Source organism: Asterias rubens, unplaced genomic scaffold (assembly GCF_902459465.1).
Source record: "Asterias rubens unplaced genomic scaffold, eAstRub1.3, whole genome shotgun sequence".
In the NCBI taxonomy this organism is placed as follows: Eukaryota; Metazoa; Echinodermata; class Asteroidea; order Forcipulatida; family Asteriidae; genus Asterias; species Asterias rubens.
Genome location: NW_022985704.1, coordinates 69245 through 191140, shown reverse-complemented (window position 1 = coordinate 191140; position 121896 = coordinate 69245). Strand labels below are relative to the sequence as shown.

General features: G+C 37.6%; 1 protein-coding gene across 2 annotated transcripts; it reads right to left on the bottom strand.

Annotated features, from left to right (window-relative positions):
* Positions 1-1014: 1014 nt before the first annotated feature.
* LOC117305838 (short transient receptor potential channel 4-like) lies at positions 1015-68294 on the bottom strand. Of its 2 annotated transcripts, none has more exons than XM_033790712.1 (11): positions 68052-68294; positions 43294-43492; positions 13056-13180; positions 10501-10998; positions 9605-9956; positions 8760-8896; positions 6979-7745; positions 6068-6266; positions 5102-5278; positions 4099-4143; positions 1015-3632 (listed from the first exon to the last, which is right to left on the bottom strand). In XM_033790712.1, the coding sequence occupies exons 1-11, from the start codon at positions 68163-68165 to the stop codon at positions 2958-2960; spliced, it is 3288 nt and encodes a 1095-aa protein (XP_033646603.1). In that variant the 5' UTR covers positions 68166-68294; the 3' UTR covers positions 1015-2957. The 2 variants fall into 2 exon arrangements, with proteins under 2 accessions (XP_033646603.1, XP_033646604.1); XM_033790713.1 differs by lacking the exon at positions 68052-68294 and adding an exon at positions 44813-45335.
* Positions 68295-121896: the final 53602 nt, after the last annotated feature.

Genomic DNA, 121896 nt, shown 5'->3' with positions numbered 1-121896 from the left:
CCTAACATTTTGACCCTATATAGTTCAAAATTTGACTCCATCACCCATTAATTAAAGAGAAATTTAATTGGGGGCACCGAACTACATGTGTCAGAGGTTTACTTCAGATCAGAGAACATAACTAAAAACTCCAGGATTTGTTGGGCAGAATTTTACCTCTTTAAATATATTTTTTTCTTCTCTCCTTTACCTCTCACATTCTTTACAACCTTCATCCACACACATATATCTTGCAAATGCACCATACACAGGTAAAATCCTATACCAACCGAGCCTTAAGTGAACAAAAAACATCTAAACAACTTTGACACTGAAGTTAGTTTTTACACTGATATCGTGAATTGATTGCATCTGGGCCCAATATCATAGAGCTGCTAAACAGGATGATAACACCCCTTGCAAGTATTCTGCCTGCTCATTGGTTTAGAGCGCGTCACATGACATGTCTTAGTTTCGCTAGACGACGGCCGTGTGGTAGTGCGTCGGTTTGCCGTGCGCTAGTCCGAAGACTAGCACACGGCGCCGGGCGCTAGTTAGACAGACTAGCACACGGCGTGCAGTACCCAGACGTCCGTTGCGTGTACGAGGATGATAAATTAATAGTCTGTAACCATTTCGGATTGCACGACACTACATGCAACACAGTAAGTAAAAGTGTTTGCAATCTGTATTCGCGTCGTCCGTGGATTGTAGCATTCAGGTCTGTAACTTAATAATAATAGTACAGTATTTAGAAATGTTTGGGGTGTTATAAAACAAATATTGACTGCTTTTACTCGTGCAATGGTTAAAAACTATGACTCCCTTGGTGATCCCCGGAGCGTTCTATTTTCCCGAGGCAACGCTCCGGGGATCACCTCGGGAGTCATAGTTTTAACCATAGCACTCGAAGCAGTCAATATTTGTATATTACAAACCGAATTTCCAATCGTTGCATATTGCTTGGTACTGGTATTTAGCTGTTGTTTGCTTATGCTGAAAATAATGTGGAAATTCGGTTGGTAATCCTGTTTTTATCAAGGAAGAAATTTCATGCTAAGCAAATTTTTGTGCTTAGCAGCTCTATGAAATTGGGCCCTGTATGTCAGACGTTGACAGAGTGAGCTAGCATTGTATAGAAACATGATGAGATTGATACCAGTAGGCCTATCACACAAGCTCGTATACACCTTCGAGTTCGACCGTGGACTTCCATTATGTCCCTCTTTCGTTCATCTTTTTGCAACAGTTCCTATTGGTTTTCGACACGTTTTTCAAACTGTGGACCTTTCCGTTCCCGAGTCGTGGACCACTATTGTCACCATAACCTACTCACGGTAACATTCTTGTACATCTCAACTTCTGACCCGTCCTCAACTTCACTCCTTCACTCAAAGGGAATATTAATTACTAAAATTTATCTTCTAAGCAACATCTATATAGATATTTAGATAACCAAACGAACAGAACCCATGTATGAAAAACCGCCGAATGTAAAGCAATAACAACCATTTGAACTTTGCAATTAGAAAGCATTTACGGCGCTATCATATTTTGATATGTTTAGAGGATTGATGCACTTCTATATCATGTTTAGGCATTTTATTCCAAGTCACTTGATTATGCAAGTTTTCAAAATTAAAAAACTCACTATCTCGATCTCTCAACTCTCTCGTCCACTTTAGCATCTACCCCACACACTGACAATCTATAGTTAGAAACCTCCTCTAACTGCCTACATTATAGCCTGACAAAATGGCTGGAAAATTCGAATTCTGTGATTCTGTATTGTCTTTAAAGTACTGCAAAGGACTTGTGTTACTTAGGTAGTTTTTAAATACACAAGCAACACCGTTTTTATACTATTCCTACAAATCATTGAAATATTTATATATTTATTTATATTATGTATAACAAGTCTACATTAAATAGGTTTAGAATATCGACTCTAAAACTTGACGGATGGAGCAAATAAACAATTGAAACTTTATAAGACGAATTACAATCGACGAACCGTCTCCGTAACTTGCTCAACACTTACTTCGGATTGAAGAGGTTTACCCCAAACTTGATAATATAGAAAAACGTTCATCAAATAGTGAAAACTATTTCAACACGATGCAAACTTATAAAAGAACATCTTCGCGTATAGTGAATGAAAACTGTTCTGTACAAACCGGTGGACTTTCTCAATATGTTGTATATATACCTTGGAAGTGTTTGATCTGTGCACGCTATTTAACAGTTTCAGAAGAAGTGAATTCATTAATTTTAGGCAATATATGACGTTAGGTGTGACGTCATCACGGAGATGGATTCACTGCTTTACGAGCACACGAATTTCTTCAAACGCTTCCATTTACGTCTCCGTTTAAAATTAACGGGTATGCATACAGTTACGGTTTCTACTTGATTCGGTAGGAATTATTTTCAGTTTGTAAGATTTTTTTTCAAATAATGACAAGTTTCATCAAAACCTTTACAAAATGGTAAACAATGACATTTTATCTCACGATACTCTTTTACAGTCTTTATCTATGTTGAATGCCTGGAACAACCATCCAAGATTTTTTAGCATTTTTTTCTCAGCTTCTAACGAACGTTAAATTACGACATCTATAAACCAACACAAATCGGTTCTTCATAATTACAGGAATAACTCCTACAAACTACCAATAATTCAAACTACTCGTGTATATAGTAATAAGGAAGTAATAATTATAAATAGAATAGGCGTTATCGGGGAGCATGCGTTAAAACAAGATAATGTATAAATCTGTTAAAATTACAATTTCCTCATAATATTATTTAGACATACAAAATCTTAGCATGAATATAACCTAAATATATAAGGATGACCTTAATCTTGTTGACCAAGAGGCCATTTACTGCCACCGTGTTGTGCAGTAAGAAAGAGAAACAACTCCTCAAAAATGTCTCAAAACAAGCTGGTTAAAAATGAGGAGGAGAGGGTTTGGTCAGACCTTGGTGGCGCTTTCCAGCATGTTTTCAACAACGTCTTTATTATTGCGTGAAACACTTCCTATGTGATTTAAATGTGTGGCACTATGCCTTCGTCTTCGCCTACTGCTTCCCCTCTTTTTACTGCTGATGCTGTTTCTTGGACTCCCCAATAGTGGCACTTCCGGATCCTCATCAATAAAGCGAATAGGTTCATACTTCTCCCACTCTGGGGGGTACATGTACGAGGCAATATTGGCTGGTAATGATGGCGACTTGGGCTTGTATCGGTTCTTAGATGAAGGTCCCTCCAACTCGCCAGTATCATACACTGGTGATGTGTTAAGATGTGAGTTTCTAGAATCTAACAAATCCTGAGAAGCGGCAGCACAAAGTTCCTCGCACCCTGATTTGACAGATTCCATACTGTCCGGTCGTGAAAGGGGTTTCTTGACGAAGTCGTGCATCTTTTGGAACATCTCTGTACCGACGGTTGTATCTGGTGGTCCGCTAGCTATCCTCGTCTCCATGTCTTGCATCTTAGAGTCCATTCCTGAGAGGGCCTCGAACATCTCATACTTGAAGCCTGAGATGTCTTGCTTGATGCGGTTGACCCATTGCTCTTGGTTTCCTTCTTCGTCATCCCTCTTGGCATCGAAGATGTACCGCCTAACCAGCTTACCCATGATGTCCTGACAATCAGAAAATCATATAACATCAAATTGCATTTCAAAATAATTTTTTTTTTCTGGAGTATAAAATTTCCATCCCCCCCAAAATGTTCCTTTTTTAAGGATTCCCTTTTTTGAGTCGATTTAGAAGAGTTTTTTTTTCCACATTGAAAAGCACTACAACAGTGGCAATTTCGTAGTGAAAAATTGCAGGCGGGGCGAGGAGGGGGCATTTTCCGAATCTTAGACTCTGGCAAATTTCATCCATATACTTAAAAAGTTGTTTAGTAAAAAAACAAAGACATTTACAAATCGTTCAAGTTTGGTATACAAATATTTCAAATTATCTTGTGAACAAATAATTTTTTTGGGGGGGTAACTCCATACTATTTGTACTGGAAGGAGAGGTCCAGTGGAGTCGTACATAAAAAAGAAATGCCACTTGGGGTAGTAAGAGCCAAAAAAATCCAACAAACTTGTAACTTACCCTATATTGCTTTTCTCTTTCCTCCATAAACGCTTTGTTCCTCTCCTAAAAAATAAACACATGTAGAGGTTGTTACTGTTAATCGGTCATTTTTTATAAACAATTTTGAGAACACTGATTTTTGAACCACAAACACTATTAATATAATGTCATGTGATTATAGTGCGCCCTCACCGAGAGATACAAAGAAGGTTGTTCATTTGCCAATCCTGTGCGCTTTGTGCTAATGACGTCTGTCGAATTGATCAAAACTAGTGGGATAGCCTGTACCTTACTCCAGGATAGTCTTGGCTCAAGACTTGACTATTAATATGATACTATATATTAATCATGGGGGCGCTGTTTCAGCTCGTGTCGTCATATGCACAAGAGGTCTGGTCCAAATGTATATGTGCTGCTTAATATAACGGTAAGCACATTTTACGTGCTTACTGTACAGAAAATAGTTACGTCACTACGTCAGTTACGTGCAGTAATCACCGGAAGGTTAGCATGCCTTTTTGTGTGCTAGCAGTTAGCAGCGCTATGAAATGGAAATCGTATACACAGTTAGAACAGAAGCGGCCGTTATAAGCAGCCCTAAGAAATATTGCCCTGAAAGCTTTAAAGGTAGTGGACACTATTGATAACTACTTAAAATAATTTTTGGCATACAAATTTACTTTGGTAATGAGTAATGGGGAGAGGTTGATAGTATAAAACATTGTAAGAACGGCTCCCTCTGAAGTAACTAAGTTTTTCGAGAAAGAAGTAATTTTCCACGACTTTGATTTCGAGACCTCAGATTTAGAATTTGAGGTCTCGAAATCAAGCATCTGAAAGCACACAACTTCGTGTGACCAGGGTGTTTTTTCTTTCATAGTTATCTCGCAACTTCGATGACCAATTGAGCTCAAATTTTCACAGTTTTGTTATTTTATGCATATGTGTTTAGATACACCAAGTGAGAAGACTTGTCTTTGACAATTACCAATAGTGTCCAGTGTCTTTAAAGTATAAGTACCTTCTTCTCCTGTCGAGACTGTGCTCCGTGTAACCTGTCCCAGATCCACTTACAGATGTACCCAAACGTCTTGGGTGTAGGGACGACGTTAAATGGGGGTGGTATGGTTCCTCGACCCTCAAAATACGTCATCCACAATTTAGATCTTGAGAATTTCCATTGTATCTCAGCATCTTCCTGTAGTGTAACAATGTATGGTGGCTTTAAGGGGTCATCAACACTTTAAAAACAGTGTCACAATGCATGTCTAGCATAAGTTTTGTAACAACTTTGTTTCACATAATACAACCGGTACCGTAAACATGTTAGATTCTTGTGTATGTTTGAATGCTATACAAACCATAGGAGCATGTGTCAAAAATGATAAACAAGTTGATCCCTAACCATGTTTAAAAAGTGGGTACAACAGTTTTTTATTTTTATTTTTTTATTTTTTTATACTACAGTGTATGGGCTAAAAAGGGACATCTACACAACAGCAAAACTGTCCTCCTCCAAACTATTCGTATGTTTGCGAAATGTTTCATCCTGGACTTTGTGTGAAAGGTTTTCGAAAGGTTTCTTCTGTCTTTAATTTCCTGGAAAAATTTCTCCGGCTTCGTAAAATATTGAGGATTTGTATAGATGATATAGTCTGTTGTCGCTGTGAGTTTGTGTTTGTTTGTTTGTTTGTTTGTTTGTTTGTTAGCTTTTTTTCGTTGTTTGTCTGATGCTAATCTGCGAGACTGCCGAACAATAAAACAGACCAGCCAATTTGGGGGTGGGTGGGTGTGTCTCCCCCCCCCCCCCAAGAAAAAAAGAAAACTTAAAACACAAAAACACAACAAAACCTAAAAACAACTACAAAACAAACCAACAACTCCAAAATCAAACAACACATAGGCAACACAACCCACGATAGACAATTACAACGACAAACGACAACGACAAACGACAAACGACAAAGAAACCCATCCGAAAACCTACCTCAATGCGAGTATACGTGTTGCTCATCATAGCAATGAGTACATTCATCAGGACCACAATGGCAATTATGTGATAGACAGCGTATAGTCCCGTACCCACACCCTCTGTAAAAGTATGGTTCGCATGCCTCAGGTCCAGGATGTCCAGATCAGGAAGACCAAAAAGCGCCCAAAACAAAGTCCCCATTGTTTCTGGAAGACTGGATCAATAAAGAGGGGTTGTTTAAGTCATCTTAAAAGATATGCACTTCAGAAAAAAAAAAAAAAAGCTCTACCGACATAGCTCCACGAAATCTCTGGAATACTGGAACAATAAACAAATTTTGTTTAGTCATCTTAAAAGCTATAGGCATTTCAGAAATTCAGAAAATAACTCTACTGTCATAGAGGTATGATGATGACACAAAGGAAACAAAAAATGTGTACACAAGGACCAGAGGAGGAGCCAATGAGCAAAATAATTATTTTTAACTCTAGCAGAGGGCGCCCTACTCAAATGACGTCATACGCATAATTATTTATGAATGAACACAGAATCAAGAGCAAACTGATGCAATGATAGAACGTCGTTCATTCAATGAATGAAATAAATGAAGAATCATGTGCTGCAAGGCAGCTTACACTTGTCCCCTTTCTACAAATATTTTCTTCTTCAAAATAGATTTCCTAGTCATCTTTTACTTTGTATAATGTCAATGTCATCGTCACTTCCGTTAATGCCACAGTCACCGTCATTGTTGTCATTCAAAAGGGAAACTCCCACCATGGAGTTTCTTCCTCCATGCTCCACCCAAGTGACTGCTTTTCCTTTGTCATGTTAAACAGTCGGTCACGTCTTCAATACAATGCACTCTACTTCATTTCTAAAGGTCCATAATTATTTTAAAAGTGGAAAATAAAAGAACAACTTACGTGCTAAAATACATCCGACAAGACAGTTCATCCTCATTTGTACACATTTTGTGTTTAATGGTGGCGTAATACCCGTAAAGTTGATTCATACCAAGAGAAAAGGCGAATAGGACAAAGCAGAAAATGAGCATGAATTTGGTGATATCAAACATCATACCACCGAGTGATATTTGCATTGGCCCAACGTGGCGATTCATCACTGTGAGACTAATGGGCCGCAGGAAGCTCAGTACTTTAGCTATTGCAAACAGCCCTTCAGAGATCAGCATAGGATCGAATGAGTCCCAATTAACCCTGCCAGAACTGTTGGTGTTCATATATTCTGTTAGGGAGAAAATGCTGCCGCCACCGGCCCCTGAACCGCCCCTCCGTCGTTGCGGGTTAGCCCCAGGCCTCGAGCTTCCCCCAATGTCCTCTACGTCCTGTTGGCTTTCGATAAACTCCGCCATTGTCTTGTTCATGTTTTCGACCATCACATTGAGCATGACCAATCTCTCCTCAACCTCCTCGTCGTTTTGATCACGATCAGCTTTCAGATCTTCAATCTTAGACGAGATGGTCAAGATGGATTGATAGAGACGCTCCAAGTTCACGGGTTCTCCAGTGGTGGTGATGTCGGTACCGAGGGTTGTATTGTAAGGCATCTCGCCACTGGGTGTGCTAGTGGAGTCTTCATCGTCAGGTGGAAAGCTATAGTTATAGTTCATCATTGTGGAAAAGGGTATCTCGGTGGCATGTGCCATTTGTTCAGTCTTCCTGGTCTCAGCCTGTTAGACATAAACACAAACATAAGTTCAACACCCATACACAATTCAAAAATTGATCCCCGTGGAGACATCTTTTGTTATTTCTATACCCCTACTTAAGTTTTTCCCCTGGACTTTGCTGTCCCTATGGAGTTCTTTTAAATTTTTTCCATGTTTTTTTTGTCCTTAGTCTCCAGAAGGTACCAAATAAATGACAGCACTAAGCCCCGCAGTGACATCCATGTAACATAAATAGCGCCCTCTTCAATTTTTGCAGCCGTTGGCTTTATTTATATTATTAATACTGATCTTTTTATTAAGAGAAAGAGACCTTGGACTCCCCGGGTTAAATCTGAGTGCAGTTAAGCACTTGTTAGGCAAAGGTAGATTTTAGTATTTTTATCTTATGGTTTCAGGATCTCCTTTTTTTACAGAGGCTCTCGAATCGGTTGGTTTTCTCAGGAAATTGTATTAGAATATTCTTACTATTTTGACACATCAAGGTCCCTCCCCACCTTTTGGGAGAACCGCATTTCCATCTTTAGACAAAAACATAACTTTCGTGCCCTATAAAGATCAGTTCATATTATTGATGATATCTTTAATTAACCTTTAAGATGGTTACGTGTGAATAAGCATAAACTTTCGTGAACTTGTCAAAAAAAAGTAGGTGTCGCATGAACTGCACACTGAAAATCCGTTTATCTCAATATACGGTGTAAGTCTCGCGCGGTATCCGAACACTGTGACCACTTTGGCCCCGCCGGTCAGTGCTTTACATGTGATACACACTTTTGTTACCACTTATTTTAATGTACCACTTATTTTAATGATAAGTTGATCATTATTGTTTAACTCGTTTCTTTTGCAAGTGTGGTGGACACCCCCCCCCCCCCCCCCCATTATGAAACCTGTGTGGCCGTGCGGTCTTCTATTTTATTCTGAAGGGATTTAAACTAGCGACCGGTTGGTGCGTGAAAAAAAGTAAAATTTTGACCCTTTTAGTCCGATGATGTTGATGTCGATCAGACTTACCTGTACGTACACTACCACCCTCAGAGCGATTGAGGCCCAATAGAGAGAGAGGGTCAGGAAATCCAGTATATTCCACCGGTCTTTGAGATATCTTGAACCATAGTACCATAGTTCTTTTATCTCGGCCCAAGTTAAACCTGAAACCCAAAAGAAAACAGTTCAATTCATCTCGACTTTAGAAAAATTAATGACCAAACCATTGGAGTTTAGCTGGACCTTACAATGTGGGAATGTCAAAAAATACTAGGCTGGTTAAGTGGATTTTGCTCTCGCTGAGACTCGTATTGAATATCCACCTCTATGTGAAATGTGTAGGGGTTTGGGTACTTTTTGTCTTACACAAAACAAATGTCCACAGATTTATATTAATCTTACGCAGTTTAATAGATAATGATGGTAGAAAGGTTACCTTGCAAATATTACTTGCTGAGGTGCTGTACTTTTTGAGAAATTAGTGAAAATATTTCACAAATAAATAAATAATAATCTTCGGCTTTACGTGACTCTCCTGAAGACATTTTCTCTGTGATTTTTACTTTTTCTAAAACACTTGACGACTAATGAAGCTGAAACTTTTACAGGTAAATTATATCACATGCGTCTATTTTCACAGTCGGTATGGATTTATGTCATGGCCAAAAACTTGACCTACAATTTGTTATAAACCCTTTAAGCATATTGGCCATCCTACATGTGTTTTACTTGTCATCTTTTTACACAAAGAAGGTCAACTTACTTTATGTTTTCTTTCTTTCTCGAGTGGCAAATGCTAATGCGACATTTGTTCAACTCAATTCAGTTAATATGAAACATGAATAAAAGCAGGATAATGATGTTGAACTTACCAACAACCCAAGAGATGACGAGCCATTCCGTAAAAGTGGGTCTATCCATCCGAGTGTCCATGTTGACTAACTCCCCAATATCATCCGTCAATCTGGACGACTGAAGACCAAGCAGTAGGAGGAAAAACAGACCCGATGATGTATGGCACACAAACTGAACATGGGGCACTCTCATGAAGCTTCCGATCTTGCCCCAGGGGTAGATGATGTACAGGATGCTAAGTATCGGAAAGAAGACGGCAACGAGCACGGAGAAGATGGAGGAGGAAAGCCAGTTGGTGTCGTACCATCTTGGGAGACCTTCGTACCACAGCTGAGTAAGCCTCTGCTGGCAGTGGGGATGTGCAACAAACTGAACAATTTTGAGAAGACAAATACTGTTATTAGTATTAAAACACACGGTGGCAAAGTTTTAGCCAGGATTTTATAATTGTAAAAGGGTGTCAAAATTTGCTGAAAATATTTAGAAAGGTGTCCAAATTGTTACCTACAATACATTTACATGTAAATGACAGATGAAACAGTGTGTCTAAGTTAGAAACAGGGTGTCCACAGTTTAAAGGAAAACCCTTTAAAAAGTGAGATCAAACTGTATCGTGTGAACTCTGAACAAACTTATCATCGATAATAACTTTAACATACACACGCCGCATGTACTTGTAAGTTGTTTTTTGGAGAGAAAAAGAGTGAGGACTTTTTGGCCCAGAGTGAGGGCGATCTTTGAGTTAACGTCATATAGACGGGTTCTTTTATTTACTATTTTGAGGACCTTCGTATTTAATTTGAACCGTTGTGGGCCGTAATGGTACATGTCACCAAACCGAGGCTTGGAGGGAAGTTAGTCTGGCAACTTTTTCAATCATAGTATTTGAATCAGTATTGCAATGGGAACCAACCTTTCTCTGTTCATAATGGATAGCAATCTTGACCTTATATGGTCCGACTCCATTTCCCTCGACGTACGCTCCCCAGAGGTAAGGATCGTGGTATAAAATACAAGTCTGCTCCTTGTGGTTCCGAATGTGACCCAGAATATCAGCCGCGAATTGCTCACACTGGCCAGCCAACTCCTGGAACTGCTCCGAGAATTCCGGATTCTTCATCGAAAGCTTCCGTAGTTTAACGCACATCTCGAATGCCGTGTGGATCGGATCGGCACTTGTCAGTGATATATAGGCTTGGCTGGCCAGAGCTCGGTAGATATTCAACATGCCTAGTGAGTGCTGGAGGGTCTGGGTCTGAGTGCTGAAGGCATAGTATTCCGGATCTTCAATCCGTGCTCCGTACTCTAGAAGGATCTTGATGATGTCGTAGTTGTTATGGTGGGAGGCAAGCACGATGGGCGTGATGTCCGGATGGAAGTCGCCGTTCAACGCTCGACAGTTGAGGAATTCCTAGAACCGAAGATAAACATAAAGGAGGGATCATTACTTTTTTGTTCCACGTTGATCTAATCTGATCTAATCTAATGTAATCATTTAAGGTTGTGCCGGATGAGGGCGCTGCTCTGTTGCGACCACCCGTGTGTATTGTTTGTCCTGTATTTTGTTGAGAGTCGGTAACTATAACTAGGGTAGTTGTAGTTCGTTGAAAGTTAACGTAAACGGTTAAAGTAACTATAGTTTATCATTTGAACGTTGAATATACAGCAATGCATTCAACGATTTCGCCCAAAAGTAATACTTCATACATTGTTGAAGGCCTTTACGGAAAGAGCACCAGACTGTTAATTGCACTAATGAATTATGTATTACTTATGTGACGTCGTGTCTGGTAACACATCATACATTGTACGTTGTCGTCCTTTAAGAGAGAGAGCACCAGGCTGTTCATTGCACTTGCTTGTGACGTCGTGTCTGGTAACACATCATACACTGTACGTTGTCGTCGTTTAAGAGAGAGCACCAGACTGTCCATTGCACTCATGAATTAATCATTAATTTGTGTGACGTCATGTCTGGTAATGAGTAGATTTAAGAGTGAGAATTAACTCGTTTATCTCTAGTCAGTTTCACATTTTTGTACACAGTGTATAAAATATACCATGATCAACTTCTAACGGTCAAGGTCTAAGGCTTTTAATGCATTGTAATAGGATTACGATCAGCCACAGAGTTCCTGCAACCCTATCTCTATAATCGCATGTTTATCATTTATCAAATTAAGACTGTAGTCAACCACATTTTAAAGAAGCTTGTTTCATACATTAAGGCTCATGTTATTTATTTACGCATCTTAACCCCAGCCCAAGGAAAGATGTATTGAGACAAACGTCCCTTCCGATGGAAAAAGACTCACACAAAATATACACCATGCATTCTATGTTGAGTGTAACACAGCTGTATTTATTGGAAACAGCTAGTCATATTGGTTTGTAATTTAATTTTGACCTTAGACTCGATTCATTTTATGACAGATTATGTTACTCATGCTTACTATAGTACGAAAGGCGCACTAGGAAATTTAGCATTCTACTCTAATATTTTATTACCTTACTCTGTAATTCATGCTAAACATAGTATACGAATTCCGCCTTAATTGTAAAGTTGAGGAAATACTCGCAGGGGAATTGGTTTATGAGCTCGTAGAAAAAGATAGTTAATGTTTGAAAAGATCTTTAAATTGGACCAGTTTTTCTCAAAATACAGCAGACAATAGACCGACCCGTGCTAAGCCTCATCGGGTAGATGGAATGTATTATTTTTAATGAAAACACCGACACTGACGACGTGCACTATACAATTCTTAGAAAATGCACTGATATCATATTATACGCAATATTTTATTACTCTTAAAGTCAGTGGGCACTATGGTACTTACTCAAAATAATTATTAGCATAAAAACTTGGTAACAAGCAATGGGGAGCTGTTGGTGAGAAACTGCTCACTCTGAAGTAACGTAGTTTTCGAGAAGGAAGTAATTTTTTTTCACGAATTAGATTTTTAGGTCTCGAAATCAAGCATCTGGAAGCACACAACTTCGTGTGACAAGGGTGTTTTTTCTTTCATAGTTATCTCGCAACTTCGACGACCAATTGAGCTCAAATTTTCACAGGTTTGTTATTTAATGCATATGTTAAGATACACTAAGTGAGAAGACTGGTCTTTGACAATTACCAATAGTGTCCAGTGTCTTTAAGATGACCGAGAATGTCCGCTTATACTCCTCTACTACAAAAAACATTCACATGCAAAATAAAAAATAAAACGTGTTTTTTTGTAAACGCTGTGCTAGTAGGCCTATGCAATATTTTATTTGCACTAAAAATGTGTACTTTATTTTTGAGTTGGGAGGAGAACCTCTAATTGCTATCACAAATAATTATATGTAAATATAAAACAAGAAAATATGTTTTTATTTGTCAAAGCTTTGCAATAGTTCCCTATGCGTTTTTTTCTCGATTAAGTTTACGAAATGAAGGGAGTTATTTTGTTTGCAAAACGAACGTACCGGGATATTTTTCTGCTTGATGTATTCGCAGATCATCTGTGCAGCATTGGTAAACTGTTCATCAACTGCTCGCAAGAGGGCGTCCCCAAGTTGTACACTGTGTTCCAGAAGCACCTTGATTATGTCTGAAAAAAATAATTATAAATAAAACTACATCTCGATTGCAATGGGGTAAATTTTGTATTTTTCTTTAATCACAAAGGGCACTGAAAGCTTCGACTGTTTTACCTTTGCAAATGCCCTTATAACCTTTTTTATTTCATATAAGTGGACGAAATTCTGATTGAGTGGTTATTGTGCAAACATGGAAAACGTATCTCTTCTGACCACCTTACCACCTCGACGTTTCGATCAGTGTGCTATATTAATGTCTTCAGAAAAAAATGTACACATGATATGACTGGTTATAGAATAAATCTTCCTGCAGGAAGCTAGAAGCCTTTTCTCTGCCCGACAAAGTTAAAAAACAGGACAGTTCTTTTCAGAACTAGGAGAAGTCTCCCGAAATTCCGAAAATCTACTCCGCGGTAGTAGAATTAGCACGACAGTTCTCTAAAAAACAAAATCTACCTGTCAAGTAGACACGCACATGGTGTTACCACAAACCAAGTACATATTCTGACAATAAATATAACAAAATCATTTAGCTTGTATAATAGTTGATTTAGTGATAATGAATACTGACATGGAATGTGTTAATCAATATCTGACGCATCAGTTGCGACAGGTGGCCTAATTGGAATTAGAATTTAGAATTAAAACTCAGTTCTGTTCAGTACACTTCAGTTTATTTCCACTCTTTGACATCAGTTGGCTTACAAAATGATAACGTTATGTTACATATTGTATGCACTCTAATGATTAAGAATTGTTCATTAGCAAATAATTTTAAACGATCACATGATTGTATTTGGGCTCACATCATAAACAAGCAAGCTTTCCTCAAAAATAATAATAATAATCCAAAAACACAAACTTTATACACAATTAGTATTAAAAAAATATACTCAAAACTCGAATACATGAAAAATTCACATCAAAAACATTCAAGGTCGACTGTTTATACAACTATTCAAAAGGCACGATCTTCAAGAATGATTTGCTGTGTGATGGATAGCCCGGACTATCTTGCGCTAAAACACACACAAAAAGGGCCAGGCCGCCAAACTATACACATTTAAAAACAAGCCGCACAGAAAATTACAGGCAGTTATAAAAACCCCATCCAATATCTAGTTTAGTGAATATTTTAGAACCTAAAACATTGGGTGCACAAGAAGTGTAAACAACAACCAAGAAGAAAAACATTATTCTTACGCTTCAGTTAGTTTAATATCATCGTCAGCTTTCATATTGTTACTATTAAAAGCATATTGCACCATACCTAGGGTAAAATTATAGAGGGACTTATATAAAATATGAGCAGTCATACAAATGGAATATGTAATAAAAAAAAAATATAAACAAATTGTTTTTTTTGCTGGTAACCTTATAGTCTGACAGGCATAAGTATATTGTTCATAGCTATACGTGTTTGGTGTGTACGTTGTGATCTTATTGACGAAACACTTATTGGAATATAGCTCTATAGGTATAACTGAACATCAGCCTGTGCTAATTTGTTAATATCGTTTTGAAGAGGCAGATCGTTGCCTAAGGGTAAACGGCCATGGGTTAACTATGCTTTCCGGATGAGAAGTGCAGTGATCCCAGACCAACTATAGGAATGACAGTAAATTTGCAGTGTGAGGGAGGATACCACTATGCCAAGTTGCTAATGGCAACATTTCGTCCAAATTATTCACGAGGTTCTATGTATTATTTAATGTGGTCAAAAGAAAAATTGACATTTTTGAGGGAAATTACACAACATGCACACGTTGCTTTTTAGTCTGCTTTTTAGTATTTAGTTTTTAGTTTTTATGCATTTCCAAGAGAACAGTGCTCAAGTAAAGGTAATTAATTTTTGGGCAGACTGCGTGTAAATTAAAATTATTTATAATTAAATTAATATCGCGGTACGGTAAAATGATACTGAGCGACCGTTTTGTGTATACAGGAGTGCGTCCATTTAGTACTATAGTTAACTGTTTCTGCGTCGTCACTCTGTTGACGAAAGCGTAGACACTTAAGTCAGAGAATAGACTCTAAAGTGTAGATTCGTAATTACAATGTACTCGCTTTCGGCTCGTACATTATGCGTGAATCTACATGTTCTCGTCTATTCCCCGTCAATGTAAAGTTTACAGATCTCGAATCACTGTGTTCTTTGCGAAAAAAAGTTTTATGTTCTTGCACTTCTTGCACTACAATTATCGGACCTTATATTGACGAAAATGCACGAGCAGCGCACAGGATTGGCCATTGAGCTATCTGCTTTTTACCTCTAAGCTGAGGGCGCCCCACTCAAATGATTTCGTGTGCATAAAGTCTATGTATAGGGGAAGATTGTGATCTACATCCCTTATTGTACTGCCCAAAGGGGGAAAATATATATATATAAGATGTAACCAAGTTTAATAGTTAATAGTTAATAGTTAATTAACAACCATGTGTAAATCTCTGTTGGGAGGGGTGTTGGCCGCTGGTTTGGTCTGGACGTTTTGAAACTTCTCATCTTCATGAAACAATGTGATGATATTTTAGGAATGTACAAGGGGATCCCTTATCTATGTCAGATTGTATGTTTGTAGTGTATGGCCAATGTACAGTCAGACTATATGCTTAAGTATTAGACACTGGTAGCAGGTGCCCTTGCAAAATGGTTCTCCTTGTGTTATACTGCTGTGTACACCCCACCCCCAAGTGCACCAGCTGATATCGTGTCAATACACGAAGATGCATAGCAATATGAGATTATTGCTCTCTAATCAGATCACCATGCCTGCAACTTCTAGAGCAACGAAGCATGCTATGAGGAACTCACTGTTATAATTATTCCCAAACCGTAAAAAGATAATTAATTTCTTCCTGCGGTTTGTTTCAGTTGAGATGGTTTTATGCCCCCCCCTTCCCCACACACAAGGATCTCATGTGGAATTTTAAGACATCGCGGCTTCTTGCAACTTCTTGTCGTGTAAGAAGCGGGCAGTCACTTGAGATTGAACTATTAAAAGCACAGAGTCTGGTTGTAATTAACACAGATTGTTACGGAAGGCTGGGTTGACTGTTTTTATGGCCTGCCCTGAACTATGAAAGAGCTAATTATTGTGAATGATAAAATTCCGCTTATGTCCAAATGCTTTACTGCAACCAAGCGGCTTAAGATGTTGCCAGTAATTGTTGAAACAAAAATAATAATGCAAACAAGTAAGTAATAAACAAATAGCCATTGTGATTCGCATGAAATAATGATCGTCCTCTTAAGTTGCAAGTTGCAACTGTCATTAAATTTTACTTTGAGGCATGCGAGTTTATATATAATAGAGCCAAATGTTGTACTAAATCTTTAAATTTATCCTTGCAATTAATCTCGAATCTCAAACAAAATATGGTTTCATCTATTCATATGTTTACTCTACTCAATAAAAGTAAATGATCGTATAATTACAAAGCAATGGCTCATCTATTACATTGATGAAACTATAGAGCGATGAAACAAACCTTATCTTGTTAAATTACAAAAAACGACTATTTGTCTCAAGTATTTGCTTCTCTCCATGTGTCAGTTCTGTGCATTGAGGGCGCTGCATAAGTAACACACAACTCTACAACCCATAAGACCCTGCACGATTCCTCAAAGTGTTGAGGTATCGTCTTAAGCAATCTCCGAATGAAACTCAGATTGAATAATACGCCAGTCGAAGATTTCACGAGCCATAATAAGTCGTCTAGCTGTGCAGATGTCATCCACTCTGTATTCTCGGCAAGTAGTTTGGTGCCACACTGGGAGTAAATTATTACAACGCATGTAGATTATGTTCATTTTGAATTAGGCAGTGTCAAACTTACCTAGCTAAAAGGCCTATACATTTCAGAATCGTTACGGTAGCGACATATAAATTCATTCATTTATTTCAAAACTGACAACCTGATGGAGTGTTTGACATGTTTTTATTAGACAATCTGATATAGCTGCATATTGTACAACATCACCTTGTAAACCATTACATGGTGCTATGTGAAGAAACACGACACATACTTCAAAAGAGCTACACAACCCTTGCAGGATAAAGTACGAAATGTTGAAGCCCCATGAGCGTCACTGGGTGACGGATTGTCAGGCACAAGAAGTCATAATAAAATAAAGATAAAAAAAGAACGATAAGGGAATTAACGACAAAGTACATAATTGTTATTTATCAACAAAATAAATTTCAATCTGAAGACTTACTGACCATAACATTCCTAGAACTCCTACAGAGAACTTTTCCTCCAAAAAGTAAGGAAATGGTATTTGAAGACCCGCAAACCATCATGGCACAATCCCTATAGATATAGCAAACAGAGTGATGTACTAAAAAAACAGAGAAGAAAAACAATAAAACAACCGAACAGTAAACAGGGTTCCTAGAAAATACCCACATTCTTTATAAATAAACAAGCTTTAAAAGCTTCTAACTATTTGTGTCTGATGAAGAGAAACATTCTGTATGTCACTCATGAGATTTAGAGCATTACGTACCTTGTAAAGGCATGCACCGCAGGGATCCCCCATATGCATCTAATTGTATCATCATTTTATTGTACAGTAAATAAAAACAATGGGCTTGGTAACTCTTTCAGTTTTTTCCAGAGCTGAATAACCATATCTTTTTTGTTGCCTTTTAATATCACACATGTTTACCAACCACGTCTTACGCTGAAAACACATTGTACCAATCAGTGATTTGATTGAGGGGAATGTAACGATTGACATTGAAGAGTATCGTTTGTATTTAGAGCAGCCTTCTTTTCTTTTGAAATAAAAATAGTTTTCATGGCAGACGAAACTGTCGGGATGTTAGCGGTAGATACTCGTGACCTAGTTCAGTATGCGGCTAGCCTTGCGCAGTCGTCACTTGATTACACGTGTGTATTCGTGCCATCTCAGTAACAGCAACCAATTATTTTCATAAGAATCCTTAAGGAGGCCTCTGTAACATTTATTAGTCTGTCGTTTTTACCTTTGGTATCTAACACGTGTCCTCCAGAGGACATGGTGAACATGTGCGCCATAGTCTATTGGTATCTCCTTCATCAATGACTATGTTCTTAGAATCACGTAGGATCAAGCTAGACTATTCGCATGAGGCATCCTAAAGTTATGCGTTATAGTCTTTCCCCATGTAGAGCATCTTGGCTCTCACCCTTTTTTAGTTGTTCAACAATTCCTTTAAAGAAAAAACATTCTTCGCCTTTTTTTATGTCCAGAGGCTAAGAGAGCTTGATGAAATACGGAGGAAAGTAATAGGTACGTGAGTGACTTTTGCACTGCTTCGAGTGTTTTTTTCATTAATATGTTATTTTTGTATGCTCTGTGGGCATTCGTAAAAAATGGTTCTGCCATAGTCATACAGAAAAAGGATGATACTTTGTATGAGATGTTTTTGAAACGAACACAAATTACCTCAGGCCTATACTTGATTCTCAGTGGGACCTATAAATTTGGAGTTGTCAGAATGATACCTCAAGATCCTGCTCACATCACCCAATAAATTGAATATTTCACCATCTCTTTACCTTGCGACAGCACACACACGCCCCTGTGCATTCTACATACATAATATTCTTTCTCCGACACCCATACATCAAATTTAGGAACTTGAAGGTAGCCTTCAATCTTGATCAGGCAATTTCATGAGTCTTTTGTCTCGCCCGGAGGTAACCGGTGCTGTTTTGTTTCCCCCTCGGTCAACCATACCCACACTGATTACTTGCGAGTCGGTTAATTCATCAACGTTATGTGCTATCTACTGTGGCCATGATAGACGAGCCTGCATGTGTCGGGTGTGTGAATGAGACTTGTGTCATATATTGAGCCGCGAATTCTGCTATCGTTGCACTAAAGTTAGCCTTTAAGCCAAGGTAGGATTGGTTAAACACGACGCAGTTCTGATCCGAAAGAATCAATTCAGTTCCAGCACCTTCTTGTTGGAGTGCCACCTGCTTACTCTATACTCCACAAATTCACTGACCTTATATCTTTTTGATAATTGTCACGCTGTTTGGTAGGCAAATAAAGAAGCGGTATACACTTCGTAAAGTCATATACAGAATTCGACTTTAATCGAGCGATGCGGTCCGGAAAATAACTGATCGCTTGTCACTTGTCGAGAAGAGGTAGAAGATGCCGAAACTCGACCAAGGCAGAGTTCGATGAATCTCACAGAAGATGGATATTCATCCTCCAAGTGTTATGTAGCCGTTCATTGAAAATACTTGATCATAAATCTTGTTTTTGATTGTTTCAAGAACTATAACCCAAGGTTAATTAAGACATACAAATCGTCCACATTTTAGGACAGTCGTATACTTCCAATGCCTCAATTAAAATTCGAGGCCTTCGGTTGTCAAAGATTAATCTCAAGAAAACCGTCCACCGAAACAGGGTAAATGTTCAGTGAAGTATGATGACGGAGGAAAGAGTTGAAACAAGAGAAACTGGCTATAAACTGAAGTCCAAATGGATACCTCTACTTGTAAATTTATTTGGTTGGAAGGTGATAGTCAACTGACATCCAAAGGAGGTACCTCTGCATGCTTTTAAATTTATTTGTTTGTAAGATGAAATTCAACTGTCCAAAGGGGGTAACTCTACTTGTACATTTGTTTGGTTGGAAGGTGACAGTCACCTTGGATTAAAGTCAGGAGTGACCTTGTCATTCATTGGTCACCCGCAATTAATATTAGTAATCCGTAGAGAAGCAAGTATGATGATGGAGGAAATAGTTAAAACAGGAGAAAACTTCCTATAAACTGAAGTCCAAAAGGGTACCGCTGCTTGTGAATTTATTTGTTTGTGAGGTGACAGTCACCTTGAATTAAATGACCAGGTCATTCACGTCATGGTAACCCAACTAATAATTAGTGTTCCGTATAGAGAAGCGCCCGAACCAGGTTCCCTTTAGTTCATGTTTCTAAATAAATAATTGCTACAGACGTACGGACGCCATGATCGTATTTTATTTCACTGCTCGCAATCTATAGTCTCACCATGTGCAACAACCATGATTATTCCGAAATTAAAAGGTATACATTAATTGTACGAAACAGCTGTTAAAGGGAAGGTACACGTTTGGGAATTGTCAAAGACCAGTCTTCTCACTTGGTGTATCACATCACAACTGTGAAAACTTGGGCTCAATCGGTCATCGAAGTTGCGAGAAAATTATGAAAGAAAAAACACCCTTGTTGGACGAATTTGTGTGCTTTCAGATGGAATAAAAGACTTCTATAGCTAGAAGTCTTTTATTATTTTAGTGAGAAATTACCTCTTTTTCAAAAACTACGTTACTTCAGAGGGAGTTGTTTCCCACAATGTGTTATACTATATCAACAGCTCTCCAATGCTCGTTACCAAGTAAGTTTTTAAGTTAATATTTGTTTTGAGTAACTACCTTGTGTACCTTCCCTTTAAGCTCTACTTGGCATCATAAGGATGGCACGACGATATACACAGAGACGTTATTCGTAAACATTCCAATCATAAAATTGTTTGAAAAGCATTTCAGCACGAGGGCTGTATTCAAAGATACATGAATTCAAGCGAACACTTTAAATAATTCAACCGTCATGAAAATTCACTCTATTTTGAATAAAATAATTCCACTCACAACAACGATCGCAATTAAAGTTTTGAATTCGAATCTAAAAGGGCAACGAGCCCTCGCGGAGATCAATGAAGACATATCATTGGCTTAGAGTTGTGCGATGCGCGTGCACACACAGGCGCACACCCTGCATGTTTTCATTGGTTGACCCCAGCACGATGACGGCAAGTACAAGGGAGTCAATTTCTTATATCTTATAGTTTCCTCAGTGAGTCGAACACAAACACCCCTTTAAACAGAAAATTCCCGCACAGTTTTGCCTTTAAGGACGTTTAAATTAGTCTTACTCATTGAGGCAAATCCAAACTTGGGACCGATTTGATATCACCGATCGTGTTCGCTATAACTACAAACTTCTGGGGTTGCGCGGGTCACCCTTACCGGTTCATTGAAGCCGGTTTTAATAAGCAAATCTATACGACTTTGCATGTTTTATTTCAGTATTTGTAGCTCATGGTAAGGACCCATCAGAGTTATTTAGGCCGTGTCCGAATCAGTGGCTATGGCTTAGGCTCCATCATTCCGTGAAACATGTGTTGAAGCATCGGCTGCTCTTCGCCACATACTAAGCCACAGCCAGCCGTAGCCGCAGCTGCTGATTCGGATTAGCTCTAATGAACAAAAAAAATGAAGGAAGTGGTTTCAATTAATTTGATTTTTTGCCATCAATTACGAGAAAGTTATATTTGAAGCTTTGCATGGTGTGGATATAAGTATAGGCCTACAAGGAAGTATTGCTGGGTTGTGTCTTGTGTATCTCTTTTGGGAGGAGTCTTGGCCCTGAAACTGTCGTTGTTGTGGTCTGGAAGAGTAAATTGCGTATACATAGCGTTTGAATGCAATCTCTTTTTATAACATTTGATATTATTCTAGTTTGAGGGTTGGCATGGGTCTGGTTGCACGCGTCTTGAGATTGCAGTTTGTTTACTTTTGTATAACCTTGACAGCCCCTGTCCAACTTATAATCATTGTGTAAATGTGTACATATTTAAAATAAATTAAATACAAAATTTGCTTGTGGTCAGAATCTCGAAGACGAGTAGAGTGTTGCATTTGGCATAAGTGACGAGGCATTAGTATAGAGTTTATGTGACTTTAAAAGTAGCATAATTAAATTCACCTGTTAGCTTGACAACCATGATGTGAGATTTAAATAAAGGCAACCGGCATTCAAGCTGGGGGATCGATTAGAAAACATCTTCATTGGATATTCAGTCGAGGTCGAAGGCAATTTCTCTTTATTACCATTTTGACCAATATAGACCGCATGGCTAACCATGTGAGTTCGAGATAATAACAGTTCGTCATCTGGGAACGAGGAGACCTCCATGCATAAATTGCAGAAACCTTTTCTCCCTTGAACAACCAGCACCTCGCGTCTTACCGCTGCTCATGAATGTGAATGTTTTTCTTAACGGTTTTAGAGGTTAAAGAATTGCAAATGTCGTGGGTTCGAATCCCAACCGAGTAATATGCCTGAAATTTATTTTCACAGAACTCTGGAGAGTATACAGTGCTAAAACACACATCGGTGTATAATTATGGATCAAACCAAAATGAATATTCATAAAGGTTTGGTACCTTTTGTGAATCAAGTTTTTTGCCATGACATGAATCCCTACTCAATGTGAATGAAAATGTGTTTAATAAACCTATAGAAGTTTCAATTTCATAAGTCTCAAAAAGTGAAAATGAAAATGTTTTAGGAGAGTCGCGTATAATACGTTGTACTGTACATGCTAAAATCATGTTCGTCTTCTTAGACGAACATTATTTTCGTGACTTTTTTTTATACTAATTTCTCAAAAACAACAGCACCTCAGCAAGCAATATTTTAAGGAAAGTTTTCTTACACTATAACATCTTCAAACTGTGTACGCTTGACGTACAATCTGTGGACATTGTGTTTTGTGCCGTACAAAATGTACTCAAACCCTTAACAAGAAAGGTCGTTCTGGAACATTGCGGTGCTGAATCCCATTGTCCTACGTTTAGGACGGGTATTTGTATGTGTTAACTGTATTGCACAATCATGTTTGAAATTAGAATGTGATAAGTTGGTCCAAGGGGACTAATTTAAGGTGGAATTAAATTGTTCTTGCAAAGGGTTAGATATTTATGGCTACAAATTGTGTGATTGTAGGCAGAGGGAATTGTGGTGGGATTGGAGCTATACCCGCACTGGCAAAATGTCACGTTCATTGTACCAGCAAATGGTGAAAGAAAGAGAAAATTCTAAAATACGTGATCCGCGTAAGCTGTAATGTTCAAAATTTATGCGGGTATATAGAATGTAATTGCAATTCGTGATTAATACACCCAGCAAATTCACGCTACATATTCGCTCAATGATGAAAATAATAATAATAATATAATAATTTTGAACATGCTGTCATGGCATCCTTATTGTACACAAACGCCTTTAAAGTAGTTTGAATGCTTTTTGGGTGCGTTTTGAACATTTCTGATCCAACGGTTCTTTACAGAACCACCCCAACTCATTTAGAGATATAGTCATTACATGGTGTTACCGCAAATTCTTCTATATTCTATATTTCAGATCCAGTAAAATGTTTGAGCCACAAGCCCTGTGGTCTTATGGATCCCAAACTCACGCCCTGGAAATGCAAAATAAATAGGTCATTTGTGTGCAATTCGATACTTTCCCGATTCCCATAAGGGAGTGCTTGACTCACGTCATGCCATTATTGGCTTGCAATGGAAGTCCTCATTGACAAATGCTTTACACATTATAAGAACAGGATTGTTCAACCCGATGATTTTAAATTTCATGTCATCGACCTTTGGTTTGGGCGAGATACCATCGCTTTCGACTGTATATGTGAATTTGCGGCTACAGCTATATGCCTCTCTTAATACTTATGCATGACGTCATAATTCTTATCCAAAATGAGGCTATGGGCGCACTTCCCCCATCACTTGCAGTGGCTGCGCCCATCGCCTCGTTTTGGGTAAGCATTGTGAGGTACCTCATGCATAAATATTAACAGAGGCGTATAGTGCTACAGCTTTATTTCCTCATGCGTATATGACGTCCTTAGCAACACCCTAAGCGGCAGCCGTAGCCGTAGCTGTAGACGCAAATTTGGATACGGCTTAAGCGACTTTTCATAAAGGGTGAAGCCATCTTGAGTTTCTCAAAACAAACAGTCTGGCACCGTTAGTAACCCGTATTTACCACTGTTGTTACCAAACGGGAACGCGACCTATAAAATGGAACATAGCGCGCGGAGGAGTACAAAAATGGAAGTCTCTGGACATATTATTTGAAATTGCTGAACTGTTTTGACACAATATTATAGGTTAAAGTTGTCGTTTTTTCTGGATGTTGATAAGTAGTGCAGCTGAAGGTAAAAGCATGGAATTTGTTATGATGGTTGGTATTGGGGGATGGGCTAATGATCAATTTTAGACGTGGACCCACCTTGTGTCTTTCCTATTTGGAGGCGGTCACATTAGCATAAATAGGGGGCTATTTTTTCTTCAGAGGTAAAAACTTAAAAATCATCATTATAAGTTAGGACATAAATTAATATAAGGTCATAAAGTCCGAGACGAAATGGACAGAAAGACAAGTCTAACGATGCATGTTAACCACACGCATACAAAAATGCTGTAAGAGGAAGTTCGAAATTGGTTCATACGACCACACATGGACCGCATTGATTCACTACACTATATGGATTTCCCTGTATATAACAATGAGAAGACCAAGCGGGGGTTCATCAGCGGTAGGGACATGAATTTGCTATGTCAACCACAGGATCCAATGGGAGACTTTGGAACGCTAGGTGGCAGCAGACTTACCAGGTAAATTTCCATTGTTAACGTAGTTCTGAGCATGCGCTCATTGCCGAGAACAATGGATTTTACCTGGTAAGTCTGCTGCCACCAAGCGTCTCAAAAGTCTCCTATTGGAGATTGCTATATCATTGGGGTAACCCTCCATGGTTTTATTGATCATTCAGCATACCGGTGTTGAGCAATGTTTAATGTAGAGTGTAAGGTCTCATGCTAACAATTATTTTGAGTAATTACCAATATTTTTCTCTGCCTTTTATATAAGATGAATCAGTCCTGAAAAGTCTAACAAATTTGAAGGGTCGTTTTAGGTCCATTTCCTCTCACAAGAAAGAAGATTTCATCTTGCGACGCGTAAAGATAGTTTATTCAGTTTCCATAAACTGCAAGAAATATTGAAATTTGTATTTTTTGTTGATTGCGGTGCAAACCGACCGCCCTCAAAATAATTTGATCGACATTTTGCATGAAAGAATATTATTTTGCATGAATGATTATTATAATTTGCATGACAGAATATAATATTTTGCATGACAGAATATTATATTTCAAATGTTGAACGCAATTTGCAATCCACCTTTTGCAAAAAAGAAAGAAAACGGAATCGACATTACAGACACTCAATACGGAAAACACAAGTCTTGTGTTAGACTTTCCTTGTTGCTAATAGAGTATTCCCGTAAATATGTTTCATTACCCTGATTTCTACCAGTCAATAGCTTGGTAATCAAAACACTTCATCACTAACGTCTGACACAGTTTACAGACAAAGGGGAATTCATGCAGACTGCAAATTAGTAGCCTGTTTTGTTGGGGCAGTCCTTGAAAACAGTCTATCTATACATCCAAAATTGTTTCCCCTCAACTCCAAATTAATGAGATTTTCCACACGGCACCTTTACGATCACTGTTAATAACGAATGCATCATTTTGAGAGCTAAATTCAAACCAATGTCACCATGGCATAATTGAATCGCGGACATGTAAAATAGAACGCTACATTTATACCCCCCCCCCCCCCCCAGTAAAAAAAACAAAAACAAAAAACACCTCACTACCAAGACAGAAACATTAACAAAACATGTGAAACTAAAGTAACTTTTGGAGACATACTAAACAAAATGTTAAGCCAAGACACAAGAACAAGAAAAACCGATTTAAAAAAACACACAAACATTTTATACAAATCAAAGACAGCTAAAGTGCTCTCTTATTTTTGATCATTCTTTTCAGTCAATTTTGTCAAAAGTTATGGTAATGTTGCAAAAACAGCTTTTATATTAATCGCTTGCAAAATTATCCGTTTGAGTATTAGCTAAGATTAAAATGGCACCGATGCCACGAATCTTGGACTATATGATCAAAGTTTTCTGAAATCATTGCAGTTTTCATCGCATAACTGGTAATTGATGGAACAATACCATCAATAAGGTGTTAATATCATTGCTTCATTACAAGGACGCATTTTAATCCGGAGTGATAATCAATGCATGGTTTTGCATGAAAAGCCAAATCATACCAGTGGCATTATACCACATTTACAATGCGGTCGTCATCCAGCCATCTGTTAGTGGTGCATGAAGGAAGAAATCTCCATGGTTAGTGCAGGCCATATGCGAAGCACAGACATCGTATAAGGCTTTAATTTGATCAGCGTCGAGCATGACCGCTGGCCCAAACGAAATAATAACAAATACCAAAACACACCACGTAAATGTCATCGATAATGAGATTCAAATCATCTCATAAGAAACGGCTTGGGTATCTTGCAATAACTTAGCAATCGGTCAAGTAGCTTATCTTCACTACTTTTGTGACACTGTTCCGACATGTCAGGTCATTATCTGTTTTTTATTTATTTATACCATAAGTAATTTTGGTTATGAAGTTGTTTGCAACAGCTAATTCTATTTATCTTATGTATAGTTATAACAACTAACACAGAACGCTCAGCAAGTTAGACTTTAACGGCGAGATAACTATGAAAGAAAACAAAACCTTATCACACGAAGTTGCTTGACCTCGAAATCTAATTCTGAGGTCCCGATATCAAATTTTGTGGAATACTGCTTCTAAACTACGTCACTTCAGAGGGAGCCGTTTCACACAATGTTTTATACTATCAACCTCTACCAATTATTCGTTACCAAGTTAGGTTTTAGGCTAATAACTATTTTGAGTAATTACCAATAGTGTCCACTGCATTTAAGACAGAGCGAAGACGAAGAAGTGTAAATAGAGCGAAGAGTCTAATCTCATTAATGTATTAATTGTTTTAATGGTAATCTTGCGTGTACTGAGGAGACATCCTTGGTGGAGCGAGCAAGACGGATCACTGCTTACAACTCCCAATGTCACTATTCACCTATTTGATCGTGACTTTTAATTTCACCAATTAACCGACTTAAGATAATTAACAGGAGATGCTTGCATTGGCTCCCTAAGACGTTATGTACACTAGCATTCCTTCATCCCTAAAGTAATTATACACAAGACTTTCAGATTTTTTATGTTTCATTTCCAAGCAAGCTCTGCCCTTTCTTCGAATTTGCATAAATATTCAGGAGAGATTTGTAGTTTGAGTCGGTGATTGGTCTGCAACGGTGCTACTAGTATTATACCAGTTCAAACTAAGGTCGTATCCGAATGGGCGGCTATAGCTACGGCTATGACAGTTGCTAAGGGTTTTGCTAAGGATGCCCTATAATGTTCTAGCATCAAAACAAGCCACACACACTGAAACGGTGACCATCAAAGTTTTCCTTAACAGGTTGATTACATTCACCCAATAATGATTTGAAACACTTGTGAATATAAAATAAAGAGTTCTTAAGTATTGTGTATCTCTTTATTTTAACAGGTAGCCCTATCCCACATGGAAATGGAAAGGATGCGTGTCTTGCATAATGGTTGATTCAATCCAAATCGACGTCCTTTATATGAACTAAACTTCGATGCCCAAGACAAGTACCGGCTTCAGTTTGCCTGCAATCAGTTCAGACTCGGTGTCTTAGCATGGTTAGTAAATAGTTTATATTCCATGTCTACCCATCACAACAAACAGTCAATAACTTATTTCCTCCACGATCCGTATCAAGTATTAACCTGCCTTCGATCAGAATACCACCACGAGTGACCCACTCATAGCATTATTCAATACGCAGGAGCCTACAGCACTAAAGAAAAAGTTCATTTTACACTCGTGGCCTTGGACAAAAAAACTGGTCTCACTATGCCGTGTTTGGCAAATTAATCTTGTGTTCAAATTGTTCTACTGGCCGGGAAATCGATTCATATTAGACTTTAAAGGTGGAAGTGTTTTGTTTTCCTTCTTTGAATTGATTCGCTCAGTAGAAACGAGCAAGCTTAATCTTTGCTGCAGGTCCATGTTGAAAGTCGTATCTATGGAAGTCCACCTGCCCCTGTTAAGTCAAGACTATTTCCACGCTTAATAAATCTGTGTATAACTACTTCTTGCATCTTTAAAATCGATTGCTCCATATAGCGTCATATTTCATTTGTTCTGGTTGTGATGAAGCCAAAAAATGCGAATTGTATCACTGACTGTACCACTATGTCCAATAACAAACGGAGAGAAGACAGGGAAGCATTTTCTTATTTTGGATGTGGAAGATTTGATGTGATTTGAAATGGTTTATTGACAACAACCAATTACAGTCAAATTACAAAAAAAAATCACAAATAATAGCCATTTCAAAGCGTTAAAAATCAACGTAATTTTGTGCATGGAGTGGCAATAGAATGGCAATAGAGACACAGTTAGTTTCTCAATGTTGTGATAACACTAATCAAAATCATTGTTTTAACTGAAACGTGGAGACAAAGAGGCAAGTTTCACGGCAGTACAAAAACACCTCTAAAAGTTTTGCTCTAAGCCCCGCCTATACATTCTGACACCCACTCCATCTTCGTACGTATACAACAGTTACGGCATACCAACACATATTGGTATAACACAAACCGGTATATAAAAATGACGCCAGTATATGGTTGGTTAGCCAAGGCTTATAGTGACTGACGTCAGGCGGTTTTTTGGTTTTAGTTGTGGGTGATATGCTCCGATAATTGTTTATTGAGTGAGTTCCAATAATGATGACAATAATAAAAACGAAACACAAGGACATGTTGATGAAATATAGTAGTTGTATCTGTTTAGACCTTTTCCCCAGAAATGGAGAAAAAAAAGGAAGAAAAAGAAAAAGAAAAGAAATCTCCTATGGAGCCACTGAAAACGAATATCATATTCTATGTCTCTTTATCAACATAAAACATATAAACAAATAAAGCTGGGGGGAAAAACGGAAAGAAAAATCAGGAAAAAAAAAGAAGAAAAACAAAGTAAATAAGTAACATTAAATACACACCCCTAAAGAACAATAAAAAAAAATGTAATCAATCACATTCATAAACTAACATGGATTCGTAACTAAAATAATATGTCAGTATTGTCTACAATATCTTTGGATTTGGAAAACGAACCTATTAATTCATTAGAACTGATTCAAAATAAACTTGGTTCATCTGCGTAACAAAACACAACACATTGTATCTCGTACACAAAATTCAACCAGGATAAAACCTTACCCCTGTCGTCCCTTCAATATTTAAATCAATACACGAGAAAAGCGAGATGACACCTTCAATACAAAAGTCACGTCGTGGGTTTTAAATTGTTGTCTTCATTCCCTTCATATCGTCAAGTTGAAGGTGTCACACTTTCTCTTTAAGACTGAAATTGTAGCATATGACCTCTTCGTAAAGTTATTTCACAATAATAGATACAGTTTAAACATTACAGAATTGGTAAGAAAAAAATCATGAAGATCACTTATAATTATATGTAAGATAACATAAAAGTTAAACGCTGTTATGATGATGATAAAAGAAAACTTCACTTGAAATATTTATGTATGAAATGTCGGAAATGTCGCATTTGAATGATAAATAAATAAAACTAATTTTCCGTTTGGAGTTTACCGTTTAGTGAGCGTTTTGTTAATTTTTTTTTTAAACGATGTCGAGCAAAAATGTGTAATCGTTTTTCACTTTTGTTCATGTCCCAGACGGCCGATCGATCTGAAACTTCTACATGTTTGTCAGTTCATGTACGGTATGTGGTGGATTACATGAAGTGCTTACACTGCCAGCAACTATTTTGTTTGCACAAACTAACTCTGTGATGTTCCTTTACGAAGAAAAAGAAAGAAAAAAAACAATGATAATAATAATAAATAGATATAATTTATTCCGTGTTGACACCATTCTCGGGCTATAAATAGTAAACAAAACTGTCAATATAAAGGAGAATGGATAAACATCGCAAATAACCATGGGGTACCAGTTTCTTTCCATTTACGCTCATGAATTATTCATAACTTATACGTACGTCGAGGGATTTTGCATATTCATAAGACACACGGTGAAGCTACAGTGCTTTCGCTCCTAGCTCGACAAGTTGTTATGATCTGGAATCCCCATCTCATGACGTCATTGAGAGCTGTTTTTGGCCGAGCTGGGTCATAAAGTGTTGAAAACCATTATTTTATTCTGTTGTTTGTTATAATCGCCCAGGGCGTACACGCTTATGCTCAAACAGTTGCAGTGTGTAACAACAGACTGACCCAATTTAATTAGGGAGATGGGGCTTGTATGGGTGTTGGTGATACACTTGACCGATTGCTGTTGAAATTTTGACTTTTTCAATTCAGAACAAAATGAAAATAATGATTCCATATAAGAGAGTATTCAACACTGACCCCCAAAAAATTATTATGGTACTTTTTAAGACACAATGGCGAGTCGTTGCCGACACAGCTCAAGCGCACTGGAGTCGGGTTTTGGTATTTCTGATTAATCTGAGTGCGGGTTCGGGTCCCGGCCGTGACGCTTGTGTCCTATACGGCAAGAAACTTTTCCATTCTTGCATCGTCCTTCGGATGGGACACGCAAAAACGTATGTCCCACGTTTTTTCTTGTTTGTTGGGGGTGTTTGTTTGTTTGTTTGTTTTATTGTCATTCATACAATCATATACAAACAAATAAATAATGAATAATTGTCAATATAAATGTATCATACATTAAAGAACGTTACAATACATTATGCATGGGCGTGATATCCTGAAAATGCCCTGCCTTGCCTTGCAATGCGCGTAAAAGAACACAGTTGTACATGTACTTATGGTGACTAATGTTTCTGGCAGCGGCTGCTGAATGCACCGCACCACCTTCTAAACAATTAGAAGGTGCTACATAAATGGATCTCATAATGCAAAACATTGGCTTTTCCCAAACTGTTGACAAACAAATGACTGAAAGCATTGATACGTCCCTACGGGTGTGATAAAACGCTACAAACGAACCCAGTATTATGAAGCATTGATTAGGAAAGTTGCTGAACATATCTTGAACATTATAACCACTTATGTGAGGCGAGGGATAAAGATTGCCTTAAGGCACTGGACAATGGGTAACTTCTTAAAATATCTTTAAGCATGAAAACTTAATTTGTAACGAGCAATAGAGAGCTGTTGATATGATAAAACATTGTGAGAAACGACTCCGTCTGCAGTTACGTATAGGTTTTGAGAAGGAGGTAATTTCTCACTGAAATAATAACAAAAACTGGAAATTTGTTTGATTTATTTCTCATCAAATATGACATTTCTGAGAGAAATATTTCAATAGACATTTTCTACTATCATCACCAGTGTAAAGTTTAATGTAAATCTGTTTTTTTTCTCTTCTTCTTATACATTCTTACAAATATTCCTTTAATTATTGACACGCTCGACAAGTCAAAGTTGTCATGATTGAAATGTTGATGAGAATGGTCGAATCAGTTCCTCAACCACCTGTTCTCCACACTTCCTGTTAGCTATCAACTCACAAATGAAATTGCCAACTCATCCGTGGATGAAGGCATGTACTCATTATTAGCCGTTTCCCCTTCCGCGAAATAAAAAAAAAGCAAAAAACAATTTGGTATGCGTGACAAGTATTCATCTGAATGCATTAATTCACCGACGGTCTTCGAGACCCAAGACAACTTCTCAAGGCCGCCGTCTGTGGTCTTGCGACTCATTTACATGAAAGATAAATAGCCAACATTAAAGTTCATAATATGCAGCCTCAAAAAATGAGGATTGTTGGTTAAACCATGATCACAACTTCTTCGTTAAAGCCATTATACACTTTCGGTACAGGAAAAAAAAAGTTCACAGATTTACAAATAATTTATAGGGTTTACAGAAGGTAATGGTGAAAGACTTCTCTTGAAATATTGTTCCATGAAATGCTTTACTTTTTGAGAAAACATTAAAACAATATCAATTCTCGATAGCGAGAATTACGGATTTATTTTAAACACATGTCATGACACGGCGAAACGCGCGGAAACAAGTGTGGGTTTTCCCGTTATTTTCTCCCGACTCCGATGACCGATTGAGCCTAAATTTTCACAGGTTTGTTATTTTATATATAAGTTGTGATACACGAAGTGTGGGACTTGGACAATACTGTTAACCGAAAGTGTATAATTGCTTTAACAAAAACAAAATGGCTTACAGTAACTCACATAAGCTTTTAAAAGACGTTATCCAAGTTCCTAAATACCCGCTCTGTATTTATTGGGTCATGCGTTTTTACGAGACAACATCTTAGAAGCAGAAATAGACCAAGGAGCAACAACTGAGTCAATCCACCCTCAAGATGCAGTTGCCTAGAAACACACTAGACACTCTCATATATAGAACTTGGATCACACTCAAATCACGGTGCCCTTGATATACGTCAAGATAAGACGAAAGAACATTACAAAATAGTTAACGTACAACTATTAAGTTAATTACATGCTTTAAAGGCATGGACACTATTGGTAGTTACTCAAACTAATTGTTAGCAGAAAAAACTTACTTGCAACGAGCAACGGAGAGCTGTTGACAGTATAAAACCTTGTGAAAAACGGCTCCCTCTGAAGTAACATATTTTTCGACTTCGACAACGAGGTAATTTCTCACTCAAATAATAAAAGATTTCAGGCCTGAAGACTTTTAATATACATTTGAAAGCACACAAAGTAATGCAACAATGGTTTTTTTTTGTCATTATTCTCTCGCAACTTCGACGACCAATTGTATGCATATGTTGGGACACACTCAGTGAGAATAGACCTTATGCATTGACGTCATCCAGCCGCCATCTTTGAGGTCAAACGGTGACGAAACAATCGAAACGCACATAGATTGGCCAATGAACAACCTCCTTTTGACCTCAAGGCGAGGTCGCCGTACTAAAATGACGTCATGTGCATAAGGTCTATACTGGTCTTTAACAATTACCAAACTGAGTGCCTTTAACGGTACTAATGAATTGATCATAGGATCTAGGTTATCAAAACAACCAAATGAAGACGTGCATTTGAAACCAACATGTTCAATGCTCGAAAACCTATGCCATGCTGTATGTACCCTATACATACAAATACCTAAATAGCATTCTGCAGAAGATGATCAGAGCATACTGATCGAAACGTCGAGTTGAAACCAACGGTTCTTTCCAGAACCAACCCAACTCAATCCATTTACAGATTATCATTACCTGGCATTACCGCAAACCTCAATTTACCCTAAATAGTATACAGATAATTTCCATTGTATACAATGCCATTGTCGACCCGGGCTTTTAGCTAGTACCACTTTACACGCTGAAGTGATGTAGAAACAGGTTAATGTATGTGGTGTATTATATACACGCTTATTAAATTTGAATGCGAAAATTATTGAATAATTAACTCTGTAAGTTGACCCATGCTGTGAGAATTGAGTAGAGGGAATTTATGGTAAACCTAAAACCAAACAAGAAAAGGATGTAATGAGAGGTGTTCCTTTTGGGCCACCGTACATTACGGACCCATGGCTCTGCTACCCTGGATACTGCGGCTCATATTATTGTTGTGTTCAGTATAGTCTCCGAACAAGTCTGCTGATTAGACCTAATGGGTCATATACACTTCGGAAGGAACTTCTCTTTCATGTATGAATCCCACGTATGTACTGTTATTTACAAGAGGAAAACGCCAGCCATTTACTTTTTTTTTGCATCAACGAATCATTTTGCTTCGCAGACCCCATTACGCATTTCGTTATAATACATTGTTTTTAAAGTCAAAAAGTTATTAGTGAGGTCATTTCAAAATTAACCCTTGATGAACTTGTACACCACTTTGTACTTCAAAATGTGTTTTTAAGAAAAAAAATTGTACTTAAATGCTCTAAAGATGGTTCACTTAACTTGACTTTGAATGCAAAACTTCAAGACGTATAGAAGATCAGACACACCCTCTGAATCATTCCTTACAAGACATGATGTTGTCATCTATCACTCACACTCTCCCTTTATAGTATGAAAATTTACTCACAATTTGCATGAGACGCGACACACAAAAATAGCATTAAAATTGTGAGCGCAGGATAAGGTAACCAAGATACAGCGGAAGTTAACCATCTGAGATGTCTAAACCAATCATATTAAGTTAGTGGTTTGTAGGGAGAGATTATTTCAGGGAGGTATACTCATACTGTAGCATAGAAATCCAGGCGGCTGCCCCAACAGAGCCTAATGTGTTTACATTATGAAGATCCAAGCTGAGTCTTGGCGACTTGGTTGAAAGGAGATTGGGGGGGGGGGGGGTATTTCAAGGAGTGGTTAGGTCAGTCTTGGATTATGGGATATGCAAATAAGGAAAACTTCATTACATTTACAGGGTGAATAATATATAAAACTAGAACTCAAAAGAATTAGGATAACTAGAATACCAACGATTTTATAGGGTGATGTGTGAAGATCCAAGCTGAGTCTTGAATACAACGATTGAGTTTAGCAATTCATTATCATAGACTTCAAAACAATGTTTAATTGAGAGATATTGGCCGTTGCAGGTCAGCGTTTATATCCCCTTGTGGATTTGTTTGTGAGCAAAATTCGCTAGTTGGAAATATATTTTGTTGTGGTTGATTACAAAATAATATTCGTTCTTCAAATGAAAAACTAGACTGGCATCGAGCCTAATTATTGATATCTTTACACCAGGCATGGGGCCAGGTAACTTTATTACATTTAAAATATTAAAGTTAAGAAAGACAAAGTTCTTGTTTATAAAAAATGCATGATAATATCGAAGTTGTTGATTTCGGACGAACCTCTTTCCCGGTCTTTGGGTTAATGCTTGACGCATGGGTTGCGTTCCAGTTCCACGTGTGAAGTTCGATATTGGTTTTTGTTAGCGCCAGATCGGTGGTTTCCATAGTAACATGGCGTACGTAAATTGATTATTTGACCTCTGTACTCATTCAAGGTAAAATGTTACAAGAAAAATTCCCCTGTTTTGCGTTTTTTTTTTCACGACGGTGTTTTTCTTGTGCCAGACGTGCGTGTTTTCATGCTCGCTTAGTCCAATGACGTTTTGAACAAGACATGGGTTTATCATGTTACTCTTTCAATAAGCTCAATAAACAGCAAAGCATTGCTGGATGATGTTAAACTCATTGCCAATCTTATTTCAATAGGTCAAGGTCATACCCACTGCTAGCCCGTGAGCATAATTTGGAACGCTAGAAATATTGATGATCCAAAATGAAGGCTAATGCTTAGATTATAGCTAGAAGATAATTCCAACCCTCACAGAGAAAATACCCAGTACATCATTAGTCAAATTTCCACAGTAAGCTGATGGTAAACTATAGTCGCATAAAACTCAAACTAGTTTCCCCGCCAGCGAATCAAATACCCTGGATGCTGTAGACCCAATCTTAGCTTCATATCTCAGATTTAATATTTTTAAAAATCACAAAGTTTGAAAAACTCCTCATTCTATTCGCCAATTAAATTATCCCTTTTAATATTGCAGTTCGCATAATTTTACAGGATTTTTTATTTTTTTGCCGACATTTCACCAGTTAAATAATATAGTATGCTTATAATGAATGGGGCGTGGCATAGTGAGCCCCGAATTCATTTGAATAAACAGTTTTCAAAAATTTGTATATTTATATATAGTATTATTCGTGAACTGTTGAAAACACAGAGATCAATGTCTTTCCAACTTTTGAATGGTCTGATCCTTTATACACAACTTTGGTTTAACTGCAGCGATTTGCATATATGCAAATCATCTGCCCGACAGCACACTAAAATGTTTTAATGTTATCTATAATATTTGATTATTTGTTCACTGTGGAATACACTGTGACCAATGTTTTTTACAATTTTTTCCCCACGGTTTTCGGATCCTTTAGCAACATATCTTCGGTGTCATTGCAGAGATTTGCATAAATACAAATCATCTGCCTGAAAGCACACCGAAACTTTTAATATTGACCAAGAAATGAACACCAATTGTACTGTGATTGTAAAGTAAATTGAAAATCCAATCTCCATATTTTTGGCTAATAATGATTTAGAGAAACATGGTAATTGTATACATCCACCTTGATTTCCCAACAGAACGGTGCAGCTCCATAGAGTTTATTCTGTAAGGGTGTATATATACAGTGCACTTCATTAAATTGGACAATACACAGAGAGAGCCAGGGTTTACCCCGTTGCAGCACGCTTGATCATTCTTGACATCGACCCCAGGGTGAGTTTTTTCCCAGAACATCTTCTCATGCATGCATCTTTGGGAGTTTTCCCTTCCCTCCTACATCTCTCAAAGGGATAATGCTAGAACATCATTTACCCATTAACGTGTTAGTGATGACTTATTAGGTCCGTCCATTTGTTTTAAATGGGTATATGCAAAGGCTGTACTGTCCAGAACCATCGCTGTGTTGAGAGGGTCAGAAAATAATTGGTTTTGAACTAGTACTCAAACAGGTATTAGGGTAGAACACAGAGAAAGGACAACTCTATGGGTAGAATAAGAACGAGTTTTTAAGCCGGTACACGCAGCGGTAGGCCTGTGCTTTTTCTGTAATTATCGCCGTTTTAAACACTATAAAGACCATGGTTAATTTTCAAGCTGCCAGATAACTGTTTATTTTGTACAGGGTTTGCCCGTAAGCTAAAATCAATAGAGTCAATGACAGAATGACTGGCATTGAAAATACTGTCAAATTAGCTCAAAATAATACAAGTGGTAAATAATTGAACTTGATGACCCGATGACAACACTAACATAATTAACCTATTTTAAAATGGACCGAGGTGATGTATCCTGAAATACCATCAGCCAATACATGAAAGAGAAACCTTTGAGCTCATTCTCTCTAATAAGTATAAAGTTTTTAGCTATGAACTAATTATAGACCATTAATACCTACTGAATATTAATATGTTAACATAAGTACTCCGCAAAGCTCCCTTGAAACAACGGTGTTTAGTCTGAGTTTTACTGGCCATCAACATTGTTGACGGACAGAATGGCATCCCTGTAAATTATACTTTCCTTTGAGCTTTTTACAAATATTTACCTTTCCTACGAGTTCCCATAATGAATTAGTTCTTCTTACTCATTAGACTGCGTAAGCAAACAGTTCAAATGAACAAATACAGCGCGGCCAGACCGGAAGGCCCGCGTATATGACTGCGTTTATCCGACCTTTCACAGCTTACAAAATGGTGGGGCGGAAGTGTCGCTTCAACGGCAGGTGGCTACGGGTTCCGCCCGGTGCCAACCTCGAGAATAAGACAACTTCGATGTTGACTCTAGCAATAGTTCTCATCTTGCTTTCGTCTAATTTATCCTTCCTTTTTCTCCCCATGCCCATTTGTGTCAGAGCAATGGACAAGAAGAGTTCATACGTAGGCCATGAGAACTATTCCGGATTGTTTCACATAGGACCTCGGGGGTTGGCAGAAGCTGAAAATGTTACGACACGAACTCGTATTTGTGAAAGACAAATCGTTAATAGATATTCATGAATGAGCACCCGGCAGTAACCATGTTATATACCGTGAACGCGAACATTAGATCACACGTGAGGGCCATTCATGGGCATGAGGGAATGTACTTTAGGTACAAAGAGGTCCAAGTAGACATCAAAGCTTCAACCGAACGACAAAAGCTCATTTATTTCCACAAATGATATTATTACTCCTCTCAAAATAACCTAAATGCAAAAAAATTATTTTGTTTTAACCTTTAACCGATGCACTAAATACTCCAGTTCCAGCCTGTAGAATTGTTGTTACTTGGATAGTAAAAAGCTGTGACCTCTTGTATTTATGAGTGCCCCCCCCCCTGAACGCCCCTTTCCCCCACCATCATACGCCTTATTTTGCACCTGATGGGCAGTACTTTCCCGAGTTCAGTGGAACAAAATCCACAAGCATTTAATATCAGACACTTCACAACTAAATGCAAAAGTTGGCTATGTATATTAAACCAAAAGCAACTCCGAAAATAAGAGAAAAGAGATACTGTTAATTTGAAACAATTTCCAATAAAATGACAAATAATTTTGATTCGTGAGACCCTTATAAGGTAATCAAACATTACAGTTCCAAGTATCCATGCAGAAATTCATTTGTCATAAAACACATTCAGCCTCGAGACTATGTGTCAAACATCAATTAAAAGGCCTATATAAGACATTTTGATTGACTTGAAATCCCTTACCAAACCCCTACTTAATTTTAATTAATGTTTCTCGATGGTTGCCGTTTTCCATGAAGTGTTGACTTTTCTGAAGCTGCTAGCTGCGCTCTCTTTGTGATTTGGTTTTATCGATGGGCGTATGTTGACTTTCCAGCAGGATAAAACGCAAAAAATGAAGGCTATGGTGAATTAAGCAATTAAATTAGCCAAGCTACCTCACAAGCACGCTTGAAAAGGAAAGTATCGTTCTAAATGGTTTGCCTGATATATAGAAAATCTTTTTACTCTGAAAGTAAGTTGATTTGTAAATGATGTTTTTTTTCTTATTCTCATTTTTAAGACATAGTCCCATGATATAAAACAGCCGTTGTGCTGATATTTGTATCATTGAAAAGATCTTGAAATAAATAACTAAAACATACCCCAACAAGCAAACAAACAAACAAACAAACAAAACAAAAACAGCAGCAAAATACAATTCTATATTATGTACTCAATACATTTTTGCAATATTTTATTATTTTTTATTAAATTAATGCGCAAGTATTTTAAAAACGGTTTTAAAGAGATTAGGGGAACCCGCCCGCCCCTAAAAGGGAGCCTTCATTTGCATAAACGTGACGTCATGTCGGTAAGCAGCTCCAACGTTGCCCCCCCCCCACAATGAACTTGATCTGAAGTCTCTTAATTAGTCAGTGAGTATTTCAATCATTATAATCGACGGAGCTATGTTAATTTTGGTATCTTAGGAGGGTAGGTTATTTGCATTTTGGATAGATTAGCATACGCCATTACCTTAATTGTCCAAAGTTGCCTAATCGTACCGCATTATAGACCCATAGTGTAAAATGGTATCTCGGCAACTAAAAGCACAATATGCATACTGCAAAGTATGACCAATGGTTATATTGAATCTTAACATTGCTTATGCAAATTAGTTTTAAACGGTTGTGATCAATTTGACAATTTAGATGGTTTCTTTTAATGTGCTTTACTTGCCGAGCCCCTTCATGTTGTATCATTGTCATTAGTAAACGTTAGTTTGGGATTTCAAATTACAACGATGAGATTTAGCAAAAGAAGAATTTTAAGCCCATTTATTCTGATGACGCTTAACTATTTCACGCAAGAACGCACAAAATCCCCCAGAAAAAAACCCACAAAAAACCTCGAACATACCCCAACAAGCAAGCAAACAAACAAACAAACAAACAAAACAAAAACAGCAGCAAAATACAATTCTATATTATGTACTCAATACATTTTTGCAATCCCAAAAAGTCGTGCTGTATGAAAAATATTAATAACATAACAACGGAAAACAAAGTACTAATCTTATTAGGAATATTTAATCTCATGAGGGTCGATATATTCAGATGAGATTATCTTGCCGTCTAAAATGCTTCCTAAATACGACATGCCTGGGGTTGTTGGGGTTTTCAAACTTGTGTCACTGCCTCCTGTTTTTATGGTGTTTTATGGGTGTTGTTTTTGCAAGGTTATAGATTTACTTCCGTTTTAATGTTGACTGTTGTAAGATTTTAATCGCGTTTGAGTGCAATCTCCTTTTTATAATGATATAATTAAATTTTCATCGTTGGCAGAGGTCTGGTTATACACATCTTAAGATGACAGTTTTTATTATTTTGTGTAACCTTGACAGCCCGTGTCCACCCAACTTGTAGGCTAGTAATTGTTTATGTCTTAAGATTTAAAATAAATAAATAAATAAATACATAAGCCTGGAATGACACGTAGGCCACGGAAACCGTGACATCTGTTTCCCAATACCCTTTTAAAGGTTCCCTTATAGAATGTACAATTTCAAACCCTTTGCCAAATGAAAACGTCCTTGTCCTTTCAAAGACGAAGTTTCAGGCCTGATACGAGACCCTTTTCCACCGAATACAGTTATTTCGATTTGCTACAAGTACGGATGTCCATCGATGTGTGTCTCCATTTTTTGTGTTGAACTTGAACCCGAGTTTCATGAAATTCTCACAGCTTGGCTGTTTGAAAACCACGAAGCAATTATACATCAAACCATTAATTACAATATTTCCATAATTGAGTAATTCACTCTTGTTTCAAAAAAAGATTCAACCGTCACACCAATCTACTAACTGGAGCGCACGTGCACAGTTCAAAGGGTCCAAGGGGTTCATTCGACAAATTATAATTTCTAACGACAATTACAGTGTGATTAGATGAGAATTGTCTCTTCAGTAAGATTTATGCGCCAATGAATTCTAAAAAAGCAAACACTGAATGATTAAAAGATTGCCAATTGACCTTAAAACAAATTGTAAATGAGAGATCGCCTATTCATCACAAGGCCGGATGGCACTTAAAGGTGTGGGCTACACTGTAACTGATTTTGTTTTATTGTCCCTAATCAACTGCCTCCAGGAAGGGGGGCATATTGTCACCTAGATACTCCTCGGCTGAAACCGGGTTACACCCTCCATTGTCCTTAAAGATGTTAGGCATAGGCATCAAGGACTGGGCTGGTAGAGCAGAATGTACTACCGTCCCAACTGTTTACGGAGGTAACTTGGGTTAATAATAATAATAATAATAATAATAATAATAATAATAATGAGAACTTATAAAGCGCACAAATCCATCAAAGTGCTCATGGCGCTAAATACAAAGAATAATATTTACATGTACAATAACCAAAATTGAAACGTAAGTCTAAGCTAAGAAGAAATCCAGAACATGTTGAAGAGAAATACAATACAAATGCAATATCAAAGGAAACATCGAAGGGTAGAAATCAAACCATTTTCTCAAATACTTGGTTGAAAAGATGTGTCTTAAGGTTTTTCTTAAATTGTGTTAAAGAAACAGATGATGTTACTAGTGCTGGCAATTGGTTCCATAGGCGTGGGGCAGCATGTGAGAAAGATCGGCCTCCCCATGAATGATTGGATATGGGCTCAATAAGGAGACTAGAATTGTAAGACCGGAGTTTGCGAGGAGGATTGTATGGTTTGAGTAGATCATCAATATATGCAGGGGCATTGTTGGTGAGTGGTTAAGTGCCTTGCTCAAGGACACAGGTGTCATGACCAGGTATCGAACCCTCACTCTGCTGGTGACAACACCAGAGCGTCGGTCCGGTCAACTAGACCGCTCGGTCGCATACGCGCCACACCCAAAAGTGTTGCAACTGATTCCTAGGTTTCTATAAAAGCTCTCGGGCTAGAATTTACTCGGTTCCGGGGTTCTGGGTCTAAAGTGAGATCCGAAATTGGGTCTGCAGGAGTGAAAATCAAGGAAGAAATCCCTGAGTAAATTCGGAATTTCATAACCAAACAGACCATACTTGACTTTCATTTTCGCTTCTGTTACATCAATTTTGACTGGCAGAAGTAACGATTTAGATCACTGAACCGTTAAAGACGGAATGTTTTGATGTAAACCCCTCCTTCACGATGGCAGAGCCATTAATGTCATTACACGCTCAAATGATTTTATAACTTGCCCCCTACCTCAAAGCAATGAATAAATAAAGTCGCATGCAGCAACATCTGAGTTTACTGCTATACACAAACGTAGTTTACTGCTATACACAAACGTATCAACCTCTTGAACAACTTCCATTTATTAAAAGTGATGTAAACATTTATTGGTAGGCCCTACCTGCTTCTTTTGACACTACTAAAGGGTTTCTAAAAAACATTTTTAAAAGCCCACAAGCCGGTAACGGTGAACACTGTCGTACCAGATTCTGATAACGAATGAGCGTCCAGACACTTGGGCTTATCCCCCCCCCCTTAAGCACAAAAAGTAGCTAAGCAAAACTAAATTATGCTTACCAGAATAAGGTAACCAGCCAAAATAGCATGTCATAATGTACAATTTGGGACTGGTGTCCTGCTCATTTCTGCTAAGCAGGACACTGTTAAGCAATACTTTTTGCTTTAATAAAGCAGCTCTATGAAATTGGGCCCGCCTCCATGTATGTTCATAAATAATTTGTCTTTTTGATTTCGCGGAATCGTAAAACAGCAGGTTTATTTGCTACATCATTTTGAGGAGGTCACAAAGAGTGTGAGACTTTTACTCCCCATTGCCCTCACATCTGCCATTAGTGAAGTTGGCACCAATGTGAATGATTGTTTTGAGTTAATACATTTTGTAATGCTACATCAGCTATCCCATTTGACTGTATATAATGAGAATTTACTGGCATTACTTTCTGTATTGCTCTATCAATCATGTCAGGTTGAAATGTTTAGAGCTTTGATATATGGAAGAGCCAAAACACTTAGTTTGATGAAGAAGGAAAAATATGTTTTTCTTGAGTACAATATTCCTTCCACACAATGTTTTCGCATAATATAGGACGTCCACTATAATTTGTAAAACATAAACACCCGATTAGTCTATATAAGAGATAAAACATTGATGGGGTTGGGTGGGGTGGTGAACAGAAAGTTTCCGGTGATATTAGTTTTGTGTGTGAATAGAGGTGTATTATTCCAAACGGCTGGCACGTTAAACTGCTAGAACTTTTCCATCTATTAAATCGTCACGCGGTACCCGCTGCTAAAGTTAGTAAATATGACTGCCTCTATAGCTAAAGGGCAATCTCGGTAGTCTAGTTTGTGAGACACTGCTCTAGAAAAAGGTCGTGGGTTCGAATGCCTGATTTTCACAGAGCTCGGGAAAGTACCGAGCATTGCAGTATACTATTAACACACATATCGGTGTATATGGGTACAACCAAAACTAACATTATTTTACCCCTAGTGCAAATTTTCATAAAAAATTCCAGCACCGACTAATGCATTCAAGAAAATTACACACACTCACTAAATCAGCAATGTAATGTTGAGGATCGAATAATTATCGACAAATCAAAACAAATGTTATACAAAATAGAGAGACCGCCAACATAGAACTAGAATGCTCAGTTGGTAGAGCGCCGGCACCGTAATTCGGAGGTCGTTGGTTCGAGTCCCACTCTAGTAAAGTTTCTTTGTTAAATTCAAAATCATGACAAATCAAGATATCAGACATGGAATAAACGTAAACTTACCGGAGTTTCCATTTTGTATGGCAATGACCAAAGCACTTCTGCCATCTTTATCGAAGCAGTTGATATTCAAATCGGGGGCTTTCTCAAGGGCGTACATAATGGCCTTCTTGTCCCCATTCTCGGCAGCTGCCAAGAACAGCTTCTCCATGGAGTCGAACCTCCCTGGTCCAATATCCATCTCCATGGTTGGGTGGGACACCTAGAGAAGCAAACACAAGAAGCATGTATGACTTTGGGAAGATAGACACTAGTCCGTTGAATCTGTTTGTCCGTTTACCTTGTCTGTCTGTCCACAGCCTGATTACTACGAGCCTCGGCTTATCAAATCGGCCTCCATTCTGTTCCCTGTTCTTTGACTGTGTACACCTTAAACTACTCTGTTTGCTGTTACATTGTTTATGCGTTCAGTAATGCTGTGTTTTGACAGTATCTGTGCTGCCATGTATCGCACCATGCAAGATCAATCACCAGAATCGCGTTCCAACAAAACTGAAACTTCGCCAGGACTCGAACCTTGTTTATGGTCGGTCGGGTTGGTACTTGTGACATTGCGTGAAAAGATAGCACTTGTTCTCATAATTAACTAGAAATACATACATAAACAAATAAATGGTGAACTTGAGGGCACAACCCTGTAAATTAAATCTCGTTTGTGGGAGTGTTGGGTCTGAAAAGTTGTACCTGCAAGTTTACTATTTATAGTTAATTCTTAACCTTCACACCATAACAAGCTTCAAACACCACTAAGTATCTGTTGTGTTTGGTTTGTGAGAAGTTATTTTATTTATTTAATTTTTTTTATTTTAAATCTTTAGACATACACAATAGTTACAAGTTGTACAGGGGCTGTCAAGGTTAAAACAAAAGTATAAAACTGTCATCAGAAGATGTGTAAAACCAGACCCCTGCCAACGATAAAAATATAATTATACAATATAAAAAGGTGAATGCACTGAAACATTTTAAAATCACACAAAAGAAATCATTAAACACAAGCAAAACCAGACTATTGAAAACAAAAAAACTACACCCACAACAAAACACCGCAGCGATAAGAGGAAGGGACAACAATTAAAAATAAAAAACCATAGAATGGACTAAAAACCCTATAAAAAAAAAAAAAGACAATGATAGCAGAAAGCCTCCCCAAACACCACCCAAAAAGCACAAAGACCCCTTAGACAAATATTAAAGAAAACAACAATTAAAACCACTAGCATTATTAACATACTAAAAATTCCCCCCTCAGCTTCATACGAAATGACTTGTACCCCTCCAAAATCAAAATATTCCTGGTATCCAATGTGAGCTCTGAGAACATTTTAGGAAAGCGAACAATGGTAGAAAATTTATAAGCATCCGTCCTAGGTTTTAGCAATTCTGTGTGACGGGAGTTAACTTTAGACAGATTAGTTAAGTCATTCATTTAATCAAGTTCCATCAATTGTCGACTCTGTTGGAATGAATGTACCAGAGTACAATTTTTGCCCGGTTGTTAGTTACAGCGAAAGAAACCTACCTTATACTTCGTTGGGATATTACCAAACAGGTCGTCTACAAACTAAAATGCGGCATTCGGCAATAAAAATGGCGTAACTGCCTATAATCTCAATGAGATTTCTTTTTCACAAATGCGATTACGTAACCTGCTGCCATCAACACGATCCACAAAGAATTAATTTCCACCATTGTCCCTGTTCTGTCATTATTGTCGACCCCAACAAGAGAAATTATAAGTTGTATAGGGCACTCATTGGTTCATTCAGGAGATTGATATTCCACGGGAAAAAGAAGAAGTCGTCATACAGATTTGCTAAGTTCCTTTTGGGTGTGTCCTGCAAACGTTTTGAGATGCGCAGCGTGGTGAAGACTTATACAGCTAACACCCTATGGTAGCGGAGGTGGATACCGGTAGACTATTGTAATGTAAAATGGTATCCAGAATACTCCACAGTGGTATCTCCGTAAAACGCTCTTTCAACCTGTAGCCATAGCAAACTTTAGCATACCACACGGCTGTGGCTCATGTCGTGGTTTATTGAGTTACTATAAGCAACACCTTCTGATGAAACTGGAATACTTGACAATGGTAGATCATAGACAAAGCATTGGATGACTGCCTATTGAGCCCCCTTATTATGACCAGCCTACGGGGCAATGCCCGTTAGTGTCATGTATGTGGTTATGAACGTGAACATTTTACGTGAGTCTGAATCAACCCTAGCTCTCTCCAAAGCGTAGTACCGGTAACGACAAACCACATCATGTCCTTGATTGATATGCGCATGCGTATTATAAGAACCCAGCTGATTTGCCCATAATAACTCCATAATGATTACTCGTTTGGTGTGTATGGTTCCATTGAGCGTGTGCTGTAAAAAATAGGGAGAGTACTACGCGATAGTTTTGGAGTTGAAGCGAAGCGAGTTTGCCGGAATCATAACTCAATTCATTGGCGTGTGACTACCGACATCTGGTCAGCACTAGTCTTTGCATTCATGTAGATCAATCTAAACAAAATCCTCGCAGTTTTAAAGATCCTGCTACGCGTATCAAACGCGTTTATTATTACTGCAATCACAAACTGGAATCAACACTCGTTAATAGTAATCTTTATGATAAAGACATTTTGTAAAGCCTAATACAAAACGCAACAATGAGCTTACAATAACACATACAATAAGTGAAAGATACATTCAAGTAAGCTCGATACAAATAAGCAGCTTCATAAAACTTTTAGGCGCTTTTAAATAATCTGGTCATTATTCAAGACCTCATAACTTAAACATTCAGCACAATATCATAACATGTTTGTTTCCTCGTTTTCATTAAAACCGCTTAATATCCTCGGGTCAAACGTGGGTTAAATGCAAGTTTTATGTAAAGCCTCAACAAGAAATGCGATTGGTAAAACACTTTTTGAAACCTGCGCAGTGCGCGGTGAAAGTTGCACCGATGCAAACAACACGACCTCTCCATTGTACGTAAATGTCCCTTTCTCCTTTTTTGTGTGACTATTGTATTTAGTGTACGTTTAATGCTTTTTTAGTGTCTTCATTAATAGCTCTGTATTGTTCCAGTTTGTTGTATTTTCTGATGATTTTTTTATTAATTTTTTTTTAATTGGACGCAATTCAGTCATCTGATTGTAATGTATTCATTTTGTTCTCTGTTTTTTTTTTAAATAATGAAAACCATTGTAGATCCATCTTTAACGTCAAAAACACAGCGTCAACAATAAATAATGCATCTAAAATGCGTCACAAATAACTCGCAATGCCGGTCACTCTTATAAGATTAAAACACGGTCGGCTTAATTAGTTATAGAACAGGTTCAAGGGCAATCATCATGCGAGTGACATATTAATTGACTTGATCCTAATACACCTGAGAGTGGCTGATTGAAAAGAAGGGCCCATATTGATTGTTCTATAGTGATTACTAATTGACCAATCATCATTTTGGTTTCATAAAATAATTCATCTCAAACCTGTTAAGGGAATCTTACTGCCACTTGACACTGTTGGTTATTAGTTAAACAAAATGAGCATAAAAACTTACTTGGTATCGAGCAATGGAGAGCTGCTGATAGTATAAAACATTGTGAGAAACAGCTCACTCTGAAGTTATTTTATGTATATTTTGGGAAAGGGGTAACTAACTTCCAACTCAAATATTAAAAGACTTCTTAAAGGTGCTGTCTTGTGTAACACAAATTACATATCAAGCAACAAACAAAACGAATTTCATAGGAATCTTAACAAGAATACAACAGCACTTTGTTCCTTGGGATCACGTATATTACCACAAAATATTGTAACAACAAATTAATCGTTTTAGAATATACTACGATATGGTAGTGGGAACCAATACCAAACGGTTCCTATAAGATGATGTATGCCAACAAAAGAGCTATAGATCTATATGTGTTCCACTAAATCATTAAGTTCTCGTTACCTAGCATGAAAGCAAATAAAGCATTTATGATCTTACAAAAGTACCATCAAAGTTGAACCTGTGGATGCCCGTCACCATACGGTTCTCATTATCTGCTATACTCGCTCTGTACAAATCTCACAGGCCTATAACGTCAATTTGTAACTAGAGATAACGACGTGCTACATTTGACGATGTGACGGTCACGCCATTGCGCCTTCTCGCTGTTCCCTCAACGCTTGGTATCTAGACTTGATTCAAGTATCGTTCTCGTTCCCGCTCTCATGTTTATACTATCATCAGCTTTCCATTGCTGGTTACCGAGAACGTTTCTATGCTACATTTGACGATGTGACGGTCACGCCATTGCGCCTTCTCGCTGTTCCCTCAACGCTAGTTGGTATCTAGACTTGATTCCAGTATCGTTCCCGTTCTCGCTCTCCCCTTTATACTATCATCAGCTTTCCATTGCTCGTAACCAAGAACGTTTCTATGCTACAATTATTTTGAATAATTACCAAGAGTGTCCTTCCCTTTACAAGCATTTTCTTTCAAACACGGAAGGGATGACCCATAATAAGCAAACATTGCAAAGAGCAACCACATCTGCAAGCATGATCTCATCAAGTATGAACGAATATAGGGGTTAGGCAGAAACACTGAAATGTGGTACTTCATTCATGATATTTCAAATCTTGCTCACTGACGCAAAGAAAAGCAAATACAGATCGACTAAGTGTTGTCGTATTTGGGTATGAATCGAAGCAATTACTGCCGATTGCTGACAATGGTTAATAAGTAGTTACCGATTGGCAAAAAACAAGTATGTATGAAAAGGATATCAAAGAATTACGGACGATTGTTAATATGTATGTTACCGATTGGCGGATAAAAACATATACGTAATGAAAATAATATCAAAGTAATGCGCAATGAAGAAGGGGAGATTTCTGAATTGATATGAGTAACCATTATGGATCAGTTGATTGTGTTTGTGCTGGTGTGATCAATTAATTGGTCGGTGGTTCCACTCAATGTCACAACTTGGTGTCTTTAAATACACTATTGGTAATTGTCAAAGACCAGTCTTGTCGCTTGATGTAAGTCAACATACTCATAAAATAACAAAGGGTTTGAGCTCAATCGGTCGTCGAAGATGCAAGATAATAATGAAAGAAAAAACACCCTTGTCACACAAAGTTGTGTGCTTTCAGATGCTTGATTTCGAGACCTCAAATTCTAAATCTGAGGTCTCGAAATCAAATTCGTTGAAATTACTTCTTTCTCGAAAACTACGTTACTTCAGAGGGAGCCGTTTCTCACAATGTTTTATACTATCAACCTCTCTCCATTACTCGTTACCAAGTAAGGTTTTATATTAATTATTATTTTGAGTAATGACCAATAGTGTCCACTGCCTTTAAAACATTTTTTTCCCCAAACGCTTTACTTGAGGGGAATGGGAAAGACACCTAGATTCATTACCCATTGACAGATGTAATTAAGATGTGATAATTCATCGTGACAGTTCATCCCAAATAATCAAACTTCACGACTTTGGATGAAGCACATAAATATGATTGTGTAAACTTGTTGGTATCATGTGCTAATAAACACACTGAGTGCAAATCGGCATTGCACTTCAGACGAGATGAGTATACTGTAACTATGCATTAGGGGGTTGTGGCATTAAAATGTGCATCTATCATTAACACAATATTATAGACTGCACCGTGATCAGTGATGCATGACTAGAATATTCTGAATTTAAAAAGCGGCGGCGACGATGCACTGTCCAGGCGGCGACGATGCACTGTCCAGGCCAGTACGATTCAAAACCCTGTGTAAGTGCTAAGGATAATAAGTTAAGCGTGGGTGTGTTCATTGAGTAGACCAAGTAGGGGTTGCGTGGGGGCGGAGCGGCAATTTCTTTTCTGCATGTTAGAATTGCCATCCTACAAAATGTTCCTGATTTGTTGTTTTTAAGGATTCATTGTTTTTTATTCGATTTAGAAAGAAAAAAAAATCCCCACTACAACAGTAGCAATTTCGGAGTACAGAAAACAAAAGTTGCGAGAATGTTGCCATTAGAAGGCATATCCCCCCAAAACGCATTGGCGAATACAGGGTGCCAGACTAGTCCTGCCCATTGAGTTGTGCTCACTGGTTGTGCTGCATTTGGACCAAAGTAGCGTCCAACAACCACATTACTGAAGAAAACTAGTTCCTCTGTCGTAACTCTCTCATTACACATCATGGGTGGGGCTGCCCTAATACAATTGGGAAGATTTCAGGAGTTTATTTTTGAAGTATGAGCAAGAATTTTTCATTTTGGTAAGGAGTTCAACGAATTTGTTGATCTTACGACTTTTGTCATTATAGCCTTGTCCCCAAGAAAATTACGTGTTCATAGACACTTCGGTGGCCCTTTTCATCTTGGAGATTGCCTGGAACTGGTTACCTATACATATTAGGCCACTAATACAAAATATTGTTGATCGACCCCGCCCGACCGTTCAAAACCACCGACCCCATTTTTTGTTGTTTCTTTTTAATCATAAAAAAAACAATCTTTGCAGCTGATATTTTTTTCAAAATGTACAGGTTTGAAAAGATGTTTAAAGAAGGTTTTTATTCATGTTGGCAAAGCAAGAACAATTCTTCAAATATTTGCTTGGGCTACACTGTGCTTTATAGTTGTTTGAAAAAGTTTACAGAAAATGTCATCTATGAGTTAAATTTGTTTGACAAAACGATGGAAAACATCATAAACACACAAACCCTCTGTTTTATAGTGATTGTTATGATTTCTTTATTCCTGATTTCATATCCGGCATGTCAACAAAACTTAAAAAAAAAAAAAAAAAAAAAAAAAACCTCCCTCCCCATCCGCAAAAAAAAGGACGATCAACAATGTTTTTATTATGTGGCCTTACACTGTCTGACAAGCCCCCTGATATGTATAAACACCTGCTTTTACTATTTTTCTCATATCATGCGCTGCCTGAAGAAGTCAACTAAATAACAATTTCGCATATTCTTCATTCAATGCTGCGTGGGTGATACATATTTAACTACAATGAAGCTAATACAATAATGAGCAAAGTTCTTTTCCCAGTCAGTAAAAGAGTGCTCATATTCACTTCCACTAACAGTAAAAAACTAATTATTAATCTAAGTTCGCTTCGCGCCGTACCGTCTGAAGTGGTTTAAGCCCAATCCATATGCCTAAAGAGTATTTTTTGTTCAATGTTTAACATGAAATATTAAAATACGGTAGGTACGGATAGGAACGGGTGTGGTTGTTTACCATCTTACAAACATTTACATACCACATCGGTAATAATTATTTAGGAAAAATTGGTGCAAGAAAAGTTGTTGTTATTTTGAGCGGGTTAGTATTGGCATTGATAGACCTGCATTAAACCAGTTGGCCTTCGTTGTATATACACACATTATTGACTGGTAGTCAATATTATTTCATGGCTATTTTTACCGTTGTCACCTTAACACAATAGAAAGTCCAACATTGAACCTGGAGGTGTTGAAAACATCACACAGTATTATTCTTTCTGGTTTATTTATTAACTGCACTTGTGGTCAAGCAGGCCGAAAAGTGTATACGTAAAATATAGTTCAAATGAGTAATACAAATAAATATATGTAATATGTAACTGTTTTAAAAATTGCAAGAAAACCCACAAAACCAAAATACAAAAGGCTGGAACTGGCACTGGCGGCCAAGATGTCCCTAAAGTACACGTTAAAAGTAAAACTGGTGCTTAAAGCCATTATACACTTTCGGAACAGAAAAAATAATAATAAAAGTTCACAGATTTACAAATAACTTACAGGGCTTACAGAAGGTAAAGGTAAAAGACTTCTCTTGAAATATTATTCCATGAAATGCTTTACTTTTTGAGAAAACATTAAAACAATTATCAATTCTCGATAGCGAGGATTACGGATTTACTGTAAACACATGTCATGAAACGGCGAAACGTGCGGAAACAAGGGTGGGTTTCCCCGTTATTTTCTCCCGACTCCGATGACCGATTGAGCCTAAATTTTCACAGGTTTGTTATGTTATATATAAATTGTGATACACGAAGTGTGGGCCTTTGGAAAATACTGTTTACCGAAAGTGTCCAATGGCTTTAAAGGAACAAATATACATTATCCAGCTCCATTAAAGACACTCAGTTTTTGACGTATAAATAATGAATGAGTCACTTTCACCTTAACATTGAAGGCTTGATAAACACATCATGATCATGTTCAGCCTAATAATCCCCCTTACGGTTCCAGCCCGCAATTACTGAGACACAATCTTAGATCCTACGTAGTGTTAGGTTAGCGTTTGAATGAATGTTTTCCCCCACCCCGTAGGGATTTGTGGTTCGCAGTGATCCGATGTAGTCAATTGTTTTCTCTCCAGTCAATATTACTACACAGTATTAAAGGACACTGACCATGTTAGTTCATGCGATATGGTACGAATGTTTAACGCAGCGCAATCACTTGGCCCACCTGGGAGATATTACTGGTGTGGTGTCTTAGAGCTAGAGAAGGAATCATGAGCTCTCAAGGGTCTTGAGGCTTCAGATCTGGTAGAATGGTCTTTTGAAGCATGAATTTCGGTAACTTAAGGAATATTACCAGACGTGTTTTGGAGGACTAGAGTTGTTGAGACAAGCATTTTGCTACCACTTCTTAAAATAATAATTAGTTCTTATACAGTGAATTTCACAATAGCCCTTTGACATGCTGCATCCATGTTTGGTCATTTACCTCGTAGACGAATAACAATAGTGAATGCCAATAAACATTTTTGCACATAGAAACCAGACTATTTCGTTCTTCCAGCATCGGTTTGGTAACATTGATATTAATGGGAGAAGTTCAAGATGGCTGCACCATGATAAAGGTATATTATATAACCGTCTAAAAATGCGCTTTAGTACCGTGCATGGGCATGCGGACGATACATTCCTTTAATCTTTCTCAGCTCACTGTGGAGTATGCAACCTGGGCACCCGTAGCGCTCCAAAGGCTTTTTCCTACACAGTATCAACCTCTTTCCTCGCATGTACCCACAAATACCACTAGTGGAATGTATATTAATAAAAGACAATTCTATACCATAGGGGATAAAGAAATAAATATGTTTTTTATCCTCACAAACCGATGTGTTTTAAGCTCCTTATACTCTACTTTCCCGATTTCTGTGAACACAAATCCGCTGGCGAATCACTCGGGTGGGATACGAACCCAAGAACTTTGAATTGCAACTTACAGTAGATCACCGAGATGCCCCGGTGGCTAAAGGCAGTTCGAATCCATATGTCTGGATTTGGGGATAACAACTGTTAATGTTTTCCCATAACCACATTACTTCAAAGTGACAACTCTCAAAATGCTTTACACTATCGAAAGCAACTGTATGCCTAACCAAATAAGTTTGGTATTTCCATTACTTTCATGAATGATCAAAATGTACACCTTGCCTTTGAACTATCCATGTTCAGGTAAACATGATCATAAAAAAATCCATATTAATATAACACAAAGATACGACGAATACCAGTACATTTCTAAGTATTTAATTAAATTATTCAAGGTTATTAAATTTTATGTAGGAACGGTACTAATAATGACTACGAGTAAAAGTCAAAAGCCGGACGAGACCTTTGTCTATTGTTCACAAAGTGACAAAATCCTTGCCTGTTAAAAAAGAACTGTCGCCTACTGTCATTAAACAGAGTCGAAGCGTGACATTGTTATAATTGATTGATAGCATTCGATTGTACCAAAGAGCCAATCTAAAAGTGTGTACGACTTTTGAAGTCAAATAAAAAATAATTGAAGTTATGTTTCAGCGCAGAAACATGCAGCAACAATTACCACGCGCTTTTGGATGAACACAGTCCTAACTAAAAAGGACTAAACGAGTATTCACAAACTGAATAGAAAACAAACATTCACAAAAATGGAATGATTTTCACCTGTTCCAGTGTGCCAAATACTTCGTAAAATGTCTACGACTACTGAAGTTAAACCAAAAAAAAAATCGAAGTTCTGTTTCAGCACAGAAAACAAATATACCATATCCTAAAAAAAGAAGCCAAAACGAATATAAAAAAAAACTGACCAGAAAAAAATAACTAAAATGGAATGAGTTTCATTTGTCCCAGTGTGCCGAATATTTTTTCTACTGAGTACTTTTTTACCAAGTGGAGAATAAACAACGATCCCTGAACGCCAGTAGTTCCTGTTTTCCACGCCACAATTACATTATAATTTTTTGGCCTCAATTATTTAGAGGCATATATGCAACCCCAGAAAATGTATTGAAGCAGCGTGTTTTTTGGAGCATGGTTGGAGCAGGTCATGACGACAAAGCAAGACGATGGTGGCCCAGGCCCGGAAGGGACTCGTGAGACGGTCTCTGCGAAAGGCTCCCATAAGAGATAGTTCCAATCAAGATACTTATGCCCTTTTACCTTTGCGTGTGTTCACGGTGTCACTGCTGTTGTTTTTATTACATACTGATATTATTTCACAGTGAACTAAATTATAAGTGTGCAAGTATTGTTTGAAGCTCCGCATGGTGATGATAAAGAGGGAGAGTAAACGTGTGGGTATCAACTATGTGTAAATCTCTTTTGTGGGAGTGTGTCGGCTCTGAAAAGAGCCGGTCTGGTCTCGACGTTTCAAACAGTATACTCTGCTCGTCTTCATGACAACCTGAAAAAGTGTGCGTGAGTTCAGTCGCAAAAAGGGATACCAAATATAATGAAATGGCAATAGTGAATAAATGAACATATAAGTTTCGTACCAGCTACTCCTCCAGCCCACTCCAAGGTCGCGCTACGCCAAACGGGTTATGTTTACAGAAAACGCAGCCTAAACACTTCCGTCTATTTGATAAAATTGAAATGATCTCATGTACGAGTGTAAGATATGCTTTAATTTTTAATGCGACCAGCCAGCGTTCAGTACTTTTGCCTGCTGAGTACGTTATCAACAATTAATGATCGACAGCATCCGGCGGCATAAATGTAAACTGTGCTCATTTATAACATGCACAGAGAGGCGGGCATACGTTGTAGGTACAGCGATTGGGAGCGCATTTTTTTTATATTTTTTAATTGGCACTCTGTGTGCAATTTGGATAACTAGTCACGCTATAATTAAGTACATCTATAATACAAATCCGTATCCAGGGGCTATAGGAGCGCCCTCTGTGGTCAGATAGCTGAAATCCTGCGTTTGATATTGGTTATCATTTTACTTTTACAAAGGACTGCACTGCATGTTAATTGGGCATGATGTACCAGAGAATGTCTACGTTATTGTACAAGTCATTTAGGAGAGTGTAGGCCAATTTTGTGAAGACTTCGTTCTATTTGTGTTAAAGTAACAACATTACCATTTTGCTGGCCATGTGCCATGTGCCATGTGTTGTCAAGCTTGACTTGTTCGCATTATTATCTGGTGAAGGATTAAGCATCTACACGCAATCATTTTCATGTTAATATTTTTTCATTTTGACTGCGGTCATCAGGCGGTCATGTTTTGGGATATTAATTTAGGTTCATAGCCCTTTCTCATTATGTTAAATAGTGACGTGACGGTGCGAAAAACCTGACAGCAAGTGCTGTCAATCGGGTGTTCATTGGGATGGGGACATCATTTAAAGGTACTGGATATGTTTGGTAATTAATCAAAATGTTTATCAGCATAAAACCTTGCTTGGCTTAACGAGCATTGGAGAGCTGTTGGTAGTATAAAACGTTGTGAGAAACGACTTTCTCTGAAGAAACGTAATTTTTTGAGAAAGAGGAAATTTCTCACTCGAATATTTGAATATGAGAAAGACCTTAGAAGCCTTTGTATGCAAATGCATATAAAAGCACACACACTTGTGCAACAAGTTTTTTTCTTTCATTATTTTCTTGTAACTTCGATGACCAATGAGCCCAAATTGTAACAGACTTTTAAATTTTTAATGCAAATGCTGGTCTTTGACAATTACCAAACGTTTTCACTGCCTTTCAAAGTTAGATGAAAGAATGATCAATTATTTGACATCAATGATTCTCTCGGACCTGCTTCCCCCATTTACTGAAGTCATTGTTGATCCTGGCTGTGTGAACTGGGTTTAGGGGCGTCTGACTAGTGCACATAAATCAATACTAATTTATTGACGAACAGCCAGCCATATGAGATTCGATAGCTCAGATGGTATAATCTGAGGCCACGTGTTCAAATTATACTTCACTCAAGTCGTCTGTGCTTTATGAATTTTGAAAGACGATCTGGTACCCAGGCGTCTGCATGTCGTCATCAGAATGACAAATTAATGCGTGGAATTTGAACGCAGGGGAGCACCTGGATTATCCGACCAAATGATACTTTCCGTTAACGAATTAAAAGCAATATACAGGCATTACTGAAAATAATTGTTACCGTAAAATCTTACTTGTAATGTAGATTTGAAAGCACACAAACTAAAGTGCAACAATTATGTTTTTTTCTGTCATAATTCTCTTGAAATTTCGATGGTAAATGCTCATGGTAAAACCCTGGTGTATGGTTAAAACCCTTGCTCGGGGTGCTCAAACCCTTGCTGTATGGTCAAATAAATGCTCCGTGGCTAAACACCTTGATGGCCAAATTCAATACTCCTTTCGTTTGTGATGTCATGACATTAACACATAAAGAGCCCCATTAAGCTTCTGTGTATTCGTCGATGGCTCGTCACACCTTATGACTGAAGCTCTGATGCTCTGACACACCCCCAGGCATCCATATGTCGCGCTAGCCATGACTGCGCTATCCAACTCGCCGTACAAACTCACCCCTCAGGTTTTACGCAAAACGAAAACTTCCACCACTCTCACTACGTAAATCCTCCAACGGGTGCTACACCCCGAGGTATCAAAGTATGCATTAGACTCTCGTCAATACCCTCACCGTACGTCATGTTCATCCGTCCAGCTAGCTATTATCATAACCTGGTTAAAGACACTGGACACTACTGGTAATTGTCAAAGACAAGTCTTCTCACTTGGTGTATCTCAACATAATATGCATAAAATAACAATGTTTTATACTACCAACCTCTCCCAAATCTCGTTACCAGGTGAGGTTTTATGCTAATAATTATTTTGAGTAATTACCAATAGTGTCCACTGCCTTTAAGAAACAAGCATCTTCCTCTCGTCTCCTCCTCGCTGTATAACTTTATACTCCTTCGTGCGGATGATGTTTATGTTTGTTTTATAGTAGGCGTTCCCCTCGCTGATTTCTGTACTAACATTTCAACACGACGTGTCCTGTATCAAGCAAGGAGCTATATTTTTGTAGATCAGACCAGGCTGATGTGTTTTTAACTGTCCCGTGGGCTTAATAAACCCTAGTCTTGACTCAAGTCCCAATCCCGTGCCAATCTCAGAAAACTCTGCATTCCCCAACCTGTTCCATTCTTGGGACCACAATAGCTCCATTTTGACGGCGGCATGTATGCTTAAGGACCTTCCGCACGAGATCGGGACTAGAATCAAGTCTAACTAAACTCCTGCTCTTTGACAAAATAGTCATTCTAGTCCAACATTATTAATGTCATCATCCATTAATTTGCTATAGCCCTGCTAGTTTATACATATTTCTCTCAAAGCAACCCAGTCTGTGTTCAAATGTTTTCTTGTTACCTGTTGTAAATCCTAGAGAACTCGAGGTGCACTACAATTTCCGATGGTTTTGTTTTCTTTTTAACGTTGGCTCGATAATTCTATATATATAGTCAGCCCAGCTCCTACATTAATGTCATCCGCCATTCGCTTTTAGCCCTGCTAGTTTATACACATTTCTCTCAAAGCAGCCCAGTTTTATAAATGTTTTCTTGTTACCTGTTGTCTTGTCTCCTTCTTTACAGTTTGTCTGTGTCTAGGCTGTCTTTACAATCTAAGTTGGCTAAATCTGACAACCTCATGTTTACTCCAAACATGGACATAAATATCTCTCAATTGGTAAAGTGCATCGTATAATGAGTCGTAATGTCCGGTACGTTTTCTATATTTAGGTAAATCAGTCTTAAATTCAATCAGTGAGAATACATTTCTACAAAATAGTAAAATCAGTGAAACTACTTTTGTTTTGTTTATAACGCGTACAAAACGTTTTTCCCCCCAGTGTTTTGTATAAGTACTATATCCCTCCCCCTCTAAATTTTCGAAAATAGCAAACCAATTAAAAGTAGACAAAATGTCGGGTGAGCAGAGCTTTTGGATTCAGTAAGAGCGGTAAATAAAAAACATATAAATCGGTCTGTACATTGTACACGACAGCAGCGGTGCAGCTCTGAACTCGCTCATCTAATCAGATTTAATAAAAAGCATATTAATGATAAATGTATACTGTATCACAACACACAACGCAATGCATGGCTTGGTACTGCCTACTACAAACATTTGTTATTTAATTAGTTATTCGAATGTCAACCTCTATCTACGTACATGAATACTGAAGGCCAAAGTCATAGTTTTGTGTTTTGTTTTGTTGTTGTTTTACCCCAAAATGATCATACGGAATACACGAAAAGGCAATTAAACCAACCAGGTATTGTCCGATTATGCAAAGCGAGGAATTATTCGTCAAATCAACAGACTGAATTTATTCAAAGTATGTCATTTAGGATTATCAAAAGTGAAACGTATATCAAGGAACCATCTTAAAAATGTTCTTTGGTCCTAGTTTTATTTTTGGCTTTATAGATGGTTTTAAGTCCTTGTTGGGCCTTGGGGATCATTTGGGACCACGTCTTTTTGTTTTGGGTTTTAAAACTGTTGTCACTGCTTTCTGTTTTGATGGTGGTTAGTTGGTGTTGTTTGGTCAAGTTTTGGATTAGTTTTAGTTTTAATGTTTACTCTTGTGTGATTTTAATAACCTTTGAGTTCTACCTCATTCTTATTATTTTATCGTTGGCAGGGGTCTGTTTGTACACATATAAAATGACACTTGCTACACCTTTTTGTAAATCGTAACTGCCCCTGTCCAGCTTTTGTGTCAGACTTTGAGGCCAAAATGAGGGATACGATGAGACTGATTGCTGTTCATACGTTTATTCTGTAAAGAAGGCGAATAGAATTTACAGATCACAATCAAATCCAGATGAAAATATAATCAATTAGTGAAATGAATGAGATTTTGGGATCTGCTTCTCTGGTTTACAGGCCACCCTTTCTGATATTTGTGTGTTCCTCGAAATAGCACAGAGTAAATAAAACCCAACATCTACTATTGAATCTCAACTACACATGTATAAGTAATTCCCAGTATCAACACCAAGGTGTATTTTTCAATTTATTTATCTGAAGTTTGATTAAGAAAATGTTATTCCAAAGTTCCCCGACCATCATTTAAGTAGGCTCTACACCCTGTTTTATATGAAAATACATCCCCATTCACTAAGTCATAACTAGTTGGCGTAGCTCTATACCACACTTCCCCTATGATCAGTCAAGCAATGAAGCCACAGCCTCCATTCCCACAACCGTGCCTGCATGTGATTGGTGATTTCTTCATTACTGTCCAGGCTCCTCGCCCCTTTGCATTTTCTCTCCCTAATTACAGATATACCATACCGATATCCGCTGTAGAAATGTCAGCTGAACTTATAAAACGGAGCTCGACTCAGCTCTAAATTAATTTGTAGTCAATTTTGGCATGCATAAGGGGGAAGCATATGGTGTACACCAGACACGGTTTGGAAATGTTGGTCATCCGAAAAAGGATGATATCAAATTTGGACTATTCTTTTTAAAACATTATTTGTAAATAATAAGCTCACTATTCGTGAAGATTTCCGTAAGGATGGGTTTATCAAATCACCAATTTATGATTTCATGGAAGCATTTAATGTATGTACATGTATTCAAAAAATTGGGGTTTAACCAATTCCAGAGTTGGATTTGAACCAACGACCTCCGGATTTGCGTGCGGTGGTGCTCTCTTTATTCAATCCAAAATTGTTTAAAATGTATCCAGTCAGTTTCCGTTGTGGCCTATTACTCTTATAATATGAACTTTGACTTAGATTTCTATAGAAACCCTAGGTTCCTAGTGATTGAACCTTTATACTGAGCCGATCTTGGCAATTTCTTCCTTTGAGTTTTAAAAGTACAGTACATGTGGGGTGAACCATGAACATTCCCTACAACCGTTGTCGTTAGAAACCTAGCCTGAAGACAAATTCAACTCTCCACGTGACGGTATTGTCCTCTTTCTTTCACAAAGCCAATGTAAAATCATCGACTCATTTGTAAGCAGAACGTACACACCCCTTAAAGGGGAGATCGTTTGGTAATCACTCTTAAAATTATGCCAATAAAACTTACTTGGTTTAGAAGTTATACAGCAGCTTTCAACAGTACAAAGCATTTTGAAAATCATTAATACTACGAAGTATTGAAGGCAGTGGACACTATTGGTAATTGTCAAAGACTAGCCTTCACATTTGGTGTATCTCTCAACATAAGCATACAATAACAAACCTGTGAAAATTTGAGCTCAATCGGTCATCGAACTTGCGAGATAATAATGAAAGAAAAAACACCCTAGCCACACGAAGTTGTGTGCGTTTAGATGGTTGATTTCGAGACCTCAAGTTCTAAATCTGAGGTCTCGAAATCAAATTCGTGGAAAATTACTTCTTTCTTGAAAACTATGGCACTTCAGAGGGAGCTGTTTCTCACAATGTTGTATACTATCAACCTCTCCCCATTACTTGGTGCCAAGTAAGGTTTTATGCTAACAATTATTTTGAGTAATTACTCATAGTGTCCACTGTCTTTAAGAGGATATACAAAAAGATATAATTTGTTATCCCCAAAATTGAACCTGGGGAAACGTTACTGTCAGATAAGTTTATCAGATTGTGCATTTCAGTTGCGGATTATTTTCCCAGCTTGGATATAACCGCTCTAACAGACTAATTTTTTCTTGTTAATATATACACTTATTATAGGATGAAACTTATCAAAGGGTTCCAAAAGCCAAAGGTATACTTTTGCCTTAACAAGTGAACATTATGTTCTTGATATCATCGCTCTTCTAAATATTTCAACAAAATTAAATTCCAACAAAGTACATGCGAACATAAATACATCACATGTGCCAATAAACAGTATTCAAAAATCATGCTCGTTATATTACAAATTCTTCCGAAATCTAAGCAATCAATTCAAACCAAAATATTCCAACATTCCAAACGCTAAAAAAAGTCCATCTATTAGTATTCAACGCTTTTTGTGGGTAAAATTAGTCTTTAAAAAGTCATCGGATTTATCAACATACAGCTGAAGCTGGATTGTATCCAGTAGAGAAATATTAACCAATCTAAGACAAGTCTTAAAGGCACTGGACACGTTTAGTAATAGACCCTTCCCATGAAATATGTAAATTGCACATAGCGCGTGCGCACTAACGTTTTGGTTTGCAAAATGAGGGAACATCGCGCTGTTTTGTACACGGCTAATGGGTGCGTGACGCAGACGCGATTGCGCGTCTGCTGAGTGCACAACTCTATGGCGTTTGCCAACCAATAGGGTATGTACGCATGCGTGTATGTGATTAGCATATTTCATGGGAAGGGTCCATTGTCCAAGACCAGTATTCACACTTGGTGTATCCCAACATATGCATAAATTAACAACTCTGTGAAACTTTGGACTCAAATGGTTATCAAAATTGCAAGAGAATAAAGAAAGACAAACACCCTTGTTTCATATATGCATAATAAAAGACTTCAGAGCAGAAGTCTTTAATTTGTTTAGTTAGTTAGCGATTACTTCTTTCCCAAAAACTATGTTACATCAGAGGGAGCCGTTTCTCACAATGTTGTATACTATCAACAGCTCTCCATTGCTCGTTACCAATTAAGTTTTTTTATGCTAACAATTGTTTTGTATAATTACACATAGTGTCCAGTGCCTTTAATAATGTACATTAGTTTGTGCCAATCTGAGAAAAGGTCTTAACGTGTATGTGTCATTGGATCAGTCACTCAGGTGTCTATCCTCACAACCTAAGTGCTGTATGCTGAATAGAAGTCGTCTAGTTCACACTAACAAAACAGCCGCACACAAACACCCATCACAGCTTCGTGGTTCGCTGTTTTATTAGCCGGCCAGACAGGTTTTTTTTGTTTTGTATTAAAACCTTGGTTTTCTCTCACCCAGGGTTCTGTCATGTTTTGTTTGGTGAGTTGAGAATCAATTTAACGGCTGTTACATGTCATTTCAGGATTGAAAATTAGATAGTGTTTGTGTACTTTGTGATCCAAATATAAAGATTATCCCAATATTTCATAATGGTGAACTCAGATCAGAATTGACGGCTGTTTTATGTATTAAGTTGACAATTGGATACTGGTTTATATGATAACCTCAGTATAAAGATAAACTTCCTTTCAATTTTTTCTTTGATCAATCAGATTTATCAGTAGGCCTATGTGGCTGATTAAATTTGGTTTTTAATGATTCTCTTTTATAATCAATTTACAAGAAAACAAATTCCCCGTAGAAAAGCACTACGACAGTGGCAATTTCGTAGTGCTGAAAACAAAGTTGCATTCTGTTTTAAGAGGAATTTTAATTCATACCAAGAGTGGATTTTAGTCTTTTTGGGGGCGAACATGCATTCAATTTTTGTTTTCGGGTGTTGTGTGAAAGGCGACCAGTTCATGCATCTGGTGTTGTCGGCTCCACCAGCACTAATGGTCTTTCACGAGTACACCACGACCTCCATGCATAATTTATTCCACAAAAACAACTATTTTACTAAAGCTCTTCAGTTTTTATCATGTCACTATTAGCCTATTTGAGATGGTGGCCACTATTTGAGTGCACTGTGTGGTTTGGGTGTATCAAGACGGATGTATCCCAACCGTACAGTGTTATGTGTTCACCAGTCCTAAGAATAGTGTCAATGAACGATTTACCTTGTATATAGCAGAGCAAAATGCTGTGCAAAATGTGTCAGTTGCTACTCTAAAATCATCATTTGCGCTCAATATTATAGCATTCAGTGCGCACAAACCATTTCCAGTCGAAATACTTTGTTATGCAAAGTATTGCTGGACGAAACCATTTTTTATGTGTGATAGAAGTGGTTAGTGCTGCAATTCAACTACGTAAGTCACCTGACAGATAAAGTACACAACTTCAAATGTACATGTACCTGCAACATTAATCATTTGCACTCAATATTATAGCATTCAGTGCGCACAAACCATTTCCAGTTGAAATACTTTGTTATATATGCAAAGTATTGCTGGATGAAACCATTTTTTATGTGTGATAGAAGTGGTTAGTGCTGCAATTCAACTACGTAAGCGACCTGACAGATAAAGTACACAGCTTCAAATGTACATGTACCTGCAACATTCACATGAACTTTTTATATATATCTTTATTTATATGAACACTTTAAATCTGGAGAGCTGTTGATATATGACCTTAACAACTAATATGGTGAAGAGCAATGGAGAGCTGTTGATATTAGATTGATACAAACGACACCCTTTGAAGCAAGGTACTTCAAGAGAGAGAGAGAGAGAGAGATAATTGTTCACCAACGAATTTGAATCTGAGAAAGGCTTCAGGCCTAAAGCCTTTCTCATGCATCTAAAAACACATTATGTAAGGAGGGTGTTTATTTTACTATTATTTACTCGCAACTCTGATGAGCAACTCAGCCCAAACTTTCACCGGTTTTGTTAATTTATGCATTACTTTGTAATAAAAGTGAGGGTTTTTGACAATTACCAAAATAACCTTAGCTTGCGTGTTTTTTTTTATGAAAATGCACCATAAAAGTTATATGGCGTTTAAATGGGCATTCAAAATGAGCATTGGATCAGTAACATCGTATCGTTCGTTATCAATATATGTCATGTTTAGATCACACGATCGTAAACTTGTATCTTATTGGCCTACCTGCAAGATTTAGAAAATAGAATGAGCTGATTGCAAACTGCTTATCAACCAAAAGGACATTGGTATAAACGCAAACATTTGTTAATGTATTCAGGTATTTTCAATTCACCACTTATGTTGCACTTAGTTACATGTTCTTGCTTGTTGTGTTGTCATAAATCATTCGAAAACGTCGCCAATCAAAACGATCAGGCCATTAACGTTTTATGCATGTCTTAAAAATGTCAACTACCTTGCATATAGTGCAAGCATTGTAAGTTATGTGCAAAAAGAAACTCATGCATTGTAAAGGAGAACAAAACCACGATATCAGTCCGATTTTATGCTAAGCCGTCTTGAAGGGAAACATCATAAAGACGTTTAATTTTGACGGGACACATTTTCATTTCAAAATCCACCTGCTTGTACTCTTGAAAGTCGGTATATTGAACTCCCTTTTCTAACGTCAAACTGCCGAGCGCTCTAATAATAATAACCATCAATCCGTAAAATAACTAAGATTAAGTTTTGGATTTCATGTTTGTGTTGAAATCACTTTGATAAAGGCGTATATGATACTACACACCATGTGAATGTTCTATGTGTTCATAGATGATAAACGACCTCTCTATAAACCGTATGTTGTCCTAAAAGGGAGGGTATATTTTGACAGACGCCATATGTTAAAAGTCCCAGATAATTATATTGAATGACCAATATAAATATTGTACTACGTGTGTAAAAACAACTACATGCAGCTTGCAGTTAAATGTATCCCAACCCTGTATCCAAAGGTACAATATACGTGACTTAATGTAACCGACTTCATGTACGTTAATGTAACCAAAACCTAAATGTAGCCCAAACCAAGTACCCATGATAAGGACTTAGCCAAAACCCCTGTACCTTAGTGTCCAAAACTTAATGTAGTGCTCCAACCCTATACCTAAGGTAAAGGTTGATTAAATGTATCCATATCTCTGCACGTTAAAGGCAGTGGCCACTATTGGTAATTACTCAAAATAATTATTAGCGTAAAACCTTACTTGGTAACGGGTAATGGAGAGCTAGTGATAGTATAAAACATTATGAGAAACGACTCCCTCTGAAGTGACGTAGCTTTCGAGAAAGAAGTAATTTTTCACGAATCTGATTTCGAGACCTCAATTTTAGAGTTTGAGGTCTCGAAATCAAGCATCTGAAAGCACACAACTTCGTGTGACAATTAAGTGTGGTTTTTCTTTCATTATTATCTCGCAACTTCGATGACCAATTGAGCTCAAATTTTCACAGGATTGTTATTTTATGCATATGTTGAGATACACCAAGTGAGAAGACTTATCTTTGACAATATTACCAATTGTGTCCAGTTTCTTTAATGTAGCCCAAACCTACATGTATTCCCAATCCCTTTATTAAAAGGTAACCGGACCCGGAACTTAATGTAGTCAAATCCATGTAGAGCCTACCTTAACGTAGCCTTAACCCCAACTTTGTAGCCCAAACCCCGAGGTAACCCAGGATTAAAAGTAGTCAAATCCATAGACATGTACCCTAATGTAGCCCAATCCCCGTCTTTGTAGCCCAAACACTGTACTTAAGGTAAACAAGAACCGTATCCAAATCCCAGTACCTTAATATATAGCCAGGACCATCCTATACCCAGCCCTACACTGTAAACCCGTTGTATATACATTAATGACTCAGGCTACACTTTGAGTGGCTCGCAGACATGTCAACATGGTGTCCATGTCCACATGGTGTCCATGTGACAACATGTTTAGTTTAGGTATCAATAATTGAGAATCCAAACTAAGAAATTGAAAATATCGGCTACAAATATCTCTGGGGTGTTTACCTATCGCGATTTAATCAATTATGACATGAATGTAAATTTGCGAAAAGTTTTCCAATAACATTGTCTCAGATCAGGTTGTGTGGTATATTATAGTTCTATGGTATAACTATAAAACAAAATACATACATCTGTACATTTGTTTTGCCTTCTAAGTCCCGATCGACCAAATAAAGTAACATGACTAAACTTTATTTCTCTCTCAAAATGTGCGTATTATTCAGTTTTACTGTTACCCTGTAAACAATAAGTTACTCTGATCACCAAATGAAAGTTATTAAAATGATTTTGTGCAGTAAAAGTCCCTAATGACATGCCCCGTCGTCACCCAGAATACACACAATCAAACCCTAATCTAGTTAGATCTCAATTTAGAATGTTACAACCATGACCAAATAATCCGCCAATCCAAGACAAGCCGTCTACTGTCACTACAACTGCGCCCAACCAAACACAATTATCTCCTTGAACTCTATTATTTAAATACATATTTGCAAATTAGGTTTGCAGGTTAAATAAAACCACATAATATTGTGATTGCAACCCGACTTTAGTATGTCGGGTCACGATCACGATTGAATTTAACTAATGATTTATTTAAACGAGTATACTGAAATTTGACAATCGTAAACAGATGGTCAAATTTTAAAGGAATACCATGTTGATGTAGAATCCAATATCTCCAGCTCGTATTCGAAAACAACAATCCTTACTCTACCTCGATGTTAATTAACAGCAAAACCCAAACAATTTGCGAAGCATCGGTCTATAGGGACTTCTAAAAACGCCAACGAGGGGGCAATATTTCATTGGAGTTTTATCAGCCCCGTTCGGCAGGGGCAAATATTTCCTCTGAGTCGGTCTGGCCCAAAGCAATCCGAACCGGTCGAGTATGAAAACATTGTACGGTCACCACCTGCTTTACCACACACCGATTACTCACGCGTAATGCCAACCATAAAACCCCAATATTGGAGGGGGAAAAAAAAGAAGGCTTGCCCCCCGTGTGTATGTCACAAATATAAGCTGATGATAATCAGTAATATTCCTTTAATATTTATAAACAGGATGACACAATCCTACAAACTGTTTTTGTAAGAAATAATAATCTAATTCTTAAGGGACAATGTAATTTTGATTGGATGGTGTCTGTCTTGAGACATTATACTCTATGGACAGTTGTAGATTAAAATCAAAATTTAATCAGCTTTCAGATTGTTATTATAATTAATACATTGGACAGATGCAAAACTAGTTCTTGCGTATACTATGTACGAAATGCATTCTTCAAAAAAGTTGTGGAAATGTCTTTTTAAAATGTGATTTTAAGAAGTATTTTCTTTTTTAGAGAGCACAGGGGGAAAACATGAGCTGTTATCGACAACTAAGCCATTGATCATAATTCAAGACAGTTGTGAAAATGTTTTTGCTTTTAAGATGGATTTTCATTTTTTTAAGTATAGGGAAACAAATTTGCTGTATCAACAAATAAGCCACTGGTCTTTATTCGAAACAGTTGTTGAAATGGCTTTGCTCTTAAGATAGATTTTCTTTTTTAGAAAGTACAGAGGGAAAATAAGAGTCTTATTGACAAATCAGCCACTGATCTTTAAAGTGTACAATTCTCAGAAAGCATTAATGCAAATCGAATTCCCCCCGTCGGTCAACTTAACATTTGATTTCTTTAAAAGCAAACCTTTCACTGTAAGACACGACCATCAGAGCTTGCTTTGTTTCCTTCATTAATAATCCTACCATTGAAAATGCTCTCATTGGTGTTAAGATTCCAGAGGAAGATAGCACGTCTTGCCTCAGGAATCTTCTATTATTAGGTCGATCTTTAGTTTGATTCTACTATCAGAACACATGAGGGTACTTAATCAAATGAAAAAGTAGAACATGCCGTTCAAATGGTCAAACCCCTTCTCGGCACAAATGACTGTTTTTTTTTATTGCAATACATTGTATACACGTCACTGAACACAACCGAAGCAGCAAAAACTAATCCCACATGTTGTTAAGAAATTATGAAAATATGACATCAATTTTATAAGAAGGGGCTGAGCTGGAACACAGCTACTACAGCGCGCAAGTTCCCAGTGACAAGACTAGATTTGTCATACGGCATGTAAACAAATTAATCAGGATCGTGGCCACTTTTACCTCTTTTCCCTTTTCTGTTTACATTTCTCGAAGCTTCCAGTTCACAAAGATGTTTTTTTTCCCAGCACTCATAGTAAAAACTCGATCTGTCACACTGAATTTAAACATACGAGTGCATCAAATCACGTTTGGGTTGATAAAGAATTTAGCTTGTCTCGAAACGTACTGGGCAAAAATTGAATATTTGTTTTGGAAACATATGGGCATTTTGAAGATGAATACACAAACCAGCAATGACATTTTGAGCGATTTGTGATAACAAAAAATGTGAAACTAAGTCAAGTTTTTATAAATATCTCTCTAAAAAAGTACTTCGGGAGTCGGTACACTTTTGTGCATTCAGTTACAAGTTTTACTTTGCGCTATTAAATTTTGAAATTGAAAAATAATGAGTTGTTTATAATTGATTCAAGCTTAAGCATCTCAGCTATCGTTTGAGTTCACGTTGAGTTTTAACGAATTAATTCCAGTATTGATAATTACGTGTTGGAATCGGGCAGTATGTGATAGCTGAAGGTCAGCTTCGCATAACAACATAGCCAAATTATGCAAGACAAATATTAAATGTGATTAAAATATCGACTGTCAAAACAGAAACACATTACTGAATGTTTGTTCGAACGCTTAAAACTCAATTAGCAATCAAATAACGCCGCTAATTATTACAAATGATCCCTCAACAAACATTTATCAAAAACCAAGACAACACCACTTTTCCTCTGTGATGTGGTCATGGCATAAAGGTATTTTGTTTGTTTAGTCACGCTAAGCACAATGCAATCTGATTTGGTGTAAAAATGCAATCTGATTTGGTGGTAACTTACAGACATTCTTCTCGCTCCGTGACCCCCATGTCCATGTCCATGTCCTCGATTATGATGAGGAATTGTTCTCAAATACAAGGGTTTCTCAGTGATCACCGGTGCCTCATCAGTCATCTCTCTCCCTCTCGGTCTTTAAAACCCCCTTGTCACACCAAACTGGGTCTAGAATCTACAAACACCATCTCCCAGCTAGGAATCCAACTTGATAAGTCCAAATGTTGTCGGTGAATGAGGAGTTATTGACGTAGGTCGGGGTTGTGATACGTGCGTATAGCGTAGCCTCCCGTTCCCTCCTCTGATCAGTGAGGTAGACCGTGCAGATGGATATCAAACCTGCAACTTTCAGCTTTCGCAAAAAGTGGTGACACAATCTCAAAACGAGTTTTGCTGTTTTGGGGTTTGTAGGTTGTAGTTGATATCGCTGTTAAATTGATCGCTTTTCCCAAAGGATTCTTAATTATCCATAGCTTGTCGTCTCTCCATCGGATATAAAATCAACTTGATAGCGTTGGCTTTCTGCGTATACAATTTGTTTTGTTTTCTTCTATATACGGTGGAGGTGTTAGATTGAGAAAGAGGTTGCGGTTTGATAGATGACGAAGATGTGTGTTGGTGAGATGTGGACGTGTGGTCTGATAATCATCATGTGCAATCCTTCGGGCACCACACGCCAACCCCCACACCAAGATAGTAGTGCAGGTCAGTCAGTCCACCTTGCTTTAAGCAAAGGCTGGTCAAAACGTCTGACTTGCGATTCACCCCTTCCGTGCAAACACTGGTTCTTCTACAAAGACGTGCCGATTCACTAACAAGGAGTTGGCCAACATGTAAATGTCTCTTAATTCAATTACGGTTCCTATCTCCCACCACTATGTGGTGCTGTATATATTGCTCGTCGTGGAGCTATAGCAAAACGTCGGTGAACAAATACACACGATAGATAGGCTCTATACTCTGGTATCTCACCCAGTCGCAGAATGCTACGAAACCAATAGGAAACTAACTTACAGGTGCAATGAAGCATACACACATCGTCAAGTGAGCGTTAAAATATTCATAACCTCAAGAGTTTATGCAGCCATTAAAAACGGTAAACTCAAGGAGAAAACGGTACTATAAACACACACAAATATATTATTATCATTATGAACTACTACTTCAACACTTCGTGAAAATACATACTTTGTTTATCACGTCATAATCTGACGCGTGGATCGTAATGAAAATATACGCTAGATTTCCCGCCCCAAAAAACTCACCTTTTCTTTCGGGGGCGGCGGTTCAATAAAAAACACGGTCCTTTCCTTCTTCCTTTTCTCCCTTTTTGAGTTCTTCCCAGAAGACGAATTCGTACAATCCAACCGACAGTTGTTTTTGTGAGCATGATTGTTCGCCATAACTGCGTCGAGTGGGTTGCCTCAATCTTCTCCTTTTTTCCCCTACCAATAGATTGTCTAATTTGCCTTGTCAGGGATAGATGAAGATGGATAACATTTTGGTATCTCCATATAAGCGCAAGTTACTCATTAAACAATGTTCAATGTGCCCGGAGCTCCCTTTTCTTCTTCTTCTTCTTCAAAGTAATTCATTTAGATATCCAGAAATCGTCTGCGATCAGCGTCTATTACTTCTTTCCAACAACCGGCTTAAAATAAACTGAGAAGCAACTGGTGTGACTGTCAGCGATGCTGTAGACATTTATATATATACACATCGCGTATCATTGGTGATTTTGATAATTATTTCGTGATCAGTTTGAGCAGATAGGGTTCTGCCATTTAAATTAAATTATCCGAATTAAATGGACAAAATGCATATTGAAGGGCGGATATCCCTGAAGGCCGAGGCCAGGAAAGTCAGGGCAGAACATTTTAAGTGCTCGGGTTCAAACCACAATAAACTCTAATTTCTGGTCTTAACAAACGCAGACGAAAATTAATTTATATATATCTTACGTTTTATTTATAAGTAATAGATAAGAAGTTATTAACCCATGATTTTTGACAAAATGAGCGTCATATTTAGATTGAAAACTTTAGCAACATTCCCGAGACGATGGATGCACTTTCAATTCGGGTTCAAAAAAACACAACAAAAATAAAATAACATAAGTTGTTACTGACCTGCAAATTGTATGCATCATTGCCCATGTGCGACGAGTACATTCAAACATAGGTAATAACCATACCATTACGTCTCACGTTACTTTACGCCAACGTCCACCCTCTTTAAATTCCACCACAAATTAATGAAATGTGTCAATTTTTAATTAGATTGCCTGAAAAGGAAACTTGATAAACAACACACAAGCACGTCAGGGCTCAATTTCATAGAGCTGCTTAAGCAGAAAATACTGCTTAACACTTTTCTGCTAAGCAAACATGGGCAGGATACAAGTCGCAGAATGTACATGGCATTATCTAAGCTGGTTCAACCTTATTCTGGTAAGCATAGATTTGTTGTGCTTAGCTACTTTATATGCTTAGGCAGCCCTATGAATTTGGACCCAGTTGCTGTATATTCATCTTTGTACAGTTTGCTACAATCTGTCGGTATTTAATTTGCTCTTGTATGAGAGGCAAAACTTGAACGATAAAATCCAGCACGGTACGTCATTGTTGGCGTACTCGACAAACCACTCCAGGTATCAAGGACTCTTCAGTCAATGATAGCTGATGATGCACCTACGGGGCATACTGTGGACAGGAAATCAGCAATTCCTAGCCCAACTACAAACCACTCTGAGAGAGTTAGACAAGTCGTATTTGTACCTCATTCTCAATTGCCATGGAATTAAATTCTCACGCAAACACGATTATTTGTACTTGATTGGTTGACTGGACATAAGCAATATCTCATCTTGAGGCTTGAAAAGTGACCGTGAAACTTAATCATCATCAGTGCCCAAAACAACGTCATGGATACCAATATTGTTGTCATAACTACCGATCACCAATTTGTTGACTTCGTTTTTGTATCTTCGGGATCTGAACAGTGCTATTGCAAATGTATTGAAAGTTGAATGTGTATGTTCCATTTGAATTTTAAAAATAATTTGTATTTATGCACATTTAACACAACAAATATATCCGTCTTGATATTTTCACATTTGTTTGAAAAAGACGAAGTGCCACTTGGGCAGTCCAATTTTGAGAACATTTCGATAATTTTTTTTAAAATTCGTATTTATGTGGCAAATTAATTCAATTCTATGCTTGAAATTTAAACTTTTGGAAGAAAAAAAAGAACAAAAAACAAACCAACACCCAAAACACCACAACAAACAACAAACACACCCAACAAACAAATAAAATGAACGCCCAGTTTCGACAACTCTTGTAGTTCACATAAAACCCCCAATAATTGATTGATATAGAGGTATAGAGGTGTGGTTGAGCAGTTTGCATTTGTGGAAACTCTTACAGTATCTTTGCCTGGCAGAGTGTGGGATGGAGTTTCACAATCTGTGTGGGTGACTTCCCCAAAGAGGACTGCAATCTTCCTAATCCAATATATTCATTATTTATTCATGAACTTATTATGGATGCACATTAAAAATGTCTTCAGCTGGTTATACATATAGTCCTATAACTCTAACAGCTCTCTAGAACTTAGTCAACTATGCAAGGTACTACCTGAACTAAACGAAAGATTGGTTGATATGGGGTTTCCACTACTATCATTCAGAAACAACTCTTATGTAAATAAACAAGAGGATCCTTAAACAATCCCATATTTCATAACTTCCCGCGATGATATATGGAACAACATTAAAGGAAAGGATATACGTTAGGTAATCACTCTTAAGATTACTGGCAATAAACCTTTGGTTAGTGGCAAACCTTGCTCTAAAAAATAATTATGAAGCATTTTGAGAAAAACATTTTACTTCGAAGAAATTTGGTCATGTAAAAAGATAACCGTTTGTCTGCCCCAAAATTTAGTGTGAGAAGCGTTACTGCAGTAGCGCTTCTCAGAGAGTGTATTCCATATAGGATTAAGTTTTCCTACGAAGGCACATTCGATCCGGATTGTCAGCGATATCTCAAAAAACGCAACCATCTTTTGAATTTCATTTTCCCTATCTATAATTATATAAATTAAACAATCGTATGGTTAAAAAAAAACCAGAGGAATACTTTGCCTTTAAGGAACTCATCTCTTAACCACCATAACTATCTTTACACTCTCTTAAAAGAAAATCATCTTCAATCACAAATCCTCGTATAAATTTACAATAGTTAGTATTGTTATTATTGTTTGATTAACCAGATTGTTCAGCAAACAACAATTCAATCCGAGATAATATTATTTTATGAGTTACTGTCGCCACCTCTAAAGCAAGGCTTAATGATTGTCGATCTTCACGTAGATTGTACCTGATGAGTTAAGGCCATTTCTAAAGCCCGAACCATGTGTTGTTAATTACAAAAAAGCTTTACATTATTTGTCTTTTTAATAAAGGAGTGGCCATGAATTACAGTTGGCTTCTACCAATTGTTTCTGTTTGTTGGCTGATTCGAAATTATTATGTTTGCATTATTAGATTGATTACGCTTTATGAGATTTTGACTCTCGTATTCAATTAAACCTTTATTGAAATAACTTCACTGGACACTTAATAGTTTGTGTCTGTCTGAAGTGAAATTACCTTTGTCCGTCAGTGACGACACACGCACACAAGGAAAGGATTACAGGAGTAAGGATAAAACAATAAAAGTAATTGTCAAAGCACTTAAAAGACAATTAAGGGATAGGTTTTAAAGTCAACCTCGTCATTGTGTTTCTAAATAAACTAAAATACTCCTTGTACAGCATCACATGATCTACGTATAACCGATGTCATATTTTATGTGAGATCACTTCTACTATATCAAATTATATTAATTTATTAGCCAGCTTGTAAAGTTTGATACAGACCAAGTATTTTTAAGGGCAGTTACAGATATTGGCTTCACAAACTTTATTTTGTCAATTTATGTTGTACTTAACAAATTATCATAATTGCTGCATAAAGCTCAATGAACCACTCTATAATTTATAAGAAATAAATTATTTGTTCGTATATATTGCGAAAAAATGTGAGTTAATCATTCTAACTAAGAGCAAAAAATTTAAAGTTGTGACAAAATTGAAGCATCCGAATTCGTGTTACGATTTTTTTAGGCACTTGAAGACGGCTTTCCTTAAATCTGCCACCTCCCACCTCCTTCCTCCAATCTCATGTCACGATGTCTATCTAATATAAATACCACGGAGGAGTATTTTATTTTAATTTGAGGCATCATCATCCAGCAAAATTAAGTTTTGCCATCAGTGGGCACACAAGACATTTCAGGGATGGTCACAGATCGTGCACGGCTAGGCAGATCGACGAGCTTCCGGGTTTGTATGAAAGCAGTAATTCGCTTTAGATATGCCCGCGGCTCGCTGGCTCGCTGGCTCGCTGGCTCGCTGGCCCGACCCCGGTCGGCTAAAGTGCAGAATACACGGCGGGGGTCTCACCCACGCATACTGTCAATGGGCGTTACCTTTTCATGCAGTGAAAGTCAGTTATGAATTGTAAAGCGTACATAATCAATTTTACGGAATGACCTTATACAGTCAGACCTTATACAGTCACAAGACTGGTTTTATATATCATTGGGTATTCATATGCAAAACCACTTCCGCTTAACTTCACGGAAAGAAATTAATAAAGAAAGATGAAATCATCTTTACAAAATTAATTTCAGTGAAATGGATAGCATGATACCGCAACCATCAGCACGCACACTAAAAAAACACCCAGTCATGGGCCCAAGCCTCTCTTATCATCATTTAAAGGTGTCATGGAGGTTTCTAGTCACATAATGAAGTTTCAACCAAAATATTGTTTCCCTCATCACAGTTGGATTTCTGAAAGAATTTAGATTCATATTGAACGTGAGACGAGAGAAGAGAATCTTCATAAATGAAACAATGTTGCTAGTAAGTGAGTATCTGTAAATTAAAGGAGGACAATTTCAGGACAAAAAAATAACTTCTCGTTCAGAACACAAAATGCCTACGCCTCTCTTACAATCATAAGGGTATCAACTGACACAATGAAGATTTTACGACAACATGATTTCCATCATCACTAAAAACACGTTGCCTTGGATCGGTCGAGTTGGTCTTTGAAAAGCGTTTGTAACCGTTTTTTTTTAATGAAATGCATGTAGTTAGAAAGATGTTGTAAAAGTAAAATACAATGATCTACACAAATTTGCCTCGAAATTGCGTGGTTTTCGTTTTACTTTGCGAACTAACACGGTCGGCCATTTTAAGACCTCTTTCTAACCATATGCATTTCATAACAAGCGGTTTCAAACGCTTTTCAAAGACCAACTCGTCCGATCCAAGGCAACGTGTTCCTTTAATAAATTCAGATTCATATTTGAACCTCAGACGAGAAAATATTCATTAAATGAAACAATATTGTTTTTTAAGGAGTATCTGTTAATCATAGCAAGAAAATTTCAGGACGAACTATCCATGAAAAAAAATGTTTTTGTGAATGAAAACACAAACAAGTCTTCTTGAAAACCGCTAAACAATCAACTCTGACCTGCTTACTTATATATTCGTTGAATTAAAAAAACGAAAAAAACAACGTTCAGAGACCCCTTAACTACAAACGCTGAACCTCTTTTCTGTATTGGCTTCGCCGTTTTTTTAATTAAGTTATATTCACACACACTTCTTCCACTCAAATTAATTTTACTTGACAATTCCACAGTAGCTGTATCAATTGTATTCTGAATGAATTGAATTGCATATTCGACGTAAAAAAAAGTCAATTAAGTTGCTCCATTGGAGTGTTCAGAATTGCACACGGCTTACGAGGGAAGTATAGACCCCCTATAACGTCAATGCACTAAATCTCACATGATACATATATCTCTACAATTTTAATTTGGCCAAACTGCATTGGTGACCTTTGCTATGCGAGTCTCAACTCTCAAGATGAGTGTCTTTGTAGCAAGGCGCTCACTCTTGAAGAAGAAAAGGTTTGTCTTGGCAATGCAGTGGGCTTCCATCCAGATTGTGATTGATGTGAAGTGAAGAAGCTTTTGACATCTCCAGATCTCCTCATAATCTTTTTATTGATTGACAGAATTGGCCCTCATTAATGAGGCAGTTTTAGAACGAGGTAATAGAATTTACGGAGAATGTCTTCTGCCTGATGGTAGATTTGTGGTATAGTAGTATTAAGTGAGACATATACCCTGGTCTAATTCACTTTTTTTAGTCAAAAAAACTCCCATTTTTATATTTCTAGCTATTGTTTTAGACTCAATGTAAAGGAAAACTTATGAATTTACATTCTCTTCACAAAGTTGTGTTTGTTTGATTGTTTGTCTGTTTGTTTGTTTGTTGTTTGTTTGTTTGTTTATTTGTTTGTTTAGTTTAATTCCGTTTGCACAATAACTTGAAGAAAAAAATCTATTATCTACATCAGTTATAGTTGTTACTGAAAAATGTAATGACTAACTATTAAGCAGCCATTGAGCAGCCATGTTGTTTTATGTTAATGTTATGCTGCATACGACACTTTGGCTACGGCTACGGCTCAGGCTACGCCATTAGCTGCAACGACAACGGTGAATAAATGACGCAAAATAATAAAAGTGTCAACTGGAAAAAAAACCATTGTTTGATACGCCTTTAAATGAGCATCTACACAACTGTCAGCGTTTTGACATTAAACAGCGCACCCTCGTGGTGACGTGATGACATTGGCCAGATGACGTCATTGATGGCTTTTAGTAGATGCTTAAAGAGATCCCAATGACGAATTTGGCAAACAAAAGTTACAAAAAATTTGCACTTAATTACACTTTCCGGTCGGTGATAGTTGCTATTATATGAGTATTGCCTACAAAAGAAGCATTAGGTGTCTCTTTAAAAAAGCAACACTGAAATTATAATAATGAAAATGAAAACAAAAATGAAAACAAAAAATAGGGAGATCGTCAATATGGGGCTACATCAAATAATTTACAATTTACCAATAGTCAGTTTCCCTTGTGGTTTATTATCTGACATCTTAAAAATCACATTTTACCCCAGAAAAAAAGACTGTGCATCAAACACGTGAAAGTGATTTTTAAATGATAATTTTGTGTGTCTTTACAATGTCAATTTGGAAAACAAAAGTTACAACAAACTTGCACTTAATTACACTTTCCGATCGGTGATAGTTGCTATTATATGTGATTGAGTATTGCCTACAAAAGAAGCATTATGTGTGACTTTAAAAAGCAACACTGAAGTTATAATAAATTGCAATTGAAATAAAATGTCAAACTCCTCCACGAATTTATGATAATTTTTTAAAACAGCTGTTTGTTAGTGATCCGCTTCCATTTTGTAAGCCTCAAAACACGTTCCAAATTTCTCAGAATAACAAATAGGTTATCTCATCTAGGTTTAAAATCATGAAAACAGACTGCTCTAATTCTCCTGCCAAAATACAACCGAGGTTCGTGATAAGTTATCACCGAACACACATCCAACTTACATAAACTCCAAATCAGAATAATAATAATAAAAAAAAAATGAATCAGAAACAAACCGTATTTTCTTAACACGTAAACAGTTAATAAAGTAGATATCTCAACAGTTAATGCGTGGCTAATAATGGTTTTAAAATGTCCGTATATACGACATCACATCTTCCATCCATATAAGTATTTTAGCATGTGAATATTATTGACATAATAATGGATTGAGCCACATAAGTTGCAATCTCTCAAGCATAATGTCTTGTCGTCATAAGTCAAGAGAGGGCGCACTTAAAGATTAAGGTCTTTCGTTGACAGGTCTAGTTGTATGGAGAGCATGTACGTCAAATTAAAATAAAACCATATATTGTAAAACGTACGTGGCTCTATATGGAATAGTATTGAAATAATTATGCGTAATTAGCCAAGCGCGTTTTTTTCTTTTAATAACTAGTATGACCATAATTAATTCATTTAGTTTGCTGTTAGACCAGAATATTGGAGTACTCCACAAGGACATTTTTTTTATGAATGTTGTTAAGGGACTGCGAGCCTTAAAAGGTCAAGTTCACAATTTGTTGTATTATTTTAAAAACATAGTCATCCTGCAGCTACAGTACACGTGTTTCCTCTTTTGGGTTCTCATTGAACCCGTCCCCAATGAGTTAAAACAATTATATAGTTTAGCAGATCGGTCTCTGTCCTGTCCTTCAGTTTTGTGAACCCCGGTTCGCATCCTGCCCCGTACTTACAACACGAATGTGGGTGGTTTTTATGTTTTGTGTTTTTATCCCCTCTCATCTTCAACTGATTACATTTTTTTGTGCTTTACGGTTCATGGGCTAAAGTGAGTACACATGTCCTTCCGAATGTTATATACCATAATGATAAATGCACCATAGCTTAGCTCCAAATAATGATCAGATTGCTTCACTGGGATTTGCATTCATTTATGATTCCAAGGTAAACATATACATTTCAATGAACAAAAACAAGTGCATCACTTTAGACGTCAGGAATCGATACATCATGGTGAAACCATGATACCACGAAACTGTACCCCTTCACACGAACTAATGATGAAATCTCTACAGACATGAGTTGTTGTCATCATACGAAGTTTTTCCTCCGATTTCAGAGAATATCATTAGCTATAGCTATAGTTTATGAACCCCTAGTTCTTGATTGATTCAGGCCATCATGATATTAAATTGTAACCCAACCCGGCAACCCATAAGACTCCGGTGCCTGTCAAAACACAAGGTTTGCTTCTTGAAGGTCACATCATCATCAAAATCATACTTCAAGACGATTTTTCTGTCAAGTCGTAATATTCTCCCTCTTCTTTTTAAAGGCACTGGACACAAAATGATTTTTAGCATAAAAATGTCTTCGGTAAAGAGCAATGTTAGAGCTGTTGATAGTATACAACAATGTAAGAAATGGCTCCCTCTGACGTAACGTAGTTTTTGAGAAAGAGGTAATTCCCCACTCATTGATGGAAGAATTCTTTTGCAACTTCGATGACCAGTTGAGTCGAAATTTCCACAGGTTTTATGCATGTTATGATGGGAAACACCAAGTGAGAACACTGGTCTTTGACAATTACCAAACGTGTCCAGTGCCTTTAAAACAAGCTACTTATCATTCAGAGATCGTTCTCTTTGCTACATTCGGAATAAATAAATAAATAAAGCCTTTTATCCAAACTAATTTCCCTGAATTGGTATGGAGCTTGTCATTAATGATGATTTGTTAAGAAGGATTCGAGACCTTTCAAAATTACCCAAGCATAAGCTCGAGCTGAATTTTTTTTCTAAATTTCTAACCGAAACAATGAGGGCGCTATATTATATCAGTATCGTCATACGCACTATGGATTCTGTACACGTTATGTATTTGATTTTTTTTTCTGAGAAAGTGTGTGGCTTACTTTTGTTCATTTTTAACAAACCACTCTACATAAATTTTATTTTAAAATATGCTTTGTCAATTTGCTGTTTCTACGGAATTGAAAACTACTGTCTCATTTGTGTGTGTATTTCAAATGAATATTGTTATATGGCTCAATATTATTATGTGTACTTCTATATTATCTGTTGGACAGTCCGACTACAACTCAAACCCAATAATTGACACCATGTTCGGAAGCTTTGTAATTTTTATAGGGCGATGTATTCAATGATTTTGCGCAAAATTATGCAAAACAGAAGTCATGTGTACTTTTGTGAACAGACAAACACACCCACACGTGCTACACGAACTAGAGATCTTGAGAAATTATGTTGAGACAGAAGTCGTGGACGTGAAATCATCAAAGTCCTGTGCCGAGATTGAAACTCATTTTAAAGAGGGGAATAATTTGGTGTAAAATGCGAGCTTTTAAGACCAGGCGATCTACTGTTTGTGAATTGTTGGGTAAAATGGTGTAGCTGTGAAGTCTCAAACAGTTTCTCCGCTATTTCTTTTTTAAACTATACTTATCCTGTCCACGTCTGCTGTGTTGTGTTGTGTGTTGTCATTTAGCATTCGAGAAAGATCCTGCTAGGGTCAAAAGGTCAGGTCATAAACTATTTTTTGCCTTTCTTTAAATTTGTCTAGAAAAGTTGAGCACATGTTTGTTTTAGGAAACACTTAATTGTTCTTTTACATATATAGTGTTATCTTTTGATCTACCGCTCTGGAAGTGTGTTTACATTGTGGCTAAACTCCCAGGCCTTTCATGTTAAGATTCAAAGTCTTGTTTCCAGCAACCATCCGATCAAATCAGCCCTTTAGCACAAACCTCATTAATTTTCCAGCTGTCTAGTCGCCCTAAGCGCAGATTGGAAAATTCTGTTTCCTAACAGGTTGTTTTAAAGTGGATATTTACCGCCCCACTTTCCCTTACGTCGGTCTTAGCTAGTCAGGTTAAAGTCCGCCCATTAACTTACGGCACCTCAGTATATCGACTGCCGCTTGCAATATGTCAACTTTGCTTCCATCTTTAAACTGTTAAAGAATCATAGAAAAGAGTTGTTTGTATCGAAACGCTCCTATGCATAACTTGATCTATATAGTATTAACAAGGAATTCTTTCCATAGATTTGAAATCGATTGTATGCCTAGAATCGGCTACAAAGCACCCTGTAAGTAGATCAGTGAGAAGGAGGTTGTGTACTGTCCCCACACTCTGCTCTTTACTGTCCGTATGGACTTATGGTTGTGCAAATACTCCCATGCCATTGATCCATGCAGAGCGTACTTTACCAATACACTCTCCCTTTATCCCACAATTGGATGAAAACGCTAATATAGCCAAAGTCGCCTTTGCAGTTTGCCTCTACTTCGAGGTGTATAGCTCCAAAGGTTTTCTTGTAAATGTTTAACTAGCTTCTGAAGAACACCGACACAATTTCCTGTCTAGCGATAGTTTTTCCTGTTGCCAGTTTGTCTGCACACAATGATCACCTTGTATTTTCCCGCCATAAAGCATCCGGGCAATCATCGTCAATTACAAAATAATAACTGTAGCTGACTTGGAGTGTTCCCAGGAGATAATATCTGTTTGGATTTCGAAGAAGCAGAAATATGATATCTCCCATAAAGGGACGTTGTGTGAAAAGTTGCAAAGATCTCCAGCAAATAAGGACTTCAAAGTCAGATTTAGATGTATTATCAACAGTAATCAGTATGATTGAATCTTGTTTAAACAGGAATATGTGTACAATACAATATTTTACCTTTACCTATAAGCTTCCGGGTCAGAGTTGACCCGGATTACGGGTCAGAGTTGACCCGGATTACGGGTCCCAGGGATCTGACCGATTTGGGTCTGACTGACCGAGAAGTTGTCGAAATAACCATAAAATGGATCAAGCTGACGTAAATCTGAGATAAAACTCCATTTGTTAACCAGTACCCGAGTTAGGCTGACCCAGACGGATCAGGGCACGGGGTCAATTATGGGTAAAATCTGATACAGGAAGGCTACCGTTCACCCACTGTTAAAAACATCTTATTTTGGTATTAAGGCCTTACCGTGATTGTTTTAGCTGGTTGGTTAAACAAAAATTTACGTTTACTGTAGACTAGCCTGAATAGGACTACCGTGATAAAAATTTTCTTACTTTTTGCACGACTTTAACTTTACCTTAATACCCAAGTTCCGGTTCGTGAAACAAGAAATGTTAAACATTTACAAGGCAAGACCTGATAAAATAAATGTATAATGTTCTTGGTACGCATTTACCTTAAAGCTATTTGGAATCTGTTACTGTAATCACCAACCCTTCTTTTTTCTTAAAGAAAACGTCACAGCACTGCACGTGATGTTTGTACAAAGAAAGCAACTGCGACGAGTGCATAAAATCAAAATGGCGTCTTAGTTCCTACAAATTGCGATAACAGGCGACTTTCGACAAATAATTCGAATAATAAGGACCTCAAACACCGTGCTTTTCTAAACAACAATTATTTCAATCGAAAATCTGAAGAAATGTGTCCTATGGAAGTGTTCTGCCATGTCAAGCGAATAGTTCACTTATTGGGTGGAATAGGCAATTATTTTGGCGTGTTTTTCGGTGAGCACTTCTGCCACGAAACCCGAGAACATTTGAGTATTTACTGTAACTTGATCGACCAGATTACAAAACCACGTTTTTCAGATGCCACCTTACTGAAGCACTGCTAAATCATATCATTTTGATGCTACGAATTTAATTTCACAAAAAGAGGGAGAGGTAGGAGACGGAACGCTGTGCCACAGAAAACGAACCACCCCAGGCTGTTATGTTTCGAGACAAAGGTACATCCTAGTATGGATAGAGTGTCCTTTAGTTAATTGGAACAGGTTGTTCAGACTCTCTACATGTAGGTCAGCCCATACCAAATGAGTAGATTATGTCATGAAGTCACACTCGTCGATCATCACAAACTGTTATTACATTTCTTTTCCAAACGCGGTTCAGTTAGGCATTTACCGTAACCTCGTAGCCCTACTGCTGTTTTACATCGGTGCATTCATCTCTCTCTTTGAATCTGAACTCGCATCCATATTACGGAGCTCGTAATTGTTGCCTATGATATAATTCTGAATGAAATTTGGAGTCACTGAAGAGTCTTGATGAGTGATTTTATAAAGCCAAAAGTAAATGGCCGAGAACAAAATGCGGACTTACGCGCACGCTCCTCATTGGTCATCCAACCCCTCTCCACACGACAGCACTTTAGCAGGGGTCCCTTGCTTAATTTTAACATGGTCGTGAAATTTCATTTTGTGTGAAAGAACAAAGTATGGACTGTCCAGGTTCCTTAGTGAAATATCCTCAAATTTACCCTTCTTTATTTACTACTTTCATACGATGTGCATTTTGTAAAATTTCGCAACCATGTTAAAATAAGCAAGTGACCCTTGCTAAATTGCTGTTATATGAAAAGGTTTTACATATGGTTGCATCAAATTAGCATGCGCATTTCCATTTTGTTTTTCACGAGTTAATTGACATAGAACTCGTTTTACCGTTAGAGGCCTAACCGTCACGAGTTACCAGGTGAGAGGATGTACAATAGAACTGAACTTCAATGTTCAGACCTTTTGAATTTTTCGGCCTGGAAAAAGAGTTTCTCACTGGATTTTGTTTTATATGAAACTGTGGAGAGAGAGAAACTCCTTATTAGTATTGTGTATAAATGCAAGTGTGTCAAGCAGATTGTGTGATCAAGGCTGTATGTACGAAACTTTACAGGGAAGCACGTTCGTTACAATTCACAAGGGGTTCTTGATTTCCCGAATGGCAACGTTAGGACGATTTGTCAAAATGCATGTGGCCTCATTTCTACTCTTTATGCGACTTTTTTTTTAAATACCGTCGTTTTTAAATGGAAAAAAGAAAACAATAACAACTTAAATGTGAAGCTCTCGATGGAGTTTGAAAATGGGTAAAGCCTATTTTTGAAAGTGAAGGGGGGGGGGGGGGATTTGAACATTAATGTACTGTTTAGTTTTGGGTGAATTAAACGTGTTGTGTAACTCTTTAAGCAAATATTAATTGATAAACTATATAAAATAAGTGGCTGTTAAGAATGCAATTCCCATAATAAAAAGCACACATTTTTAAAGTGAGGGTATCCAAACTTTGGTTATATTAAAAAAAATATCCACGATTATAACATTCTTGGTCTAAGAAGCACTGCAGCTGCTGATGATTTATACAACAAATTTAGAGACAATATTTGAGAAAGGTATTGTAAAATTAAATTTACCAAACTGTTTAATAAACGTTTCTCAGATCGGGTATTCCAATTTCAGACTATTCTTCCTGCGTGGACATAACCGTCCAGATGTTCGGTGGTATCTCACAAGCGAACCAACCCTTTTAAATGAAATTTTCTCAGCTGTGGTATTTAGCTATAGTTATACTGGATTAAAACAATCGAACGATTCCAAAAATGAAATGATATCTTTAAGTGTTTGGTTTTAAGAAAGGTTGAAGCTTTAAACATAAGCCTTGCTAAAAGTAGATTGCCGTGTATTGAAGGGTAGGTAAGTCACAGCAGCCGAAGTGTATATCTATCACACGCGAGGAGATCCCTGAGTGTGGAGATACCCTATTGCACGCTGTGTATGCTTGGAGTGCAATGGGGTGCAATGATGCGCAATGAAGCACATTTATGAGAGCGCTGTGGATTTGTTGTGTCAGCCACACGACACTCAAAAGGTGAGCCCCCCAGGCAGGAGTGAAACGAATTGAAAGCAACATCCGAGAATCTCAATCTCTCTCTCTCTCATCCAACAATTTATTAGGAAAATACTCCAGGTCCACTTAAATGTCACTTAAGTATGCATGTCTCGTGGCTTATAAGGACCAGTGTTTCCCCATCGTGACGAATTTAATTGCTTGATGTTTCTGAAAAACAAGGTATAGGCCAATATGTAACATTTCCTGGCATCCTTTGACAATAACGTATACGTAATATATGAAGGACGACAAGTTCTTAAAAGAACATAATCTACCTGGCAAGTTATAATCACACATGGTTTTACCGCAAAAAACATAGAATTATTGATACCTCACCATGCAATGCCCCAAACCCTTTTTACATTATATTCATTCAAAGAGCGTATTAAAAACCGGTTGTGGCAGCTACTTAAACCAATATCATCTTTCTTGTAATATTTTTGTTTCTTCGCTTGTCGAAAAACAGACAGTCAGAATCATTTTTAGCGTTTCAACAATCTTGCCATCAGTACATAACATAATTCAGAAAGGCTAAGCACCAGAAATGAAATCGATGTCATTATTACACCCGAAAATTGTGACATCATTACACCCGGAAACTATAACATCATTACACCCTTATTTTTCCAAAAATGTCAACGAAAAAACGTTTGGGGAAAACATACGCGACTTTTTTTTTTTTTAATCCTCACGTCGATTCTGGGAACTTATTCACCATTCCATGTTTGTCATTCACACTCAGACCAGCCTTCAACAATACTAAACTATGTACGTCTGTGCGGCACTATAATGCAGCCTGAGCCCTAAATGTACATGGTTGGGGCTACATTTAGGTCAGGCTACATTTAGGGCTCGGGCTACATTATGGTGCCGCACATACGTCACTCGCAACACGAACGCACAATGACCATTCAGTGTCTACATTATAATTGAATAATTCCATTAAATAAGTCCCATTAATGCATTCGTACAATTACAGCAACACTGCAGTCAGGCTTTACGAATGTTACGGTTGCTACTTTGAATTTAGAAGTCTTCAACTACACAGTGTGGGCTTCGGATGGATGCTAGGATGATATTGTATGTTAATACTATAGGGCTGAAACCCTTTTAACACGCCTCCCTTAACTGGGGTAAATAGGCCCGTACAATGTTTTTTTCTTCTTATTGTTTTCCTTTTTTTTCCTTGGGTGTTTGTTTCTCGGATTTTAGGTTTTCACGCTTCAGCCGAACATAGACTGAACACAGATTGTTTGAGTCCCCCCCCCCTATTTTCCATGCCATGTTTTTATTTATTTTTTCTTCCGAACACGTTGCTTTTGTAGTTAAAAAAAAGAAATCCAGTTTGGAATTTGGGAACAGAAATGGAAGTAGCATAAATTTACTCCCGTCCCCCCCCCCCTTTTTCACCTCTTGTTTTCTTTTACACCGCTCTTCTTGTTTTCCTTTTCACCATCTTCTCCTTCTTCTTTTTCGAAACACCTCGTTTATGTAAATAACAAAAACCGAATTTTTAGTTGTTGATGTTTATTCGCAATTTGGAATTCTGTAACAAGAATTCCAGTTCCATAATTAAAGTGACCAATAGACTAACGAACCCACAGCCATATTCATCGCACAACGGCCATTTTGTCTGATCCCCAGACGTATATCAATGATTACACCGTTTCGTGAAAACACACACCACGAACAGACCATTTTTTCCACTCCTGATTCATCAGCCACAATTTCAGTTTCCAAAAAATAAAAGTCCCTTGGGGATATGTAAGTATAGGTTTGGCCTTCAGAAGAAAAACAAAAAATAATTGTACCATCAAATTGGGATGATGGTATCCTAGTTAAGCAATCTTGGGAGGGCATCATCTTTGTTAAACCCATACTGTGGTCTCGAGGGTCTTGAATACATCTCTTTATCGATCCAATGTCTGCTTGTACTGCTCTGTAATAACATAAAGAGCAACCGCTTCCTATTGAGTTAGTTCAAGGTGAAATCCCAATTTAGTTAAAACATTACTTTACCTATGGATCCGTATTTTTTTAAGAACACATTGATGTTAAACCATTGCTTCTCAATACTACAATGTTTAATGTTTAAAGGTATAGAGTCATATTATTGGTTTTTGTCACATGGCTGATTCATGAGCAAAATTAACAAAACTAAAACATAAAAGCCACAAGGGAAAGTTTCTACTTGCTGGGGAAAAAGAAACCTGTGGCGGAATTCAAAAGAACGTCAAATCCATCCACGCTTAAATTTAGCGAAGTGACAACGGGTACGAATCGCATCTCAGGGGGTGAACAAATTATAAAAAACGTAATTACTTCAAAGGTTCAAAAACATTAACAGCAATCTATTAGATTTTTTTCCATGAGGAACTGGTTCTGCATGTTTTTGGTTTGCGAAACTGATTGATATCTTTCCTAAAACTTCAATTTCCCTCTACTAAAACAAAGTGTTTCTCGTTTTTTTTACTCCACACAGATGAGGATGTTTTGGCCAATTTTAAACTACCACCCGGACCCTCTGCTACCTCTTGAAGATGTTTTACATGGGGCGAAACTAATGGGTAGAAACACCTGTTTGAGAAATGGATCAATCTTCAAGTGGTGGTGTGCAATCGTAATTTTTGGGAAGGAACACCCATCTAAAGTGGGGGTAAGTCTGATCAAAGTTGTTATTTCATTCCCTTTAGCTTCACAATTCTTCACCCCAGCTGGAAAAACGTTTCGAAAACATTTCAGAGTAACCCAATCTGGCAAATTGGCAACTGATACCATCCTCCACGGAGTATTGGCATGCCTGTTTACCTGTAATTGAGTCTGCCAAGACAGGTTGTTACACTTTCTAAAGTAAGGGGGATGATGTGCTATTTTTTAAGTGATTAAAAATCTGGTACAGCATCAATTTCTTTTGATTTTGTTTTGCTGTATTTGTTTTACTTAAATATCCTTAAACATACAAATGTCAATAATTGTGCATTATAGTAAATACAAAAATTGCAGAGAACAAAAGTATAAGTTACACTAACAGTGCTAGAAAAGAAAATCATCAAATGGGTTTGAAGATGAACATAACAAATAAACCATGGGGAGTCTGAATTCGAACCGTCTAAGACATTTGCCTTAATAAAGCTGTACATAGCTTTGTAAATTTATACAAAATTAAACAAAGTAGAAACTCAAACAGTTTTACCATAATGGATATCAAATGGACTTGTGGCGTGTCATGGCGGAGTGGTCGAGTTCACCAGACACAAGCTCTGGTGTTGTCAGCGGCAGAGTAACGGTTCGAATCCCATTCATGGCCTCGTAAAAGGTCGGGAAGGTAGTGCATTCTGCTCTACCAGCCAGGCTCCTATGTCAATGAAACCCATGCCTACCTTACAAACTTTGAATGAGGAAACCCTGTTTCAGCCCCAGGAGTAGGTGGCAACATGCTCCTGGTGGCAACTGATTTTGCCTATCGGTGTAGCCCTCACCTTGGTATTATTATAGCCGCCTGATGTTAGGCGGTCTCGCATTACAAAAAACCGGGACACTCGACAAAAAGGTCACGCGTTTTAAACGTGACACGGACGTACGTCGCTAAATTGACATAAACGTGTGAAATACACTGATTAAAGAGTCTTGTGAAATACGAGAGAGCTAAGTTCACACATAAAGAAGCATCGACGATGGATGGTATATACACTGCATGCCGAGAGCAAGTTGCCCTAGTCTAAAAGGGCTTACGATAATGGGAACTTTGGGCGTATGGATCGGAGACTAATTTCTCACCACGAAAAGGCTACTTTATGGCTGCACCAGATGGACTTCTGGTAAACAGATAGCAGAGAAAATAAATCATGAATAATTAATTGATAAGTAATAGGCATGTATAGTCTCTCGAAAAACGTTGTCTGAAAACCCCCCACAATATCTCATCGTAGAAGTTGTGCCTCGAAAAATCTACCACCAATTGATCTATGAAAATTAATCCTGAGTAATTATTTGATAGGCTAAGTTTCAAGCCTTTATAATAGTCTCTCGAAAAATATTGTCTGAAAAACAACCTCTCGGGGAATAAGTCGTACATCGAAGAATCTACCACAAAGTACTTAATCTTAAAACTCGGATTACAGGCGTGCTAAACATAATTCTTTAGTATAGAAATGGGTTGTTTGAGAAAAAAATTCATTATTGACTTGAGTTATCATATAAATAACAAATTATATAAAACACACTTGCCAGAGCAACTTGTTGTAAGAGTAACTTTCTCAAGGTGTGAACTGTGCCCAATTTCATAGAGCTGCTTATCAGGAAAAGTAGCTAAGCACAACAAAAATGTTGCTTATAAGGTTACCATCCAAAACTACCATGCCACGCGTACAATTTGTGACTGGCATCCTGCTCAATTTCGCTCAGCAGACATTTTTGCTCAGCAATATTTTCTGTTAAGGCAGCTTTATATGAAATGGCCCATAACCCCATCTCAGAATCCAACATGGCGCAGTTGCTCTGAAGCAGCAATTTCTAAATTAACCCCCTGAATGTAGTCCATAGTTGTTTTATTATACTCGGATAAAGAGGTCAATGGGCAGTGTCTAAACCATGCCAAGTCCAAGGCCCACAATTACCCATTTGCTTTCAAGTCCGGTCAATAATCTCCAGAAGGTCACGTGACCTACCCTAGCCTCGGTTACCATTAGCCCCCCCCTATATATTAGAATCCCTAAGAATATTGCACGCTGAATTACTCCCTAACCCACAATTGATTGGATGATGTCCGAGGTATTGTTCACTAGGTAAATAAATAAATCAAATTTACCTTACAGTCATTGTGGGAGAGAACCCTATGAGGAGGTAGAGTATAAGGAATAAAACTATCCACCCCTCTCTCTAGCCGTGCCTCTAGCAGGGTCCTCAGAGAGCTGGAGGAGAGCATCCAAAACAGACACTGCTCCTGTCGGGGTTTAGCTTCAATCAAGTTATCTTGGAGATGTCTTTTGGATACAAAGTCAGTCGATAAGGAGAATGTCTTTTTCTTCGTGTACATTTCTAAATCTCTGTATCCCCCTATCTGTATGAGTGACGTAGGTTGCGATATGTTGTTGCCACATTTTTCTTTTTACCGTCACTAGATGATCGCCACCTAAAGTAAATGTCCGTATTTTACTGATGGATTTAAATACTGAAACTGTATACTGTTTAAAGAGCTCTTCGCGTCGTAGATCACGCAGCCCTGGAAATTTTTTACACAAGTCATTTGCATTTAAAGTTTATTTTTATACCTATCCACCCCCCGCCCCCCCCCCCAAAAAAAAAAATAAATAAAATAAAAAAATAAAATAGCCGCGTTAGTCTGACAGATAAAACAATGACCGGTGGTACCACTAAAACACTATTATAATTGCATATAAAACTGCATGAGCATGCGTAAAGCAACAACTACGTCATTGTATCTGATGAAGTAGTTAATACCAAACTTGCTATTAAATTCCTTATAATAAATTCATATCTACTTGCATTTATAGTTGGTCTGAATTCAAGTGGTGTTTTAAGAAGAAAAAAAACAATTCTTTTTTTGAAGACATTATTCCCAAGATGAATTTCACCACATATTTCTTAGACTTCCTATTTTCTCAAGACGTTTTGATGATAATGCTTGTCACACTATAGAGAAACCAACCAACATAAATGTGCCCCATATCGTATGGCATCCGTGTACATAAGGGTAGGCAGAGGTCAAGTTGATGGTCACACAACGTCTTATAAAACATGTTTATAGGAGGAGTAATTAGCTTGTTGTAATGGATGGCCATAGCATCCCTCACTGTTGAGTATAAAGCGGGGCTCCTTCGTTTAAAAGCATAATTAGATAAGGCGTATTTACTCTGGCGCCCGATGCTAGATGCATTCCCTCCTATAAACATTGAGTAAATCAACCACTTTAAAAGATTCTAGTTTTTATGAAGGGACCTCTTCCATCTAAGAAGCCAGATTGGTGATCAAGGAATGCTAAAGATTTTGCGTGCTTTACTGAAGATGGTTCAATAGTTGTGTTGTTTTGAGGGTATGGTCAAGATCACTGTGGTGTGTTGCTGCGTAGTCTCAAGAAATGGGATATAAACTAATAAGGGCGTACTCAGCATCCTTTAAGATAAGATGGATGGGAGAAGACAATTAAATGAGAGGAGAATTTTAGAATCTTGAGTGTCTAGGGAAGATAATGACAGCAACCATTCAGTTTGTTATCGAAAATCTATTGAAATTAATTGCCACTTACGAATGCTTAAGATTATTACTAAGTTGGGATCGTGACATGCAATGACCCATCGGTCACTCCAGACTCATTAGAAAAACTTGCCCCGATCACTTCAGGCATATCAACAAGATGTGTATAGAAAATTATGCTAAAAGGCACTGGGCACGTTTGGTAATAACTGTCAAAGACCAGTATTCTCACTTGGTGTATCCCAATATAAGCATACAATAACAAATCTGTGTGAACATTTTGGCTCCATTGGTAATCGAAGATGCAAGAGAATAATGACAGGAAAAAAACCGATCCTGACTGCAGAAATTTGTGTGCGTTCTGATGCCTCGCCTTTAATATAGAGAAGCTTTTTAAGACGTGCTGATCACAAAACACCGCTTAAGTACCGGTACTCCAAGATAGGTTTCAAGACCGGGGAAATTTGTTCAAAGTCCATGTCGGCCATCTTGATTGTCTAATTAAAACCAAGATAGACTCGAGCTTTGCACGCTTTGCTATGGCGCAACAACCTTGTTGGGAATACGATAGGGGTACTACTTGAGTTTAAGAAACATTATACAATTGGTTTTTGCTAACAAAACAGTTGCTGGCAGTGCAATCACTTAATGTAACCTACCATATCATACAAAAACTTACAAACCTGTAGAAGTTTGAGATCGATCGGACATCTGGGTCACGAGAAAAAAAGTGATTACACATGTTGTATGACATCGATTCAAAATAAACATTAATAAAATGCCCACTGAGCGATAAACTCCAAACGGGATACTAACTTTATTAGTTCTTATCAAATATTACATTTCAGACAGAAATAATTCAAGGGATGTGTTCTACTACCTTCATCATTCAGACAGTGTATTAGTTGTATGTAAATCTGTGATCTTGGACGAGATTTTTCTTACAAATTTATTAATATTCCTTTAAGCATTATTAAAGGACCTTTATGCCCTAGCGTGCGTGTGTGGACTCAACGTTGAAATCGGTTGTTTACATGAACATGCTAAAGATAGAATAAAAACATTTCCATGGAGATGCTCTCACTAGCATGACACTGAATGCTGGGTGGAGAAAACCTTCAGCATCTATTTGATGAGTACCGCCAGGTCTTTGTAGTTTCATGGTTGACGCAGCTTTAACGCTAGACATTTCAAAGGCATGTGTCTAATCTTTTTGTAAAATGAGAACTAGAGCACGAATGCCACTGGGGTTTATTTATACGGTGAAAATTCTGCAGGAGAAACCTCAAACAATAACAGTCAAAATAAGCTTGCTATTCGATTCTCACAATGGCTTTTTAAGTGAAATATTAGTGTTAAGATTGTATGTCGAGTAAGCAAACTGTAACACAACTGGTTGGCAAAACGAGGGATTGTCGCGCCTTTTTGTATATGATGGTGTGACGCATACGAGTATGTGCGTCTGCTGCCCATCATGCGTCTATTAGTCTGCACAACTCTGTAATATTGGACAAATGCGTGGACTTAAGGGAGTGCCCTTATGGGGTATTTTACACAAAGTGAACACTGGACCCCACAAGGTATTTCTTTGTTAAACCTTGAACCCAACAGAGAATTCTTCAGAAAAGGAAATAATAGAACAACAATACCATGGACACAACAAGCTAGACCCGTAAGGTGTGTGCTTTGGTAGCTGTTATGAGAAAGGCCTATTTTGATAAAGTCTTCACAACGCACACAAGCTTGTGCGCGCCTGCAACCGTCGACCACCCTTTGTCCCTCTTCTGTTTGGCAACAGCCCCCGTTGGTTTTGTAGAAGAGTGCAGTGGCTCTCAAATTGATATAAATCATTTTGAGGCAAAATATTCATGTTAGAGTTAACTCAAGTTCAACGTGTGGTTTGTTTCGGATGATGACATCATACACTTCTTCCGCAAAAGTGCGGTTAACATCGTGCAATATTTATGCATAGTTCATCCTACACGTGTTTATTAATATCAACAGTTATGCACAATCATTGATTTTTTTCCCCTTCTCAAGGTACGCCTTTCGGGTTTTTACGATGCAGAAGCTTATTTTGTAATCTTTAAATTTGGTAGTTTAGCCTCCCCACTAATCGTTTTATAACCGGGGGGATAAATGCTTAATCAATTGTAATGGTTTATTAAATGCACTTATATCTCATCGCCCTTAGTCAACTCGGCCTCTATCTGTAGCATGTGGGTTTTCAGAGGTCAGTTTTAAGGATTTATAAAGTCTGCAAGAAGAACTGGGGCGCAAGATGATTTCATTAGAGCAGATTAAGGTATGAGATACTGGCCACTTAAATCCAACATCTTACAACAGCAGACAAGGAGTTAACTACTTATATTGAAGCAATCGACTGGAAACAAAACCAAAAACATATCTATAGGTCGACTGCAAGTGCAGCAACGATATCTTATTACGTGTTGCCGTTGCTCAACAGTTAAAAGCTATTTACTTATTTTCCCCTTCTTTCTATTTTGTTATTTCTTATCTTCACAAACATTGTAGTAGGCTTACCCAATGGGGTTCTGAGTATAATATAAAAAAATAGTGGCGGTGTATATTTATGCTAATTCGAGTTAGAATGATTGTGAATCTCTTCAGTGATCAAATCATTGATATCTCAAACACTTTACGAGATTCAGAACAATCAATCAACTAATAGATTGTGGGGAAAAGTGCTCATTTTCAAGGAGCTGTATGATAGATCCCTGTATACCCACCCCGTCACTTTGCCACGCTCGGGTTGAGGTTTCAGCTAGGCTCGGGTTTGATCAAAGAGAAGACAAAAAACAACACTAGACTTCTTTTAATGTCCCGTACCCGATCACCCAATATTGAGGAGCATTGATTTGGCAACGGTAAAACCCTCCAAAATGTCACACAGAATTAGTCTATCTTGACCCGTACGTAAGACGAGACCACCGGGGGTAAGATGCTTCATGCCCGAGCACCTCCGTCGATATACGGACCCCCATCTCCCCCGATGTGCAAGCTACGAGATAATTTAAGAAGGGGTTTCTACCATGTGTAATGAGGCTCTGAGGCTAACAAAATGCCAAAGGTTCTGCATTTTTCATTTCCCCCTAGAAGGAACATGTTTTTCCAACCCGAGGAACGATGGCATCTTTTCAGCACATCCCATCATATAAACCTGTTAATGATTATTAATTGTCAACTAAGAAGTACTTATTCAATCCACTAGATTCATCTATTCTTAAAATACCACTGATTAAACAAAAGCCACTTACTGAACACGTTTGGTAATTGTCATAGACCAGTATTCTTATGCACTTGGTGTATCAGAGTAATATGCATCAAATAACAAGTCTGTTAACATTTGGATTCAATTGGTCATCAAAGTTGCTAGAAAATAGCGACAGAAATAAGAAAGACACCCTTGTTGTATAAATGCGTGTGCTTTCAGATGCCCCAGAAAGGCTTTCTCTAATTCAAATATTTGAAATTATCTCGTTCCCCAAAACTACGACATTTAATGGTATGGAGGTCGTAACTCACAATGTTTTATACTATCAGCAGTTAATAATAATCGCTCGTTACAAAGTATGTTTAATTCTAATAACAGTATTTTGAGAATTACCAAACGTGTCCAGTGCCTTTAAGTCGTAGGCTACCCACGCACAGAGTGTCATCAGTTTGTTATAATAGAGACGCAAACGTGTGATAAATCATTCCGAAAGACGTCTTTATGAGAAACACGAGAAATTGCGAAAATAAACGAGAAATTAATGTGTGAATCTTTCAACCGTTTAATCGATCCTCTTGGGGACAGAATACAGGCATACACACTTTCAAAAATGCATCCTGCCGATGATGGAGCATTATGGTGTTCTTAAAGGATTTGGGTACTTTTTGTACCACCAAAACAATATCCACAGATTTACATAAAATTTACACCGTTTGAAGATAATGATAGTAGAAAGCGTACCTTCAAATATTAGTTGCTGAGGTGCTGTAGTTTTTGAGAAATGAGTTAATACGTTTTTAGATGCTAAAATAAATTTCGTCTCATGATCACCGAGACGAAAATTATTTTCAGGACATTGTTTTACTCATTTCTCAAAGAAAAAACAGCACCTCAGCAAGTCATATTTTCAGGGAAGCTTTCTACCATCATTATCTTCAAACTGTGTAAGTTTAATGTAAATCTGTGGACATTGTGTTTTTTGTCCTACAAAAAAGTACATAGACCCTTTCACAGTTTCCCGTAAAGACATTGTACCAGGTAACCAGGCACGATACTTGGTACAAGGAAAACTTTATCCAGTAAGAAAGAAAAAATCCAGTACACGTGTAGACTTGATTCAAGTCCCGTTCTCGTGCGAGAGGTCCATATAGCTATTTGTGGCCCCGTGCGGAACAGGTTTGGGGGAATTCAGAGCAGCTTTCAGCGATGGCACGGGATTGTGACTTGAGTCAAGTCTAGTACAGGTGCTGACCTACGTTAACCCATGGGGTAGTCTGTAATAGATTTTTAAGGCCTTAACTATTTTTGTTAAATCTGATTTCTGGTGCAAAAGTATAGGAAGACTATCATACCTTTTGTGCACACAATTTCTTGTGAAGTACCCTTGCCACCAAAGAATTACTCAATTTGAGTCCTTATAAATTCCCATTTTTGTTTTATCCTTATAGTCTCAATAAGCTACCGAATACGAGCACGATTGATTTGAATTTGTTTGTTTTCGTCCTCATGTCAAACTGCTTCCATATCAACAGTATAGACGAGCTACTATACTGCACTTCACGTTTATTGAAGGATGCATATAGATGCACAGATGGGTTGATATAATTGGAATGTTAACGGCCATTTACTACCTCAGTGTGGCTATGAATGAGAATGGTATCCCCATAATGGTATCAAACCTTATGATAACAGCTGGGTACAATTTAATAAAGCAGTAAATACTGCTTTGAAGCCATTATACACTTTCGGTACAGAAAAAATTAAAAAGTTCACAGATTTACAATTAATTTACAGGGTTTACAGAAGGTAATGGTGAAAGACTTTTCTTGAAATATTGTTCCATGAAATGCTTTACTTTTTGAGAAAACATTAAAACAATATAAATTCTCGATAGCGAGAATTACGGATTTATTCTAAACACATGTCATGACACGGCGAAACGTGCGGACACAAGAGTGGGTTTTCTCGTTATTTTCTCCCGACTCCGATGACCGATTGAGCCTCAAGTTTCACAGGTTTGTTATTTTATATATAAGTTGTGATACACGAAGTGTGGGACTTGGACAAATTGTTTACTGAAAGTGTCCAATGGCTTTAAGCCTGATACTTCACAGAGGCAACGCAGGTAGTTGTCTCAATGCCCCATGTTCTGATCATTGCCTTGGTGCCCTTGCAATGCTGCCTTTTTGCCCTTTCCTCTTTCAAAAACGAAGACAGGCCTGCCGAATGAAAAATTATTTGCTCAGCAAAAATTTAATTTGGCACCAGGCACAACAATGTAAAGTTAGTGTAATTTTGTTTGGTAACCTGTGACTATTAAGCAATACTTTTCTGTGCTTAGCAAGTTAATTTGCTTACAGGCTTTATGAAAAAGATTCCTGGTCGTAATGCTGGAGTACCTTTGATGAACAGTATCATCAATCAGCGAGGGGCATGTTTGGTTGCAAAGTACCTCATGTACGTTGTCAACACAAAATGGTTTGTTTCGCATTGTGTAAACGATATTTTATTTATTTATTTCTATCCAAGTGTGTTGTTAACACGTCCTTGTATTGCCCGTGTTAATTAATTAAAGCCTTTTTTGTTGCTTATTGTAGAGTTTTAGAATTTTGTTTCATCAATACCATTGACAAATGACAGACTAACTTTGTACACAAATGATGCTTGGAGAAATTTAATAGTAAAACATATGTATATAATAGTATACTGGGTACTTGAAACTACATCTGTGCCAGTATGAAATAAAACCTTGAGTTGCATTCTAAGTACAAAATTGATGAAAAGGCATGTAGTTTACTACAATGAGTTTTGGTACGCATATGGAGGTAAGCACATAATGTCTTCCCAATAGGAAATATGTAATTAATAGCTATAGAGTCGCGGCGGTAGTTGTTAAATATTTCCTGATAACCTTGATGATTTAAATGAAAAACATATTTCAAAATAAACTAGCGACAACAAGCAACCATGTACAAAAATATATATTTTTGTTTTGCTTTAATTATTTTTATTTTTTTTACAAATATTTTTGCAACATTTGTATTTATTTATTTATTTATTTATTTATTAATAGTTTTTAATTGTTTTATTATTTATTGTTTTTGTGGGGAGGAGAATACAAAGAGCCCCCCCCCCCCCCCAAAAAAAATAAAAAAAATTGCAAATACCCAAAAAATGTTATGGTTCGGGTTTATGTGGTCCTGGCATTGTTCTTTTATTCCGTTTTTCTATAAAATAAAATAAAATCCTATCTTTGTGCCTCATACACTCTGTGGATATTCCTTAAGGAAAATCTTGTTCGTCAACTCTGTAAAAAACACTGTGTGGACGTGTATAAGTCCTCATAGAGTTTCAAGTCCCAACCTTATGTGAACCTCTTTCTTTTCCCTTTAGGTCCACACGTAGACACTTTCACTGGAGCATGATTGGTTAAATTAAAGACACAAAGTGGATATCAGTTCTAATCCTTGCAGTAGACTTCCATACGTCCGTTGTGAAATTAAAGCTTTCATTTGTTATTGGTTTAACTAAAAGCAGTACAACCGATATACAGATACTTCAAACTAGATGAGTTGTATGCAGACAGCAGTCGTACAATATGGTTGCAGTATTATAAGCAATCGAATAAGGCCAACCCATGTTTGTGCTCAACCTGTGAACTAATAGAATTATTTGCCAGTCGTATGTTTCACCAAAACGTACAGGTTAATCGTATCATACTACTGGGGATTCCACTAGGGCATTAGACTCAGAAGATTTGCCCATGTGTAAACATACAGACACAAACAGGATATAATAAGTCCAGCATCTTCTGCTATTCTCCAGGCATTATTCTCGCACGTCACTATATCATGACTGGCTTTTCACACATAAATCATACATACCGAATATCATGAAAGAGCGATATTTAACACACCGTGGCAGTATGAGTTCAAACCTGTTTTAGCGAAGGAAATAGTTTCTTAATTTGGTATCACAAAGTAACGCACCCATTCCATTATCAAACGCACGTACACTGTTTATAAATAATACGTCATAAATAATTTGAAAAACGCAACTGTCAGATTTATGACACCATTCAAAGTGTTCAATATCCACTGAAGGCGATATGCATCGTAGTTTAATTTTGTCACGGCCTGTATTGTTGCAGTGAAACAGCATTCTATAGAGGGGAGATTCAGAGAGTTAGGAATTGTGTTGCCTTTTCATTTATCCATTAACACCATGGACTTACCATGGTCAGTCTTAACATCTTAGGGTTGGACCCTTTTGGAGCCAGGCTGGCCAGATATATAGCCCAGGGTTATACACATCCATGGAGAGAGTATAACTCAACACAATAGAACGTGACTTCCCCCATCATCAGTGATGGAAAGAAAACTCTATCCAAAATCTCACATTCTCTATCCATTAGACTTCTTTATTTGTGATGTTCTTCTATTAAAAAAAAAAAATAGTGACAACATTCAGCATCCTGTTTTAACGCCAAACCGTACCTTCTATTCAATTAGATGTTCGTGCCGTCTGCAGCATAGTGAGAAACCCCTCAGAACGCACCAACAAGACAATTAGTCAAGCCTGGTATCTCCCTGCATCCAATCTTAACCACTAATAGATTGCACTGAAGACTGAAATGTCACTATATGATGAAAACAGTATTGTACAACTCTGTTGTTTCGTTCGTGGGGAAACAGTGGAACTGTCTTTGAGATCGAGTGTCAAAGAGTTTTAAAGGAACACGTTGCCTTGGATCGGTCGAGTTGGCCTTTGAAAATCGTTCTGTAACCGTTTGTTGTAAAATGTATATGGTCAGAAAGATATTGTAAAAGTAGAATACAATGATCCACACAAATATGCCTCGAAATTGCATGGTTTTCTTTTTACCCTGTCTACTAACACGGTCGGCCATTTATGGGAGTCAAAATTTTGACTCCCATAAATGGCCGACCGTGATAGTTCGCGACGTAAAAGGAAAACCGTGCAATGTCGAGTGATACTTGTGTGGATCATTATATTCTATTTAAAACATCTTTCTAACCATATGCATTTAATAACAAACGGTTTCAAACGTTTCTAATAGACCAACTCGTCCGATCCAAGGCAACGTGTTCCTTTAAATTATACCGATTTTGTTTTCTTCTTTTCTTTTTTCAAGTTTTTTTTTAAATACTGGGAATTTGTCTTGCTTTATCAAAATTATTCATGGACTTGAAGTGCGAATATTTATACTGAAATTAAACGTCTTCAATGCTCCAAAACCCTTAATAATGTAATGAATTTGCGTACATTTCCTCCTTGACATGCCTTTCTTAAACTGACTCAAGGCTAAGTATGCTCGGAAAATTCCTCCTTCCAACCGATTAAAAGAAGAAATGTCCCTGAAGTAAGTCAAGGCTATTCCCTTTCATAGACCTGCCATGTCTCTGAACAAATACGAGATTGGGTAACTCAGTCAAGGTTACATGCTTTCTTCAACATGAATCCGTTGCAGAAATGTCACAAAACAGTCATTATCACAGTTTTGTTCTTGGTAGAAATTCAAGGGCAAACAAAGAGAGCGTTAGAATAACAACCACGGTTGAAATATTATCCCAAAAATCAAGACTGGTTTATAAAAAGAAGAAAAAACAAAAACAAAAATACAGTCTCCTTTTAGGCATCTTACGTCAAAATTAATTAAAACAAAGGATGACCCCCTTAAATCCACTGTCATTCAACTATAAAACAAAGCCCCTCTTTAAAAAAAAAACATCGGTTGCCATACTTGGTTTTTAATTAAACACAACGGCTATAAGTACTGAATCAATAACCCATTTCAAACAAAGGACTTGTCTTGTCTAATAATTAAAATTAATGAGGAGAGGGATGCTTATGTATTCCAACAGAATGGTGTCATATTACATTGTGATTAAATCCCATCCGTGTCTTATATTTGAATTTGTGCAGTCAGTTCCATGTGTGTCTAGGGCGAGTTTCATATCAACATCCTATGTCCACTCATCAATCAATATTACCACATGAATTTGTTTTTAATCTCCTAAACAGTCAGGCCCGTCATTAACGCCTTTTACAAATCAGTTCACCGTGCGTTTTTTTTAATCAATAAAAACTAGGTCAGCCATATACTAACGAGGGGGATGAGCTATAACATCGACACAAAAGGAAACCCATTCTTAATTTAATGTACTATTATACAAGCAATTTCAACTGCAATTCACTTGTCTTTTAAACCGTTTACTGAACAGGTTTAAGATCTAAATAAACCAGCCAGGTCTATTTGCGAACATACTGTACATGGTCTCTACCTCACAACTGTATTATGCCTTTTCCTGAAGATGATCAGAGGATGCTGATCGAAACGTCGAGCTTGTCTTTTCAACCGTTGACTAAACGGGTTTAAAACATCTAAATGAACAAGTCATGTATGTTTGTGAACAAACTGTACATGCCCTACTCACAACTGTAATGTGTTTTTCCTGAAGACGATCAGAGCATGCTGATCGAAACGTCGAGTTGTTACGCTTTGGTTAATTTCAGAACAGCCACAGCTCATCAAGAGATCCATTGCTTTCATGTTTATGGTGGTTGAACACCTTATACCAGACTGTAATGTATAAAGTTGTAACGCTTTCTCCTGAAGACGATCAAAGCATGCTGATCGAAACGTCGATTTTCACGCTCAATAAGAGAGTCATACTTCCATGTATATGGCGATGTAAACCTCATACCAGACTAATGTTCGCGTGAAGTTGTGCAATATGGTCAGAGCGATGGTAGCAACAGTTTCACTCATCATGTTGTCTCTTCATTTATCACGTACCTGGGGCATGTTTCATCATAGAGCGCTCAAATTAGAGTAAAGAAAGACCAGCTATCAGCCAAACAGATTCTAAAATATATTAAAGTTGTTTACCACCTTACAATATGTCTTGTTCTTTAGAAACATTTGCTGAGCAGTTGGTATATTATCAATATTATGTTTTTCAATAGTTAACTGATGTTTCCAGTTGATTCTAAAAACAAATTCGGGTGTCTACATCTATCATTTTTCTTTTATTACACGTGTATTAGCGCAATAAGCACAGAAAAGGAGATGGATAAGAAAATGTTCAGTTTTAGATGTGGGAGGAAATTCCCAGAAGGGAAAACCCACACGCATTCAAGTAGGGACTTAAGATGCAAGGCTCCGATCTGAAGTGGGTTTCGATACGGGGTGCACAGAGTTGAAAGGCAGGCAAAGGAACCACTATTAAACCAACCTGAGCCAAACCTAACATTAATCCAAAACCGTTGTCGAACAATGCTGAAGACATCACTTTTATGTTAGGCCTATATTTCACTTCGGACGTACTTGGGAATACATTATCCCGAATGAATTGTCGTCACTTTAGTAACTACCTTGTTGGTCATCACCACTTTGGTCAGCACCACTTCGACATCTCCACTTTGGTCAGCACAAATGTGTCCATTACCACATTGGTCAGGATCAATTCGGTATCCACCATTTGGTCATTATACTTTGGTCATCATCAGTTGGTCAACATCACTCTGGCCATCAGCGGTTTTACCAGGATAGTTAAAAATCACCATTTCGTCAACATACTTTTAGTCACCACTGTGTCTATCACCACTTGGTCATTACAAGTTTGGCAATTATCGCTTGGTCATCATCATCATTGCTTATACATAACCTTGTTGACCATCACCATTTTGACCAGCACCACTTTGGTCATCAACAATTTTCCAAGATCTTTGGAAATCATAATTTCGGCAATATACTTCAGTCATCACCACTTGTTCATCACCACTAATTTATCACCACTTTGTCTATCACCAATTGGTCAATTCAAATTATAATCGCTTCATTCATCATGGCTTTAGCCATAACCTTGTTGACCATCACCACTTTGGCCAGCCCGTATTCGTTCCCAATCAACCTCTCCACCCATCGTGTGTTTTCAGCGACGGAAAACCCAACACGAACATCCCAATAAAGCTCATGTCTGCAGGCAACACAATACAATTGGCCCTGGTCATATTTGGATGATGAAATATGGTATACATTTATTATTGATACAACCTCATGAAAGCATGTATTTTTTACGTTTTAATGGAAGGTTGTAATGCAGTCGAAGGATGTTCGCTTGTATACATTACTGTGGGTTATTTATTTTACGACTATTCCCTTTTGTTCAGTCAGAAATGGCAAGGTAAAAAGTATCATTAAACAACGACCCTCAAATATGCAGATAACTCAACTCAGACAAGCATTAGCGGTGAGGCCTCAAACATGAAAGCTTTGAACATTATCAGAGACTTATTGAAGGGAGGAAGAATTTACTGACCTGTTCACCGGTGTGTCGACGCTGGGGCTTCCTCTTCCGTTGGTGCCCACCACCTTCGTTCAACACAAACTTAATTTTCCGTTCCGGCATTTTGGCTGTTTACAAAATTTCCCAAGCGCTCAGAGAAAGAGAAATAGAGAGAGTTATTTTGTTTTCTTCTTCAAAATTACAAGTGTATATTCCAGGTTGGTTCAATCTGAAAAATGAGCAACGAGTATTAAAGGCAGGTTCCAGCCAGACTCATTGTCACGTGACCACCATCTGAGATTTTGTGGGGGTGTGCATAAATGACCCCCTTGGGGCGGGATCACAGAATAACTAAAGTGGTTAGAACAGGAGATCCATATTACAAACGGAGCAAGGCGCGTGTGTAAAAAAAAAAAAAAAAAAGATATTGGCTTAAAAAAAATCTGGTAGCCGGGAGGCTGTTGATTATGACGGGCGAGGATCGCGGTGTTGAGCAGAAGACGAAGACTTGAGACGATGCCGATCTTACCCGTTGGGGAACCCACATAGGGTTATACCATCGATCCGGGACCGTGACTCCTACTTTTAAGTCTATCCGCACCAAAGACTGCCCCAGTCTCTTTCCACTGCGCTGTCCACCAAGTCCGGAGAACACCACACTTATTATGCAGTCGTAGTGCCCTTTATATGCACAGTCCAAACGAGCAATAGCGTATTGAATACAACCAGCCCTTACTCCACCTGCGGATTGAGGCTGTATATATCTCTATGATCATTTACTATCAGTAGTGGATGGGTCTCTGAGTGCTTCCTCACACCAACTGCTGAGTGGTCATTCAGGCTTGGGTGGAAAACTTAACATAAAATGTAGCTATAGCATGCTTTAATACTGCTGCTGTCTGGGCAAGAGAAAAGAGGGTTGGGTGCGATGCACTTCTCCTTGTAAATGTCTTCACTCCCACATCGCCACGGATCTAAAAGTTGTCAACGTAAACCAAGATTTTAATTTAGACAGCTATAGCCTGGATTCCGGAGTCATTTCCTATTTGCGCACGAGATTGGTACACTTTTGGTGCTTGGTTGTCTGCGTCCCATAACAGGTTTCTCCGATGGGGAAAAAGACTTCAAGCACGAGTCGATTAAATCTTACCTACCAAAGTACATTGCTGCGTTGATTTTTATCAGAAACAACAACACTGTTCGTATAGGGGTTATGATATGGCGAGCGGATCGCTGATGCATGCCTCATCTGAACTCAGTCATCTCGTGTTGCGTGTTCAACAGACGAACCGTGATTTTTTGAGTGAAATTAACTCGGTGAAACAAAACAAAACATGTTAAATGAGGGATTCGAATGCTCAGCTTCCGAATCCACTTGTCACTTTGCTCGGATTTATTCGGTGAATTTAACACCATCGATCGCTAGCTTTATGAACGAAGGACACACACACACAAAGATATGACGTCACAGTAGCACTGAGCCAATCACATCTTACAAGCTGTGCTGATTAATAAGAAGACCACCATTGCATTGATACGATGTGTTTTCTATACCACTGTTTTGAGTTGATATAAATATTGTTTATGTGAGAAATAAGTGCATTCATGTCAGACAACCTGCATTAGGACATCGCATATCAGTGGAAGATATTGCGCCACACAGTAGCATTGGGCCAATCACGTCTGGGTGAGAGTAGAATTTTACATAATTAACGAGAAGACCATCATTGCATTAACACATTAGTGTGTTTCCAGACCACTGTCTTGAATTGATACATTAAAACAGCCTAGGGCTTATACACATATTTTGTATCTGAGAAATAAACGCATTCACGTAGACATCATCCATGCTTATTATTGCACGCAAGTGCTGTCAACGGGATCGTGTGAATGCTTTGGATCACTCGGCAATGTCTGGACCCGTGAGATTCTCACGATTTACACACTAATGAAACCATCACATTGGAAAGTGTGCTTTCTTTATGAGTATCTGTGGACATGTGAGGTTTAAGACAGCTTTGTGATTATCATGTTGAAGGAGAACTTGCCATTGCTGCAAATACTGGTGTTCACCCCTTAAAGGGAAGGTACACGTTTGGTAATTACTCAAAACAAATATCAACTTAAGAACTGACTTGGTAACGAGCATTGGGGAGCTGTTGATAGTACAAAACATTGTGGGAAACGACTCCCTCTGAAGTTGAGAAAGAGGTAATTTCACACTAAAATAATACTAGAAGTCTTTTATTCCTATCTGAAAGCACACAAATTCGTCCAAAAAGGGTGTTTTCTCTCTCATCATTTTCTCGCAACTTTGATGACCAATTGAGCTCAAATTTTCACAAGCTTGTTATTTTATCCTTATGTTGGGATACATCAAGTGAGAAGACTGGTCTTTGACAATTACCAAACGTGGTCCTTCCCTTTAACGGGTGTTGGTACCATTTGTAGATCAAGTTTTTGGCCATGACATAAAATCCCTACTCACTGTGAATGAAGATGTATGTAATATATTACATGTAGAGAAGTTTCTGCTTCATTAGTCGTCAAGTCTTTTAGGGAAAAAAGGAAAAATCATAGAGCAATGTTTTCGGGAGATTTACGTAATACGTTGTTCATAAATAACAAGTGTTATGCAGTCACGCTTCTCAAACCGTGTTTTTTATTATATATTTTTCGCTCCGGATTTCGGCGATAATATCTCAAAAAACGCGACCACTTTTTCTTAAAGCCTATATTGTATAGTATGTTTTTGGCAGTAGAATGTCACAGCAATGTGAAATTGTCTAAAATGAATTCCTTCTGATTGCTTAATTCATAAGTGACAAAACTAAAATATTAGGCATACTGAATGTTTTGTATACAACTTTTTAAACCATTAACATTTACCATTTATAAATTCAACTATGAACTCTACGTGTAAATTAATTCTGACACTACAGAGCTGTGTGTCTCTGCAGTTGGTAAATTTCCAGGACGATCTTGAGGAAAAGGTTTTTCCTTCTCGTGGGACCGTCAGTAAATTGCTTCAAATCGAAGCCGGAAATCCAGATGAAAGGCCTGCCAGGGACGCTCCCCGAAGTCAGGCGTGCCAATTAACGCTAAAAAATTTGCCTTGTTGTGGGGTTTTTCAATTGCCGGAATAGCCGGGCAATGTCACATTCAATGAATCCGATCGCTGAAATACTAAACAAAACTATCAAGATTTCACTCCCTGTGATTAAATCATATTTTCACTCAGAGGCGGTGGTACTAATCCTATTTAATACTTATTTAAATGGACGCACTTAACCTGTCATGTGTGAATAATAAAGTCATATTCATTTTGTGGAAACCACAATCGAGTTCAGCACAGCGCCCTCATGAGGCTGATGTGGAATAATTATTGGAGATACCAAACTGAGACTGGTCCCTTTTATGCTGATCTTGCGAACATTATCTATGCACAACTGATTCGATTGCTCAAGTTGGTCTCGCTTATTAGATAGTTTACCCGTGATTGTCAAAGCTGACTCTAAAATAATCTTTGGCATTGTCATTTTGTCCGTCAGTCTGTTTGTTTGCTTCGTCTTTGTATTGTACATCAAGTTTGTGTTATTTGTTAAGTAAAGACAAGCCGCTAAAAGCTAACACCTGACTTTTTGGTGACTTGGCTCCGCGCGCTTTCCCGCTTGTTCATTCTTTTTTTTTATCTAATATTGCATTACAAAGTTCTGTGGAAATGTGTAAGTGTAATAAAAATGTGAATTGAATTGAATTTAATATACACAAAACTGAATTGTGTCCTTCCAGCTCTTTCTAGTTCCGTTTTAAATAAGGCCGTTTTCGAATTGACGGCTGCAACTACGGCTACGACTGTTGCTAAGGGTGTTGCTATAATGACGTCCCATATACTTCATCGCATGAAGACGTGGATACCTAGCCGTAGCCGTTGCTGTAGCCACTAATCTAGACACGGTTTAACTGTCGTTGATATATGTAGCAGTCATAAACATCCATGTGAATGTATTTCATAAATATTTGATTTACGTCGGTTTCAAATCAACTTGACATTCCCGAAGCCGATCAAGTTGCATAAGTCCTCACTGTAGGAGTGCAGTCACTTTTCAAATTGATACTCAATGTTTAGATATGACTTGATATATGAGATCAACGGTCATTGGGTTGATATATTTTTAGACTTTTCCTCTTACTGGGATTTACTCGAAAATAAATCTCTATACGAGAAGAGACTTCCCCCCAAATACATTGTTATCTTGTCTGTCTTAACAATTATCTTCCCGTCTAGGGAATTTGGCCAATCTGTCGCATACAATCATTTGTAAAACGTTTAAGGTTATGAGTTGCACAATTCAAGAATTTTCGATTCTGTAACTAGACGACAATATTTTGTTCAAGTCATTGTGAAATCAGCGGTTAGCTTGGTAGGATTCAGACCAACAACCTTGTAATTGCAAGTCCATAAATCTCACCACTGGACCACGGTGAACATCTAGTTCCGCGTCTGGCGTGTACACATTCAAGTTAAATAGACAAGTGTTATAGGCAGGGAACCAGACGCGGGCTTCACAGCTCGAATCCCAATGGACTTCAAGTGTTGTCTATTTCTAGATTTTTAAGACATCTAAATTAGCGACGTCATCTATCATTCAATGCAAAGAGGTATTGTGGACGTAACAATAGTCGGTACCAACAATATACCACAATCTTACCTTGCATTACTTAAAGACGGACAAAAGATCATGTATGCCTTCCATTTTAATTAAATTATGGACAACTCTTACTTTTATTATTATTTTTTTTTTCAAGCTGATTCTTAGACCCGCCTTTTGAAATCACAACAAGAAAGTATTGATGCTGGAAATGATTTCACGATAAACTTGGAAACTGAACCACAATTGCGTTAGATGCATGCGCTTGTAAGAAAGAAAAAAAAAAAACATGGGAGAAGATCAAAATCAAATTTGCCGCGCGTCAATGCATGTATTCAAGTATCTGAGTGTGGCTACATGAAGGATTGGATGACAAATCCCAAAGGGAGATGCAATAAAGAGTGCAAGCTTCATAGAGTCACATCCATTGTTTGCATTGTTAGGAATATCAATAAGTAAATGAATCACATGCCATCGAGTAGTAAAAGGAGGTCACCATCACCAGTCACAATATACAGACCTTCAAAGAGAAAAAAAGGCTCCAGGCACTGTAGTAATTAAACCCAAGCCTGGATCAGAGGCTAAAAGTGTTTACTCACTTCGCAATAATATCAAAAGTTGTATAAAGCTGACCGGTTTTGTTGAATAAACGCACTGAAATACGCAAAATGAGGGGAGGGACTACAAAATGAACGATGTGACGAAGCCATCGAGGATGGGTGGTTGATGAAAAAGATGGAAAAGTCAACAGTAAATTTTAAAGAATGGCTCTAATTTCAAGACCGTTTTTACAAAGAAAACAGAAATAGCTCAAAATATACAGATTTTGTTTGTATAGGATAAGTCAAGTAAATGTCTAGTACATTCTAAACACATCCTTCTGAAATGCGCAAAGTGAGTGGAGCGATTTAACAAAACGCAAAATGCAAAATGCAAGATGTGACAAAATGAGTTTTTAACAAAAAAATAGCCAAAAATACATTTTAAAGAATGACACTTTAGTTCCTGAGCATAATGTCATATTTTGCAAAAACTTGGAAGAAGCTCATAACAAGCTGATTTTTGAAATAGTAGTACATTACAAAGAATGGCTGATAGTTGAAGAGCATTAAGTCATATTTGCCACCACCTGGAAATAGCCCATAACAAGCTGATTTTTGAAATCATCAAGTCGAGCGCCATGTCGAAGCTCGAGCCTGCCCAGTGATTTTTTGTCCAGATGTTTCGATCCAACAGGAGCGTAGTGCCTCAGCGCTGGCCAAGTCGGTGTCTCGTTTCAGGGTGTCTATGGAAGAGAGACATCTTCAATTCTCCCACGATTTTTGAAATACCCCAAAATAAACTTCATAGAATAGCTTTAAAGGTTCAAGAGCATAAGGTCATGTCTGCCAAACCTTGAAATACACAACAACAAGCTGATTTTTTTTTTGATAGGTCCAGGAAGATGTCTCGAATGACACATTAAAGGCCCTAAAAATCCCCCTGAGCTCCCCCCGAAATGCAAGATCTACGAAGTACTTTAAATGCAAGCCGTCCTCACCAATTAACTCGCCTAGTTAGTAATCTGAGCAGGTACTGCCTACTTTGATGAATTACACTTTCAAGTGTCAATAAAGGCAGGCGAATAAATAGACTCATGGTTTAAGGGTTTTTTTTAGGGGGGGGGGGTCGAGATCTTCTTTTCAGCCGTAGGTAATCTAAGCAATCAAATGCAATTTGCAAATTTTTGTCACTTTGTTTGGGCATGTTTGTTTGGGCATGGTTCTTTGCTGTTGGAGCGCCGTTGATTTGAGCCAAAAGCCCGCGGAAAGTACGGGTAAACGAGGTAAACTAACGCGGTGGCACCACACGGGGATTGAAAAAATTATAGTATGTGTGCTATTTTACAGGCGGTTGTCCATTATGTTAATTAAAGGATTCCTTGACTAAAGTATTTTTGTTTACAAATAAAAGACAAAAGGCCTTACTGAATTGCTGTCATTTTAACTCACCCCAAGAACAATGACCAATTAGTCAGAATCTTGAGAGCCTTAAAAAGTTATACGAAATGCAAACAATTTTCACCATCCATTTTATTTAGGATGATACTTGGGCCATGTCCAAATATTTTGTAAGTTGTCAGTTGAAATAGAAAATAAAACCTGGTCCCAAATTGATAAGAGTACATGAGCAAAGAATATTGCTTAACAAGTTTCTGGTAAGCAGACATATAAGCTAGGATAAAGTCACAAGTTGCCATGTGGCATGGTAGTTACCGGTAGGCATATATAGGTAAAATTCTGATAGGTATAATTTTGTTGTGCTAAGCCTTTTTTTTGGTGCCTAATTAAGAAGCTCTATGAAACTTTGCCCTGAACCTTATGGCCATAACAAAATAATAAGCTGTCCATTTTTACAGATTTTTCAGAAACAAAATTTTTTGATTATGACATTTGAAGCCTTAGGAGAGATGAATAAGAAAAAGCCTGCGGATCAAATCAGTAGTCCCTTGAACCAAATAATGATTTTGACACATGATCCTAAACACCAGAATGTAGGTTAATCTTAATTAAAAACCAAATCACACTTAAACATTCAATCCGAACGTGTGTATATTATAACCACCAATGAATCTGTAGGATGTAACATTTACTAAATCCTCACTGCCTTTCCCTTATAGCTTGTATTAAAGGCAGTGGACACTATTGGTAATTGTCAAAGACTAGCTTTCACAGTTGGTGTAACTCAACATATGCATAAAATAACTAACCTGTGAAAATTTGAGCTCAATCGGTCATCGAAGTTGCGAGATAATAATGAAAGAAAAAACACCCTTGTCACACGAAGTTGTGTGCGTTTATTGGTTGATTTCGAGACCTCAAGTTCTAAATCTGAGGTCTCGAAATCAAATTCGTGAAAAATTACTTCTTTCTCAAAAACTATAGCACTTCAGAGGGAGCCGTTTCTCACAATGTTTGATACCATCACCTCTCCCCATTACTCGTCACCAAGAAAGGTTTTATGCTAATACTTATTTTGAGTAATTACCAATAGTGGCCACTGCCTTTAAAACCCACAGAAAACATACTTGGTTAGAATTGCTTTAACATGGGGAAGTAGCGTATTGACTTAGCAAGGCGTCCTATAGTCCACCAAATCGGCGTTGAAGCGTGGTTTAACACAACCCGAAGGGGGCGCTGCAAGCTTCAATCGATACACAAACGCCATCCCCAGCATAGCAGAACTAGATTTGCGCAATTCACTGGTCACAAGAAAAAAACATCGCAGTAGACGATCACAACATGGCTCTATAGATAGCAGATAATTAGCATTACCATAGATAAAGTGGGCCACATACATTCTGGATCAATATCAGGACTTGTTTATAGTCTAGCATAAATTAACTCATTCAACAACTGCAGGACATTCTGCATCATCATTTCAATCTTCCGATGGAATTGCTCAAATACCAGAACCACGCCAGATTAAAGAACAAAAATTGGGTAGTTTTCATTTATACGACAAATGAAACAGATGTACTTTGAATATATCCATAAAGAGTTTTAACAGCATTTATTATATGATGTTTTTCAGTTCGAAAACCATCCAATTCAGACCCCTAATATTTCTTAATGACAAAAAATTCCAAACTCCTTATGGTTGCACTTTAGCATGCATATTGCCCCTTGAATAATATACAGTCCAACCGTTACAAAAAAATGATTCTCTGATTATGATTTCTTGGAACATATTATTGTTGCGACAACAAACTCTGCATCAAACCTAGTGAAGCAGTCTATTCAAAAAGGTCAATTATTGTTAACATTAATTGACGCATGCTTGCATGGTATTATGTAGAATACCGTTATGATAGTCAGATCTCAGAGCTACATATACAATTGGTAACTTGTAATGTAGGCCTACATAACGTATTATCGTCATTGTCATTATACCTCTCTCACATGACTTGATTAGCCAAGTGATGTAGATTTCCACCTCCGCCATGGAGGTAAAAAAGGTAAACATGTTTTGGTTACCTCTGGAGGCTGTACGGGTTAACCTAACCAAACTAAATATTGTGCTGTTGTAATGACCTAAATATGTCATGACAATAATATAAAGAGGAGAGACTTTGCATATTGGTAATTGAAAGAGCAGTGTCAAGTACAGATAAACCTAGGAAAGAAATGATACCAAGTTAATTATTAACAGCGTGGTTATCTCCCTTTTCACGGAGCACGTTTTAGTTTGTGTAATTTTAAGTCATTTATTGTTAATGACCTTAATATGAAATGAAACCGAATGGAACGAGGAGAGACTGTGCACTAATATGTCATTGAATTAATATGTCATAATTGGTACACGGGTAAACTCACACCGAGTGTAAACACACACACAAACAAAAAACAAGCGAATCGACCCGAACAGCGAATAGCCAATACAAAATAAACATACAGGTAGGAAGACAACTGACGGACAGACAAACAATTAAATATCTCACCACATGAAAGTATCCAAAAACAAACAAGTCCATAAAAAGCCAGATAAAAAAAAAACAAGCAAAAAAAAAAAAAAACAGCCGTTAAAAACAAACAATTACAGCGTCAGAAAGTACCCATAACCTCTCTCATCTCGGTATTCTATCAAACTAAAATACGGATATGAGCAGCACTTGACTATCATGTTTCAATATCCACCCATAACACCACGTCATCATAGCTTTTATACACCTTCACAGGAATAAACTACACATGTCAGTAACCACTGTGCATCTCCAACTTTACACCCCACCGCTTAAAAGATAAACATCACATTATTCCAGGAGTTAATTTCCTGTGGACCTTGGAAATCGATCTATGAAACTGCTCTCTTCTTGGCAAATAATAAGAAAAGGCATTTGTACTTTTAGAAGCGTTTCTTCATCTGGAGCAAGAAGCCCAGTGTTAGTGACCTGTAGTTGAGAGCTTTTCCCTCCGCAACTTAAAGGCACTGGACACTATTGATAATTACTCCAAATAACTGTTAGCATAAAAACTGACTTGGTAACGAGCAATGGAGAAGCTGTTGGTAGTATCAAACATTGTGAGAAATGGATCCCTCTGAAGTAACGTAGATATTGAGAAAGGGTAATTCTCTCACTCAAAGAATAAAAGACTTCAGCTGAAGTCTTTAATTATCGAATTTGAAAGCACACAAAATAATGCAACAATGGTGTTTTTGTTTCATTATTCTCTTGCAACTTCGGTGACCAATTGAGCCCAAAATTTCACAGGTTTGTTACTTAATGCATATTATATGTAGGATAACACAAAGTGCGAATACTGGTCTTTGACAATTACCAGAGGTTAAGATGATGAAACATCCTGTTTCTTCAGCGTGGACTTTTTCCTCCTTATTATGCTGTAACAACATTGATTAAAGAAGTGCTTGCTATTTTGAGGAGAGATTTTGAATTACTGTCTTACATCGTAAGACCACACTTATTGAATTGGGCTGGACAAGTGTCGTTGTAGAATCAATAGAGTCACTTTAATACTCGACTGGTTTGTGATTGTGATTGATATTCGATCATTGTAATGTCTGAATTATACTTTCTTATTGCTTTCTTAGTTCTCCGGGCATGAGGAGGTTATTGCTATTTTGTACACAGTTATGTGTAAACAATAAGGACTTAAAGGCAAGGGGTCGATTTCACAAAGAGATAGGACTAGTCCTAACTCTTAGGACTAGTCCTAGGAGATATACACATTGCATGGACAGTCCTAAGTTAGGACGAGTATCTGGTCCTAACTCGAGATAAGACTAGTCCTAACTCTTTGTGAAATCCACCCCTAGACACCTTTGGTAATCAAAGACCAGTCACTTCTCACTTGGTGTTTACCAACATATTGCATAAAATACAAAAATCTGTGAAAACTTGGACTCAATTGATCATCGAAGTTGCAAGAGAATATATGGATGAAAAATCCCACTTGGTGTACAAATTATTTAGTGTACTTTCAGATACACAATAAAAGGCTTCAGGCCTGAAGTCTTTTGTCCCCCCTTTCTAAAAAAGTAAGTTACTTCAGAGGAAGCCGTTTATCACAATATCAACAGCTCGTTACCAAGTAAGTTGTTATGCTTACCATTATTTTTTAGTAATTACCATAGTGTCCAGTGCCTTTAAACAATGTGACGTTTTAAAACACGCTTCATATCATGGCATGGTGACAACATCAAGCTACACACGTGCTGCACAATTTCAACTGGGTGACCCATTCATTGACAGTAATGTCTTAGGGAACAAAAGAATTATAAGACAAAACTAATAAAATTGTACAAAAGAAAAATGAAATTATTGTGTAAACGTTTAAAAGTTGCAATATCCATAAGTACATTGACACAAACAAACACATTTAACATTTCTATATTGCGGCATGATAAGTGGAAAATGAAAAAAAAACTGCCAGTTCATATAGCACAAGGAAGATAACTTTCATTATGTAATGCACAACATGTAGAAAAGACACTTGCATTTTGACCCCACCATTTTTGAACTCGTCAAAGTACACTGTTCGATTTCTAACGAGTCGCAAATGATATTTTGATGAGCTTTCGGACGGAGTGATCATCGCCGCGCGGTCAATCTGTAACCAGTCCTGGTTTTAATGCGGGCATTCCGTGCAGAAACGGTGAAATTCGAGATTACAAAGCGCAAACTAGACACGAACTGACATTTTGGACACAATGTCCACGAGGAAAGGTTGAATAAATGCAATGGCAATGACACTGGGCCGCATTAGATCGCAAACCCAATCACGCTCTGACACGACGAGGTGAAGCCGCCTCGGAAATTGGCTGTAAACAGTCTTATATCGGGATACATTTTGATGGTCCGTTAAAGGCACTGGACACATTGGATTACTCAAAATAATGTTAAGCATAAAAACGTACTTGGTAACGAGCAATCGAGAGTTGCTGATAATATAAAACGTTTTGAGAAACGGCTCCCTCTGAAGTAACGTAAGTTTTTTCAGAAAGAAGTAATTTCTCGCTCAAATATTAAAAACAAGTATTTTATTAAGCACCAAGCACACATTTTGTGCAACAAGGGTTCTTTCATTATTCTCTTGCAGCTTCGATAATTGAGTCAAAATATTCCTATTGGGATGTTAGAATACTGGTCTTTGACAATAAGGTGTCCAGCCCACTTCGTGTATCACAACTTCTATATAAAATAACAAACCTGTTGAAGTTTAGGCTCAATCGGTCATCTGAGTCGGGAGAAAATAACGGGAAAACCCATCCTTGTATCCGCACGTTTCGACGTGTCATGACATGTGTTTAAAATAAATCTGTAATTCTCGCTATCGAGAATTGATATTGTTTTATTGTTTTCTCAAAAAGTAAAGCATTTCGTGGACTTATATTTAAAGAGAAGTCGTTCACCACTACCTCTGTAAACCCTGTAAGTTATTTGTTAATCTGTGAACTTTTTTGTCTGTACCGGAAGGGTCCAATGGCTTTAAGCACAAACATAAGCTGAAGTTACTAACATAAGGTTAATTGTCAAACTACCATGTCACATTTACAATTTGTGACTCCTTCTCATTTCTGCCTAGCAGAATTTATTTTTTACACGATTTTCTCCTTAAGCAGCTCTATGAAATTCGGTCATGGTCAGCGGCTGTACGAAGGTTAACGCATTACATACGTATTAGATTAGACCCAGTTCTTATAAAGGTATTCTACAAATGTCAATGCTACTTAAACAACTTATCAATCTGATCATAACCCACACAAAAGACATAAGACAAATAGTGCTACTGGCTATACCACGTCCAATAGTCGTGTACTTTCATGACAGTTTCTAATTATAAACAACATTGGGTATGGTGCCTTGATGATATATCGCTCATGTTACTATAAATTAGTACCGGAAATTGCCCTTTCGGGTGAAAGGGAACTAGACTGATTGCATTCAATGAGTAGGTTCCCTATACTAGTTTCAGATCGTACGCCCCCGTCCTACTTAAAAACATACGCAGTTCTTTGTTCTCTGGTTTTTGGTGGTTTGGTTTTAAATAAGAAAATAAAATCGTGTTTTGTTTTTGGTGCTCTGTTCTGTTTTTTTCAGCTTTCATATGCCCTTTTTATTTGTATCTCTCATTACCTTAGAGTGTCATGTCCGATTGGTTAAGAGCATCGATATCAAGTTCTGGTGCTGATTCACCGGAGTGTGGGTTCGAATCCCGGTCGTGACACTTGTGTCCTTGAGCAAGATACTTTACTATAAATGCTTCTCTCCACCCAGGGGTATAAATGGGTACCTGCGAGGGTAGAGGTTGATATTGTGTATAAAAAAAGCCACAAGCGCCTTACAAGCAGCTCAGGGCTGTACACTCCCAAGGGAGCTGAGAAACATTACAGGGATGTTATTGGCCCCATGACCAGGGCACTAATGTAAAGAGCATTGATACGGTTATTGTGAAATGCGCTATATAAGAATTTGTTATTATTATTATTATTATTATTGTTATTATTATTACCATTATAATTATTTCTTAGCAAACATTAATCTTGGATTTTTAACCTTATTTCAAAATTGACTTATTTTCGGCATTTTCGCTGTTATTCCTGTTTTGTTGTTTTTTTCTTCTAAATAAAATAATTTCCACGTATAGGCTTTCCTCCTACATCAGGTACAACAAATAATAATTCAGGTTAATATGGAGGCTTGACCAGCAAAGTTAATATACAAATGTCATAACCTTGAAGCGATTTTGTTGTGTTGCCATCCCGTAACACGTCACGAAATTGTCAACACAGGTTAAACCATCGAGCCATGTTTGATGTTAATTTGCATGCACTGTCTATGGGAAAACTTCAGCCCATTTAGGGCAATCATTACGCCAACAGTAGCAATTAATCTCTCTGACATTTGTTATAATGTTCCCTGTGTTAATAATGCATCCTTTACATGGGATACTGCAGGTTTAATTTGGATCGCGATGAGCGTGCAGTACATGCTCAACTCATTACGCTATACACCTCCAGACTCCAACTGCCCGTTATAAACTAAATCGAATTCGGCCTTGGGTGTTACCATGGTAGTTTAGCTTATTTGAGGCAAATACATTACCGTCACCATTTACAAAAGAATAAGTCCAACACCTTTCATTCATCATTATGCACAACGTGAAGGGTTTACTGCGAACGTGCAGCAGGAACTAAGGCATGCACTTCCGCTGTCTTGTTCCCTGTGTGCATTATACTGATTCTCATTGTACTAAGAAAATGAGTCCAGACTATTTTGCACTTTGTGGCGCGGGTTGGTCACATTTTGGTTTGGGAAAAGACATATTTTGGTTTGAGAGAAAATACATACACTTCCGTTATTCTTGTGTTACTAAACATGGGGCCAGACTTTTTGCACTTTGTGGCGCGGGCTGTTCACATTAATTCCCTGTGTGCATTATGACTGATTCTCGTGTTACTAAAACAAAACAAGACCAGATTATTTGCACTTTTAGGCGCGGGTTGGTCACATTTTTGGTGTGTGAGAGAAACGCTAAAAAAACTTCAAAACATCTTGATATCGTTGTGTACATTAAGACTTAGCTTACGGGCTATCACCTACAGCTCTGGAGATATCAACATAAATAGATCGAGGTTCCTGATCATTGTTTGTGTGTCTATTCACCTCTATTTGATAGATGTCATAATAGGCTTTGATGAAAAGAAAATAACAAGTATTTTTTTCATTTCTATCAGTACAACAACAACAACAACAACGTATAATTTTTTATGTTTACCCATACACAGATGTGTGTTAGCACTGTATACTCAGTACTTTCCCGAGTCATGTGAAACAAATAACACAGGCATGTAACTCGGGTGGGATTCGAACCCACGACCCTTGCAATTCTAGTGTCTCACCAGAGCAGTGTCTTTTTAACATCTCTAATAACAACGTAATTATTCAAAAACATCTATGAGTAAGATACACACATGGTGATATCCGTAAACCAGTATACATTGATACATGACCTAGCATTTCCTCATTGCCCATATTTTTCAAAAATGTTTATGGCAAATCATAATTGCAATTTCCTATCAGATTATGGATTAAAATCGTGTTACTTCATGCTGGTAGCTCGACGCCATTTGGACTGCGTGATTACACGGGCACCCAGCACGGCAGTTAATGGAGGCCCTCTATTATAAAAATAGTTCATTGTTAAACTATAATATTGTAAACGAGGAAAGGCACCATGGTCTTACCTACATAAGAAATAGCAAATCTTTACACATAATTGTAGTTTAAAAGACACATTATTATTTTGATTTTTGCCTTTCCCTAGATGGCCTCGGCTTGTTGTAGTTATTGTATTGTCCTAAGAATTAAAACAAAAATTAAAATAAAATGTATATTACTATTATTTTACAACTCGCAGCCGAGTCCAAGTCAGTTTCTTGAGCATAATATCTGTATGTCTTGAAGACTCTTGGTGGTTACCTCCTCATCAACCAGTCATCCCCAAAGAAAGTGCCATTGGTCTTAACAGTGTGCAAATCTGATTACGCGGTGCCAGTTAGTCACCGACGTGTTACCAGGGAATTCCTCCTCGTTCGTATAATAACACATCTTGGCCTACTCCCACTCGATATATTAACCCGATTCTTTACGCTTCGAGACAATTTCCTATTCAAGAGTCTTTTTTTTCTTTTTTTCTAGAACACGTGTGTCGAGGGGATGATACAGGATGCTAAAATCACACTGTGTTTATTCAGGGACGGGACCTAAGTCACGGTACTAAATTCAACTGTGTTTAGAAGGAAACTATCCCATCCCACGGTACTAAAGTCACACTGGAACTGTGTCATGGTACTATTTAAAGTCACACCGGTTTTAAGAAACTATGTCACGATACTAAAGTCACACTGTGTGCATAAAGTGACCGAACCTCTATCATAATACTAAAGTCACATTGTGTATTAAGGAACGTTGTCACGGTACTAAACTAAAATCATGCTGTGTGTATAATCACAGTACTAATTTAATCTGTGTGAATTAGGGAAAAATATGTCACAATACTAAATTCACGCTGTTTGTGGTAATGAGCCTCACAACCATGAGATTTGAGACATGCATTAGTATAGGCTTATATTTTGCGGGTAGTTGGTGCAATTTTTTTCTTCTTCAATGCTTTTTGACAAGTATTGGACCAGTTTAAGATTTGACCCATCCGATCTCTTATAGTCTTGGTAAGGTCCGCTTAATGCAAATTTAAACTTACTGTACGAAACCTTACCCAAGTCTCTTACTCCCATCTGAACTATAATACACATTTTCACAATGATCGTATTCTAAAATTAATGAAATACCACCGCTAATCCCTTTCTTCCTTTTTTTTAATAGTTTTTATATCACGATAAGTTATGTATTTTCTGATAACCTGCTCCAAAAGGTTGTCATGGCAGCAACGTATACTAATAGGAAAGCTTCCATTAATGAGGGAAATTTTGTTGCCGAATATAATTCATGCCTCTGGTGCTATAAACCATAGTCGTAAAAGTGAAGACCATGTTGACGTCGGTCTCTTGTTCATTTTAATAAACGGCAATGCCTGAGCTCTTGTCGGCAGCAGTGGTTGTTTTTGAGTCAGCCTCAAGTGCCTTCAAGTGCAATCATGGCTGGGGGTATAATTAAAGCAAGGTCAGAAGTGACGACTACATTTCACATATGACGGAATTCGGTGATGGCTTTAACAGGTTTTTCTTTCTTTCGTGGCGTCTAACTTTTCCAACCCTTTTATAACTAGCTAAACAAATATTATATCCAACTCCTTTCATTATGATGAAATTCAGTGATTACTTTAACAGTGTTTTTCTTTTTCGTGGGTCGGTCACATTCTAACGCTCGGCCCTTCCATAGTAATGAGCTTAAAACAAAATAATATATATTTTTTTAATATCAGATAGTTTTTGGGGGTGATTTTAGGGAGGTTTTCCCATTTTGAATTTTCAAAAACCTACCTTTTTTATGGATGTAAATTGTTATAAAACATGTCCTACCTCGGCCTCTTTAACAATTTCGTCCAGTTTTTACGGCAAAAAGCTTATCTCTGTACTTACTTTTCTCAAAATGTAACTTTTCGAGTTGGGCTGGTGTACTACCATGTAAGGGCCCGCTATATGCTCGAGAACAGTTTCTTTGTCCCAGGCTTATCACTTTCCACCTCTACTTGCTCGAGAATGTATTTGCACTCGATTAGAAAAATGTTGGATAAGTAAATAAAACATTAATTTTCACGTGAATTATAAAGCACACACCCACATTTTCATTAACCACTCTTGAAACGTTGTAGTCGATTTTGCAGGGCGCCCTCTTGCACAAGATCACTAGAAATGATAATGTACATTCTTTTGAAGACGAGCACAGTATACTGTTCGAAACGTCGATATCGCATCGACTCTTTTTAGAGCCAACACTCCCACAGCGGGAATTTGTGGTTGTACCAGCAAGTTCAATATTTATTAAAGTTAATTCTAATGAAACATTTAATTAAAAAACAAAAGAAGAGGATAAGCATTTCTCATAAAATGCCACAAAATTCTAGCCATGCATTCGACAAATAGAAACACAACCATGTGACGCTAACAAAACAAAGTAGGACTGATGCAATATTCAACAATTTCCATAGAAGACAGACAGTGACTCCGTCCTTAGACTCATCCAAACCGCCTTAGGGATAATTTAGTCAACCATCTCGATTTATCCCAGCACATCATCAACCAGTTGTCCATCTCATGTTCATGCCTTGAAGGCAAACGAAGCTATTTTATACAGTTTGTCCCTAGTTTTACCGTATCTTGTACCAACAACATCATTAAAGACACTGCAGCTGATTTCACAAAACGCTAGGATTAATCCTATCTCGAGTTAGGACGAAGAACTCGTCCTAACTTAGGATGGGTTCGATGCGTCCTAACGCCTATGGACACGGAACTTAACTCATCCTAAGTCCTAAGATTAATCCTAAGATAGGAAGAGTTTGGTGAAATCGACAGTTCGACATGTTGGGTAATATTGTCAAAAGACACGTATTCTCACTTGGTGTCTCCCAACATAAAATATGCACAAAATAACAAACATATGAACATTTGGACTTAATTGGTCATCGAAGTCGTTGCGAGAGAAGAATGGAAGAAATAACATACCTGCGTGCTTTAAGATGCATATTAAAAGGTTTCAGTTGCAGGTTTCAGGTTTTAGAAATTACCTCTTTTACTCAAAAACATCGTTACTTCAGAGGGAGTCCTTTTTCACAATGTTTTATACCACCGACAGCTCTCCATTGTTCTTTACCAAGTAAGTTTGTATGCAATCATTGTTTGTAGAGTATTTACAAATAGTGTTCATGCCTTTAACAACCATCAAGCAGTGAATAATGTACATCATACAGTCCAGTCACTTTACCACACTACAAACTCGCTCGATATGTTTTTCAGTAGAGCTCCTGGCCTGGTTGCGTTGACCTAATCACAGGGTGTCATCTCTGTGCATTTTTTTTGTCTAAAACCTTGTTGCCGATCCAATTTTCTTGATTCGATTTACCACAGGCAAGGAAAGTAAGTGAGTATGCCATGAATTCTAACCTAAATTCGGTTATCCATTCCGCGCGTGTCTAGAAGACGCCTCTTGTCAGTTTCCCCACATACAATTTGGCTAGATAGGTTCTCATTCGGGAGATTTACTAATAACTCAGCGCAGACAAATTAAGAGCTGGTCAGTGTAATTTGAGATGGACATGGAAGTTACATCGGAAACAAAAGGTCGCTTGTAAATTCATTTTGAGCCAGATTTATGACCCATAGCTGATGGCTAGTTCATGGCAAGGTATAAAACTCAAAAATGGCCGTCAAGGTCGGTTTAAAGGGAGGGTATACGTTTGGTGATCACTTAAAATTAATGGCAATAGCTTTTAGTTAGAAGCCTACAGCATCTTTTCGATAGAAAGCATTTTGAGAAACATTTCACTCCGAAGTAGTGTGGTTACAATAATATGAAAATATATCAGTTTTTATGCCCCAAAATTTGAACCACATTTATGCCTCAAAATTTGTATAACTATTAGGGATTATTCTTCCCGCATGGAAATTCTTCGCTCTTTATTTTCGACGATATCTCAAAACGCTACCACCTTTTAAAAGGACATTCACATGTTATTTTTTATTGAATATACATCTACACGAATAATATGATTGGGAATCGAACCCGTACAACAAAAATGTATAATGTGCCTTTAACACACACTGGCTTTCCACTACATTATTTCAATTTTTATTTTTAATAAGGACACGTACTACCCCATAAAGGATAGTTTGAAATCAAAAATGGTAATTAATTTGACTTATTGCTGGTTGAACGTGAATGACACGAGCTGAAAAAAAGAGGGGTGGTTGTTTTACGAGTTTCACGTTTTTGTTTTTTAATTTCGTAAAGGGTGTTTATGGAAGTTTCTCGTAAACAAAGTAGTATTTTTATTTTATTTTATGGTCATTTGTAAAACTCAGTGTTTGGATGGAATGGTCATATGGTCTGCAAATTTATATTATAACATATTATATTACAAAATATATTCTTGTATCATTTTATAGTTTTATTCAGTCTACTACGCCACAGCAAATGATTTATTCATTATCTGGAATACATGAATAAATTCTGTAGTATAATTTGGTTATCAGAAACTATGTTTGCCAACTGAATATTTACTCTACTAGTGGGGTTGGAGGTAGACCAAGAAAAACCAGAACATATTTGTACGTAATAGTCTACATACTTGAAGATTATTTTTATTTTATTTTTAATCCTAAGACATGATACACAAGTTGGACAGGGGCTGTCAGGGTTAAAACTAAAGTATAAGGCCGTTACCGAAACGGCGACTTCGGCTACAGCTACGGCTAGATCGCGCGCGTCTGCCTATTCTTCAACACTGACAGACGCGCTGATCTAGACGTAGCTGTAGCCGAAGTCGTCGTTTCGGACACGGCCTTAAACTGTAATCTAGAGATGTGTAAAACCAGAGACCCCTGTCAACGAGAACAATGTAATTATATAATTATAAAAAAGGAGTTGCATTAATTTCCCTCATTTGTCATTCTTTCAAATAGTGCCTAAAAGATCATAATGATAAATCGCATTGGTAATAATGGTATATCCTAAAAAAAAAATGTACCAATTCAGTTTCCCTTGTGGTTTGTTCGAAGGTTTTTTGTTTGTTTTCTAGCTAGACTGTCTATATGCAAACTGTGATAATTTGTCATGTGCTCTCGGTGCCCTTCAGTTTTCTAACTATTGTTCTGTCTATTGACATTCTACCAGCCTTGTCAGACACGGCTTCGCCAGTGACCATTCATTTCTAGACAATTAACTTCATCACCATTAAACCTTAATTGTTCATATATAAGATACCATACCGTACGACATACGATGTGATTACCACTCATTTGTTGACACGTCTGCGACTGTACACGTATACGGACATGAGCTATGATATTTATTACCGTTCTAGTTTTATAAAGAGTAACGGGTTAGTATTTTTAACGTACAGTTTCACAATTTTCATCGGTTTAAAATTTGTTATTCTAATCAGGGTTAAACACAGAAAACAGTGCAAACTTTTCAATTTAATAAATAGTTAGTTTTTCTTCGTTCAATCTAAAATTATTCAAAATTTAACCAGTCAGTTTAACTTGTTGTTTATAACTCTTTATATAAACAAAAACGGCAAAAAAACCCCCAATATTTTCAGACGACGAATGGTCCACATTTTAAGAAGACAAAGCTATATCATTTGCACCGTATCCTTCTGCATAAGGGTTCAGTTATCCCGACCCTTCCCCTCTCCAACCCCAGGCCCCCCCACCACACCGTCTACTGCGGCTGAAGCAATAGTGACTTGTTTTTTTAATTATTGCAAACATTAATGAAGTTGACTCTCATTACGCCCCTAATTAACATTCATAATAATGGCCTTGTGGAGTATTCAAATGTTCAGGTCTACAAATATTGTAATTAAATTAATTTGCAAAATTGATTACATGTTTTTTTTGCGTAACGATATTACCTTCCTTCAATTAACAAAATTAAAGAAAACCATGTGATATGACGGCTGGGGAAAACTGGGAGTAGTATTTACTAGGTTGCTTGATTTGA

Bases quoted from the DNA above. Each gene is read 5' to 3' on its own strand.
- LOC117305838 (XM_033790712.1), bottom strand. From the start codon at position 68,165: ATGACTGATGAGGCACCGGTGATCACTGAGAAACCCTTGTATTTGAGA. The intron at 8,897-9,604 runs GTAAGTTCAACA...TTTGGGTTTCAG, and splicing joins CGTCATCTCTTGGGTTGTTG to GTTTAACTTGGGCCGAGATA. The intron at 6,267-6,978 runs GTAAGTTGTTCT...TTATTGATCCAG, and splicing joins TGTCGGATGTATTTTAGCAC to TCTTCCAGAAACAATGGGGA.